At 46.6% G+C, this 107,922-nt stretch overlaps 5 protein-coding genes across 7 annotated transcripts in view; 2 read left to right on the top strand and 3 right to left on the bottom strand.

Annotated features, from left to right (window-relative positions):
- Positions 1-15,974, bottom strand: part of SAPCD2 (suppressor APC domain containing 2) — a 16,762-nt gene extending 788 nt beyond the window's left edge. Inside the window, 7 exon segments of the mRNA XM_041406902.1 lie at positions 1-4,952; positions 5,847-5,960; positions 6,469-6,567; positions 6,685-6,831; positions 10,141-10,274; positions 15,459-15,891; positions 15,894-15,974. The exon segment at positions 1-4,952 is cut by the window's left edge and continues 788 nt beyond it. Coding sequence (XP_041262836.1) covers positions 4,824-4,952; positions 5,847-5,960; positions 6,469-6,567; positions 6,685-6,831; positions 10,141-10,274; positions 15,459-15,891; positions 15,894-15,974 — 1,137 coding nt within the window. The 3' untranslated portion in view covers positions 1-4,823.
- Positions 15,975-23,356: 7,382 nt separating this feature from the next.
- On the top strand, positions 23,357-41,280 carry UAP1L1 (UDP-N-acetylglucosamine pyrophosphorylase 1 like 1). Its single transcript, XM_041406779.1, has 9 exons — positions 23,357-23,664; positions 30,479-30,683; positions 32,280-32,455; positions 33,507-33,679; positions 34,506-34,699; positions 35,526-35,666; positions 37,205-37,390; positions 38,156-38,222; positions 39,092-41,280. The coding sequence occupies exons 1-9, from the start codon at positions 23,388-23,390 to the stop codon at positions 39,176-39,178; spliced, it is 1,506 nt and encodes a 501-aa protein (XP_041262713.1). The 5' UTR covers positions 23,357-23,387; the 3' UTR covers positions 39,179-41,280.
- A 2,109-nt stretch (positions 41,281-43,389) lies between these two features.
- MAN1B1 (mannosidase alpha class 1B member 1) lies at positions 43,390-63,701 on the top strand. The gene is made up of 13 exons (XM_041406632.1): positions 43,390-43,578; positions 45,772-45,880; positions 46,958-47,094; positions 48,065-48,225; positions 50,552-50,670; positions 51,952-52,137; positions 54,146-54,294; positions 54,924-55,112; positions 55,938-56,128; positions 57,758-57,878; positions 59,675-59,872; positions 60,183-60,314; positions 61,130-63,701. The coding sequence occupies exons 1-13, from the start codon at positions 43,444-43,446 to the stop codon at positions 61,331-61,333; spliced, it is 2,031 nt and encodes a 676-aa protein (XP_041262566.1). The 5' UTR covers positions 43,390-43,443; the 3' UTR covers positions 61,334-63,701.
- A 2,715-nt stretch (positions 63,702-66,416) lies between these two features.
- On the bottom strand, positions 66,417-90,103 carry DPP7 (dipeptidyl peptidase 7). Of its 3 annotated transcripts, XM_041406633.1 has the most exons (13): positions 89,939-90,103; positions 89,522-89,635; positions 85,376-85,515; positions 84,452-84,615; positions 78,482-78,617; positions 74,894-74,975; positions 72,947-73,113; positions 71,758-71,818; positions 69,834-69,952; positions 69,594-69,750; positions 69,214-69,278; positions 68,330-68,400; positions 66,417-67,252 (listed from the first exon to the last, which is right to left on the bottom strand). In XM_041406633.1, exons 1-13 carry the CDS (start codon positions 90,009-90,011, stop codon positions 67,117-67,119), a joined length of 1,485 nt encoding a protein of 494 aa, XP_041262567.1. In that variant the 5' UTR covers positions 90,012-90,103; the 3' UTR covers positions 66,417-67,116. The 3 variants fall into 3 exon arrangements, with proteins under 3 accessions (XP_041262567.1, XP_041262568.1, XP_041262570.1); XM_041406634.1 differs by lacking the exon at positions 69,214-69,278 and having other exon boundaries at positions 67,115-67,252; XM_041406636.1 differs by lacking the exons at positions 66,417-67,252; positions 68,330-68,400 and having other exon boundaries at positions 69,214-69,316.
- A 4,424-nt stretch (positions 90,104-94,527) lies between these two features.
- On the bottom strand, positions 94,528-103,871 carry LOC121336949 (ficolin-1-like; the record flags this gene model as incomplete). Its single annotated transcript, XM_041406637.1, has 9 exons — positions 94,528-94,779; positions 95,637-95,771; positions 96,301-96,430; positions 96,821-96,948; positions 98,783-98,873; positions 100,118-100,170; positions 102,001-102,054; positions 102,790-102,903; positions 103,697-103,871. Coding segments are annotated over 9 exons (1,128 nt in total), but the record flags the coding sequence as incomplete, so codon positions are not given.
- Between the last annotated feature and the right edge of the window lie 4,051 nt (positions 103,872-107,922).

The raw sequence follows: 107,922 nt of genomic DNA, 5'->3' as shown, positions 1-107,922 counted from the left end.
GGATAGTAGAAGGTGTCCCTGCCCATGGGAAGGTGTGGAACAAAAAGGTCTTCAAACATCCCTTCCAACTCAAAACCACCTGGGATTCTGATTCTCTGATTCAATGGTTCATGTGCCCAGCCCTCATCTACAGCTGAGGAAGGGCAATCAAAGGGTCTTTTTACATGAGTGGGTTTTGATGGCTCCCTGGGATGTCACTGTAGCCCAGACCTAGTGCAGGCTCTGTCCCTCCAATTGCCTGTTCCCACTCAGAGCATGATCCAGGAGGAGCAACCAGAGGTGTCCCAATGGCACAGCAGGAGGATGGGGTCACCTCTACCCACTGTCTGCACCCACTGCCACACAGGTGTCCCACAAAGGGACGCTTTGGGTCTAAGGGAACCCACATATGTGGTCTTCCAGGGTGTTGGCCATGACCTCAGCCCCTGCTCTGTTCCCTGACAGCTGCTTCTCAAGGGCTGGGTATCTGCCATGCGCTGCTGCCTCCTTGCAATGTGCGGGAGTTTGAGTCACAGTCCCTGCGGTACGCAGCTGCAGAGCAAAGCAGCGATTCTGGGAGCCTCACTCTTCCCCATCACATGGGTCTCCTGGACGGAGCATCTGCCTTCAATCAGCTGTACCTTGGAACAGAGTGGAGTGGCTGTGCAGGCAGAGGTGAACGCCCACACCGGGCTGGGATCACAGCGAGTCACTGGCTCTGGCAGAGATCTGACTGGACACCGAAGCAGTGCCTGAATGCTGTGCTTGATCCCCTTAGGATGGGAAATGAACCCCCCCAGAAATGAACCATGCTGGTGAGCAGAGGCTCAGCCTCCAGCATACCCTGCAGTGGGGAGGGCAGACCCTCTCCATCCCACCTGGGAGTGGGCCTTTGCTCACGGTGTGCAAATGTCAGCCACAGGCAGGGAGGGGGAACGGGGAGCACTGGGTAGCACCTAAAGCAGAGGGCAGTTTATACCTGCCAAGAGGAGAATGGAACCTGGGATACAAGCAAGAGCCCAGGATACATGCAGGGCTGCAGCAGCACAGCACAGGGATGGTCTGGGATGGGAGAACACTCTGAGGGATCACAGGGATGATCAGCACCTGCTTGCAGGTCTGAGATGCAACAGGCACCTCTTTAGTCCGGTCAAGCCTGAACGGTCCAGCTCCCCATTCCAATGAGAACCATCCCCAGGACCCAGGGTTTTCCAGTCATCACATCGTCAGTTTGCTTCCCAGTGAGTTGCACTGACAACAGCAAGGCCAAGAGGTGCAGAGCAGGAGGGCTGCAGAACCAGGGCAGCAGAGACTGGTGGCCCAGCAGTGCTGACCATATGGCAGGGAAGAAAAGCAAAAAAGACCCAGAATGTTCAGGTCAGGGGCCCAAGACGCAGCTGTTCCTGCTGAGGTGTAGGGCAATTGCTCTGCTGGGACAGCAGCCCTTCTCTGAAGGGGCAGCTGGGCATGGAGCCCAGGCTCAGAGGACTTGTAAAGGGCACATAGCTGGGCAGGAGAGGAGAGAAAGTATGAAAATAAATAGAATACACAAGCTTGGGTGACTGGATCCTTCCCAAACTGCACAGCTGAGGACTCAGAGGATGAGATCCTGCATCTCTGGGCAGCCCAGGGGCCAGGTACACCTCCAGACTGAGCTTATGAGAGGGCTCACTCTGCTCAGACAGTAGCTCCAGGCTCTGGCAGTGGGGACCCCTCATGCAGTGTCACCCACCACAAATGCCCAGGGACAGGCATGTTGACCCCATGGTGTTGCACCTGTGTGTGATAACCCACAGCATGGAGGGCTGTGGGGAGGTGAGGTGGGTTGGCAGGAGCTGTCCTGGCTAGGGATAGCAAAGCCCTGCTCCAGCTGTTCCCAGTGTAACCACAGCTTCACACAGTGGGTTCCAACGGTTATCAGAGCCCTGGAGGTGCCATAGATCTATGCAAACCCAGCTCCAGCAGGAAAAAGCCTGAAGAGAATGGAACATGCTCACCCACATGTCCCAGCACATACATTACTTACAGACCTGGCCCCAAATGCAGGTCTCGTGGCTCCTGAGCCAGCCCCCACAGTTAAGGGTGCCAGAGTGGACACAGCCCAGACCCACAGGGGAGGGTCAAGCTCATCAGGGACCTAGAAAGTGTGGCCAGGCCAGAGTGACAGCTTGAGGTGAATTCTGCAGTTCCCAGGGGAAACTTGGTCCCAGTGGGCTGTGGCACTGCCAGGGCCACCCCACAACCTGCTGCAGTCTCACAGAAAGGGGGGGGGGGGGCAGTGCTGCTGGCCAGGACCGGGACAACCCCCCTGGGCTGCGGCCCCAGGCAGGGAGGGGGAATGGGAAAGCTGCCCTGAAGCAGTCTGCCAAGGGAACCACGACTCTTTCTTTGGAAGCCCTCATGGGCTCCACACCCAAGCACAGACATGAAATGGGAACCAAGGGCAATTACCAACCCTCTTCCTGCCCCAGCTGGAACTAGTGGCTGCCCTAAGCAGCACCTGGAAGAGGCCACGGCAGACATTCCTTTGCCAGCTGCCAGTAAGTGGACTGGGGTCTCCCTCTTGGCTCTGCTCCTCGCAGGGCAGGCTCAGCCTCTGCAGGGTGCAGGGTTCACCCCACAGCCTGGGAAAGGAGGGTACCCCCATCAGTGCAGAGCCTCAGGGTCACCCTGTATGAGTTGCCATCTCACCATAGGTCAGAGGGACACGTGCCACACATGCCATGCCACTGAGGTCCCCTGTGGCTGACCCTGTGGGAAGGAGTCACTGCAGAGCACCAGCCACTGTTGCCACCACTGTGGGGCAGCTCTGAAAAAGAGTACTTGAAAGCAAATAAGAGGTTGTGAATTGCACCAGCACTGCCTGAGCAGTGTGAGCCCCAAGCACAGCTTCTGGAGGAGTAGACAGATGAGACTACAGCACTTGGAAGGGGTGCAGGTGGCTTTAAGACCCTGCCCCACAGCAGGGGACAGGGTCTCTCAGGTCTGAGAAGACCAGAGGTGATGGGAAAGGACATGGAAACATGTCCAGGTGCACAGACCCCTGGGCTCTTTGTTTGCTCACTTCACCAGATTGCAGCTTCAGCTCTCCCTGCATTCTGAGAGACAGGACAGTCAGGGACTTCAGGGCTGGCAGCAGTATATGGGGTGATTTAGGGAGAGACAGAAGGATAAATTAAATAGGTCACCTCACTTTATTATCCCTACAGACAGGTAACCCTCATAAAAAGGGTCAGTTCTAATTAACCTCAGGCAAAACAGGCACTGGACACTAGAGAAGGCATCACAAAAAGGATGGCAGGCACTGATGCCTGCGGGACAACTAACAGCCGACTCGGGCAGACAGGGGACATGACTAACCATGGCCTTGCTGCTCCTCTTCCACCATCTCCCATGTGATCCCCACTCCAGCTGCAGGCACAGGGCAGAGTAGGGATTCATGCCTTGCAGTAAGCTTTAGCTTGGGATGAGTCTCAAAGAGAACAGCTGGATGGGACAGAGAGTCCTGACAGATAAGAAGTGAGAACAGAATTGGCCTGCATGTGTCAGCTCAGGGCAGAACCAGCACCTTCTGCCCAGCTCAGCTCAGTGCCACAGCATCATGCCTGGAGAGTCAGACCATGAAACAACGCCAGAGAGAAAGGTCCTGGCCTTGGGGATACAGAGGGCCAGGCTGTGCTACATGGGATCTCCAGTGAAAGTACCATGGATACCAAGTACCAAGGCACAGTCGAATGTCATTCAGCCCAAGCATCATCACTGAGCTGGGTGGGAAGCAGGAGGAGTCCTGAGAATGTGCCATCTAATAGGACCCATCTTGAATCACCACCACCACCGCTCAAGACACGTGCAGAGGAGTGCAGCTCAGTGTCAGGATGTCACCCCTGACAGCAGCTTCCACAACCACGTCAGGCAGAGCTGCCACTTCTCCATGTGTAGATGTGCACAGGGAAGAGCCTGTCAGCCTCTGCTCTGTCCCACATTCAGTAAAATACAAAACCAAGTTCTAAAGACCCTCTGTGAGGTCAGGCTGATGTGAGCGTCCTCAGGCCATGGAACATCACTTCTTTCACAGTCATCGTCATGAAAATAATCTAATCCTGGCAGACATCAGGAAGTATTTGCCAGGTCAAGTCAAGTAAACAGTGAGGTGTCTGTCTCAACTTCTCAAGAGCCCAAAAAAACAGCACAGAGGTGTAGGCTATCTTGGTTGGGTCTATGGCTCATTCCCTATAGGAGCCTACAGACATGTAAATAGCAAGTATGGTATCACTACCACAAACGTGAGAGTGGTTGCCATGAGGACCACCAGTTTGGGCACTACAGGGCCGGACAATGCCTCTGGCAGGCAGAACACAGGCAGCAGAGAGGGGCCAGGCACGCCTCCTTGGATTTCCAATCTTGTCTTCCAAGAACAAGACAAGCAGGAGCCAGCACCCTCTAAGGCCAGGCCATCTCCTTCTGGAGATGCTGGCTAGAATGTCGAAGATACATCACTTTTTCCCAAGAACACCCAAAATCCAGCCTAAGGGCACAGTAGCTGACCCCACACAGGCAGCACAGACAGCAGCCATGTCTCCTGCATGCTGGGGGGTCACAGGGCTGGGGACAGCACCCCTGCAGCCCACTTAGAGACAGGAAAGGAGCAGCTCGAGAGCAGCATGGCTGATAAGCCATCAGCAGGGCAGAGATGCTCCCCAAGAGGGGTCCTGGCTTCCTTGCACAGAGATGCCACCAGCAGCCCCAGACCTTGAGACATAACACCTGGAGGAGCAGGTGTGATGAGTTTGGGGCAAGAGTCCCTTGAAATCCCCCAGGTAAGTTTGGGGATGGGGCAGGGGAGGCTAGATGAAGGTGGAGTCCAGCTGGCTCATCTCATGGTTGTTGTGGGCACGAGCCTCAAAGAGCTGCTTGATCAGGGCAGATTTCTCCTGCTCCAACTGGGTGATGCGCTCGCTCTTGTCAGTCACCTCCTGCACAAGACAGGGGAGGAAAAAGCTGGTTAGAGGAGGAAACTGCTGGCCACTGGTTGTGTTGCCAGTAAAATTTCATAGAACCACAGAATCCCAGGCTTTGGGTAAGAGGACATTAAAGCCCATCTCATCCCAGCCCCTAACCAGGGGCAGAAACACCTTCCACTAGAGCCAGTTGCTCCAAGACCTCTCCAAACTGTTCTTGAACACTTCCAGGGATGGGGCAGCTTCTCTGGGCACCCTGTGCCAAGGCCTCACCACTCTCACAGGGAACAATTTCTTCCCACTATCCCATCTAACCCTGCCCTCTGGCAGTGGAAAGCCATTCCCCCTTATCCTGTCCCTCCAGACCCTTATTCAAAGTCCCTCTCCAGCTCTCATAGAGGCCCTTTAGGCCCTGGAAGGGGCCCTGAGGTCTCCCTCCTCTTCTCTTCTCCTGGTGAATACCCCCAGCTGTCCCAGCCTGGCTCCAGAGCAGAGGGACTCCAGTGCCCAGAGCATCTTTGTGACCACAGGCTGGGACAGAAAACCCCAGCAGTGAGCCTGGCCCTGGCCTGAGATGGCAGACCATCTCTTCCCTGACAGCCCCCAGATGCAGCCCCTGCACTCTCTTGTGACCTCCATTTGTCACAGTCTTTTCCCTCTGGGAGGAATGCCCCATCCCTGCCACTGACTCACCCAGCAAACAGCTGGACACAGCTGGGCACAGCCATGTGCCAAAGGGTCTCCACGTGCAGCCCACACCCCCTTCTCTGGGATGACCAAGTCTGAGCAAGCTGAAGGAACACTTCCCTGTTCCTGGACACTGCTTGTCATTCCTTCCCCAGCCCCATCCCATCCCCTTCTTTTCCCAGCACCCCCAAGGACATCTCCTCCACCCCTACCTCCACTCACCTTGGTGAGAAGCCGATTCTGCTCCTTCAGCATGTTGATGGCTTGCTGGGAGCCTGTGGAGGCTGGGGATGTCACAGGGACCAGCCTGCTCAGTGCTGAGGAGGGGTTTGCTGTCTGTAGAGAAGATGAAGGGATGAGACACTGAGCATTCTACAGTGTGGCCCTTCCTGGGCCTTCTTCAAGGTGAGATGTTTCTATGGCACATAAAGAACTTAGAGAAGGCCAGCAGAGGATTAAAACCCCACCACAGGCCATCACAGGGTCTCCAGCCCTGTGAATGGGGCAGAATGGGGAAGCATTCCTGCCAGTGTGCCTGGCAGGACAGGCAGCAGTGGGCTGCACCCCCAGCTTCTGTCCAGCAGGACAGTCAGCTCTGAATTGGCTGACTCAGCACCTTGATAAATGGCTGTACCTTCTTAGGGATCTCCTTTAGGCCTCTCAAAGCATCCTCCAGCCCACCTCAGCACCAGCCGTGCTGTCCTCTTGGCTGTCTTCCATCACCTTCCCAGAGCTGGGGGAAACTCTGGAAGCTCCAATGTCAGCCCAGCCACCAACATGGGAGGGACAGGATGAATCCTAAGATCACACAAACAACCTCAAGCTGCTGATGTGCTGTTCTCACCTTGCTGGCAGTGGAAAGAAGGTCACCCAGGCAGCGGTTCACCTCCTGCAGCTTGGGGACCAGGCGCCCCAGATGGCTCTGGCCACCTTCAGGGAAATCCTGCGGGATGGGGAGGAAGAAGAGGCTGGAGGTTACCATGGGGTCAGCTCCAGGTCCAGCCACCTCCCAGCCCTGTTCTCCAAACCCACATGTAGCCAGAAGAAGCCCCAGACTCACAGCACTGGTTCTCCTCTTCCCCAGGAGCTGCTGGTGCTCCTGCATGAGCTGGATGTGCTGGTGGTACCACTCTCGAGCCCGGTCTATAAGTTCCAGGCCCTGCAACAGGAAATCCTTCTCCAGTTCCAGCTCCTTCATGTACTTCAGCTGCAAAACAGCAGACAGATGTCACCTACTCCACACCAAGGCTTTGTCAAGTCCCAGGAGTTGGTTTCTTCATGAGGTGTGGGGGATGTGGATACAGGTAAGGGTCTCAGCCCCTTTCCCCAAGAAAAGCTGAAGAGGAGCAGGATAATGACTGCTGCCTGATGCTGCTTTGGAGGAAGATTTTTGGAAGAAAAGTTCTGCAGTTTGGGAGAACAACCAAACTGTGTGAAGGACACTTGGGTCACCTCTACCCTCCTGCTCACCATTGCAGGTACAGGCTTCTTCACCTATTTACCCAGAGAGGCAGCAGGAGCAGTGCCTGCAGCTCCCTTTGGGGTGTGAGTGTCAGACACACTTGGATTTTGGTGAGCACTGAAGAGTCTAGCTCACTGTGCATGCTGGAAGTCAGGGAAAAACTGCAGCCCTGTTTCCCCAGTTTGCCTCATCCCTGGAGGCACATGAAACTGAGCAGAGCATAGCACACCACACCTCTCTGCAGAAGATCTCTGCTGGTTGCTCAGTTCCAGCACCAGCAGAGCACCTGGAGAGCAGCACCTGGAGAGCAGCGGGGGCCTTGCTGTGTCTGGAAAGCTGCTCTGAGGGTGCCTGGGGCTTCTGTCCCCAGAGCAACCCCTCGGAATAGGCCAAGCAGGACCCAAGGCTGCAGCAGAGCAGGGGGCTTCGCCCACATCCATAGGGGATCCACGGTCCTCATTCCACTGTCACCTTCTGCTCCTGCTGCCCCTTGGCACCACGCTGGCACTGCCAATGCAGGGAGAGGGATGAGGGGACATCCCTGGGGAACAGAGCAACTGCAGTGATCCATTCTTCACCCTCACCCTGTGACCACATGGCCCTTCTCTTTTCAATACAAGGCCGCCCCCCCAGCTTCCAAGGGCATGGGGAACTTCCTGCCTCGCTGCCTCTGCCTTCTTTGCCACAACACAACCTGGCCTTCACCCACAGCACAGCCTGGGATCCACAGGCACCAGACTTTGGTCACCCAGAAAATGCTGGATGCACCAGAACCTCCTCCTTTGGAGAGCATCAGGAGTGGTGCAGCTCAGAAATAACCCTGAACAGAACCCTGTGGACAAGTGGCACCATACCAAGACCTGCTTCAGGCCATCAGCATTTCCACGTCCCCACTGCCAGCCCCAAAGCCTCTCCGCATCCCATACCTGCCACCCATTACACTGGGGCTGCTCTTGCTCCTGCTGCTCCTGGAAATGGTTTTTGCAACACAATAACTTCCTCTGCACCCTTCTCCAATGGCCCAAAGGGACATACCCAGAGGAAGAAGTGCAGAGCCTTAGTGCTGTTGCTGAGGGGCATGAAGAAGGTGCTGTATGTGGCAAGGAGCCCCATCCAGCTGGGGGTGCAGCCCACTGCTGCCTGTCCTGCCCTCCTCCCACAGGGCTTGCTGGCCAGCACAGAGACCAGAGCAAGAGAGAGCATTCCACAGAACAGAAGGACACTGCCAGCCCTGCCCAGTGTGGGACAGGAAGCATCTCGCCAGGATGAGACACTTGGGGCAGGAGAAAAACAAAGTGCTGGACTTGGCTGGTGCTCGGTGGCTGGCAAAGGGGAGGGAACAGAGCTGTGCCCTGGGCTGCTTACAAATGACAGTGCTCCACCTCTCAGGGAAGGTCTCATCTCAGCCACCCTCATGGCATGGGAACGTAAGGCCAACAGATGAGGGACTGGCTGGTGAAAAACACCAGCTGAGCGAGCGAGCACTAGATGAGAGAGTGCAAAGGGTCCTGGGGCTGCAGCAGAGCCTTCCCAGCTCTGCTCCCTGCACTTTGGGATGTAGGATGGACACCAGTGCTCCCATTCCCCAAAAGCTTTAGGCAAATTAGTCTAATGACTGAGCTCCTTGTCCCTTGGGAGCCCAACATCGGGGCAGGGAGGGGTAAGGGAGGTGACAGTACAAAGATTCAGTCGTTGCTGGACCCAAACTTGTTCCAGCTGTCTCTGTAAGCTTGGAAATGGCACCAGTGCCTAAAGGTTGTGCTCAGGGTGTCAGGGAAGGCTGAAACATCCTTTCTCTGGGGCCAAAAGCACAGAAAGGCAGTGCAGCACTCGGTGACATACAGGGAGAGAGGAAAGGAGGGGACATCCCTCCCACTGCCCACATGACAATGTGGGGGAACAGAGACGAAGGCAACACAAGCCCTAAGCAAGAATGCTTATGGCAGAACTGGGGACAGACATGGTGGCCACCACTCCCCTCACAGAGCACCTTGAGCTTGGGACCTTGAGATGTACTCCAGCCCAGAGCTGCACACAGAGGGAAGGGAAGCAGAGACCTTCCTCTCTCCCTAACCCCCAAAACCCCAAGAAACAGAGCCCTCAATCCCAGATACACAGAGCAACATTTATCACTTCTTATCAGCACCTCCCAGCAGAGGTCCCTGTCATGGCTACAAGCCCAGCAAATTACCTGCACAAACATCCCTTCCCCAGGCTGGCACTGGGGCACGTTGTGTCCCCCAAGGCCAACGACAGGCTGGGCGCCGCTGCTCAGGCCTGTTGGGCTGCAGGAGCAGGGTGACACCAGGGTGCAAGGAGTGAAAGGACAGTGGTAACAGTGCCACCAAGTACTCATCCTGCCAGCTTGGTCCTGGCTCTCTGCCCAGGACAATTTAGCCTGAGCCTGTGGACAACATGCCCAGGCAACTACTCCATTCCACCTGGGAGCAAGCAGAGATCCCTTCACCCAGGCAATTTGATCCAAGTCTCTCCACTCAGCAGTGGAGAGAGAGAAGCAGACCCCTCCATTCTGGGCTGCCTTGATAAATTCAGTGTTCATTTTTCTGCTTTGCTGCAAGAAGTCTGTCAGAAGCAAGAGGACCTGCATGTCTGAGCCCTGATCTACATGGAACATCTGGGAGGGGGCATAGCTTGGCCCCACTGCTTGCCAGCACAAAGCATACCTGACCCTTGCTGGGGTGCTCTTAAGGCCCAGAGATCTATCAGTTCCTACATCTCCACCTTTGTCTTCTTCTTCCCAAGACCCTGCCCATGGGGAAGGCAGCCAACACACTGGCTTCATGGGCTGACCCATTGTCGGGGAAGGATCCACTTCCTCCCTGTTTGGCATGATTCAGGAAAGCACCTTGGAAACAATGTACATCCACATACATCAACAGACCTTCACATCCAAATATCAGGATTTGTCTGACATCCCACAACTCACTTGTGCAGGGCGGGCACAGAGGAAGCCAAAGCCCAGAGATGGTGCCAGCAATGAGGGACCCCTGCAACCCACCCTCCCCTTCATGGGAGCCCACAACACTCCCTTACCATGCTGAAGTCCACGCCATTGGTGATGGTGTGTCTCCGGTGCTCTGCACGGCCTCTCTGATGCCTCCGAGTGTCCCCAGCCCCTGGGTGGTCACTGTCTCCCTGGGGCTTCCCAGCAGACTTAGCATCACCACCTGGAAAAGAGGAAGGCATGAGGCTACAAGCTGCTTTCAACAAAATCCTCCTCAGGACCACTTCTGTGAGATGATCTGCAGGGTGGTCTTGCAAACAGGGAGAGACTGAGCAAACCACCAGCCTGAGAGCCTGCTCCTGTTTTTGTCCAGGCAGAACAGATGTCAGGGATGACTGACTCAGCTGTGCCAGGCTGGCAACAGATCTCAGTCATCTTCTGTAGAAAGCAAGCAGCTTCCAGGCAAAGCTGGTTCAGTCCCAGCCGGGGCAACTAAACCATTAGTGATATTGTCTGCCCTCACATGTCCTCGTGGGACACCTTGCTTCCACTCAGGTGACATCAGCTCTGCCAGGAAACCAACTTCTCCTGAAGGCAGTTCTTGCTTGGTGATGGATTTGGCCATTTGAATATTCAGCCCAGACACTACATCTATGATGTAACCATAAAGTAAATCAGACTGTAGATTTTCTAAAATTTTTATTAAAACCCCAACATCTTATCCTGCAAAAGCCCAATCTACTAAAAACACATGGTGCTGATACAAATTCATGCATAACCTGTTTTTGAAGATTAAGTTCACACTGGCAGGTTCCAGGCTGGATCAGGCACCTCCTGCCTGTCAGCCAGGGCAGGAATTCCCTGGGCACCTGCAGTGAAGGCCATACAAGCCCCACACTGCCCACCCTCAACAGAAACCCAGCCCTGCAATCACAGCCAAGCCAGCTCCGATCCACTGCTAGGTGAGCTGGTAGAGCAGAACCCTGACACCCCACCATCCCAATCCACAGCATCAGGGCAGCCAGGGGTGCAGCCAGCACACGCCCAGGCAAGTCTGGATAGCAGCCTGCTGCCCCTCCCTTCCTGCCCCAGTCCCCAGCCAAGTGCCCAGCCCACCCTCTCTCATGCCACCCCCTCAGTCCCACAGCTTGCCTGCTCCCTGCACACAGGTTTCCTGAAGAGTTCCTTTCCAAACGTGGCTTTTCAAGAAGAGCAGCAGGCAGTGCAGCAGGCAAGTGATGGCAGGCAGCTGGGGAAAACGCCCTCTTCCCAAGACAGCTCCCCATGTGTCTGCCAGGCACCCCTACCCCTCACACATCCTTCTGCCAGAGCTGCCTGGCACAGGTCTGGCACATTCCCTGTCGCAGGCACATAAAGGGCTGTGAGTGCCAGGACAGGGTGTGTGGCACCACATGGGCTGGCACATTTCTCCCCTCTGCTCCACAAGTTTCCTCAGCTGAGCACATGGGCATGAGAGAGGAAGGACAGGAGGCAGGAGAGTGCAGCCATGGCCACAGGAGCCACCCTTTGTCTTGAAAGTACAAGGTGTGGGAGCCCTGTACCAGGGCTGCCTCTGCTGCCACAGTCACACCGGTTCAGGGATAGGAGACTGGCTCCAGGGCTGCAGGCAATGCAACACCTCAGTTGGTCACTTTGTGTCTGTCACTGGGCAAAGTCCGCCTTCTGGTCCATCACAGTATCTCACTCCACCTCCCAGCAAGCACTCTGGCACATCAGCGAACACAAAGCATTTGTGAACACAAAGTCTTTGATATCACCCATGCGTCTGCTTTGCCAGCTCCCTTTGGTTTCATACACCCAAATCTATCTGGGAGGAACCCAGCAAGACTACTGTGACCACATACATTGTCCTAGCAGACCTGTAGTATGTCCTGCTCAAAAAGCTGAGGAACAGCCCCAAAACCAAGGATACTCTCAACAGTCAGAATCCCAAGGCAAAGCTAGGAGCACTTCTGGTAGGAGCTGCAGGACAAACACATGTTAAAACACTTTTTACTGCAGTTACCTAGAAGTGCTGTGTTGACCTGAGCTGCACACATGATAAGCAGGAGCTCCTGGTTAACCAACTGAGCTCTGCACACCTGAGATGACAAGCTAGTGGCTAAAACAGTGTCAGGGTCCGCTGTTATGTGTCTCTGCCCCGACACAGGGAAAGGTGGTTCTGGGCGGCCGCGATTGCGAAGGATGAGTCTGGACTCTTAGATTTTCGGTCTTCAGTTCTGTTTATTATCTCTTATCTACAAAGTTTTCTCTTTGCCCAGCCGAGGTCCGCTCAGCAGGACAGTCGAGTGCACTCTCCCCCGCCCACAGGGCGGCTGTGTCTTTTATAGTAAAAATTACGTGTGACATATTTCCCTTTATTTCCCAATACTATTCATCCTTATAGACAAGTGCACTTTCACTACGAACCAATCTCCAAGTGCCAACATCACCACACAAAATGGAAGACATGAAGAAGAAAGAAGAACACAGGACCACGCCCTGAATCCTCCATCTTGCCTTCATGACCCCCCTGTACCTATTTTTCTAAAATTTATATTTCCCTCCATAAAGGTATCATTCATACCCAAGAAGTTCTCATTTCCTCCGTCACAGGTTCTTCTCCTTTTGATGGATCGAAATCCAACCACCAAATCCGTTTGGCATCATTCCAGGGTTTCCGAGCCCCCCAGGGGCTCCCCTGGTGTCTCTGCACATCCACAGTGATGTGCTGAGATCCCACAAAACAGGACCCCTGCTAATGAGCTGGGATAGTTGTTCGTAGGGAAAGAACAGGATCAGATCACCAGAGGTGGAAGAGATCCTGCCATGTGATAATGGACAGGCTCCTTCCTCCCTCTGGGACCCCCTCTGCCTAGGGCAAGCAGACACTTCATGGCTGTTTTACACTTCTCCACAAGTATCCTTGGCAACGGCCCAGAGAAACCCCTACAAACCATCTCCTCCCTCCAGCTAGTGCCAACAACAGTTCTCCAGCTGCTAGAGCCAAGCCACCCCTGGAGCAAGGGAAAGCACTGTGCTGGGGAGGAGCCAGTGTTTCAGAAACAGGGGCTGTTTCTGCTCTGTGCCTTGACTTCTCCAGGTCCCAGCTCACAGGGGAGCTACTGGGTAAAGACCCCCAAGAGCAATGCATTCAGACACTGCTGTGACAAGACATCAGGCACCATAACATTGGGACATCATTATGGTGACTTCCCTGCCCTGTGACTTCTCCAATGTCCACCTCACCACCCTTGTGTCCAGAGGGTGCTGTTGGCTCCCCAGGGACCGTGGGGTGCCAAGCAGCAGCTCGCAGACTGCACCAGCACTGCTGGGCTGAGGAGAAGCTGGAAGCTGACTTAAGCATGGACCTCAGAAGCACTTCTGCCCACACACTAGCAAAGGTTAGCGTGGGAGAGGGAACAGAATTGTTGTCCCACTGGCTCACTGCACCCTTGGACATGCCAGGAGAATCATCTGACCCCAATCTCTGCCATTTTGCCATGAGTCGCATCCAAATCACCTCTGACAAGTGTAGGTGCTCCTCAGACCCAAAGCAGAGCTGGGAAGGCACTCTGTGAGCACCCTCTTCACCCAAAACGCAGGCAGGGAGCACTTCCTCTCACTCACTGGAGCTTATGAGCACTGATACGTCACCTCACTGCACGTGGTTGGGGTCTCACAGAAGCCACCACATGCAGCTGGAGGCTCAGAGTAGCCTCACACCCAAATGATATAATCTTAGTGGAGACAGGTGTTCCTGGAGCCACAGGCAGCTCCCAGCACCCACCACACATCTCCGCAGCAGGGATGGAGCCACATGCTGCCACAGCTCTGCCCAACTCCCTTGCAGCCAGCTGAGAACATCCACCTGTTCAACTGCACCCTGGGAAAGCACCTGTAGAGCAGTGCACTGGGCAGTTGTGCAGGATCTAGAGCTAAAAGAGATGGAATAACTGAGTTGTACCATTTTCTAAGCTGCTGAATGAAGCTGAAACTCAGACCTCTTGCCAAAATACAGCCCTGCAGCATGGGATGCTGGCAGCAAGGGCTAAGGCACTAACCCTGCCCGCAGGCTCTGGACAGTTATGGAACATCACACTGTAATGGAAAGATCCTCAGCAAGCAGAAGGCCGCTGCAGTCATCTGCTTGCTCCTTCCCAGGGCAAAGCTTTCAACCTGCTGTCTATTCACCAAGCAGGATTTTTTTCAGGTTTTTCCAGATTTACACTCCTGATGACAGAAAAGTTAGTCTGCTTAAGGCTGGTTAATAACATTCCCTTAGATGTAGCTCTAGTGGTTAGTCTGGAGGCAAAAATGGAAAGCAGAGAACCTCAGTTACAGTTAAAAGTTCCTTCTCCACCCAGCAGAAGGGACTGGGTTGGGAAGGGAAGGCAAACCAGCCTGACCTTCCCAAGAGAAGGAAGTCATTGCACTCAGGTGGTGCAATAACATGTACCAGCTCCACACACAGACTTTGTCTCCTGTGATCTCAAAGCACTTCAAAAACCTAGATAAAGAATTATTACCTACCCAGATAAGCCCAGAAGCCTGGTTTCCTTATAACATCTTCTACTGACTAGCAACAAATCAAGATGCGAGTGAAACAGTCTCCCCCATGGTAGGGTCAGTGTACACCCTGGAGGGCTCTGGCAGAGCCAGCACAGGGAGCCCAGATCCCGTGGAAAGGGCAGAGTCCACAGGGATGTACAGGTGAGCTCTGTGGACAGAGCCTAGGACAGCAGAGCACATCGCCCTGGTACTCCTCCCCCATTTATTCACTGATTAATTATTTGTTATTGGGAATAGTGCTGTGGAATGATCCAAACCAAAAAGCTGGATCAGGGTTGGCATTTTTTGTCTAAACCATGCAAGACATCGTGAAGGAATCATTCCTGAGAGCCAGCCCAGCACAGAGTCCACCGAGCACACGGCTGCTCCGTGACCATAACTTCACCCCAGCGAAACTGCCCGGCTTTGGGGGTCCCCAGGACCCAGCCATTCTCCAAGACGCCCAGCTGCGCCACCCACTCCCGGGGAAGGTCAGGACAGTCTCTACTCCAAGGGACAACCACGGACACATTACGGCAAAGCCCTTAATTCCTCCTGTCATGGCTATAAATAGCCCAGCGCATCGCGAGGGAAGCACAGCCCTGGGCGAGCGGCGGCGCTGGGATATTCGCTCCGGAACTGGAGTTCAGCGAAGCCAAACCAGTCAGTACCAAGAGTAACTTTGGGGAGTTTTACACCGGCCCTGCGGGAACCGCTGGCTCTGAGCCCAGAGGAGGGCACAGGGGAGCGGGGTGAGCCGCGGGATCGCATCCCAACCTCCGAGCGCCACTCCCCGTCCCTGGCGCTGCCATCACCCCCTCGAGCCCGAAGCCCCCAGTCCAGTCCCGCCACTCACCGCGGCCTCGGGGCTGGCCGTGCCCCGGTTCCCGCTGTCCGGTGCTCTTTCCCCGCCGCTCCTCGGAACAGCGAGGGCTCGGCGGTTTCTCCGCGCTCCGCCGTCCGCCGCTGCCACCCTCCACCGGCGGCTCAGTCCCAGGCAGTGCCGCCCGCAGCCCCAGTACGAACCTCTCGAAGGTGAGGTACCCGCTGGCCGGCGCCGCCTGCCGCAACCCCTCCATCACCCCGGCGGGCAGCTCCTGGGCTTCCGCTCCCCGCCAGCGCGACTCGATCTCCCGTAGGTGCACGTAGCCCCGCCGCCGGTCATCCAGGATATCGAAAAGAGTCCGCAGGCTCTGCAGGAAAACCCGGGGAAGACCCTCGGTACCGGCGGGGAGCGGGCGGTCACCACGCTCCGGGGCCATCGCCGCCGCTCCGAGCGTTACTCCCAGCTCCCCCGCCCCCCGCGCCTATTGGCTGGCGGCGGAGAGTGCCGCGCTTCCATTGGCTGGCGGCGGGAAGGTGCTCCGGCCATTGGCTGAGAGGTCGCACGGCAATTTGAGTTGCACGCGGAGCCCGCCCCGCCTTGGGCCCGCGGGTCCCGGGGGTCCCGGCGGTCCCGCTCCTTTCGCGGCGGGAGCCCTACCTTCCCCTGTGGACGAGGGACCGCGACAAGCGCCAAATCCTTGCTCCTTCTTCCCCCCGCTTTGTAAACTGAGCATGATGTTGTATAGTCCAGAATATCTCCTGGGTCCGTTGGGGTCAGCTGTCTTGGCTGTATAACCCTCCAACACCTTAAGCACCCCTATTCCCCTCCCTGGTGGGGAAGGGTGAGAAGCAAAAAAGACCGTGGGTCTGTACAAGCACCACCCAGCAATAAGAAAAATATCTCCGTATTCTCAACACTGTATTTTTGGTCTCCGTATTTTCAGCACAAATTCAAAACCTATCCCCATAACAGCTACAGTGAAGATAATAAATGTTAACCCAGCCAAAAGAAGCACAATTTATAAAGACTTCAGAGACAATGTGATTAGTGAACAGGGATAAGGAAAATCCCAACAATGGTATTCACTCTTACTGCCACCTTTGCAAACACATCCAAGAAGCATCAGTCAATGGAGCATCCCTACAGGAGGGGGATGTAATGCACTAGCACGGAGGAGTCCTGTGTGGTGTATTTGTCTGGTGCCATGGGGGAAATAAATACTGACAGAGGGAATAGAATCCCATCCTCCCAGTGCCATGGCTGGTAAGGCACGAGTGGCCAGCAGCCAACAGGAGACGGGGTAGGGGCCCTATTGAACCACAGACATAAAAAAGGAGGGAAAAACCCACAAGTGTTGACAAAAGTGAGAGAAACAGGATTTGGCTCTTATATTTTACAAACTTAATATGCACTGGCATTGGTAAGAGAATGAGTTTCTCTACTTTACAGGGAAATTTGCTGTGTCTGTTAGACACAGCAGCATGTTAATCCTAGTGCAAGGTGCTGCCTCCTCTGCAAACTCCCTTGACCAGAGTCCATTGCAAAACAGAAGACTGCAAAGCCCTGGTGTCATGATTCCCATATCAGAGACACTTCAGTTTGCTCAAGGGGCTCTGGGCAGCCACACGCAGGCACCTCCAGACCCCCCACCCTGGTTTGATGCTCATGATGCTGAGAGGAGCGTCAAGGAGCAAGCCTGCTGGAGAAGTGTGATGGCCAGGAAAGATGATGAACCACTGTCCAGGAGCTCAGGTTGTGAGACTGCCTGTGTCATGGACATCTTCATGTGCCACAGATACCTCCTTGTGCCACGTGCGTGCCAGGGGTGATTCCCTTTAGCTCTGAGTTGGCTTAGAAAGAAGAGGGTGAAAGTTACTTGGGGCTCAAGCCCTCCCACCCACCTGGCCCTTGCTGTGCTCCCCTTGCCATCAGATTCCCTGTCCAGGTCAGGCTTCATCCAAGTGTCTTCAGCACCATGGTCCTAATTCTGGCTTCTCATTCCATTCTTGCCACTTCTCTTTTCCATGCAGACTCAGCCTTGCCAGCCCCAGGCTGCAAGGTAAATCACAGCAGCCTCTGGAGACCCTCAGAGAGCTTTTCTCTATCAAGGTCCTGCTCCTGCTGCTCTCCATGCTGCAGCTGAACTGTTCACAGCCTGCTTTTCTTTAACTCATTTCTTTTCATAAATTTCCCAGACCCATCCTACCTGTTTGAGATGTCTGCTTGGCTTAGCTGTGTTTGACTGAACAGGTTCACACCTGCTCAGGATACGGGGAGAAGGAACCAGTGCTTCCCTACGCTTCCTAGTCCAAAAACAAGGCAGTCACTATGGTGCTGCTCATCTCTGGCAGCATCAGCTCGTGGACTGTTTTGCTCAGCAAAAGCTTGATCTGCAAAAAAAGGGGATTTCCTCCAGGTTCCTCCCCCATCTCTGACTTTGCAGGAACACCCAGGAATAACAGGGAGAAATCAGAATGACCTTAATGTCTTGTGCCTAGCCAGTCTATCCCACCAGGAAAGTGAACCAGAGATACCAGATACAGCTCCTGGTGTTTACTGTGTCTGCAAGTTCAGCTGAAGTACTCTCACTGCTGTCCGTGTGGAGCTTCCTGCACCAGCACTGGGAGCTGGGACACAACTGCCGAGGGCAGCTCTGCTCTTACTGCGTTCCTTGTACCAAAGTGCCTTTGACAAAGCTGCTTTGAGACAGGTTGACATTTCCATCCTCAGGGTGGTCTGGTGGATGAAGTTAGGGAGATTTTGGATATTCTTGGAAAAGTCTTCTTGGGGGTTTGGTTTTTTGTGGGTAGTTTTTTTGCGGTTTTTTTAGGGGAGGGTTTATTTTCTCTCACTATATAGTTTGTCTTGGGGCCAGCCCAGACTCTTCTGACACACAGAGATGTCTTTGTTTTTTTTAAATATAAACAATGTGGTTATTCAGCTCTCCTTCCGTCAACCTACTGGGAAGCACCAGCTGCCATTCAGACCTGGCCTGGCCCTCTCTCTCTGCTGGCCTGTGGGTACTGGCAGCGACACACACAGCTCTGGTGTGGTGACACCCAACATATCACTGCCCCTGTCTCGGGAGGGCACAGGGTATCTGCTGGAGGCTGGTGGCTGCCCACTGTGTCCCACCAACCAGCATTGCCACCTCTGTGAGGAGAGGCCAGAGTAGCTGCACCAAACCTCAGCAGGGCACTGGGGTAAAGAAATGCTGGTGTTGGAGACTGGGGCACCTTCCTACATGACACTGACCACAGAAGGGTGCTGATAAGTGATTGTAGCAGTTGATTGAGCCCTGTGCTAGGTTCAGCAGCAGGTAGGTTTTCACGTGTAAATCTTGATGCTGCAGAAGACACATGGTGACTTACAGCCACAAAGTTGTTTCCTGATGACCATGCCCAAGCAGATGCTATGAACCTCTGTTGCCATGTCTTTCCAGGGGAGAGCAAGGTCTGGAGCGGAAACAGACACAGGTCTGTGGACTCAATGTGTGCATGCTGCTGCCTGGAACATGCAACAGCTGGCACTGCCACTGGCTCATGAAGTGCTGCAACTGAAATGGGTTTGTTCCTGACCAGTGCAGGTCACCACCTGGCAGGGTTGGTTGGGGCTTGGTTAAAACTAGACCAGGAACTATGCTAACAACAGTCCAGGTGCCAAGTCCTGGTACTTCCTGTCATTGAACAATTAAGCACAATCAGTGTTAACTATTCTTTCAGCCTCAAAGCTAGCAGGGAATTACTTCCACTGGGGTACCAAAGTGTCAATCCAGAAATGCATCTGTCTCCAAGGAGACCTCTTAGCAGAGGCTAAAAATAGTGAGGAGAGCATGGTGGGAGAGTTTTCCCTTTGGGAAGAGATATCTTGTTTGATCTTCCCAGCTCTGCAATGCCATTGTGTTTTCCATCTTTCTGCTCTGTTTGCCTTGGTGAGGGCCAGGTACTTGTCATAAAGTGTCTTTTCTTTTTTCCAGACTTTTCCCCCAGAAGGTCAGCAAGCAGGAAGTCTGGTAGATGCCCAGTGGCTCAGAGGCTGTCACAAGGGCTAGGAGAAGGACAGCTAGTGAGCTGTTGAAATAAGCTATCCAGAGGGTGGTGGGTTGTTTGCTCACCTCAGCCCACAGAGCAAGAACTGGTATTAGGAGAAAATAGCAGTCACTCCATCCTGTCTCACCATGCCACCTCTCCTGCAATCTTAGCACAGAAAGTTTAACTAGAGGGAATCACCTGGGGCTTAAATGGAAGTCCAATAGATGCTGCAAGGCTCCCAGTCAGAATCCATCTAGCAATCACTCTGTCCTACCACAAACTCCACTCTCGTGCTGCCAAGAAGGTCAGGAGTGGCCAAGGGCAACAGCAGTCACAGTGGTGCCACAGCCAGAAATCTATCAGCCTGTCACCTTGTTCAGGGAATGACTGTAAAACCATTTTTCTTTGGGGAACACATTGCTGGTCTGTGGAAAAGTCAGTGTCCACAAAGTAGACAGAGGAGTCCTTCAACTTTATTCAAATAAAGGGAGAGAGTCCACTGGGCCATACCCCTGTGGGATCTTTCTCGAAGTTTCACAGGACACAGCTTCCTTTTCTCCTCAAACTCCCACATTTTGCCCTCTTCCTTTCCCCACTGGCTGAGATACTAGGAAGGTACAGTCTTCTGGAACTGCCCACCACATATTCCACACTTGAACACGTATTGACATTTTCCCCCAAAGTTAAGAAGTTCAGGCTTTGTTCTGTAGACCACCAGAAGTTCAGACTGTCTGGGTTCTGCAATAGAATTTGTGTGGACCCATTTCTCCAATTATCCTGAAATTCAGAAGCTCAGACTGTCTGGTCAAACTGTTTGGGTTCTGTAACAAATTTGTGCGGCTTGATGTTTGTAGATTAAGACCCATTTCAAAGATATTAACACCCATTTCTCTTAAAGACCCTCACAACTGACTCATTTATAAAGACATTAGCACATGTCTTTCCTATCAGTGGGTACTTACATGTTGAAGCCTGGAGCAAGGTCCTAAACACAATAACCTCTGCCTCTCTCGTCCATGGGATACCCCACCCTGATTGTCAAATGAGCTAGAGCTTTTTTGTTACTGAATTTCCTATTCTACTTGCATGTTTGTGTTTTGTTTGGCCCAAGCATCCCTCCTGTTCACTGGGGTTGTTCTGCCTGGTGCAACTAATCCAACCCATCACCATTTTTATTGTTTTGCAGAAGAAAATATCTACACACAGAGTGCCATGAGCTGTAGAACCAGCGAAAGGGATGCTGTGCAGCCAGACTAACCTGTTCTGCTGGATGGCTGGATTTGGGGAGTGGGAGCACATTTGCCAGCAGCAGCATGATTTACTTTGGTTCTTCTAGAATCTTACGGGCATGAGATCCCACAGCTCTGAGGCGGGATTCCCTCAAGGCAAGGCAGCAAGTTCTGCAGGAAAAGGCAGGGTTTGATTTACAAGTTGGATCTGACAGAGCCTTTTCTGATGGATAAGGATTGGTGGTTATGTAGGCACCACATGTGTGGAAGGACCTGCACTCATTTGCACACTGGGCAGGCAGGGCATGCAACCGTATCGGGGAGAGATGTCATATAAAGGGGAGCAGAGCAAGCAGGTTTCAAAACCCCAAGGCTCTTCTGAGCAGGAGCTGTGTCAAGTCACATAAAATAAGAAACAGAATGTGAAACAGAAGCTTTGACAACTCTCAGGGATTCTTCCTGACCTGATGGTCATATCCGGACGAGGTCTAGCTTCCTTGACTCCAATCACATGCAGGGAGGTGGCTGTGTCTAAGCTGCTGTCTGTCTCCTCATGTTCTACTACCCAGCTGGGCTCTGACTGCAGGCAGGATGACTACTGTGAGTAAGGGGCAATCACAGCCTATGGGTGAGGATTTTTCTATGCTCATGAGCACAAAGTTCAAACAGAGTTGTTCTTTGGCATTTTGGATTCATTTGTAGTGTCCTCCTGCTCTTTACTTCTCAGTTCATGGCTCTTGGTTCCTGCAGATTTGGTTATTCCTTCATCATTCCTTCATCTTTTATAATTTTTTTTTATTTGTCCTTGAATTTGTCCTGTACTGCTTCAGTGATTCTGTGCATTTTTAACTCTTATCCTTTTCATTGGTACTTTATTTTGAAAATGGGGAACTGGATTTGTGAGCAGGTGGCCTGAGTCTGCACCATGCCTGGGGCACAGCTGGGCCTATCCAACTCCTGCTGCATTGAGGGAACCCTGCGACCTTGCAATGTTTCCAAGTGTGAGTGTTAGACGGGACATTGGGACCTCCTGCCACAGGTTGCACCAGGACCCGGGGATCCCATCAGACACACCTCATGACAGCCACAGGACCATGGCCACTGTAGAGCAGAGGTTTGGCCACAGGGCCCAATTTTCAAGAGTACCCCAGAAACTACAGGCCTGACAGTGACACTTCAGTGCCTGGTAAAGTTATGGAGAAGATTATTTTGGGAGTTATTTAAATAACGCCTGAAAGACAACACAGTCACTGGTCACAGCCAGCACAGCCTCATGAAATTGCTTGTCGGACCTGATTTCCTTTTATGGCAAGGTCGCCCACCTGGTTGATCAAGGAAAGCCACTTGATGTAATCTTTTTGGATTTCACTAAAGCTTTTGATAGTACTCTCATAGTATCCTTCCAGATAAAATGTCCAGCATTCAGCTGGTAAACACGTCATGTGATGGGTGAGCAACTGGCTCATGGATTGGGCACAAAGGGTGACAGTGATTGGGGTGACATTAGGCTGGCACCAGTCACTAGTGGTGTTCTGCAGGGCTCCATCATTGGCCCTGTGCTCTTCAACATCTTTGTTAATGACTTGGACACAGGACTAGGAGGGAAACTGAGCAACTCTGCAGATGATACAAAGCTGGGAGGATCTGTTGGTTCCCTCGAAGGGAGGGAGGCTCTGCAGGGAGACCTGGACAATTTAGAGAACTTGGCAATTACCAACCATATGAAGTTCAACAAGGAAAAATGCCAGATTCTGCACTTGGGATGGGCAACCCTGGATATACAAACAGGCTGGGGAATGAGATACTGGAGAGCAGCGTCACAGGAGGGGACCTGGGGGTCCTGGTTGACAGAAAGTTGAATGTGAGTCAGCAGTGCCCTAGAGCCAGGAGGGACATTTGTGTCCTAGGGGCATCAGGCCCAGCATCAAGGCCTGGTCGAGGGAGGGGATTGTCCCACTCTGCTCTGGGCTGGGGTGGCCTCACCCTGATGGCAGTTTTGGGCACCACAAAATAAAGACATTAGGCCATTAGAGAGTGTCCAAAGGAGGGCAATGACAACGGTGAAGGGCCTTGAGGGGAAGCTGTATGAGAGTGGCTGAGACTTGGTCTGTTCAGCCTGGAGAAAAGGAGACTGAGGGTCAGACTGACTACAGCCTCCTCGTGAGGGGAACTAAAGGGATAGACACTGATTGCTTCTCTGTGGTGACCAGGACAGGACATCAGGGAATGGCCTGAAAGTTGTGTCAGGGGAGGTTCAGCTTGGATGTCAGAAAAAGGTTCTTTCCCAGATGGCGTTTATGCACCAGAACAGGCTCCTCAGGGAATTGGCGCAGTACCAAGCTGACAGAGCTCAAGGAGTATCTGGACAACACTCGCAGGCACACGGTGTGACCTTGGGGATGGTGCTGTGCAGGGCCACTAGTTGGACTCCATGACCCCTTAAGTGTCCCTTCCAACTCAGACTATTCTGTGATTCCACGGCGGAGGCGCTGCGCTGGGTTCCTACGAGGCCGGGAGCGGGGCGACCGCAAAACAGCCTCACGCACCCTCCGACCGAGAAGTTCGGTGCCCGAACCCCGGCACCGCGTGACCCGCGAGCGGCGGGGAGGAGTTCCGGGGGCGGGACGGCACATCTGGCTCCGCCCCGGCCCGCCCTGTCCCGCCGCGTCCCGCGCCGCTCAGACCGGGCTCCCCGCGCCATGGACCCTCCCGAGGAGGTGCGGGTGCGGCTGGAGCGGTGCGGACAGGGCCATCTGCTGCGGTTCTGGGCCGAGCTGGACACGGCGCAGCGCGGAGCGCTGCTGGCGGCACTGCCGCCGGGGCTGGGCGAACACTGCCGGCTAGCGGCGGCGGCCGGGGCCCGCCAGCGCGGCCCGCACGAGCGCCTGGACGGCCGGATGGAGCCGCTCCCCCCCGAGCTGCTGGGCAGCGCCCGCCGCAGCGGCCCCGCCGCGCTGCAGCGCTGGGAGGCGGAAGGTGAGAGGGGCGCGAGGCCGCCTGTCCCTTCCGTTCTGGGGCTGCCGGGGTCCGGCGCGGGGGTTCGGGAGCAGCCGCATTCCGCCGAGCCCCAGGCGGTGCAGGACAGGGGCTGCCCCCGGCGGGGCCCCGGGGCAGGAGCCGCCTCTTGCGGTGGCACCGCGGGGCGCTGGGCAGTCCACCCCCGGCACCGCGGGTGGAGCCGCAGGGACGGCGGGTCGGGCAAGGAGGAAGAGAGCAGGGTCAGGGCTACACCCCGGCCCTTAGCGGCGGCAGCCGGTGTCCTCGGCCCGGGGAACTTTGGATGAGACCCCGAGTTTTCATTCTGGGTGAATGCAGCGGCCGAGGCCCCGCGGCCGTGCCGGGCCGGGTCAGAAGATCTCTACAACTCCGTGACAGGTAGTGATAGCTAGCTGGGGCTCAGTCTCTCCTCCCACAGAACAAGCGACAGGATAAAAGGAAGGAGCCTCAAATTGTGTCAAAGGAGATTCAGGTTGAATACTGAGGGCAGTTTCTTCACTGAAAGGGTGGTCAGGCATTGGCACAGGCGGCCCAGGGCAGTTGTGGAGTCACAGTTCCCTGGAAGTGTTCAAAAAGCAAGTGGACATGACACAATACTGTTTAGAGGGCATGGGAGTATTCTGTCAAAATGATTTACAGTATCTGTCATGAAAAAATGTAATACTAAAGGATTTAAAGGGGCTCCAAGAGAGCGTGAGAGAACTTTGGACAAGGACTTGGAGTGACAGAACCAGGGGGAATGGCTTCACACTGACAGAGGGCAGGGTTAGATTAGATACTAGGAAGGCATTGTTCTCTGTGAGAGGGGTGAGATTTTGGCACAGGGTGCCCAGAGAAGCTGTGGCTGCCCCTGGATCCCTGGAAGTGTTCAGGCCAGGTTGGACAGGGCTTGGAGCAACCTGGGGTAGTGGAAGGTGTTCCTGCCCGTGGCAGGGAGGGGAATGAGATGGGCTTTAAGGTCCCTTGCAACCCAAACCATTCTATAACTATGAGTCCCTGGGGAGGATGGGAGTGTGGGGGATTTCATTGCTGCTGAGCTGGGTAGCTGCCTGGAGTATGAGCTCCCAGCTCACCAACAGGTGCAAAGGCCAGTCTCAGGTGCTGATCTCTATCCTTGCTGTGTCATGTGCAGCATGGGATCTGGGAGAAGCCCGGGAAAGTCCATAATCCATGGTTTTTGGAGCATGGTAGCTGCGGGTGTGTGAAAGCTAGGTGTAATGGGGGAAATGGTGGCTGGATGCGCTCTTCCCACAGCATGTAAATCTTACATGGATGTCCTGTGCTTTTTTCTAAGTGCACACTCTTACGTATTTATAAGGGCTCATATGTGTCTGGGATCATTCTTTATAAAACATAACAGCACTTTTAGAAAATAATTTTAATTTTAAGAAAGCCAGGAAGACCCTGGGTTGTAGAGATACTTGCCTAAATTTTGACAACTGGCTCCACAGCCTTGGCCCAACGTTGCCAGTAAAGAGGTGAGGATGTGTGGGCAGGGGAGTCAAATTTTCCAAGCAGAAACAGAAATAGAAGCATCAGGGTCACAGGGCAGAGGAGCCTTTTTGCTGTCAGATTCCACTCATGGGGCTGAGTGGTGATGGAGGGAACATAACCTGGCACAGTGAATCATAGAATCCCAGAATGGTTTAGGCTGGAAGGCACCTTAAAGACCATCTCATTCCACTCCCTGCCATGGGCAGGGTCACCTTCCACTACCCCAGGCTGCTCCAAGCCTTGTCCAACCTGACCTTGGAAACTTCCAGGGATCCAGGGTCAGCTGGATCCCTGGAAGCTTCTCTGGATAACCTGTGCCAGAGCCTGCCCACTCCCACAGGGAACAGTATCTTCCCAATATCCCATCCATCCCTGCCCTCTGGCAGTGGGAAGCCATTCCCTGTGTCCCGTCCCTCCATCCCTTGTTCCAAGTCCCTCTGTTGCTCTCCTGGAGCCCCTTTAGGCCCTGGAAAGGGCTCTGAAGTCTTCCTGGATCTTTCTCGACTCCAGGTGAGCACCCCAGCTCTCCCAGCCTGGCTCCAGAGCAGAGGGGCTGCAGCCCTTGGAGCAGCTCCATGGCCTCCTCTGGATTTGCTCCAGCAACTCTGTGTCCTTCTCATGCTGACAGCCTCAGAGCTGAAGGCAGCACTGCAGGTGCGGTCTCACCTGAGCAGGGCAGAGAATTTCCCCTTTTCACTTCCTGCCCCTTGTGGTATCAGCCCAGGGCACAGGGACTTTCTGGGTGCCAGTGTGCTCAATCAGGGCATGTTGAGCTTCTCATCCACCCACACCCCCCAAGTCCAATTTGGCATGGCTATTGAGGGTGTCACAGTGAGGAGGAAGGGACCCTTTGAGTCCTAGAGGCAGATGGGGCTGGGTCAGGGCCCCACAGTTAAAGTGACAGCTTTATCAAACTGGGTCACTTGTCCTCCAGCCAGTTAGGCAAGTGAGGAGCTGGTGTGTCTGCCTTGTGCCACTGGCTGCAGCATGGAAAGGAAAGGAAGGCCAGGCCACCTGTGTGGGCTGGCCTTGCTGGTTACCAGCAGCACTGCCTGCAGCAGCCCAGGTCTAATACATTTGGGATCCTGCTCCTGTGACCAAATCATCTGGCCCTGAAGTCTGATGGCTCCAGGCCACCTCAGCCCTGCGGGCAGCCTGAATTTTTACCAGAAGGAATAAACACCAATGTTCTGTTTCATTTGGTTTGTTTTTATGATCTGGTTTAAGGCTGAATAGGGATTTTATTTCCTGTAACAGGGCAATCAGGACCAAAGACTTCGTTCTGCTGAACCTGGGCATTGCTGTGTGTCCCTGCAGATGTGGCAGCATTCCTGCATGGCATTTCCCAGTGGAACCAGCACCATGGGCACAGGCCTTGCAAGATCTTGGGTCTCTGAGGGGACGCAGCTCTGAAAGTCCTTTGTTTGCGGTGTGTTGAGCAGGCTGGGAGCAGATGAGCCATCCCTACCTGCTGTCCAGTGTCCCTGAGACTGCATGGCTGGTACAGCCTGTGGCTCTGGGGTCATCATCACACTGAGCTGAGATGCTCTGCTCTGTCTGTGAGTGTCTGAGCTCCCCACAGCTGCCACCTGCATTGCATCCTCCAAAGCCTGAACAGCTGAAATTATATCTCCTTCTTCCCCCTCCCCCTTTTTCTATGATAAAAAATTATGGATAAAAACCAGACAACTGAAAACTTGCTTTGGGAAAACCTGAGATATTTTTAAATTGTTAAAAAACGAATACTATTGTTATTGTGTCTCAGACAACAAAACTGCCTGGTCGGATTTGCTTTCAGATCTTAAACACTGACATTTAAAAATCACATTTTCCGGGCAGCCCTAGGAATGGTGGTATAAATCAAACATAGACAGAGGCACTTTTCCATTCTGTCAGTGTTTTATTAATGAAATCTAAGTCATGGCCATGGGCTGAGGTGTACCCCATCTCATCAGAGAGTTGGATGAGCCATTCTGGTTATCTGACTGCTGTGCAGAATTGAAAAGTTTGGAGTCTTTTTCTCTTACTGACTGCTGTTGTAATGGGACTGATATGCCTGTTTAGTAAGAAAATTCAGTCTGTTCTTGCAAGACCAGTCTGTTCCTCCTACAAAATCTATTTTTGGTTTTTTTATTTTTTATGCAGAGTAGGATAACTGCAGCATTGGTGGGTATCTCAGCAGTCAACACATTTTCTCTTTAGTTGAGCTGTTTGTGTTTCATATGCTGCAGAAAATAAGGTGGATGTTTTAAAGGGGATAGATCTTTCCATTGCAACATATGAGTCATTCTTATGTACTTTAGTTGTGAATGTTGGTAATTTTACAGTTGGGAAGTAAAAGCAGAGCTACTTACTCAAATTTTTTGGTGTTATTTGTTTTCATGGTGACCTAAGATCAGAACTTGGAAAAACTGTCTGGGTTGTAGGGTTGTATCATAAATACTGAGAATGCCATAAATGATGGGATGCACTCCCCTGTCTGGGTTGTTTTTATGCACCATGGTGAACCCTCCTGGAATATGGCCCTGTCAGTCTGCTGGACTGTAAAAAAAGTCACATCATTGGTGTTACCAGTGATATTGCTTTGGGCTTGAGTTTATCCCACTGAGGTTGAGGTTTCAGACCCTGCAGTGAGAGGCTTCTCCAGGAGATGGGTGTGAGATGGCAACTTGGCAACTCCTCCTTGGGCAGATGCCATCCCCTTGTCACTGTGTAGAAAACTTTGGAGAACTGTCCTGTGGGGCATCTGCATTTCAGTGCAGTGATGCCAGCTGTGGCACCTCTGAGCTGTGCCTGAGAATTGTAGCTCCTTGATGCTGTGGAGCAGAGTAGGGACCTCCTTGACTTTCCCAATACAGTGTTGACTTCAGAGTGTCATTCATGTAAATGGTGCTCTTGGTCACAGTCTGTTGCTCTGCAGAAATGTCTTATTTGGGATCTGGGGGATGTGGTCTGTGGCATCAGAATGTGTGTGTGTGTGTGTGTGTTGGTTTGAGGCTGGCAGTGCAGGGGGGAGATCTAGCAGGACGAGTGCCTGACTTGTTCCACTGGTGGGTGAATCTCATTCCAAACCAGCATCTCCCATGCTGCAGCAACTCAGCAGCAAATGCTGAGCTCAGACCTCAAGCAGCTTTGGTTTAAATTGCTGTGAAGTACTTTAGCTCAAGTTTTGGTTGTAGATTATTTTAAAGAAAAAGAATTCTTAAAAATTTTTTTAATTGCCTGTTTCACAGAATCACCGAATGGTTTGGGTTGGAAGGGATGTTAAGGAAAAGATTTTCTTTTTGTAACACTCTTGCCATGGGTGTGAATGCCATCCAGTATATGAAATTGCCTTGTCCAACCAGGTGTTGAGCATTTCCAGGGATGAGGCAGAACAGTTTGGAAGTGTCCCACAGGGCAACTTTTTTAGGAGTTTTTTTCCGCTCCATAAATTCTTTCTGTGCTGGATCCCAGTAGGGAAACAGCCACCACCCAAGCCAGGGCATGAGAAGGTTTGGAACCATGCTCTGGTGCCTCTCCATTCAGCTCTTTCCCTTCTCCTGCAGTGATGCCCTGCACTGGCAAACAGCTGAGCATGCAGGAAAACCATGTGATGGGACTGGGGCAAGTATTTGTTGTAAGTAATAGCAGACCCTCTGCTCTGTACTTTGAGCGTCACAGGCAGCTCAGTGGAGGCATAAAGGAGTCATTTATTGCTTGTGGTTTGTTGTGAAATGCTGTATGTCTTATTGCATCACCATGCAGCTCACCCAGATCCTCCATGTCTTTTACGTTACCCGTTTAAACCTACTCAAGCTTCCCCTGCTGTCCTAGGACCTCCTGAAACTTAGAAATCCCAAGACTTCCACACACAGGTTTCTTCTTAGGAAGCTCTCCTAATCCCACTTGGAGGATTGAAGATCTCCAGAGGTGGCTTCCAGCTCTCACTCCTTGGCCCTGTGACCCCAGAGGCTACTGTACAGCAGAACTGTGGCTGTGGAACCGGCCTCCTGTGTGCCAGGACATCACTAGTCATTTTGGAAGCCGTGTGTTTAGGGAGAAAGTCTTGTGTTACTGCTGTGGTAAGACTGAAACTTGTAAGCATGGGAAGGGGAATGGTGTTACTGCAGTGTCATGGACAACTTAAGTCTTTGCTGAGAAAATTGCTGGAAGCTGCAGTTTTGGACAGAATTAAAATTGAGTCAGGTTGTTAAAACAGCAGTTGGTATTTTTGCTCTATTGTTCATTTAAACAGCCAATTATTTAAAGATTAGCATAAACCCAATCCTGTTTTTTTCTAATTCAATTTCTTTGGTCCCCATATGTTTCAGTCCAAATCAGGAATATTTTAGCCTCAGCTGTGGTTAATGTGAAGTGGTTCCTGAAGGCTGGGGTGCTCCACAGGCTGTCCTTGGCTGCAGGAGCAGTGGCAGTTCAGTGCTGTGTGATGCCAGAAGGCCCTGATAGCTACTTGCAGCAGAGCTGTGGCTTCTGACATGGCAAGCCTAATGTTCCCTGCATCCCCAGAGAAACTCAAAGTGTTCCCTAATGAAAAATCTTTCTCACAGTTGTCAATCATTATTGTGATGCTGACTTTGGAGAAGGCAGGGACCAGAGTCTGAGAGTGATCCAAGTGTTTGTTATGTGCTCTGCTTCTTTCCCAGGTTCTGGACTTCCCTGATTTGTCAGGAGCACTGACACTGGTTTCAATTGAATTGTGGAAGTTGTAGCTCCTGCAGGCTTGGCTGTATTACTAGCCCTGACTGCAGCTGTGTTCAGCTTCTGTTGAAGCTGGAGCACAGGGACAGATAATTGATTAAGGCAGGTTCCAGAAATCCTCCTGCTTTACTCATGCTGATGAGACTTGGCTTCTTTGGGCTATAGAAATGATAAGGGACCTCTGGAGGTCTCTAGTCCAACCCCCATTTGCAACAAAACTGTAAACAGCCTCAGGCCAGGTCAGCTACAGCTTTACTAAAGTAAGCCTTGAAAACCGTAGGGGACATTTCCTCTCTGGATGTCTTTTCTGCACTACCTCCCTAGTAAAGATTTTGTATCCTAATTTGATTCTCCTGAGCTGCAGCTCATGGCTATGTCTGCTTTTGCACCAGTTCTTGCTTTAGGTGAAGAAACTGTTGCATCGTGTAGGTGAAAGGAATTTCCTCCTGCGTGTGCAGTGGCATATTTCTCTCTGAGCTGCCAGCATTGAACTGGCAGCTTCTGGCTGTTGCCTGAGCTGTGCAGAAACGCTCAGGAGAAGAACATAAGGTGTTGATTGCTTTGGAAGTTCTTATATTCCTTTGGGCTTTTCTTCCAGGTTTACATCAGATTTCACAGAACAAGGTGGCAGTGCTACTCCTGGCTGGAGGACAAGGAACCCGCCTGGGAGTCAGCTATCCCAAGGGCATGTACAACGTGGGGTTGCCCAGTGGCAAGAACTTGTATCAGATCCAAGCAGAAAGAATCCGCAAAGTGGAGCAGCTTGCTGGCAAGAGACACCACTGCAAGTGTGTTATTCCCTGGTAGGTGACCTAAAGCCAGACCTGCTGTTCAGGGCTCTTTGCATTCCAGTCTTGCCCATGTTGTCTTCAAGAAGCACTGAGCTGGGTGCTGTACAGAGACAGGTTGAGAGGAGCCTTTTGTTGGCAGGATTTGTGATGGCAGAGGCTGGAGGAGGGTGCAGAGGGATGAGAGGTGGCAGGTCTATGTCTGCAGACCTGAGGGATTGAGTACTGCCTTTGTATCACTGACCATAACACTGTACCACAACTGCTGTACCTTGCTGGCTTTGCAAGCAGCTACTGACAACACTGTAAACAGCACTTTTCAGTGATTGTTGCAGATGCTTTACAAGAAATTTCACCCATTTCTGCTTTCTCAGGTTCCTGCATGGAGGACAACCTGGAACTTGCCTTCCAAGCCCTTCTTCCTGCCCTTGTTCATAATCTATGCAAAAAACCTCTTGCTTTGTGTTCAGGCCACCTCCTGCTGTCACTGTTTACAGTTACCCATTCTGCTGACTGCTCCTGGCTTTCAAAAGAGATGAGCTCTGGGCAGAGTGCAAAATGTAAATTCCCTATGGGGTGTGGTGGGTGAGAGGATGGCACTACAGATGTGTCTGGAAATGTTTTCTGCTAAATGTTCTGCTGGATCATGAGGACTATGTAGAAATACCCTTTTGGAATCAGTGTCTGGTCTGAGGCAGGGTTTTGGCAGTGAAAGAGCAGGTGTCTGAGGGCTTCAGGGAGCCACATTGTTTTACAAATTGGAGGTCACATTTGATTCATACATTGTTTCCTCATGGAACATGAGTCCATATTGTGCTTTTTCCTGAAGCCTTGTATACAGGACCTGAATTGCAAATGCATCATCCCTGGTGCTGCTGGAAGCCGGGATGGATTATTTGCAAGGTCTGTTTCCAGTTCCCGTCCTTGGGGCAAGGAGGCAGTTGAAGCATTTTGCTGCTCCAGTGTACCTGGGCCCAGGCTATGGTGTGCTACAGAGATGAAAATTGGGGATGGGGAATTGAGGTTCAGGCTCTTTTTCCTCATGCTGACAGAGGACCCTGTATTCCTATGCTGATAGTTGTTGAAGAGTTTGACAGGTAGATGATGAAGTTGGCTTTTAGACAGCAGTGGAGGAAGAGACAGAGGCAATGTGGAGCTGAAAGGAAAGGAGGAAATAGAAAAACTTATGACAAAAACAAACCATGCAGCCAACATATGGAAGTACTGCTGTTTGCCTTGGCACTGAAGAGGTGCTGGCAGAGTGAATTGGCCAGGGTTTCTATAAACATTTAACGTTAGTTTGAATCTAGAGTGAATGAGGCTGTTTTCTGCCCTTTGTCTTGTTTTCCAGCTCATCCAGGTATGCAGATGTTGTTCACATTTAGGGCAAGGCTCTTCTGTCCTGGCTGGAGCTAGGCCAGGGGAGGATCATGCCCTGATGTGGTCATAGGAGCATGCAGCCTGGAGGAGAGCTCTCGTGTGCAATTGCTCACCACAGGATGCTGCCATGTCTCTCATTTCACACTCCTGGGATTCCTCTGTTTTCAGTTGGTAGTTTTGCCTTTTGCTTGTATTGTTCTTTCTCATTGCCAAGTCCCCATTCCCGCCCAGGTACATCATGACAAGTGAGTTCACACTGGGGCCAACAGAAGAGTTTTTTGTACAACACAACTACTTCAACTTGGACAGATGCAATGTTGTCATGTTTGAACAGCGGATGCTGCCTGCTGTCACTTTTGATGGGAAGGCCATCTTGGAGGAGAAGGGGAAAATTGCCATGGCTCCAGGTACCTGCTGTTTGCTCTTCCATACTGCAGTATTGTCATATGTGTTGGTAGTTGCTGTGGGCCATCAGCCTGCCCAGGCACACAGAGCAGGCTATGGGGGTCAGGGTTAATGCTTCCAGTTAATGTGGAAAGGTTCTCTAATGTTTCAGGCTGGTAATCAGGAGCATACATCTGTTTATTTCTGGCTGGACATTTGACCACAGCACACGTTTTTTATCCAAGTCTGGGAGTGTTGGCAGGATTAGAAGTGCTGTAGCTGCAGGATAGGAGAAAGGTGCATTAGCTCTCTATGAGGTCTCTGGAGCACTGCCTCCTGTGGTGAAGGTCAGGAGCTAAAGGCTGATAGCTGAAAATGGGTAAAAAAGCAGCAAGAAGATGAACTCTTTTCAAAACAACAGCAATGTCTTACCTTATAATGTTCTTTTAACCTAGACATAGTAAGAGACTTGGCAGCCCAGTTGGGACTGCGTTGCAGCTGCAGAGTGGTTCTCCCAAGCTGATAGGGGCATCCCAGTAGGAACTGTAAATGGGTGATCTGTGATAAACATGCAGGTGACTTTTGTACAGCTGCAGTTGAAGCCTTTGAAAAGGCATTGAGAAGTTGCGGGGGGGGGGGGGGGGAAGATAAACAGAAAATAAGATTTATTTTAGTATTTCTCCACCAAAGAGAATAAATATGGCTTTGCCCTGTACTGAAGGAGAAGTGTAAAGACTTTTCCCGCCCTTTGCATAGATTTGCCCTTTAGTATTCTCCCTCTGAGGATCTTACTAACATTCCTAAAGTCTCATAATGCTGCTCAGTGAGGCTGGTCCCCATGGTCCTACTCTTCAAGTGAGAGAATAGGGGTGAAAAGAAGAACATGCTCCCCTGAACTGTGTGGCAGAACTGGAAATAAAATCTGGTACCACTGGTTCTTGGCTAGAAAGCATTCCATACTCTTCCATTCAAGAAAGTTTGTTCAGTACTTCCTGCTTTTACTCTGTTAGATAGAAAAAATCCACCCCAAAGTCACAAATGAGCCAAGACTTTCTCTTTTCTCTTGCATTATAGATGGCAATGGTGGCTTATACCGTGCTTTGATGGATAATAAAATCTTGGATGATATGAAGCAGCGTGGAATCCAGTATGTCCATGTATATTGTGTGGACAATATCCTCGTGAAAATGGCAGATCCAGTCTTCATAGGTTTCTGTATTTCCAAAGGGGCAGACTGCGGTGCAAAGGTGAAGCAGTGCTAGCACTTGGCTGGTTTCCCGTAGGGAGCTGGGGTCTGATGACACTTGGAAGCTGCTGGTTGCGGGGAGCTTACATGACCTGTGGTGGTCAACCCTTTGCTCATCAGCAGTTCACAGTGAGCAGGTTTAGAGTTCCTTGCTGCCTGCACTGCATTTCAAATTCCTACCTGTGGGTGTCCTGTGTTCTTCCCAGAGTACTGTGGAAAATAAACTTCAGTTAGAGCAGGGAGTGTAGCTGCACAGGAAACTGCACACTGGAATTGCTTTGCACCTATGCCCAGTCCTTGCTGCAAAGGCATTTGGGGTGTCTAGAAGCCATATTGGACTGGGTTGTGTTTTATAAATGTGCCTTTAAGTTTAATGGAGGCGTTTCTTACATTCTGCTGTGGAAGATGGGGAAAGCCTTAACAGCCTGGATTTTGTTAACCTCAAGCAGCATGTGTCTGAAGAGAAATTTATGTTACCTGAGTCATTAGCTCTGTTCAGGCAAATGGGAAGTTGAAGGCAGTTGAATATCTGCAAGCAGCTTTCTTTTAATGCCAGATCCTAGTCCTTGATAAGAAAAGTGCCCCCCACTATGCAGATTGTTTTTAACTGTCTTCTGAGAAACTGTTAAATTAAGTGTTTGGGTACTGGGGTTTATGTTGAATTGTTGGGCAAAATGTTCCTCCAGACTGCTTTGTGCCCCTTACACTTCCCTGAGGTGCTGGAGGATCAGCAGACAACAGTCACGTGGGATTGTTTGTACTGGGGAGTTGGAATTGTTCTGGGATTTTCTTCCTCTTTGTCATAAGTCTGTGTCCTGTGGCTGCAGGTAGTGGAGAAGGCCTACCCCACGGAGCCTGTTGGGGTGGTGTGCTGTGTGGATGGGGTGTACCAGGTGGTGGAGTACAGCGAGATCAGCCTGGAGACTGCACAACAGCAGCGCCCTGAGGGGGGACTGGTGTTCAGTGCTGGCAACATCTGTAACCACTTCTTCACTGTTGAGTTCCTGGAAATAGTGGCCCAGTAAGTCCCAGCAAACCTTCTAGGTGGCTGTGCAGCCCAGAAATACCTCCAAGACTGGGTGTTCCTGTTTCGTACTCTGGAATTTCAGTTATGGTTATCCCCTGTGTTGCCTTTCACCTCCTGTCTCTTCCAAACAGTTCCAAACACCTGAGTCCCTTTTCTGACAGCCCCAGCATACTCTCCAGGCCCCACCCAAGGAAGAGGTTCCTAGGTTCACTGTAACTAAATCGATTGAGATATAGCAGTGCACGATCTTCCTGGGCCTTCAAGGGTGAGCAGCTGTGCAGGCTGCAGTGTGGTCAGTGATGCAGCCTCATACCATGGATTTCTAGGGGGAATCTCAGCCATGCCAACACCTGGGACAACAGAGTTTGTGGGAGAGGGTGAAGTTGAGGGTGGACTCTGCACCTTGGTGTTGGGGAATGGGGATGTGATGCTGGGCATTCCGTGAGCAGCTGTACAACCTTACTGAAGAGCTTGAACCAACCTTGGGTGAGGGATCTGCTCCATTTTCATCCCAATCAGGTAACAATTTGGGTTGCCTCTTTTTTTTTTGTAACCTCTGCCTGCAATTTCAGCTTGATGCATACTTCTCCCTCTCCTCTGACTGTCATGTCCCAGTGGTACAGAGAGAGCCAGGCTGCTCTGCTTGGGGAAGTGTTTCCTGGATGTGACTTGGATCACTTGGGAGGGAGCAACACCCACAAACAGTTGAGAGTTGACCCAGAGCAGTAATGAGCCAGCCATTTGCTTCCCTCAAGTATATTGCTTTTTTTCTAAGTGGGCTTGAACTAAATAAAATGGTTGGTTTCTTCTCCTTTTGCAGGAAATGGGAGTCACAGCTGAAGCATCATGTAGCCATAAAGAAGGTGCCCTACATTGACAAGGAGGGAAATCTGGTAAAACCACTAAAACCGAACGGGATAAAGCTGGAGAAGTTTGTGTTTGATGTGTTCCAGTTCTCTAAGTTAGTGACAGACATAATTTTACTTTTCTCCTCCCCTTCTAAGTGTTTGTTTGAATGACTGTAGGTTGAAACAAGCCATCCCAGGGAGCACATGGTTTGTGGGTGGCTTGTTAGGAAGGTTGTTGGATCTACACCCAGCTCCAATCCAACTGTAACACTACAGGCTCTAAGGGGAACTCACAAGGCACTCAGTTCTTGTGCCAACTCTGCTTCTAGACTGGTCATCCTCCTGAGGATGTGTTGGCTGGCCTGGCCTCTGCCAGCCTGGGAAAAATAAAAAATTGAGTGCAAAGCCAATGAAGCCCATATTGGAGTATTCAGACTTGCAAAAATCTGTTGGGTCTGTCAGCATTGTGGCTTCCGTGACAACTGCAGCTCTGGTTACATTTTTGGGTACTGTTAAGCCAGGGCTCAGCTTGTACCCTTTGTGGTTGGAAAACTGTTCACTTAAGCACTGTGGGGCCAAGTGGAACTGTCAGCATTCGCTTTCCAAATTCTGCAACGTAGCTGGGAGCGCTGTGACATATATATTCAGGGGTACTTGTGTCCAGGGAATATAGGATTTCAGCAATTAAGCATAAGTGTTGTTATAAAATCTATTTTTCCAAGGTCTCAGATTCAGCAGTGAAGATTCTGTTTTAGGCTTTAATAAATGCCAAACAGAGACCTCAGGCAAACTGAATTATCTTTGTTTGGGGATACTATTTCTCTTTTTATATTATTTCCTTTAGAATAGAGAGCTCAATGTTTGAACCAGTCTCTGTTTCCTAACATGTATTAAATAAAGTAGTATCAAACTAAAGACAAAACCAAAATCCCAGGGTGATGGGAACACTGCTGAATTCTGAGCCGTGAGAGAATTCATTTGCAAGCAGTGGTTCCTTGTGTTTTTTTAACAGCTCAAAACCACCTTGGCTGCTGTGCTTCATGCATGAAGTGCAGAAATGCACATATGTTGCGGTGGGGCTTTTTAATTTGCATTCTGGTAAACAGCTGTACTTCACAATCACCTGTGAAGCCTCCCTTGTTGCTTGTTTGTCCCTGGGAGCTGGTGTCCTTAGTTGGTCCTCACCTACAGACTCCCAAGCAGGGGGCATTTCTTGGGGCATGGTGGGGTGCTCTGCAGTGAGTGCACTGCTCATGCTGTGCCCAAGCTCTGGACAGTGCTGTGCTCTCTATCCTGCTGTGTTCTGAGCTGTCTTGTCCAAGAACCTCCCACTGCCTAAAAAAGTTTCTATGGCATCTCTGCTGAACTGCTGCTTTTTCTCTCTCCTAAGCACAGCTCCGCTAGGTAGAGAGGCTACTGTTAAGTTCCCAAAGAGATAAGGCTTCTTGTGTTTTTCCATTCTACAGCCCTGGTACTCCTTGGCTCTTCAGAAGGGCAGTGGGCTTACCTTGGCTTGACTGCCTCAGGCTGCATACAATGCTTCTCCCAAAAATATATATGAGCCTTTCCCCGTGAACGTTGTTGTTGCATTAGCGGGGCTGATGACTAGCTCTGGTTTTCATGATCATTGTTTTCTTCCCTTTGCTGGTAGGAATTTTGTGGCATTTGAAGTTCTGAGAGAAGAGGAATTCTCACCACTAAAAAATGCAGACACATCTGACAAAGATACTCCTACCACTGCTCGGCAAGCCCTCCTGGCCCAGCATTACCGCTGGGCTCTCAGGGCTGGAGCCAGATTTGTGGATGAAAATGGTTGCAGGATACCAGAAAAACTCAGGTATAAATCTGTGACCTTCTCTGCAGCTTCTCTCATGGAAGTGCTCAGCCATGCCAGCTGGCCAATGGCACATTCAGGACTCTTCGAAACCGAGCATTAGTGTAGTCACAGGGTGGCTCAGTGTGATTTTTGTTCAGCTGGCCCTCTCTGGATATGCAGGCTGATGTCTATTACACTTTCTGCTCCTCTTGTGACTGTGGGTGCTCCAGACAGTTAGCACTCCGGGCTCTGGGCATTCTCTCTGGCAGATCCCTGCTCTTGGGGTAAGGAGTTGGCCCTTCCTATAGCACCTTGTTGGACAGGGGCAGCCTTTTCCATCACACTGGATTTAACAATGCAAGGAATTCTAATTTGTAGGCCCTGACAGCTTTTTTGACTGTGTCCCCAACAGGATTCTCAGGTGGTCTTAAGGATTGGTTGTTAGAGTGATCACCAGTTCAGATACCTTCCTGCATCATGTGTAATGGAAAGCTGCTTTTACTCCATGGGGCCATTACTTCATCAACTCATAGTTCAGTAGACCCACAAGTTGTTCATTTGACTTGAAAAGCATCTCTATAAAAGGGGTGTTTGGGTTTTGCTGAGTAACATTTGGGACCTGTTAATTCCTTTTTATTTTCACACTTTGTTTTCACATAATGTCTGGTGCATGTGACTTTAACAAATGTCTTATCCTTCTGGATATCCTATTCTGGATAATCTTTTGAAGAAGATGCACTGTTTTTTAACCATAGCAGGAAGTTAATCCTGCGTTCTGTTCTTTAGTCTCTCAGGAACTGAAGATCCTCCGGCTGTGTGTGAGATTTCTCCATTAGTGTCTTACTTTGGAGAGGTGAGAATAACTATCTATGGAGGCATTTTTAAGAGTGTGCAGGTATGCATCTGACTTCCTTCCAAACACAGGTGGTTTCTTTATCCTGGGCTTGATGAGAAATGGTAAGATCAAGGAAAGAGGGACTTGGGCTCTGTGTTTTCCATTATGATTTACTCTTCAGGAGTTTGTTCACTCTCAGTTTTGCCATCTGTAAAATGAGATTTGCAACAAGGCTGCAGTTTCATTAAGATTCGTAAGCACTTTGAGATCTTAATAAGAAGCGCAGAATATTCAAATTAGGAAAACCATGGGTTCTGTGCTTATTTGTGCCCATATCCCACAGTAAGTGAATCCTGACTGAAAAATGTGTGTTGGCTTTAGGGAAGGCATTTCTCAAGTTTGTCCCTCTGAAAAAAATTGATTCTGAGAAACCTGCTTCCATTTAATAATGAGAATAGGAGCTTCCCTATTGGATGGACAGGGTGAGAAATAGGAGATTGCAGGAGAATGTGTGGGCACTGTTTGCTAGGTTTCCACATGTGTTAACTTGCAAGCCAGCTACCTGCAGTAGGTGTATTCCTCAACACGTGCAGGTGACAAACTCATTGCAATCAATAGGCTGTCAAAATGAAAACAAGGGAATTTGACTTTTCTTTGCCAGGATTATTCTAATGTCAGTTAAGGACACACCTTCCCATGCTGCCCTTCCAAGAAGCTTGTTTCTGACATCAGGTTTTATGGTTCTTTAGCACCTCTGCTTCTTGAACCCCAGAAACACCTTCTGTCACTGGGGAAACTGTTACTCTTGCCTTGTCCCTCTGTCAGTCATTTGAGGACTTAAAATAGTGCATTTACAGCCTAACAGTACTGTTCTCACACCTTCTCAGGGTCTGGAGGTGTACATGAAGAACAAAGAGTTCCCTTCTCCCTTTGTACTCGACGAAAACAAAGTGGAAATGCTGGAAAATTCTTGAAGTGGGAAGCCTTTCCTTCTCAAATCAAATCAATGTTTGTCAGATCCATTATAAGAACTGACAGTACTAAAATGTCAGCTATGAAGTGCATTATAAAAAAATTGCTTTTGTGGATTAACACTTTTTGGGTGCTAAACAGATCCTACATTTCTTATTTACTGTTGCATATGAATGCAGAAAAGAGCCAGTCAAGGCCTGATAAATCAGCTTTGCCTTCAAGAAGATTCAATTTCTTCAGTGCCTTGTTAGGTGTCTTTGTGTTGGTGTGGTTGATTTTTTGGTTTGGTTTTGTTTCTAAATTATGTGCACAGTTGCATTCAGATTGAAGTCCCATCCTGAAAAGTATGGAAGTACTTCGGATACTGAGGTTTTCTCTCCAGCAGTCAGTTTTTTCCCTAATCATGTGCTGATTAGAAGATCTGCATCCTCTAAGCAGATCATACAGAATCTGCTGTATGTAGGGATGTTGCTGTGCCTAAGCATTGCTTGAGGCTTGGAGTCCAAAGTAGAACAGACTAGTTTTGAATCTGGGCTCACTGGTGTCATGCGTAGACAGATTGCTCCTTACAGTTATAGTGACTTGGGGTTTTTTAATTAAAAAAAAAAAAAAAAAAGAATATTTTCACAACCTTCTGCCATTCCTGACTATAACAGTTTTCCTTTCCATTTCCTGTTTAATATATACCATATCCCTTAGACAAGGCTCTCTTAAGGTACCTGAGAGTAGTAAAAGAAACAAATCTCAGTGGTAGAATTTAAGGCCTAACCAAAACAAAACAAAAAAAGACTCTCAGCATCAACAGGATACACAGTAAAACACCAGCCTCCGCTTCTACAGTTTTTCTCCAGGTGATTTTCCAGCACTCTTTCACTTAGGAAGTAATTGCATAGATGCCCTTCTTTTAGATATGTTACTAACCACAATGTAAAGTGTCAGCTAATGAAGGACACTAATTGTCAGAACATATGTAGCATGTGAACTCAGCCCTGGCCAAGGGGTCTCAGGGTAGCTCTGACCCTTGACCCACCAGTGATTCTTCATGTTCAGTTTTTGGACACTGCCCCAGAAAGCTCATGGCCATCTGATGCAGAACCTGCGCCGAGCATACCCAACTCAGTATGTTTCAGCCTTGGTGAGGATGTGTCAGCTGCACTCTCTGGTGGCTGGCTTTTGCATCAAAAATGCTTCATACTCTTCCCATAAACATGGTGTTAGGGAAGGTAGCAAAGAAAGACATTTCATCTGAAATGTTATTTCATGCATCATCTTCCACTGAGGAATTGCTTATGCTATTTCATTAAGCATAATTAAGTTCCATGGCTTTCTGCAATTTCTGATGTGAAGCTCTATTAGAATAATAGAGAAGGGAATGGGGAAGTGAAGTATAAAAATGTCTTTGAGAGTAAATACACTTTGTAAGTATGCTCAAGTTTTCCAAAGAAAGCATCTAATGTGAGTATCAGAGTTTTTTGTTGTAAAGTGTTTCTGCATGAACTTGAGTAATGATCCTTTCACACATGCAGACCAGCTAATGACTGGTTCTGATTACCTCAGTTGGCATGTGCAGCCAGTAATTCACATTTTTAGTATAAATGAAGCATTTGTCCTTGTCACTCAATTCTGTAGTCTTTTTGCAGTGTTTCTATGACATATTTCATTCCTGTCAGTCAAGTTTTATATCTGAGAACAAACTGTGTTGTATATTTGAGTGTTGCTCAGAAGTTCAAGCACATGCTTCTTTTATACTGTGCTGTGCTATAAAGAAATATTTCTTTTGCTTTTTCTAAAAATCTTTCTCTTTTGAAGTTTCAGTTTCCATGCACACAGAGCAGAGCTGCTGTCATGGTTTTCAAGAAGTTAAATTAGAATGCTAAATGCCTTGTCTCTTGGGTTTTTTTCTATGACTCTTCACATTTTAAACTGGAACATAGAAACAATTTTGAGAGAACTTTAAAAAAAAAAATCTGTCCTGTATGTAACAGTCTTTGTACACATTATAAAATGAAAAAAAGTACCTGAAACAAAGGGAAGACCTGTACTACTCCAGAAACTTCTGGATATCTAAGCATTTTTAACAATAAAGATGTTACTGTGATTTATATGTGTTTGTCTGTGTTTCTTGTATGTGAGAAAAGACACACTTCTTGTCTCTGTCCCTGTGAATGTTGTCATTACAGCTGCAGGATGGTGTCACTGGTGGTACACATGGAAACTGCAGTGCCCACTCTTCAGCTTACAGGGGCATGTGGAACTGAGCAGAGGGTGATTCCCAAAGGGAGTTGACATTGTGGGATCTATTTTTTTCATCAGAAAACAGAATATTGTGTTCTTGTCTCCAATGCTGTATATTTTTTCCAAGCTTTTCAGCTTAGTTTATTGAGGGGAGTTTAATTGCAGGTGGTGGTTGTCTTATTTCAAGTTGATTTGAGTAATATGGTTCTGAGTCAGTCTCACAGCTGGTGTGTAGGTAATGAGCACTCGCTGCTGTGCAGCTTTAACTTTGCTTTCCAATGAGAGACACTTCTTAAACACAGCTCTATTTATAGCACAATCAGTAGGGAAAGGCAGAAATACCTCGCAAATGGCAGATTGCCGTCATTTGGGGGTTTAGGGCTGAACCCAGCAAATGCGAGAAGCAAATGTTCCTTTCTTACCTCTTTCCCCCCGTTTTTCTCTCTTGACACCCATGTGAAGACTGCTGGGGATTTAAGGATGTTTTTAAATATGTTTACACAAATCCATAGTTTCCTGTGATAGGAAAATTAATACTAAAAGTGAACGCTTGCTTTAGGCATCTTAAATTGTTCTGCTTGTTTATGTACTCTTCGTATCTACCAGGATTTTTGATGGATTAGTTTTCTCAATCATTAAATGCTCAGAAAACACCAAATTTTCAGTTTTATCTTGAAATCTACTGTGAGGTGGATTCCAAATGTAAAGGCTCAAATGATGGACACTGACCTGCCACTTAGGCATGGCTGGAGGTGAATTCACTGCCAGCACTTAGAGCAGCAGTCTTAAAGCAGCTGCTTCAATGCTGCCCTCTTCCTATTGGAACCTGCGCTAGAAGTTATTGTTTGCTATGCTATGGCTCTGAATGTGTACATCACTAAACAATGTTATGGCTCTGAATGTATACATCACTAAACAATGTTATGGCTCTGAATGTGTACATCACTAAACAATGCTCTTCGCTATTCTGGCTGAGTATGTCCCTCCTTCTCTGCAGGGAAATCTTTAATTGCAGAGGGAGTGACGCAGGGCTGGGGCTGTGGAGGAGCAGCTGAAGAAAGGAATTGTGTGGGATGAGTGCTTCCTGCTGCATACCAAAATTCAGTGCCAGGTCTTATGGAAGGGTCTACACAACTAGTTAACAACTAGTTGTGTAGGTTTACACAACTAGTTAAGTTGCTTTTCACCCATCACGTACATGCTCTCAGAGATTCCAGTGGTCTGCTCTGAGGTCCGTGTTCCCGCACTGCCTGCTGAAAAGCTTGTGTCTCGGTGTTTCGGTGGCAGATGATAATGCCATCAGACAGCACTTCCCTGTCCTCTCGGGGCAGCAGCGCTTCGGGGTTTTCCCCGGCCGTGCTCACTCTGCAGGCAGGCGGGAGGAGCCGCAGCGGCCGTACCCCCTGCACCTCACCACAGCGGCCTACTCCCAGTTCCATGGGGATTTGCAGGCCACCTACTGAGTTGATTTTCCTTATTATCTGCCACATGCACGTCTTCATTTACAGTTCTTCCGTGCTAATGACTCTGTGACTGGTCTCTATGTTGTAGTCTCACGACACAGAAGAGCAGCGAGGATTCCCAGCCTCTCCTTTGCTTCACTGCCCACCCCGGCAGCTGCTGTCCTCGCTGGGCAGGGCGCGGTTCGGCGAGGTGCGCCGGGACAGCGCGAGAGGCAAGGGCAAAATCAAAGCAGCCCCAAGCACCCCCGCCCAGGCCTGAAGCCGGAACCCGTGAAGTAGGTGGGGGGCTCGGGCCGTACCCACGCCGAGGGCTGCGGCCTCGGGGCGGCTCGGAGAGTGGGCAGCGCGGGCTGAGACTTCCTCCTGCCTGCCCGTGGAGAGGGCCCGTCCCGACCGGGCTTCCCCAGGGTCGGTGCCTCCGCGGCGTCGCCGGACGCGCTGCGTCCCGCCTCGCCCCGGTGCCACCGAGCGCGAACGCGCCGGCGCCAGAGAGACACCGGAAGCGGTTGCCGGAAGCGGCCGCTCCGTCTCGCGGGGCCATGGCGGCTGGCGGCCCCTGAGGCGCCGCCATGTACTCGGGTGCCGCCGCCGCCGCGGGATCGCCGCGCCGGGACTTCATCTCCGTCACTCTCGGCCCAGAGGAGGCGGTCGGGGTCGGTGGCTACAACAACAGCAAGGCTTGGCGGCGGCGCTCCTGCTGGCGGGTGAGGGCCACGCGGGGAGCTGTGCGGTACCGGCGTATCGCCGGGCTGGGTGCGGGGGGCACCTGGTGATGGGGGAGGGCTGTTGGGCAGTCTGGAATGCCCCTAAGCTTAGGTGCAGCTGGAGTGTCATGGGGGACCTGGCGTCGTCCCCCAGTTCCGCAGTTCCGAGTCTGGCAGAGGCCCCGGCTGTGGGTGCTGGGGTGGCTCCGCTCTGGGCTCTGCTTTCGGAGTGCTCGCGGGGCTGGTCTCCGCGGGTAAGGGTGTGTAAAGCGCAGGCTGGCTGAGGTGTCTCCACGTCGTGTCATAATTTTCACAAATAAAGCTGGCACCGGGGCATACGGTAAAATTCTGATCTCTGCTCGTGGACATTTGAGGGGCAGCGCTGTGCTCTCTGGACAGGAATGAGGGGAGTGAGATTTGGTCTCTGTGCCTTTGTTCCCTGTGTTAAGGCTTAAGGGGAGGGTCCTGTCTTCTGCCCATGGAGAGTAAAGGGAACAGTGTGAAAGCTGAGTGTGAGAAGAGGGGTCCTCTGGCAGAGCTCTGGGAAATGGCCTTCTTGTTTGCTTGTGGGTAGAACGGGCAGACAGCTTCATGTGGGATGGGAGTCTTTGGCTGGAGAGTCTTATGTGGGAAAGAGTGAGTCAGAGGGTCAAGATAACCCTTGTTACAGATAGGAGATGATGTATAGTCCCCTGCAGAGGCTTTGCTGGTCATCAGATGAAGTGTATGAAGAGCTTGTTTAGGCACACAGTCCCACAGTTCTCTTTTTACTACCAGCTAGAGAGATACGGGCCGGAGTCATCACCTTTCATTTTAACTTATTCTTTGTGAGCAAAAGACCAGTAAGATGGCGATGAATGCCCTCGCATGTTCTTGTGCCTTACTCCTCTCCATTGCAAGACACAATTAAAGCTTTTTTTCCTATCCTACCGTGATGAACCACAGGGCTGCTGGATTTTAAGTGTCTTTTTGCAGTGGGGAGAGGCTCACAGAGTTTGCTAAGCAGATAGAACTAAAGATGACACAGTGGGGCCAGCATCTTGCAGTGTGTACAATATTCTTGTGCAGTCAGCAGTGCAGGTGGAAGGCAGGAAACTGTGCTGTGGGACTCACAGTGTGGGCACATTGACAGTTCGGCATGGAGACATTCCCGGCCTCTGGCTGTTGCTGAGAGGATGATGACTGTGGTAGTACTGTGTGGGTTGTGGCAAAGGTTGTTCCCAAGTGTAGCATTGGCAGTGAAGTTCCCTCTGTATATCCAAACCAGAATCAGTGAATTTCAGGAGGACTGTTGGAAAAGTAATGGTGGCAATTTAGCCCTTGATGTTTAACGCCAGCTTCTCTCTCTGTAAAGCGAGGCTAATGTACCTTGGCCTCTTTCAGGTTAATGTAATTTGCTGTCAGTTTTTCAGTGATGCGTATAATTTAGTGTTAACAATACATTTTTGCCCAGGACTAAACTTAAAAAGATTGTGGGTTTGTCTTGTTTGTTGTTGAATGGTGTTTTACTTAATTTTCACATTGCTGCAGGTTGGTGTCTCTATTTTTGTGGTGCAGAATTTGTTCTGTGTGACAGTTCCCATGCTTGTCAGAGCCAGGATACCTGACTTCTCTTTCACAGATTGACAGAATATTCTGAGTTGGAAGGGACCCACTCTTTAAGCAAACAGCTCATACAAGCATTGAACCAACAACCTGCTGGTGATTGGTGCTCAGCTTATTTTGAGCCTTTCTTCTTTGCTGCAGTAACATTTTTAGTTTTCCTGCTATTTTCTTCTGTTTCTAATTTTGCATGTGCACTCTGCAGTCCATCGCCAGCCAGGAGGAAAGAGGCTTTTGGCTGATTTCCCAGTTGGTAGCTTAGCAGGTGCTCAGGTCAGCCAGTGGAGGTTGTGGTTGAAGTCAGCTGTAGTTGAAGCTTTCTGGGAGTCTTGGCATTCGGCGGGTTCTGAGGTTCTTGCAACAAGTGGCTCTTATGTTTTTGTGAGCTTCTTGTGCCTTGTGCTAGCTGGTTGGATTTCTGTTTTCTCTGTCATCAAAGAAAATAAGCAATGGATATATGCAGTTGGAAACAGGGTAAAATTAAACCTAGTCAGTTTTGTGGGTTTTAATCTGAATGAACCAATAAGAGTTTATTTTTAACCAAGTAGGTTCTTAATGTCATGCTAAATATTCTTCTTTTCTCTCCTAAAGAAATGGAAGCAGCTGTCCCGACTCCAGCGGAGCGTCATTCTCTTCCTGTTTGCGTTCTTGGCAGTGTGTGGAGTACTTTCGTACACAAGCATGGGGGAAACATGGAAAAGTATGTGTTCTGCACAGCTCACAATTGCCAGAATGAGGTGTTAGAGTTAGGAGATGATTGTGGGTCTTATAACCAGTTTTAATTTCCATTGGTAATGATTGGGTATATTCATTAAAATGCAGTTCTGAGATGATTTTATGTGGTGCTTGGATGATGTAATGCTTACTCTAAAATATTTTTGTAATCCATTTCTTTCTTTATGTTGACTGGTGCAACGTTTTGTTTTAGTTGATGTCCTGATTTCAGCCAGGATAGTTAATTTGTTGAAGTAGCTGGGAGGGGGTGTGGCTAAGGCCTGGATGTTATTCCATGCCCCCTCAGTGATTGCTGGGCATGGGAGAGGGGAGAAAGGGACTCTCTGTGCTGGGGACAAGGGGCTCCCCCTGGTAGACGGGCAGCCGTCTTTATTCATGCCTTCGTGTAAATAGTTTATTTTTCCTGTACCTTTTGTTATTAATACTGTTGTCCTCACTGTTTATTTTCTTATTTCATTGCTGTTTCCCCTAAATTGTTCTTATCTCAACCTGTCATCTTTGCCTTCTGTGCCTCCAATTTTCAACTCATCCACCCCAGGGGGAAGGGGAAGGGGGAGGGCAAAACAGAAAACAGAAAGAGAATGGCAGTGTCATTTTTGTGGTTTCAGGGAGCACTAAATTGGGAAGTACCATTCCTAAACTATGATAATTGATTAAGATCTGAAGGTTTTAAGTGTTTTTTTATTATGTTTGTATGTAGATATGGGTAGCTCAAACCTAATCAGTTTAGAAATTCTAAGCATTTGGATAATATTAATGCACATTTACCTCTGATACTATCTTATTAATTGTATTGAAAAACTGAAATAGTAGGAATTGAAAAAATCCTCATGTGCCTTTTAGCAGCTTCCTTTTATATTAGGGAGAGGATTAATACCAAAATACACTTTGTATCTAACAATTAGTGTGTATTTATCAATGCTTTGTGAATGCAAACAGTTTTTGGAGGTGCATCTACTACTTGTATACAGCAAATTGTTATAAATTTCTAACTGCAGCCTTAACTGTTGATTCCTTGTGCTGAGTAGTTTTGTGTGTCTAGGTATAACAAACAAATCATTGGATGATCAGAGAACAGAACAAGAAGTTCCTAGATTGAAGCTGGCAAATCCAGCTGTTCTACCAGCACCCCAGAAAGCAGATGCCAACCATGGAGACTACCCTGAGCTTTCACTGCAGGTAATGTGGGAAGAAATTAGTTTTCTAACGCCACAAAGAATTTGTGAAAGCAAATAGTGCTTGGTTCCAGCAGTTGTTGTGGAGGAAGGAGTTAGAACTTGCAGTAAACCTGTGCTCTTGGTGGAATGCTGTCCTCTCAGGGAAGGTTTTGGTGTAGTATTTCTTGGCTTTATCTTTTTTACTTACATGTTCTGTATGCTGTTTTTTACTCACTGCTCTGCCCAGGAGTGCCAGGACTTTATGTCACACTGACCTCTTACTTTAAGCTTCACTCGTGCTTTGTGAATCAGTCTCCACTCTTGTGAGGAGCCTGGAGTCATGGTTTATCTGGGAGCTTGAGAAATAGCTTCAGAAAGAGCAGATGATAACAGGTTTTGAGGGGTTATGTTTGTGGGGAATGCAGTGGGAAAGGAACATCAACTGACTCTGTGAATTAGTGGAGCAAGGGAATACTGGTTACTATGTTGTTTGTCATGAATTTATCTCGTGAATTCAGGGATTTTTAGTTAATGAATACAAAATTTTGTATGAAATAATTTCTTAATCATGCAAAAATTTACATATATTGCTGTATAGTAATTCTTGGTTTTTACACTGGCATTGTGGAAACTTGTTTTTGCATTCTTTTTTGCTAATTCTCGTAAATATACTGTGCCTAGTAAAATGGAATAAAATATCTTTACAATCCTTTGTCACTGCCTTGTGTTAAATACTTGGGAGCAGTGGAGGCAGTTTAGAAGTAATTTATAAGTGTAAACTTAAGAATGGGATGACTTTACCAAAAGTCTAAAGCAAACAAATCCACAAGGTCTTTAGCATACATTCCATTCAGGTCAGAATTTGCCTGCTGCAAAACAAACAAAATAAGATTTGTTTGGATTTATGTTTAATACTGGAATGATGTTGATTTATGGTTTGAAATTTTACCATCTCTGCACTTTACCAAGCACGTTTTTTTTCCTATTCTCAGAAGCCACCGAAACCACCTCATGTTCGTCGTGGTCCTTCCAATCTTCAGATCAAGGCACCACGGAGAGACGCGAGGCTGAAGACCCGACATGATACCATGAGGGCTGTAGAAGAGCTGGTCGAAGCAGATAAAGTAGAGAAAACAGAGAAATCCATTATCAGGTAGAAACGTTTCAGGCAAGGTACAGTGCTTCCTTCCCCCTTGCCTCCACCAAGATCCATTGAGTGTTGGAGTGAAAATTTTAAGGGCTTTTTGTTGTATGTGCCCGAGGTTATTTTCTTTCTTTACATGGGTTTGTTCTCAGACCTGGCATGATAGCTGCTGATATTACTAGGCTAATATATTTAATTTTGATGAATGTGCAGTTTCTCTGATTTTACTGTTTGCATCACACAGCTGCAGAGGGTTTGAAGCCCTGTGAGGCTGGCTGTATTTCCAATACACTTAGACACTCTTAAGCAGGATTCTTGGTGTCCAGAGGTTTCTGCTGTTTGTTGTAATAAATGTTAATCTAACAGTATCAATGTAATAGTGCTGCTACAAGTGTTTTTGTCCTGGGGCAGGTTTGGAAAGTGATAGCAGTGTCAGTGCTTCTCGTGGGTTGGTGTCACTAAAGACATTGGGCCCAGACCGACCAGGCAGAGCCAATGGATGTGTATGTAGTTGTTGTGAATGTAACACAATACGCTTACTTCTTTCTTACGAGATATCTCATCCCTTGTACAGATCTATTAGTATATTTAACAGAAGGTCTGTGCTTCTATGGTTATGGAAGTGTTTTGGTTTGGAAATAAGTGAAGGAAAGTAACATGGTTATAGAAAAGACTACCAAAAGTTCAGGAGAAGTGCTTCAGACATGGAACACAAGGCTTATGTGTTTTATGCTCTCTTTAGCACTGGCTCAGATGAGCTGATCATAGCATCAGAACTGTGCCTGGCTCAGCAATTTGGCTGTCAGTATTGTCTGAAAATGTTTTATTGTTTTGCTTTTGCTTGTGCTGTAACTCACAGACTTCAACAGGTGGTAACAAGCAAATTTACAAGCCCAATGAAAACATAGTGAAGACTAGCTACAAATTTAAAGAATGAAAGTAAGAAATGAAATATGGCTTTTATCTAAGTCAGAAGATATGCTGATTGGAAACAGTCAGACTGTTAAAGTAAGCAATATGCACTTTAAAGGTCCTGTAAGCCTGGTTCCCTTAGGAAGCATATAATGGGCTCAATGGCACCATACCTGCCGGTGATGGAGAGAGACAGGGAGACTGACTCGGTGATCAGAATCCAATTTTATTGTGGGATACAAATACTTACATACTATTTCAGGGAGACTAGTAATGTGTACTACAATGATTAGGTTAAAATCACATACACAAACTTATGCATATAACAACATCCCTTGCTTGCAGAGTTTAATGGGATTTTCTTTTTCCGTCAAATCTGTTTGATTTAATCTTCCTGCAATCTAGGTCTAATTTTCAAAGTTCTGTTTGCTTTTGCCAAGGCATCCTATTATCAAATTTCTTATGTTAACCAGGTCCAAAGTCCTTCGTCTGTCTTGTGTCCCCCAACATTCCAACACATACCTATATATTAAATAGTATGGTTGAGATTGATTGATCGTGATCTGAATTTGGCCTGACTTGAAGTCCACTCTGAAAGACGTCTCCTTCAGGAGATTCTTCATGAAAACCTCTAAAAATTGATTTACGCATCTGTGGTAGAAGAGAAGGCTTGTGATCCTTTGATAGCAGAGTTAGTACTTTGAGCATCTTATCCTTTGTACTTAATAATGAGTTTTGATGATCATCATTCATGTGGTACTGTTGCAGTGTGGTGGTAGAAATGCTGCAACCTTCTTCAAAGTGTCTCTTTCAGAAGCTGCTTAGAGTAAGGCCATGAGAACAGGGCAAAGGGCAGCAAACTGTAGGGGCAATGAGGGGTGAATAGTTGGGGTGGGCAGTGTCAACTAGCCAATGGGAGGAGCTATCTAATGTAGGTTATACAATGCTGTAGAGCACCATGGGCTGGGTCCTCTCTGTCAGCCTAGGTGGGGGAATTCTCTGATATATTCTTCCAAGACAAGGTCTTGGGGATTTCCCTCAGGGGGAAGGATTGAGAGGATTCAACATGGTACTATTTAGCATTAGTAGCTACTGTGGTCATTTCAGAGCTGGTAGATAATAAATTGCTTGCAATACAGCGTTTTCAGGTGTTTATTTTAAGAAGCTTTTTATTAAATTCCCTTGCAAGATATTTAATGAAGTTCCAAGAGCTTGTAACACACATTTCTTAATCAAGTAAAATTTCTCTGCAAAGAAAATTTCTTTCAGCAGAAAACTTTGTGGGCCACATAATCACTTTGATCCTTGATACAAAATCTAACTGCTATTTTATCAAAGTATTTTGTGATAAAGGAAATGCAGAGATAAGTCCCATTCATTTGCATGATTTTCTGTGACCAAAATAAGTCCCTTGTATTTGCAGCTGGAGAGGAGCAGTGATAGAACCTGACCAAAGCAGTGAACCTCCATCCAGTAAAATAATGGAACCAGAAAAACCTTCGTCTGTGGAAGCTGAAGACCAGAAAAAACAGAAAGAACCAGGTAAATAGGACAGCTAATGATACCTTTTTTTTGTTTGCTTTTATGGTTTCAGTTGTGTAATTTCTCCCCATATGCTTTATTTTATTTGTTTATTTGGATTAAAGGAAACAAAAAGTGTAGGAGAGATTGCTTACCTAGAGTATCCTAGTTTTTCAGTGTTCTTACTTCACTATGACAGCCTTCATGCTTGTTATCCTTCAGAATTTGAAAATAAATTTTAGAGATCAATCTTTGAAATACAGCCTCTGAGAAGAGGCAGGATAACCTAAAGAAGGAGGGCATGAAAGAGGCAGCTTCCTTTTCAGCTGTGCCTTTCCTTTTGTTCTGCAAATACAGGGAAAGTGACTTCCTCCCTGAACTAAATGGAACTATTTTTAAGGCTCACCAGAAAGCTGCAGAAGTTGTTTTTCAAGTTGCTGCACTTATGGAGCTAAGAACCTGTTCTTCCTTTTTCTGGGTTCAGAAAAGAAAGCAGGAAGTTCTGGTGTGATAAACGTGGCATATTTCAGTGTGATGTATTTGCACTTCTGCAAGCTTAATATTTATGGGGTTAGTTGTGCTGCTTGATGTTTCCCACTCTAGAAGTCTTTGTTCATAATTTTTCAAAATTCAGCTAGTGGCTTGAAATTTTTCATGTTCAATGTGTAACATAAGCTCCACTTCATGGTAGATTGCAAGCGAAAAAATCAGTACAACTATGGAAAAAGACGTGGTTTTGCCAAGATGGAAATGTAAATTTTCTTTCTGTTGTGGTATTAAATAGAAAGTTAAATAGAAATAATTTTAAAGAACTGATTTTAAATTTAACAGAAAACAGTTAGTAAGAGAGGGAAGATGAAGATGTTATGTGTTGAATTAGCTGAGGATTTTATTGTTAAGGATATGTATTCAGCACCTGGATTACCATGGATCTTAATCTGGTATTTCCTGACTTTCATCTCTTTGACCTTTACTGCTACTCATCTACAGCTATGCATGTAATTATTTTAATGTTTTATTTGCAGAAGTGACAGTTTTGTTGCCAGGGAGAAATCTCTCCTTCCAGAGAGATTTCTCTCTTGCAGAGAATTTGGCTGAATTGCTGACTGGAAACACTGACTGGTTATTCTGCAGAGGAGAGGCTGTTCTGAAACAAATAATGTGAGAGTGTTTTTTTCATTGCACTGATCAGTTAGTGTGGAAGAAATTTTATTTTTGGTGGAATGCAGTAAAGTGGTGTGTAGTAGAGTTCCACCAGTGCCCTGTACCAGTCCTGAGCAAGGTGCTGTTTCTCCTTTGCAGTGCCCATCAATGAGCGCCAGCTGGCTGTGATCGAAGCCTTCCGCCATGCTTGGAAAGGGTACAAGGATTTTGCCTGGGGCCATGATGAGCTGAAGCCTTTGTCCAAGTCCTATAGCGAGTGGTTTGGACTTGGGCTTACCTTAATTGATGCCTTGGATACCATGTGGATTTTAGGCTTAAAAGAAGGTAATTTTTTTTTCCTCTTCTGTTTTTTCCCCCTAAAATAATTCTTTATTTTCTCTTCAGGCAGTGGCTGTTCAGAGTTCTTTGAGGGGAATATTTATTACACATGGCCCATAAATTTACCTTCCCTGTGAGGGTAAATACATACATACATACATATGTATACCCAATGTATTTATCTGGTAGAATTTGAGAGATGTTTTAATAAACTTCCTGGTCTTTGTTTCTGAACTAAAACCTCTGTGCCATTATACAGCCACTGGAGGCTTTCTGCTCATCACTCTTGAGTAGTTTGTCTCTATGTTCCTTGCCTGTGTTTTATTACACCTAATACCAATATTTCATTTAAGAAGGCTGTTTCTTTAAGGATTCCATGGATGGAGAAAGGGAGTGCTCAGTACCTCTTTCCTGAATTGTTTTGTTGTCTGTATTTTTGAGAGTTATTCTGAGAATGACCATGCTAGAAAACTTACAAACAGATTTTAAAAACAAAGCCAAAAAATTTGCAATTCTGTTGCAAAAAACTTAAATGCTTAATTAGTATTTATGACCATTTTTTTGTTGTTGATTGTTCAGGTTGGTTGGAATTTTTTTTTTTTTTTTTTTGGGTGATGCAGACATTTTTTAATGGTATTAAAAAATTTCTGGAACTGTATCTATTTAACCGTGGTCAATAGCCACCTTTGTAAAACTTCTATTAAACTTACAGATTCTTCTGTCACGATAGGAAGAACAGAGCTGCCAATGAGGGTACAATAAATATTTAAAGTATTTCATGGTTCTGTCTCTTCTACCTTTGAAGTTTTTATAAAATAATATGTCTTGTCTGTGCAGCTCTAGGCCTGTGCGGGCTATCTTGAAGTTTAATCAAGTTGTCAGTATGCTGCTCTTTTTTTTTCCTAAAAAATAAATTTTGAACTGAGTAGAGTTTTTAAAATAAATTATTAGTATTAGAGATTTGTTGAAAATGGGTTCTTGGTGAGGACTTTCTGTTTTGTATCAGTTCTGACTGCTTTAGAGTGCTCCTGGGGTTTTTTCTGGATAATAAATGCTATGTAAATTCAAGTTCTGTTTGAGGCTGCTAGTCTTTCTTATCAGCTGATGAATGTAAAAGCTTCTGTGGCAGAGAACTCTGCCTTTGCTGTTGTACTGCTGACAACACTGACTGAAGAATTTTAGTAATTCTTCTCAATGTGCCCAACATCCTATTTGCCCAGCATACAGGACTGGAGGGTGCAGAGACATCCATTTGCCCCAGAGTTTACCTTCTAAGGAATGCCTTCCATTTCTGGCAGACTGGTTGTTCTGCTTCTCACAAGCAGGAGTTTCCAGAAGCTGTGAGATCACTGAAATAGCTCAGCCTCCAACTGTGAGGGCTTAGCTGACTCAAGTGCACCATGGAGACCCTGTGCCAAAGCAGTCATTGAGTGATGCTGCTGCTAAGCTGATTGATGAACCTAATATGGCTTTTCTTTTAACCTTTCTTTTGAATTAGTAGTGTAATAAACAACCATTTTTGTTTCTAGAGAAAAAGATTGCATCATCTTGCGGGAAGCAGGCTCCTGCGGACATTGCGAGGCTAAAGCTATTAACTGAAAATGTTCCTGTTGTCTCGCTGGATAATGGCTTTGGTTGAAAAAGATTTAATTAAAACTAGAAGGCTTTGTTGAAGTGTAACTAATTATCTGACAAGTCAAATGGATGGATTTGAAAGATTTTAATTTCTGGACTATTTTAATAAAAAATTCTTTATTCTTTTCTTAAACTATTAAGGATTTTCTGTTTTGGTGGATATTTCTGTCTGTATGCTTCTGTGGTATGTGCTGAATAAGAATTAAGCCAGTGGTAATGAAACTTCTTCCAGAATGTGCTCTTCATTTTAATTTTCCACCTAAAATTATCATCTCTGTAGACAAATACAAGTAACTGTCATGGATATATGGAGTACTCATGTCTTTAGTTGTTGAACATGCCAGAAATTCAAAACTAAACTACCTTTTATGCTTTGCAGAGTTTGAAGAAGCAAGAAAATGGGTAGCAAATGATTTAGTATTTGATAAAAATGTGGATGTGAACCTATTTGAGAGCACTATCCGTATCCTGGGTGGCTTGCTGAGCACCTACCACCTCTCTGGAGATAGCCTTTTCCTGGAAAAAGCTGTGAGTATCTGGCCTTGCAAATGAAACTACATGCATTATGTATTCCATGTTGGACTAAGTTGAGGGGAGATTCCTCATAAAGTTAAATGTTGCTGGTTTTTAACAGTTTCATAAAGTTTCATAAAGTGGTGGGAAAGGCATTTACCATTACGCTTTGAAGCCTGCACTTCTGCTCTCTGTACAACGTCAAAGCCTTGCTGTGTTTGTCATCTTTTCTTGTATGTCTGGTCTTCTGCTGATGAATGGCTGACCATCATAAAGTTCATGAAACAAAAGAAGAAATAAATGATTGGAAAAGGGTAATAGTTGTTTTTTGTTGCCCTTTCTGTGTGTCTTAACAGCATCAGCCAGCTTCAGCAGATTAGCTAGCTCAGCTGTGACTGCATGGTAGGGGTTGCAGCCTCAGATGAGGCCTGCAGTGCTAAGGACAAGGTCGAAACTCTGCTCATTACTACGAATAAGTTAATGACTTTTTAAATTTCTTAAATTGCTTGCATCATCTAAAACTAAGCTGCTGTTCTATTTTTTTCCATCTTTCTGAAGAAAATCTAATGAGATGTCCATTTATATATATATATGTATTTTTGGTTTAACTGTTGTTTTGACCTGTGCTCCTGGCTTTTCTTTAGAAAGACATTGGAAACAGGCTTATGCCAGCATTCAGGACGCCCTCCAAGATACCATATTCTGACGTCAACATTGGTCGGGGCACTGCACATCCCCCTCGCTGGACGTCTGACAGCACTGTGGCAGAGGTGACCAGCATTCAGCTGGAGTTCAGGGAGCTCTCTCGTCTGACTGGAGATGAGAAATTCCGGGTATGGAAGAATCGGTTGATACCGCTTTCTTTTTCCATTTCTCTGCAGCTCTACCATTGACTCTCCATCAGTACTCAGGAATCTGTAAGTTATGATAAATAAACTGTGAAACTCTAGACAAGGGAAGAAAAAGAAACAAAATATTCCATTATTTTATTGAATATCAAAAGTAGTAGTGGAGATGAGTAATTGTTTTTCTTCCTCAGAAACAGCTTTTAACTAGAAAAATAAAAATTTCTGAGTGTGGTTTCTTGATACTGTTTTCTATGTGCAGAGAACAAAACTGCAATGTTACCATCCAAGGAACTACAATGTCATTGAATAATTAAGAGACTGAGAGCATGTCACCATATAGGGAAAAGTTAGTTGAAATAAAAAGAATTTCAGAGAAAATATTTTTCATTTTTCTTTGTTTGCTGATGTTATTATTTTGTATCCACAGCTCAGTGTTGAAGAATGCAGTCATTTAAAGAACCTTAGCTATTGCTAAATATATTAATGTAGTTGATTTTTTTGCTGGACTTCTACTTTGCAAGTGTGAGCAAATCTGAGTGCTGTAGTACTGGCTTTTGAGTGGGCTTGCCTTCAAGCAAAGGAAGCAATTATAATTGCTTCAGAGTACTTGAACATAACCAGAACATCATATTTTGAGAGTCTAAAAGTCTGAAATCTTGAATTTAATATATTGCTCTAGCTGAACTTGATGTCCCTGATGCTAATTTGGGGGAGCAAAGTTACAGTTTTGTTACTGGGCTATAGTGACTAGATACAGTTCTGTACCTCATTTATACCTATAATTTATGTTTTCCATTTTCTTTCTTGTAGAAAGCTGTAGATGAGGTGATGAAGCATGTTCACGTCCTCTCAGGGAAAAATGATGGCCTTGTGCCTATGTTCATCAACACCAACAGTGGGCAGTTCACCCACCTGGGGGTTTACACTCTGGGAGCCAGAGCTGACAGCTACTACGAGTATCTGCTCAAGCAGTGGATTCAGGGTGGAAAGAAAGAAAATGAGTAAGTTCTTTACACTTCTCATATTGGTGTGATAATCAGGCGAGCTGTAAAACCCTCTGTTGTAGTTTGCTGCTTAAAGAAAAACAATGCATGTGCTCAAGAGTCAGCTGAACTTAGTACTGCTTTTAAAAGCAAACTAAGAAGAAAGAGAGACCTGTGGTAACACGATGAAAGAACACGAGGAGAGTTGGCCTTAGTCTTAAAACTCCCTCTCCACAAAAACCTTTTCTTCCTCAGATCGTCAAATGTGAGGAGTATGAGAGAAAGGAGATGAGAATAATAATGACGTGTCTGAAATACTGTGGGCATTTCCTTTCGACAGCAATTCCTGTGTTTGCTCTGGGTTTGTTAGTGAAAGGTGAAGGGAGACAGAAGTTTGATGTTTGCGTTATCTTCTCTTTAATTCCAGAATCCCAGACTGGTTGGGGTTGGAAGGGATTTTAAAGCTCATCCTGTGCCACCCCTGCTATAGGCAGGGACACCTTCCACTACACCAGGGTGCTCCAAGCCCCATCCAGCCTGGCCTGGGACACTTCCAGGGATGGGGCAGCCACAGCTCTTCTGGGCAACCTGTGCCAGGGCCTGCCCATGCTCCCAGGGAAAAACTTACTAATATCCAGTGTCAATCTACTTACTTTCCGTTTCAGGACCCTTGCTCTATCACTGCATGCCCTTGTGAAAAGTCCCTCTTCAAGTCTCATATGTTTCTTTTATCTGTACTGCATTAGTGGAAGAGTGTTTACAAGGAGGAGTTAAAGATGTTGGAAAAGAAGCTTTCCTTCAAGACAAGTCTGCATATAAGCTAATTCTGTTAGACTCCTTGTTAATTTTAAGGAGTTTAATGCAGACAGAGCAAAAATGTGCCTCTTGGAGGCATTTCTGTGTGTCAGAGCAGATGCCTTTCTGCAAACAAAGCTTTCATCACTGCTCTTTACAAGGCTTACCTTACTGTAAATGGAGAACCAGTGTCTTTGGGACCACAATGGCATTTTGTGAGCCACATAATTAACAGGTTATTTTCCATATTGAAAGTACACAAAAACAAGGAAAAATGAAATTAAATACTGTGAAACAGAGTTTCACAGTATTTAATTTCATTTTTCCTTGTTTCACAGTTTCACAGTGAGAAAGGTCAGTTGGAAAAGATTGCTTAATCTCTTTGAATCTCCATCTTTGGATGGGGGTACTGAAAAATTGCTTGGATAACCACTCAGACAACCTGATGAAATTGAATCTGCCTCGGAGCAGAGGGTTGAAATAGAGACCCCCAAGAAGTCCTTCCCAGCCTAGATCTTCTGTGATTGCAATAACTCTGCTTCCAAGGATTTTTGAAATAAAATCTGGTTATTGCCTAGAAACAGTTGCAGGTGTTTTCTTTAATATTTGAATAAGTATTAAAGTAGTATTATTTACTTTTCAAGTAAACCCAGTATTGCTACATGGTAGTGACAACTGATTAATGTTGTGTTGATGCTTACTGAGGGTTTTTTTTAGGTTTTCATGTTTAGTTAAATATTACTCTGTAGACTGAAGTAACAGTCATCTAAAAGATTGTACTGAACATCAGCTGTGATCAAATATGTTCTAACTGTGTGCATGTGAGCCAACTGGGGATGATTTTTTTCACAGGCTGTTGGAAGACTATATGAGAGCCATAGAAGGAGTGAAAAAGCATCTTCTTCAGAGATCAGAACCCAAGAAGCTTACTTTTGTAGGAGAGCTTGCTCATGGCCATTTCAGTGCCAAGATGGTAAGAAATATAACTGCAAAAGAAAACGGAAAAACCATTACAAAATTTAAATAAAACCCAATACAGAGGCAAATGCAAAGCTTTTCCCTCTCAAAAAAAAAAAAACAAAACCCAAAAAAACAAAAACAAAAAAAAAAAAAAAAAAAAAAAAAAAAAAACCCCAAAAAAAAAAAAACAAAAACAAAAAAAAAAAAACAAAAAAAAAAAACCAAAAAACCCCAACAAAAACAAACAACAACAACAACAAAAAAAATCCACCAAAAAAACCACCCAACAAAAACCCAAAACACAAGATGATATATGCATACACATCTGTCCAGTGTGGTGGCAGTAATAAGTAACTGCCTTGTAGGTACTAACCACATGTGCAAACTGAGGGCCTTCTCTTTGAGTTACTCTAGTAAACCCATTTTGTTCCTTCAAGACTGAACATTTTGGTGCTGGAATTAAGTCTTTCTTTTTTTCTTTTTTTTCTGTTTTAGTCATAAAATTCCAGTGTCCTAAATTGTTGAGATAATAGTTACTTTACATATTACTAGTCTTCAATAATTCAAAAATATATGTAGACACTTGAACACCTGTGTTTTCAGATTTGCCTTCAAAAGAAGTATGTAATCTAATATTGTATTATGGTGTTAAATAAGAAATTAATAATTTTGGAGGTTTCTATCCATTCATGACATCTTTATTTTCCTACCTGGAAGATTCTTGGCTATAACAGTATGCTGTTTGCTGTAGGGAAAACTGATTGATCTTAACCCTCTGTTCCCAATTTGTGTATTTTAAGATCTTCCAGTTAAAAATCTCATGCAGTGCAGGTATTGTGTATGTGCGTGGCTTGTCTGAAAGATGAGTGATGTATTATTAATGTATGTATAGTCTTTCCTGATGTAGTATTTTTAAGATACTCAGTTCTAGTTTTCAGCATGTGCTTCTTGGATCTGAATTTCCCAAATTTTCTTCAAAAAACCTGCTGTGAGTAAGACCAGATTCTGGGTTTTGGGTAGAGGGGGCTGCCCCATTCCAAGATAGGACAGAGTGAATTGAGACAGAGAGATTTGGCTTTGGTGTCTGTACATGTCAGAACACTTCCTTCTGTTTCAGGGAGTCAGAATTTTCATTTTAATCCATTATTATTGCGTGAAAGGCTGCACAGGTCTCTTACCCTGTCCGGCTGGAACAGCGGGGGATGTTTGGCTCCTATGTCTATGCTGACCTTTACAACCCTCCACTCTGCTTAAGGACTGGACAAAGCTTTTAAAGAGCCATATAGGGACATCAGAGTGGTTTTACTACTTTTTTGAGTGATGAGACCTGAGCTTGGATTCTGAATGTTGAAAATCATTTGAGATCCCATACGTGACATTAATCTGCGGTGCTTACTTTCTTACATCAATGGTAGGTTAGCCCCTAACCTATCATTAGGTTAGAATGAGGACACCAAGCCTTTAGGTGGTTCTGTTGATGCCCTGTATGAGCTGATATGAAATGTATGCTTCTGGTAAACCAAGAGACACTCTCCTTCCCCTCAACATGACCTGAGACCTTTTTTTCAGAAACTTATCATAAAAACACATTCTTGTACATTTTTGAAATTAACGATTTCTGTAATAATGCTGCCTACCTCATGTTACATTACATGAGATTGTTAAACAGTTATCCTCAAGTTCTTGGTACCAGAAATGTGTTTTGAAGAAGAGAAAGAATAAAAAATTAAAATTAAAAAGATGGTGCCCTCTTACTTCCCCTTGCTGTTTGATGTGCAGCTTCTCAGTAAGAGTTGTCTTGTCTTGCAGGATCACTTGGTTTGCTTCTTGCCGGGTACTTTAGCACTGGGAGCTCACAATGGACTGGCTGCTGATCATATGAAATTGGCTGAAACTCTTATAGAAACCTGCTACCAGATGTATGCTCAAGTAGAGACAGGCCTGAGCCCAGAGATCGTACACTTCAACCTCCGTGCACAGAAGGGCCACAAGGATGTAGAAATCAAGGTGAGCAGATAGCTGGCCTGAACTCCAATTCCATGATTTCTCTGTAGCTCTATTCTGCTGTTGGACTCCTGGCCAGATACTAGTGATGGGGTTTGTTGTGGTTGTGGAGCAGCTAATTCTTTCTCTGCCTTGCCTTCTGGCTGTATCCTAGGCTTTGCTTTTAGTTACCCCAGCAGTAATATTTAGAAGCTGACTTATGCATAGCAAACTCTTGGGAGCAGATGGAGATGTGAATAATTATTACTCTCCCTGCATATATCCTTGAGGAAATTCCCTGTCTGAAATACTCTTGCCATTTTTTCTCTTGCAGCCTGCAGACAGGCACAATTTATTGCGACCAGAAACTGTGGAAAGCCTTTTTTATATGTACAGATTCACTGGTGATAAGAAATACCAAGACTGGGGCTGGGAAATCTTGCAGAATTTCAACAGATACACCAGGGTAAGGCCAGTTTATAATAACCTTGTTCTGTCAGGACTGTATTTGCTCACTTGCTTTCTAACACCAACTTTGAAAACATACTGTGTTTCAAAATTCATCAGATAACTGTGGGGGAATTAGTAAGTATATACAGAAAAATTGTTTTCTTACAGATGGAGACACACTGCTTAGTCCATATAGTGAAAGAAGATGTATTACATTGATGAAAAAGTGAAATGCAGAAGCTGTAGGCAAGACTACTAAAGCGCTAGAATCTATTGTTTTTAGATTTTGGAAGCTGAGAAGGGCATGGCTGGATTGAAAGAACTCTTCAATTAAAGTTGCCAAAGAAAAAAGAAATAGCACAAATGGCATTCATGGTTTAATAGAAGGTTTTTCTGTTCATTCTGTGCTCGTGGAGATGTCACTGATATGCTGTGAAAGTGTGGCACCAAATGCCAATGGTCTGTTCTTAAGAGAAACAGATACAAGGCTTGGGTCAGCTCTAATGTAGAAATCGCTGGTTCCTTTCTGTATATTTGTCCAGAAACTTCAAAGGGATGTTCTTTGTGATACCTCTACCCTGAGCGCAAATGGATATTTTGCTTCATTTATCATTGTGGTTTCTTTTAAAATACAATGAGATTTGTTTTTTCATTACTGAAGCTTTATACATAAATGAAAACCAAGTAAACCAAGTATGAAATGAAAAGCATGAAAACATGATCTGTTTGTAGCACTTACCTTCTCCAAGTGCATCTGGATGTTAGGAAGTAAAAAATTATTTTAGGTTATGCAAAGATACAATTTTTTTTTTTTTTTTTTTTTTTGCACAGGTTCCTACAGGTGGTTATACTTCTATTAACAATGTTCAGAATCCCAGTAATCCAGAGCCACGGGATAAAATGGAGAGCTTCTTCCTTGGGGAAACACTCAAATACATGTTTCTGCTATTCTCAGATGACACAGACTTAATCAACCTTGACAAATACATCTTTAACACGGAGGCTCATCCGCTCCCTATCTGGGTACCAGCATAGACTCTACATCAGTGGATCTTCCAGTGGTGGCATTTTTATCTTCAAGTCACTTTACTTTTCAGGGTTTGAGGAGAGATGCTATAGTGCACCTTTTTTTGACTTCAAACGACAGACAAAAGCTTGGGAAAAGCATCTCTGGTTTGAAGAAATCACGTCAGTCTTAAATCTGATCTCTGGTTCTGGGATGGGCAAAGCTGTGCCATATGAAGCTGGTTTCCCTGGTGCTGGTTATGAGGTTCAGAAGGTAATTCTAGTGTGGACCATGACATTCTTGGGGCTCTGATGACCCATTTAACTGATGACTCACTCATGTCAGTGTTACTAAATGCTTATTAAATACTGAGAATGCAGCGAATTGGCTTAGGGCACAGCATTGTTCCTGGAGAGCAGGAATAAGCCTCCAGTTTTCTGGTTTATTCTGGATTCACTGAAACACTGGATTACAGAGCCATTCCTTTGTCAGACTGTGACAGTGGTTCAGGTGCAAAGTGGAATAAACAAAGAGCTGTAGTGCTGTCCCAGCAAGAAGTTGTCAGTATTGCTGCTGGTACTCTCATTCCAAACTCCCAAGATATGCTGCATCACGTTAGGAGAAAAAAGAGGCAGCAGAGCATCTGTTGTATAGTGTCTTAGTTTTGTAGAGCACTTGGAACAGTATCCAAGTTGTGGCTGAAATGAATGGTGAAAGAGAATTTGCTGCTGGTTTAGCTCAAAGTGATATATAATTTTGTAGAAGTATTGCAGTTTTTTAACTTCCTGCAGGAAAGCAGGAGATAATGTGAAATGCAAGTAAAACTACACGTGCATTTTATATCTTATTTGCATCAGTTAGACTCAGGTATTCTGACTGAAAGCTGCTTTCAGCTTTTCAGAGGTTGGGCACTGGGAAAGCTTGTGAGCATATTAGGTATCAGCCTCCTGTCCCTTCCTGTTCAGATATCACATAATGGTTTTTGTTGACTCAAGCTTACAGCTGTACAGCAAAGTTCTTGTTATTTGTAATTTCGTGAACCATAGAGAAATTGTAAATTATTTTTTTCCTTAGGAATACAGTGGGTATTTTCAGCAGTAGTGTTAAAAGCAGACAGTCTACAGCAGTTCTAGGCCCCAGTAGAAGTGGAGAAATTAGTTTCAGTTACTTGAAGACAAAGTAGACCCAGGTTTTTAAAGAATCTTACAGGAGCCCTGGGATCTTTCATTTTTATATGTGCACACGTACAGATTTTAAGCCATGAATTTGGAAATGAGCTTTCTAGAGTGCTTTTCCTTTGGATTTGGACTCGGACAGTCCTGTATTAATGGATAAGATCTCAGAAGAGGTTGGCCTCACTGAAAGTCTCTTTCCCCCATGGTAGTGGGTGTCATGGGCAGGGCCAGGAGCTGCAGTCCCCACTAAATCCAGGGATCCCTGGCTGTTAATGGAGCTGACTGAATTTGACTCTAATAGTTCATTTTCCAGTGGCTGAGGGAGGTATTTTATAGTAATTGTAACCTTTGATTTGTAAAGTAAGATGCATCTTTATTTGTTTTATGCTGATCCATTCTGTTTGCTGGAGTTACAAGTTACTCTTGGGACCACTATTTAAGTATTTTATATAATATTTATCATTCCATGTACTAATGGAAATGGAGAAATTTTAGGAATTATTTAAGTGCGCATTCTTCTGTCATCAGAGGGACCCTGTCCTGGGATTGATAGGACATAACTAGTCAGTGCAGAATGTTAATGTTCTTCCTGTTCACACGCCAGCAGTAACTCTGAGAACAAGCTTCTCACTTACAAGTGCAGTGGAATCCAGTCACTATGGCCTTTGGCTACACAACCTATTTGCTGCCAAGGCTTCTGTTTTCTTTGGCACAACAACAAATGAGGATAGTGCAGTGGAAATGTGGAAGGAAGCACCTTCAGGTTTTTTGTTCGTGAAGCAGGTTTGTGCTGCTGAGAAGCTGAGTTTGGACTAAAAACTAAAGGCTTAAAATTAGAGACTAAAGAAGAAAAAAAAAAATTCAGTGACACTACCCAGGTCCTGCTGACCTGTGTTGCTTTGGCCTCGTGCCTTTGAACAAAACGAATTTTGAACCTTTAATTATGACTGTGCAATGGATTGTAAAACTTCCAGGGTTTGGTGTTTCACCAGAGAGCTGCCTGACTGAGGCAAGAGAGATTTCTTAGAAAATGGAACACATATAAATGCTTACCAAAAATCTTCTGGTTTTGAAGTTGTACACAAGTCTTAATGTAATTGATTCTACAAATGGGACTATGGGAGTCTGTGTGATACTTTTTTTGCCTTATGATTGGCTTGAGAGTAGTAATTAATTTCCTGATGAGTTGAAGGAGAGAAGAATAAACTGTCACTTCGCCAAATATGTCTTGTCTTTTTGCTGAGCTTGTTGGTCCAGCTGATTTCTGTCTAGTTCCTCTTGGGACACGCAGTCTCCTTAAAATGCGGCTTTGCTGTCCTCAGCCTTTAAACCTGAGGTTCACGTTGTTAGCTCTTACTCCCTTTGAGAACAAATGCTTGTTTCAGACCCCTATGTCATGTGTGAAATGGCACGAACTAAATAATCTCAACAAAGCTCAACTGTTCTTCCTGTTCTTCTGCAGAGGTCATTTTAATGGCTTGTTTATTTTTACTTAACAAACTGCTGGGTCAGATCAGTCTCTGAGCTCCACAGCCTATTTCTGTCCATAGTGTGCTCCTCCAGCACAGCTCCAGCTCAATTTGTAGTTCCTTGTTCCAAAGCTTGAACTGCTGGGTCCGTAATCCACTTTGGTGTTTCTACATGCTGGGACACTTCTGGCTTAAGTAGAGTGTTGTGGGAAAGCCACCACTGAGCCAGGGATTCTGTCCTTCACAATGGAAAGCCTTGGGCTTTCACTGAGAAACAGAGCCAGGCATGAGCAGAGCCTCAGAGAACTGCAGGGCTGTGGACTTGGGAGTCTCGTGCTTGGGGCATTGAGCCACAATTCAGGGAATACTGACCTCTATGCTCAAAAAAATTCAGCAGATGGATGGGGCACAGTTACCATCTAATCCCTGAACTTTTGAAAGCTGAATTCTCATAACAGGTCTTTAGAAACTGGCAGTTTTGTAGGACTTCCATTTAACAGGACTTTCAGCATTCCATGCCAAGCTCAGGTACAGTTCTGTTTACTCCTCCAAATACACCTTGTTTCCTGTTCCATGATTTTGGCAGTGATGACGGATGAAGACAGGAAAAGTTTTTGCAATAACACATTTACAGTTTTGTGTATTTTTCCTGCGCTTCAGGACTTGGCTCTTAGAAATAGCCCTGTAAAGGAATTCAGCTCCTGATTGCCAGTGTCACACTCAGTATATTTAACAGGATCAGTAAAACTGACATGATGGGATAGCTCCATGAAGCTTGTTCCTTCAAGAGAAGGTGTTTTGATTTTTCTGACTTTGGATCTGGGAAGAAAGACTTGGGTTTTTTTTCTTTGAAATACTGCTGGAGATTGCTGTCCAAAGCTGGAAGCCTCTGCCTCCACTGGAGCTCAACCCTGAGTTCCTGTTCTGTACAATGTTCCCACTTTGGCTGCACTCATTGTGCCAGTAAATGATGATAGAACAAAATGAACCTTTGTTCAGCAACCTCACTGGTGCAGGCCTTAAGCACAGGGTCTGCACCCATGGTCTGGTCTGGGTCACTCACTGCTTATATGCTATTTTCCTTGTGTGGCCCTGAAATTCAACCAGGAGCAGCATTCCCATGATGCTCAAGAATGATGCTTTGGGGCTCTTCCCTTCAGCTCAGACAGCACCACACAACAGGGTTTTCTTTTTACCTCCCATGCTTGCTTGCCAAAGGATTCAAAACATTATGGATGCTGGTGGCACTGGCTTCAGACTTCTACCATGATTTCTTTTATGGCGCTGTTCATCTGTCCTGGATGTCCATGTGTATTATCTCTGCCATAGTATCTGAAAGCCTTTAGTTTATCCTTCTGTATCAAACAAACTATATGTATTCCTTTGGAATAAGAACTGTCTGTAAGAGGAAAATAAGAGCTCAGTATAGTCCAAGAGAAGGGGATTAAAAAACTTGTCCTTCTGGAAGGTCAGCAGACACCCAGCCCTCCTTTCTCTTCAAAGCACAAACCCAGCCCTGGTGACTGGGATAACTTGCAGTGACTTCCTGAAACACTTGCCCCGAACCTGGCTGTGTTCATACATTGCTGGGCTGATGATCACTGGGTACCTACTTAAGGGTGTGAAGAGTGCTATTTGAAGGGAAATAAAAGCAGGATGCAATCCTTCCTCTCTCCTTTTTTCCTTAATGTGTTAATCCTGAATAATGGTTGGGGTATAGCAAATCTGAATTCAGAAAAGTTGCAGGCTCTGAACCAAAGAGCAGATGAGCACTTCAGAAAGGCATACTTGATATAGCAGCAACAAAGCCAAAGCCTGACTTGAGCACGAGGTAAAAGAACAGTGGCAGCTCTAAGGAGCCATGGAGGTTTTCATCAGCATGAACAGAGAGGATTCAGGTCGAGCTGAGGATGTAATGCCACTGGCAGTCTTAGAGCGACTTTTATAGGGACTGGAGTTTCACTAATTCCGTCTTCCAAGTTGTCCTTCGTTTGCACGTATCTGAAAAAGCTGATCAGCGGCTCCATCTGTTCCTGCTCTCCTCAGCATCCCTGGCTGGAAGGACCAGAAGCTTTGGTCTTTTTTAAAGAACAGGGCAGAGATGGATGAAACGGATATCAGCACCCAAATATTGTGAAACACCAGCAATGGCTCTGGGAACCAGTCGTGCTGTGACCAGGGAAGGCCCTGCAGTGCAGACAGTGACACCAAGCACCACTGTGACTGTGCTGCACAGTGAAAACCTCTGGGGACTCAGGAATCCTCTCCACTAACTCATAAAATCACATAAAATGTAAAGTAAAATCAACTGAGACAGTCGGTTACCAGGAATTAGTATTTTGGCAGTTATGCTAGTAATTATTGGTGCTTATTGGTCAGTCTAGTAGCACCTGTTCATGGGCAGATTCACCTGGGTAGGTAGAAGGAACTTTTTTAAACTTTTTTGGTTATACTACCAAACCATGAAATGATATCACACCTTTTAATAAACTTTTAGATCACACATTTTAATATACTTGCAATTGATTTTAAAAAGCTCTGAAGATGCCTCAGTGGAAGTGTGCTTTACTGGTCACCACTACACAGCCCTTGAGTGACAGCAGTGCACACCAGGAATCCTTTGTGTAAATCTTCATCTTAGCAACTGGAATCTCTTCAACAAGCTAAAACTAAACAGCCCCAACCCACGGCTCTAGCTAAGACTGATAGTCTGTTTTAGATAACTGGTCACTAGTGGAGCTCACCATGACTGTGTCAGTCATAATTATACCTCTGCTTTTCTACTAACCCTCTAGTATTTCCTTTTTCTCTAAAAATAGTTTATTTTCAACCTTAAGATGCCTCATGCAACCATCCTGTTCAGGGCTGTGATGGTTCTTGGACCTTCCAGGCAAGCTTTTTGTATTGCTGCCCTGTGTAATAGCTCATTCTGAGCAGGCAAGCATGGAGCCCAGAAAATGTGGTTTTGGCTTCTGTCAGTGATTTTGCCTTTTGTGTTTGTTTTCACGCTCAATGAGTTGTAAGTAGGACGCTTTGGAAAAGGGAGTTCCCACCATCATGGCAGAGGAGAGAATAGTGTCCCAGTTCAGTGTAGTAGAGCCAGTGCAGCAGGCTACTGTGTCCTGTAGTAGCTGCACACAGGGGCTGTGGGGATGGAAGGGCTCAGAGCTAGCTGCCTGCTGCAGCTCCTGCGTGCTGCTCCTGCACCTGCTCCATGCGTGCAGATTTCACCCAGCTGCTGATGATCCTGGCTTCAAGCTTGCGCACCTCTGTGACGGATGGGGGGTCAGCTGGGTTGTGTCCCCTAAAAAGCAGAGGAAAGCAGAGCAGTGTCAGTTACTGGACAGTTGGTATTTGCCTCCTGCACAGGCAGAGTCTGTGATTTTAAGGACAGAGACTGACTGGTTTGTGCTTCACATGTGTGTCCTGGAAGCCAACTTGCAGTGTCCGATCTCCAGTACAGTTGGGCAGCAGGCCCAAGCTTGCCCTTGCTGGCTGCTGCCCACTCTGCTCCAGGCCTAAAGGCAGATGGCTAACGCCAGATGGCACTGGACTACTTCATGTGATGCTTGCTGCAGACTGTCTCACACTTGTGCCAACCCCCGTGCAAGAACATGATCTAATGACAGTAGGTGAGCTGAGTGCCAAGTTCTGCACAGCTCAGCATCCCTGGAGGCTGAAAGAGCCCTGTGCTGGGGAAGCAGCCCTGTGCTGCTTACACATTGGGCTGCATTAGCCTTGTACCATTCTCTTTAGGTACTTGCCCTGTGCTAGGTGCTGGTGAGGCCACAGTTCAAATCCTGAGGTCAGTTTTAGGTCCCTCTTGACAAATAAGACATGGAAGGGATGGAGCATGTCCAGGGAAGGGAATGGAGCTGGGGAAAGGTCTGGAGCACCAGGAATGGCTGAGGGAGCTGGGGGTCTCAGTCTGGAGAAAAGCAGGCTCGGGGGGACCATCTCGCTTTCTACAACTCCCTGACAGGAGATCTTAGCTCAGTGGGGGTCAGGCTCTGCTCGCAGGTAACAAGGGATAGGACGAGAGGAAACAGCCTCAAGTTGAACCAGGAGATCTTTAGACTGGAGAATAGGGAAATTTTTTTCATGGAAAGGGTTGTAAAGTAATGGAACAGACTGCCCAGGGAAGTGTTGAATTCACCATCCCTGGAAGCATTCAAAAAACTTGCGGATGTGGCACTTGAGGACATAGTTTAGTGGTGAACATGGTGGTGATGTTGGGTTCATCTTAGAGATCTTTTCCAACCTCAACAACTCTATGATTCTGTGATTCTGAAATATCTCCTGTTTTTTGGGCTGTGGCTTGCTGAGATCAAATACCCAGGGAATCAGGATTTTGCCAGCGAAAGGAAAGTTTGATACTTACCGGAGATCAAGGTGATGGGCACCTCCTTTAATGGTAAGTGCAATCAGTGAAGGGCTGAGGCTGCTGTTTATCTGGGAGGAGAAGGAGCAAAGATCAATTCTCACCAAGTTACTGGGAAGAGCTGGACATGAGTTCTGAAAACGAACACGATCTGGGCAAGACTGAGGAAAAACATGGGAAGACATCTTTGGTACGGCTGGTATCTGCAGCTAACAGTCTGAATGAACCATATCACCTGTCCCAAATGAAGGGAATGTTTTCCGCAAAGTGGGAACTTTCAGCTGATTCCAGCAGAGGTAGTTGGAAGTTAGGTCTCCTTTGGACCCATGCACCCTAAGCAGCCTGTTCCTCCTGGGATTCCAAGCCAGCCTAAACCACTGAGCTTCTGTATTCAATCAGGACCTTAACTAACACAAATTCCAGTCCTGGGATTTTAAATTTTAGACTGGACACTGACAGCAGTCTGAGATTTTGTTGAATCTAAGACAAAGCATCTCCTAGTTTGCGTTGCTGCTCATAGCATCTGCCTGGTCTCACCAAGTGTGCTAGGACTGGAGAGAGCCAGACCACATGGCTGGCAGCATTGAAACCACTTGTGAACACAGAAACCAATTTGTAGTTCAGACCTTGGGTGTGGAGTAAGGAAGGTTCTGCCATGTCTGCACTAGTGAAGCCATATTTGTTCCATCAGTATTCCTGGCTGAACACTACTCAATGTGTCTGTCATTAGTGTCCTGAGAGTCCCCAGTGGTTCACCGTGAAACAGCTGCTCACAGACACTCAGGTTAAAACTGAATTGCCAGTGCTGCTCTGAAAGGGAGGGAGGGCAGTATGTCATCTGCAAAGGTTGCTCTGTGCTCAGGGTACAGGAGTGCAATGCTTACCCCACCTCCAGCCCATGGGTCCAAGTCTCCATTTGAAAAAATGATGTTGCTTGCACTTTTCAGGTCTGAAATTCAGAGAGTTCATAATTGAGAGGTCTCCTTCCTGCCCAGTTATCCAAATGTGTTTGGCAACGGCAGCAAACATGGCCAAGAACAGAAAACATCAAATAATTGAACAAATTACTGGTAGTTTTTATGTTTTCCTCTTCTCTACCAAAGAGATACAGAAAGGTCTGTTTGGCTCAAGTCAGCACAAGGTTGAAACTTTCTGCCAGGACTCATTAGTGTGCTGTGCCTGTCCTCATGGGGCTCAGCTGGACAGAGGGAAACAGAGACATCTACAGGGTAACACAAAGAGACAAGCAATCAGCACAACTTACCTTCTCCCCAAAAGTTTGTCCGCAGCCAGTGTGCTCGTGGCCTCACATGCCACTTGTTCCAACAGTACTGCTCACGCATAGCCTCTGTGAAGGGCATCTCAGGGAACATGTCCGTCACATTGTTACTGTTAAATGTTAAGTTGATCTCCGTGCAAACCTAGGAGAAGTGCAAGAGCTGTCATGGGGCAGGGGCATAGACAGGACAGCAGCTGAAACCTGCTGGGGTCTCTGACTTCTTACCTGGTAGTCCCAAGCCTCTGCATCTGAGCCGATGCCACAGCCCGTGGGGTCAGCACAGGACTGGTACAGCTGGTATATGTTATAACACTGTGCCAAGCCAGAGGAGTTGTAGAACACCCCTGCCAGGTGGGAACACAGCACAAAATCAATCAGTAACTGCTGTCTCACCCACCACCTCCCACATGAACTTCATGGCCAAAACCAAGCCAAGGGTTGCATGAGTGTGCAAGGATGGGACAGAACTCATAGAGCCTGGAACTGTGCAAGGTTACAATCCAGCTTTATGTTAAAGCTTTTCCAAGGGACTGACATATTCTTTCAGACGACACAAACTTGATTATTGCCCATAATTCAATGCAATATTGTCCTGTTTAGACAATTTCCTTTGTAATGGGTTAAAAGCCTGGATAGCAGGCAGGGCTTCAACTATGCCAGGTAGAGCAGGTCCCTGTGGCATCTTGCTCAGCTTACTCCTCTGATTTCCCAAGAAGAAAACTCCTTCCAAGCCATGCCATTCTGGTATTTTATTCCATTTCTTTTGAGGCTCTGATTGCTAAATGTGGATCAAAACTCTGGCACCTTGAGCGCTATGATGTTCAAACAGATGTTGGGACACTAGTTTCCCTTATCATGAACCAAGCAAACCTGACATGACAGCAATACCACTTGAGACATGATATGATGGGTAAGTGCTGGTCTGGTTCTCTGCAGGTAGAGATGAATGGATTCACATTAAGGAGACACAGTATTATTGCCCTGGAAGCAATCAGTATCCCCATTCACACTGTCCCCATTCACCTGTTGCCAGTTCAGCATCACAGCCCATGGCACTACACTCTACCTGGCAGGAGGTGGGCTGATGAAGTACATGTAGAAAAAAGTGTTTTCCTATATGACACACAGGGTCAAGTATGGAGGAAAGCCAGTCTCTTCCTAAAGTTCTGGCGGATCATTCCTCTTGTATGATTGAACTCCACCAAGTGAATGCAGCTGGGGAGACAGGGAGAAGCATGAGGTGCTCCCCTAGAACTGGGAGGAAGAAATCTGCCCTTGGCTTATTCATCTCAAAGAAACACGACTCCCACTCTTCCTCACAGAAGAAGTAGCATGTGAATACATCCAGTAGATCTGACAGTGTTTGTCAAGACATTAGTGTTTTAAAAAAGCTTCTAGCTGCCAGCCAAATATCTTTAGTGGTGATTAAGGATTGGTATGTTTCTGACTTGGGGCACATACCTCATTTTGGAAAAAAAATTAGCTCCCAATCATACTAGATTGCATTAAATCTGTAAGAATTCCTTTTTTTTTTTTTTTTTTTTTTTGTACCACTCAGAACCTGTTTTTCTGAGTAGTGACCACGGTAGAACTAGTTTTTAATAAGCAGCTTGCGAGATTTTATGAGGAACTCTTCAAAAGTTCTTTGAATCCTATCTCTATTAATAATTTCCTTACAAACACTGCTGGCTGACAAAATAAGTGCTCACACAGATAAATGTATATGTATGTATACAAGATGTATTTAAGATTGCCTTGTCCCTGGATTAAGACCACAGGACTTGTTCTCAACAAGGAGACCAGAAAAATTCCTTCAGTGAATGTGCATTGACTGCTGGAGCCAGAGTATGGGTAAACTTCTAGAAAAGAACTAAGTATCTCAGAAGTCCACATCTCATGAACAGATAACAGGCTATGGGGCTTCAACACCTAAGAAACATGACAAGGGTAAGTTTGGAAAGGTGAGAGAATGAGCCTATGGGCCACTGTGAGACCTCTCAACAGACAAAATCAACAGGGGGCAAAATGTCCCAGAGGGAGATCAGAGTCATACCAGTTCCCCTGACACAGCAATGTGACAGGTCTACTGATAGGAGCTTCTAGAACACGTGGTGGTACATAAAAGATCAAACTGATAATATTAACTCACCAACAAGAGCAGCCAAGCCTTCAATTGGGTCTTTATGGGCAATAATTTGTTCACAGCCAACCTGGGTAAGACACATTACAGGCAAATGGCAGACAGAACAGTTACCAGTTGCTTTGTGGAAGGGCTAAGCTGGAAGGTTCATTAGAATTATTATTTACATATTTTATAGTTCAGTAGCTTTCCAAAGGCCTAATTGAACAGGTCTGGAAATTTTTAGCTTCCTCACCTGCAGCAACAAAATAGAAGCAATGAGGCAGGACAAGGGCAGACAGTTCCTTCACCAAGTTAGGTAGCTGTGGAGAAGCCACAGTGATACACAACAGTTCCTCCTACAATCAGAATATTTTAATGCCCTTTTCAGGGATTGGAGTGAATGTGCAGAATAATTATTTCCATTTTAGATGTCATTAAACAGACCCTAGAAGGAAACTGGATGCCCAGTGGAGCCAGAGGCAGCATGTCCAGAGTTCCAGTGCAGCAGAGCCTGTGTGACCTCTTGCACAGTGTGCTCCAGGTAGGACTAGAACCCTAAATGCCACAAAGCCAGAGGCAAGTGAAGTCCCATGGGCTTGACAACACAACAGAAGACATCAAGAATTGCAACAGCCTCTGGTGAGCTGGTACCTTTCAAAAGCAGCTGGTGTCTTAAAGGTCTTTGTAAACTCCTGAGAACTTGGCCCTTTTCCCACATTTTGCCATCTGTGATTCTCTTGAAAGTTCACCTGTTTCCCAGTCCCCATAGCAGTAGGGGTTTTTTTCTGCTTTATACCTGAGGTATGTTAGCTTCTTGGGCAATATTTTCAAAAGAGTCTGATTTTCACATCTCCATCCCTTACCCACCAAGAAAAATACATTTTTGAAAGCATGTTGAGATGGGCTACAAGATAACTACTTTTTTCTTTTTTTAAAGCTACAAGTTTTTAGTATTTAAAAGCTGAAGTCAACAAGCTTGCACAGGTGTTTGTGTCTAAGATAAAGGCAGAGCAGAACAGGAGTAACTCCAGCAAACCTCACAGCAGCCACCATCACAGAGAAGTTTCAATTGTGTAGATTTACTGTCAGACTGGAAGGGCTGCAACATCCACCACTACTGATCATCCTGTGACCAACATCATGTGACCCTGTGACCAACACCAATGGTGTCTGCCTGACAGTGTCCTAAGTCACCCACTTACACCAATGTCCTCACCTTCACTGGATTGGCAGGGAGGTCACCCATGAAGTCGGTTTTGTATGGGTAGTCCATCATGGCCATCATGGTGAAGGCATTTCTAGCAAACCCAAAGAGCTGGTAAACATCCTCTTTGTTAGAGATCTTATTGCATGTGGCCATTTTACTGCTGATCTCATCATAGGCTGCAAAAGAAAGGAAAATAAAAGAAAACTTAAGCAGAGGAAAGTAATACCAAGCTTCAGCATCTTGTTTCACTCAGGAGTAAGAAGATGTAACATAAGATGAGGTTTTTAGTGGAAAGGACACATTACATCTAAATTTACACATGTGAACAGAATGTTCAGGCAAGCTTCCCTGAGCAGTGTCACAATGTTGTGTGGCCCAGAGCCCATGCTCTGTCCTTCATGGAGCTCCTTGGGGAGCCTGGAGGAATTAGCACCTGCCAGGACAGAATTGGTCCCAGCTGAAACAGTGAGGAGAGCAGCTTGGCACAGCCTGTCCTCGCCTGTGCCCTGAGGGCTGCTCTTGCTCATGCCTGCAGACCTTTTCCCTGGCAGGGCTGCTGTGTCCCACAGGGCAGGCTCCCCAGGCAGGCTCTCATGCAGGAGAGCAAGGTACAACATATAGGGCCCAGTGAGATTCAAAAGCTGGGAAAAACTGGCAGAGCGAAAAAAAAACCCAACTAAAATTGTTTTTAAAAAAAGAAAACAAAAAACCCAACCCCAAAAAAACAAACACCACCACCACCACCTCCTGGGAAAAAAAAAAAGAAAATAAAAAAAAGTGCAGCTTCCTGGGAGGAGTGTGCATCTGCAGTAAGAACTGCCAGATGAGAACTGCCAGTCCTCACAAAGGATTCTCAAGATCTCAAGACATGCCTTCAAGTATCAGTGGGATGCAGAGGTCAGCTGGAGTCAGCAAATACATCTTTAAAAACATTCCTTCAAGATGCACCCATACACCTTTGCTTCTCTGCTGCGGAAAGCTGCTCCCTTCATTTTCATCCTCCTCATTTTGGAGTCACAGATCCTGTCCCCATCCTGTTCTACAGCTGACCACTAGAGCATGGCTGCTTTTGCTTGGAAACCCACGGCCTGGGACCTGACTCTGGATACACACTTGAGGGCCGAAGCCTTAAATATGACCACTTTACCCCCAGCTGCAGGAAGCATGGCCCCAGGCAGACCTGGAAGAGCTTGACTATTTAACAGTAACATTCTTCCTGCTGTGACCCAAAGCTAAAATGGCATTTTGACCCCTGGGCCCCTCTGGCAGTTCCAGGACCAGCAGCAGCTGGGAAGCACACAGTTCCTGACACACAGCATGACAGACCAAGGCTCAAGACAGACTCAGAAGCCACCACATCTGTCCCAACACCACGTACAGCTTCCAAGAGATGCTGCATCAGCCCATGGCATCTGGTCCAGCCTACTTAGGAGCCGTTGCAGAGGTCTTCACCAGTGTGTCCTAACTGTCCAAGACTGGAAATGGAAGGGACTTGGATGATTGCTTCAGGACCTAGACTGCCCTCCACATATTTCTCAGATCTGTCCAGTGAGCTGAGTCACACAGCTGTCATGCCCACCAGAACAGCTTTTCATGGTGTGGATATTGAGGACAAGCATCTGGTGAAACATATGGCTTTACTAGCTGTACATACTATGCAAGTGGTTTTCACCTGCAAGTGGTTTTGCACTTTGGTGCAGAAAAAATGGTGTCATTAACACTGTGCAAAGTTCCACAGAGCTACTTATGTTTCAGTATTGGTTACCAATTTTAATGCTAACTGAAACTGTTAATAAAAGAAAAAAATCAATTGTACAAGCAGAAAGAGGAAGCTGTGTGGGCATCTGCACTGATTTATCTGAACAACTAGCTGAGGTAAAGCTGTATCACTTTTTTCCCTCCAAGGCTGGGAATGCTGGCTGCCCTTGGGAGCCATCTGCAGCACTCCCTTCTTACCTCCACTCAGGCACAGGTCCTTGATCTGCTGGAAGGCTTTACGGACAGCTGTGACACAGCCTAGGCTGGACTTCTGAAAATCCTGAAGGGACAGAAAAGATATGAGGTGACAGTTTCCCACAGGACATACTTAAGAGGCTGTAACAGAAAGAACTGCCAGAAGGACCAGAAGAAGACAGGGGTTATTGACCCGCTGGTCAGCACCTCATTTGTGTTTCCATGAGCAGTGACACCAGTGCTTCTGCCTTGTCCTTCAGAGAGTCAGCATGTCTCTGCAGAAGCCAACACTCTGGACAGCTCAGGCCAAGCAGCAGCTGTGTCACCAGGTCTGGCTGGGATGACCTGCCAGACAGAACACTCTGCCCTTCATGGAGCAGCAGGCTGAACATGAAGCAGCAAGAGAATATGAAGCATGCCTCAGAGAGAGGGGCAGGCTGCAAGGGTCATAAGGGTTTTGTTGTTTTTAAACACAGAGCAGAGTCCTTGAAACTGCACTTTGCCTGTGAGAAGGAGCCATGGGAGAAGTCAGTTATGCATTGGGAGTACAAGACCAAGATCTGCTTTTCTTCTTAAGCCTGCTAGTGGCCTGCCATGTCCTTTTTCTTGGGAAAACCATTACTGATCCTGAAAAAGCACATTAAGTTAGGTTTGAAGAGCTGTGGCTGGTTATGGTGAATCAAGTTGTTTCTGTGATTGAAGGCCCTGGGAACTCAAGTTCTTTCTCCTCTCTCAAGTCGTAAGGCAGATTAGATCTGCTGGCAACCACTGTTTTGTAACAAGAAGAATTATTAGGGTTCTTCTGATGTCTCTTTACCCTGCTAGAGCAAGGTAAGTAACCACAAATCACTAGCTAGGTGTTTTTCTTATAAAGACCCACCCTCAACTAAAAAATAGATTTGGGACCTTTCTTTTCTTCTTAATTCTGCCTTTGTCTGATAATTATGCTTAAATAAATAATTTTGGAGTTTTCCACAGTTTAGCTGGGCATCCCTTTAGGTGTTCAAAAAATCCTTCTGGATGTGCTTATTGATCTTCACCTGCTAATGGCTCTAACTGAAGTGTGGGGATAGTTTGGCCTGGGAGAGAGGAGCAGGTCTGCTCTGGCTGCTGTGATGGCTGAGTTCTCCTCTAGGCACTGCTGGGCTGCTGCCAAGCACTGCCTGGCATGGGGACCCTTACAGACCAGAAACAGTTCAGCTTAGCAAAGGAAGGAGGAATTGCAGTCATTCCATGTGCTGTCATTGGGATTAACAGCTCTCACAGGTGTTCTTAGCAAGAAGAACAATCAGATTTCAGATGTATAAATTGCAAATCAGAGCAACCTCCACACTGAAGATGGAAGGGAAAACTATGAAACCCCATACATACATACTTTGAAACATGCTTGCTTAAGAGCTCAGCCCAGAGCTTGGCTTACTACTGCAGAGAAAACAGATTTTTAAATTAGTTGGAAAGTTTTTTCACATGAAAAGATTTTTAAATTAGTTGGAAAGATTTTTCCACACCGTAAGTTTGAGGGTGTGTAATGAGGCTGTGTAATGACTCCCAGCATATTCACAGCTGAAGCAAGACAAGGATGTTGAAAGGAAATTAGCTTCAACCAGGGAAGAATTCCCATTGCAGGGCCTGTCAGCTGACTAAATTGAAAGGAATAAGATAAATGTGTCTTTACAGACAGACTGTGAATCTGCTTGTAGATAGGGCCAGAGACTTATAGATAGGGAAGTAACAGAAGAAACTACCAGTTCTAGAAAATGTTACTAATTGCCGTGTACCATTGCTCAGCCAAGGCCATGTAAAATTTGTGAACTTAGATAAAAAGAACAAAGGCTTAATAGAATTATGAATAGTGTTTTGCTATATAAAAGAAAAAAAAAAAAGGAGGGATGCATAGAAAATGGGGACATAGAGTAGGTGATTCGGGAAGTCTGTACCTTCCAAGTACTTCAGCCAATGGGGAAAGGAAGAGGGTGATGCATCCAGGAAATTAGGATAGAAAGGGGGCTGAGTCTCCCAACCATTTGAAAGACCCTATGGGAAATGCCTCACGGCCTCTCCCTTTATTCAAATAAAATTGCAGGAATCCTCTGTCTCCTTTTTGGACATAAACCTCTGGTGCTGTGAATTTTTTCACACAAAATGGTATTACATTTTTTGTTTGAAAATGTATAACTCTACAAGAAGACAAGATGTCTATTATTCTTTTATGGACTTAGGAGTTTAAAATGTGTTTATTTTCATATAACAGTCTCTTCTTTATACTTACTGGTAAAGCTTTCTGTTGTGCAAGTCTCTGCACAAAAACAAGTTGTTCATGTATATAAATAAGAACAAAGAGACCACAAGTTACATACACAGGTGTGGTCCTTGAAGTGGAGAATAACAGCAAAGTAACACAAGAATGACAAGAATGTGTCAACAAAGATGAATCACCTCCAGACCAGAGGGATGGGGAGAAGAATGCTAAGGTGGCCCAAAGGTAACCTAAGACTAAACAGCAAGGTAAAAATCACCCCTGAGACAGGTCACATGCTAGTGTCAGACCACCCTGGTATAGTGACCTGACACTGACTGGAGCATGTACAGAAAAGCACTGGTTAAGTTGACCAGTGAACAAGTTCTGTGCAACTTCTTTGTTGTAACACGTATAAAAGCCTGCAACTGCCAAAGAGAGGTGCCAGCTTAATGAACTACAGCCTAGCAATAATTCTGGGCAGAAAAGCATGAAAGGTCTCAGCCCTCTGTGCTCATTGGTTCCTGCACCAGGCACAGACCTCAGTCCCAGCTGAGGGACAAAAAAGGTAGTTCATACTAAGCCATCTGTGTCACCCAGATCTAGAAATTAATGTCAAAAAAGAGGCAGAACAGACACCATCACAAGATTTCAGCACAACCAGCTAGTACATTTCTTTCCTTATGAGATAAATCTAAGTCAGTTCTAACACCAACTTTTCATGGCCTTAAACTGCAAAAGCCACATTTAAATTTTAGTTTAAGTGATCCCGAGACACCTTGCACATTTTTAAATAAAATGAAGTTATAAAATGTTATAAAATGAAGTTTTAGTTATAAAATGAAGATTTTTATCGTTATAAAATTACTATAAACATTAGTTTTAAAATGAAGATATAAAATGTTATAAAATGAAGATTTCCAAGTTCTTCACTGAAATGCAATCACCTTGGACTAAGGAGGTGCTGTGAATCATTAGTACCAATACAGCATTTTGGGAGGGGATTTGAAAAATAAATTATCCAAAAGGGGTTCAGCCAGGCACAAAGGAAAAATTTCAGGCTGTAATACAGTCAAGGTGTTAGAAATGGGAAAGTCAATTCTCAGTGGTACTAAAGGTACTGGCACAGAGTTGTGCTGCTTGGAGCAGCACCTTTGAACCTGAGCTGCCCAAGCGGAGGCAGTGCCCAGCCATCCTGCAGCTACTACTTTTTCTTTCAGGTTGCCATTTAATTGCACTCCCTACTTAGCAGTGATGCAGTGAAGACAAATATCTATTTAAACACATGGAAAAGAAAAATGAAACAGCATTCCTAAAAGAAGAAAATACTGCTCCTGAAAAGAGATGCTACTTACTGCTGTGACATCCCTGAAGAACTGGGTGGGGTCTCCAAGCCCAGCCACAGACAGCAGAGGAGCACTGGCAGCTAATGCTCCAGCCACGACATTTGGGTATTTCATCCTCAGGTAAGCGCTCAGCATTCCTCCATAGCTACCAAGGAGAGACAAGAGTTACTTCCTTTAACAGACAACTTATACTGTAATAACTCAGAAGTTCAGGCCAACGTTTACAGGCTCACCTAAACCAAAGGTAACAATGAGCTCATGGATACCTGTGATGCCTCATGTTTTCACAGATGCTCCGTGATATGCATGATGTTCATGGATACCTGTGATGCTTTGTGCCTCATGCTCATGTTGATCCAGTTATGGCCAATGAACAGCACACAGTGCTCTTTCTGGCCTTTCCCCAAATGCTCACACCAGGGATTTCCCCAAATGCTCTGGTGGGAACACAGCAGCTCAGTTTGCTTCTGTAGACAAATGTAAATCCTGCCTCAGTATTTAACTTTGCACCATCCTGAGCATGTCCCGAGAGCTTCACAGCAGAGCAAAGCAGGGTTTGAGTGAAGCACTCACTGTTCAAAGAGAGAAGACACACTACACTTTGCATACAGAATGACAAGAACTAGTTAGAACTAGTCAGAACTTTGTCAAGGTTTTGGCAAAGGGTGTCCATGAACATGGCAGAACAGGCAGCCCTCTCGACTCCTGGAAAGTGGAGGCTATCCTCCCTGGGAACCTCAAATAAGAGCTGCATAGTTAATCAGCAGAGATACAGGAAAGGGGAAAATTTAACAAATACAACAAGAAAAGTCAAAGCTACCTTGGCAGCTTCAATGCCAGGGCCACAATCTACGCATGGATCAAAAGCTGCTAGATAGATCCAGGATGACAGAAGTCATTAATTTGCTGATGGTTGCAGAGTTCCTCTGAGGCCGTTGGGGATGGCAAATAATATCCCCAAAACACAGATTAAATCTGGTATAACTCCAAGCTTAAAAGCACTCAATCTCCCTCTGCACCACCTCAAGTGGTTCAGTAAATACCGTTCCCACAACACCCACGTGTAAAGCAATTTGCATTTCTCTAGCCCTGGTACTGGAGAAAGCATTACCTGAAACTTGCTGCAAGTAATTTCAGGTTAATTTGGCACAGTTATAAGCACCAGAAGTGGTCTGTTTTTTCTCTCTTGAGAAATGCTGCGCTTCTCCAGCACTGCCATATTTCAGTGTTTTTTCTTTGGGTTTAGTGTGTTCAGGGCTGCTGCAGACTGAGCCCTCAACTACACACAGAGAGCTGCAGTCTAACATGAAGCCAGCTAGGAGGTTTTGCTATATCCCTCTCCCATCTTCCTGTCCCAGGACAGCTTCTGGGCCTTCCTACTCTCGCTACTGTCCTGATAATCACACTATAAACCTCCGTGAGATCAACAGTTCAGTCACCACACCGCAACCAGCTGAAGGCTTAATGATAACTATCATACCAAATGCTTTTTAGCTCACTGCAATTGAATTCAAAGCCCTGTAGTTCTGGAAGACTTTTGGAGGGAAGCACCCCTCTACTACAAGAGAGGGGATCCATCAAGAAACAAGGACATCACAACTGCTGCAAGGAACCAAAGAGCAGCAGAGCAGAGTTGTGAAAAAGCCTACAATGAAAATGGCTGGATGCTGTTAAAGAGGCTGCGTTTAATAAAAAGCTGTGTGGCCCCTTGAAAGACGATTTTACCAATTATTAGTTTCCTGTGTTTCCAATGTAAAATGTTCTGATTCTGCAGGCTAAATTTCTCATTTTGATTGAGTTACAGAATATGCTGAGCTGAAAGAGACCCATCATGATCACTAAGCCCAACTCCTGGTCCTATGCAGGACACTCCAGGTATCCCACCTTGTGTCTGGGAGTGTTGTCCACACTTTTCTTGAACTCAAACACACTTGGTGTATGACCACTTCCCTGGGGAGCCTGTTCCAGTGTTCAAACACTCTCTGGGTGAAAAACATTTTCTTGATATCCAATCTAAACCTCCCTTGATACAGATTCACGCTGTTTCCTTGAGTCCTGTCACAGGTCATAAGTGAAGAGATCAGTGCTATCCCTCCACAGGATACTGAAGAAGGCAGTGAGGTTTTCCCTCAGTTTCCTCCAGGCTGAACAAACCAAGTGATCTTAGTCACTCCTCATAAGGCCTCCCCTTCAGACCCTTCCCCATCTTCATGGCCCTCCTCTGGACACACTCTAATAGCTTAATGTATTTACACTGTGGTGCCCTAAACAAGGTGATGCCACCCCAGTGCAGAGGACAGTGGGATAACTGCCACTCGGACCCAGCCAGCGATGCTGGGCCTGATGCCCCCTAGGACAAGGCGGGCCCTCCTGGCTGCCAGGGCACTATTGATTCACATCCAATATGCCACTGGACTCTCAGGTCCCTTCCCACAGCTGCTCTCCAGTCTCTCATTCCCCACTCCATACACACAGCCAGTGCTGCCTCATCCTAGGTGAAAAACCAAGCACTTGCCGTTGGGAAACTTCATACAGTTGGTGACTGTCCATCTCTCTGACTTACTGAGGTCTCTCTACAGGGCCTCCCTGCCTTCAAGGGAGTCAATAGCTCTTCCCAGTTGAGTGTTGTTGGCAAACTGACTTAGTATTCTGTTGCGACGAACTCTCTGTTTGTGGAGACACAAGGCTTGACTCTATTTCAGAAGGCTGATTTATTATGTTAAATATTATACTAAAATATTACATTAAAACTATACTACAAGAACAAAGAAAACAAAGAGATCAGAAGGCTACAAAGAACAAAAATAAAATAGAATACACAACAAAATCCTGTGACTGCTCACAGCCTCGGCACAAGTAGCTGTGATTAGTTATCAATTGAAAACAATCCACACAGACCAATAGAAGATATACCTGTTGCATTCCACAACAACAGATAGTTATTGTTTACATTTCTTTCCTGAGGCCCTCAGCTCCTCAGGAGGGAAAAAATCCCAAGAAAGGATTCTTAATAAAATATCATAGCTACAGTATTCCTTTAAGTCCTGCATTCAGGTCATTCATAAAGATGTAGAAGAGAAGAGGAGTGAGGATGGAGCCCTGCAGAATCCCACTAGTGACTGGACACCAGCCTGGTGTTACCCCAGACACTGTAACTTTTTGTGCCAACCAGTGATCCAGTTGCTCACCCATCATATGCTGGACATTTTGCCCAGAAAAATCTTTGGGCGAGATAGCATCAAAAGGTTTGCTGAAGTCCAAAATAATGACATTTACTGGCTCTCCCAGATCAACCAGGTGGGTTACCCCATCATAGAAAGAAATCGGGTTCAACATGCAGGACTTTCCCCTCCTGAAGCTAGCTGCACCCAATGACTACATTGCCCTCCAGGTGTTTTTTCAATATCTCCCAGATTATTATTTGCCATGATCTTTCTAGATTTTACCAGCACTGAAGTGAAACTGGCAGGCCTGTAGTTTGCAGGGTCCTCCTTCCTGCCCTTCTTGAAAACTGGGACAAAGTTTGCCAGCTTCCAGTCAGCTGGGACCTCTCTGGATTCCCAAGATTGCACAAAAATCATCAATACAAGTTTTGCAATGACATCTGCAGCTCTTTGAGGATTCTTGGATGAATCCCAACAGATCCCATAGATTTGTAGGGATCCAGATGGAGCAGCATTTCCTGCATGTGTTCAGGGTCAACAGGGAATTGATTATTCTTGCACTCATGGTCCTCCAGCTCAAGGCACTGGGGCCCCTTTGGTCTGTCAACCATGGTGAAGACATAGGCAAAGAATGCAATAAACACCTCTGCCTTGTTTCTGTCCTTGTTTGTGAGGTGACCATCCTCATCCTGGAACACGCCAATGTTATTTCTACATTGAATTTCACAATTAATGTACTTAAAAAACTCTTTATCATTCTCCAGTTTTGGCAGTTTCAACTCCAATTAAGCTTTAATCACATGAATTTTCTCCGTATAGTGGGGAGCAGTGTCTCTGTATTCTTCTCATGTCACCTGACTTTGCTTCCACTGGGCATACAACTTCCTTTTTCATCTTATTTCCAAGAGAAGAACCCTATTCAGCCAAGCTGGCCTTCTGCCTCACCTGCCTGACTTTCAAGGTTTGGGAATTGCTACTCATTTGCCCTTAACATTTAAAAAGTAACCAACACAGATGGACCCATCACATACAAAAACTTTTTCCCAGGGGACTTGACTCAATAATTCTCTGAGCCGCCTGAAGTCTGTCGTCATGGCCAGAGTTGAGGTTTTGCTGGCACTTTTCCTCCTGTCAAAAGAGACTTTAAACTGGATGGCTTCATGGTTGCAGTGGCCAGAACATCTGCCAACCCCCACTTTGCTCATAAAATCCTCTCTGTTGACAACTGGTAGATCAAGAACGGTATCTTTCCAATTCTGCTCCTTTAAGAACTGTGCCATAAAGTTGTCATCTGGATTTTTCAGGGAATCTTCTGGCCTAGATTGTACTGTGTGATTCTCCCCATTGATTTCTGGCAAGCTGAAGTCTCCCGTTATTGGAATTACCAATATTGATGAATGGGACAAGTCTTAGCTTGTCTGGCAATTGTGGTGCTTCACCCCAGAGACCCCTTTGGCTAGCTGTGAGTCACAGCTGGGCACGCATAGACAAGTCCAGGCGTGCCAGAGGTCCAATGGTTGTGGGCTGGAGCTTACTCTCGTAGAGAGTCCACTCCACAGGCTTCCCTGTGCTGGAGAAGCTTTAAGGCAATGGTGAAGGAAGGAGGCTGTTCTGATGGAGGGTTTTAATCCAGAGTTTTATTCTGGCCCCTGAATATAGCAACAGCTCCAACAGAACTGCCCGACCGTGTGGTTGCTTGCCCTTTTAACCCAGGGGAGAGGGGGAGGGAAGGAATACAGGGAGCACCAACCAGGTACGGGAGAGGAGGTCTCAGGGACAAAGGACCCCTGGATGGGCCAATGCCCTCCCAGGGTAGAGGGCACCTTTTCAATCTGCCCAATCACTCTGTGGCCTTCTGGAATTCCAGGATTGACAAGCAGTACTCAGCAGGGGTCAGGGTGTGGAAAGGAGAGGTGATTAACACACCTGGGGAAGGAACCTTCAGGGAGAAACCCAGGGTATCTGAGGCAAACCATGACATCACACCACAACACCTCATAAGGACAAGGGAAGTTGATTTGAAAGCATCCTTAGTTCCTCAAAGAATAATTTGTTTGCATCATCATCCTGTCTGGGAGATCCAAAGTAGACTCCCACAGTGACGTCCGCATTATTTATTTGTCCTTTGATTCTTACTCCTGGGCTTTCAACTGTGCCACTGCCAACTGTGAGCTGCAGACATTCTATCCCTTCCACTACATACAATGCCATTGCCTCACCTCTTCTGCCCTAACTCTCCTGAAGAGCCGTAACCATCCAACAGGGTACTCCAGTCACAGGAGTTGTCCTACCAGACTTATTTCTGGGCTTGGGCCTAAGCTTTGAGCTCCTCTTGCTTGTTCCTTATGCTGTAAGCATTAGTGTAGAAACATTAGTGTAAGCATTAGTGTAGAAACAGTGAGGTTCATTGTAGCCAACACCTTGTGAATTGAGGGACCCCATTAGTGCTTGTTTCCTCAGGTTTTGGCACACCATCCTATTGCTTATGACTGGCAAGGCTGCTATTTTCCCTTTACCGTTTCCAAGCTATTTTTTTCCTGCAGCTTTGGATGATTCAGACATCAAAGAAGCTTAGAAACATCCAGTCAGGGGTGCTTCTCCAAAGCAACCACAAATGGAGGCTAATTCCTGACAGGAAAGAAGAGTGGGACCTGGTGATGAGTTCATGGGAGCTGAGGCATAGGCACATCTGCTATCAAAAGGATAGCTTAAAGCTCTGCATTGAGAACTTTCTTGAGAGCAAAAGAGATCTACAGCAGCATAACTTTGGCTAAAAACGGATGCAGAGAAGGGAAGGAGTCCACACAACACTTACCTGCCTCCAAAAGCGATGACAGGGCAGTCTGCAGCACCAAACTGCTGCTTAAGCTCAGTAATGAGCACTGCATAGTCAGCAAGGGCTTGTTCCACGGTGAGCAGAGCAGTCTTTTTCAACTGTGTTGACTCAAGTCCAAAGGGAAGAGACTTCCCATAGTATCTCTGAAATGAAAGAGATACACTATGGCAACATATATATCAATCATATAACATCATATAATATATCATATCATATATAATAATAAAAAATAAACTATGGGTCTTCTCTACTTTCACCATAGAGCTGGGCTAAGTGTGCACTAATACAAAAAGATAACAGAGTATGTGATGTCCTCTAACTTGCCCACAACTGAGGAAGTGCCTTCTCTCCTGCACCTGATACACAGACACTTTCAGGACAGATCCTGGAGTGGATGGCCAGGACATGACAGCTGCTTCAGTGGGTGCCAAGTGGGTTCTCAGCACGTGTATCTCTCCTGAAGTTCCCAGCTACAAAAGGGAATAGGATAATCTCTCCATGACTAAGATGATAGATAGTAGATTTAATAGAGTAGTGTGGGAAAGGCTGGCTTGGAACTTTGCAGGGTAGAGAGATTAAGTATTATCCAAACAAAGTATCTCTCTACTCCAATATAAGAGTTTAAGGCCTGTAGAAACTACTTAAAAAAGCAAATCATTCGTGGCACAGGCTGTACTGAAACAGCAGTCTGTATCCTGGAGTGCTGGGAGGCATAGCAAAAAATTACTCAAAAGCCACGATTATGGAAAGAAGATCTGCTGTTATGGAAAGAAAGCTTATAGCAGGTCAGACTCAGCTCCACAGCAAGAAATGGTACCACTATTCCAGACCTGCAGAGAGCTGAATTTGGTAATACTGAATAGAACAAGACTCTAAAGAATGCATAATGACTAAAATACTCACATGTTCAGCAAAAACGACAAGTGCTTGCTGTTCCTCTGCTAATTCAAATATGAAGTCAGAGTTCTTAGCAAAAGTCCAGATGTCACCTTCATTGCCAGTATAGAAAAAGATGGGTCCAAATCCTTTCTTCCAGAACTTTGCTGAGGCAATTGAAATAAAGAAATTAAAAATTAAAAAAAACCAAAAACAAACAAACCCAAAACCCACAAAAAAACACATAATACCCCCCAAAAACACAACAAAGAATATCTGCATGAAATGAGTCAATTTTTGGTTTTGGGCAAGAGCTTAACAAGGAAGAACTCAGTGAACAGGCTGATTCCTGAGACCTGATCTCGGACACAAAGTGTTAGAAAGGCCAGGCTCCAGAAATCTCTCATTTGGGTGGGGGTAAATAAGAGCTTCCATAAGATCACTACATGGCCTGAAAATTTCACTTCTTCCTGAAAAATACCTAAAATCTCAATCCTGCAAGTCCTTTGCAGACAGCTGCCCCCCAAAAGAGCGATTTCCCATTTATATACCCTTTTTAGCCCAACTCACTCCAAAACATTTGCACAGCTAGATTTTCACACAAAACTGACATTAGGGAATTGCCTGCATCTTTCTGATATTCCTGCTGTGATGTATAAAGTTGTAAATTACGTATCATAGGATGGTTTGAGTTGAGGGGGACCATCAAAGACCATCCAGTTCAAGCCCCCTGCCATGGGCAGAGACACCTCCAACCAGACCAGGCTGCTCCAAGCCCTTTGCAATCCGGCCTTGAACACTTCCAGGGCTGGGGCAGCCACAGCTTTTCTGGGCAGCCTGTGCCAGGGCCTCAGCACTCCCACAGGGAAGAATGTCTTCCTTATGTCCAACCCAAATTCACCATATGTCAACTGCAAACTGTTGTCCCTTGTCCTGTCACTACTGGCTTTGGTAAAAAGCTACAACCCCTGTTTTTTCACAAACATTCTTTAAGTACTGGAAGGACAGAATAAGGTTTGCCCAGAGCCTTTTCCTCTCCAGGCTGAACAAACCCACCCTCCCAACCTGTCTCCAGAGTGGAGGGGCTCCAGCTGTCACAAGACAAGGGAAAGCTTCAGACAAGCCCTGCCTTAGCCTCAAATTTTGGCAACATTTTAAATTTAAGGAATCACTCTGGCTCACAGTTCTAATGACAGCAAATCAGATCTACTTATAAAAATGAATTATTTATTAAACAGACAAAAGATAACAGACAAAAGATCTTAACCAGAACTACTCACCACACAGTATAAAACTAAAGAAGTATTAGTTGATAACAGTAAACCATAGAACACTGCACTATATCAAGGTATCTATATTAAAACTGGCAAAAGAAATAGTATTGATTAGAAGTCAAATGTAATTTACCACTGAAATGGTGATGACATAGAGAGATTCCTTCGCTCAACCCCTAGGGAGTAACCATGAAGCAGATGTCCCTGCTCGTGGGAGAAACTCCACACATTTCCAGAAAATATATATATCTTAGCAGATTTCTGCTTTGTGAAAGTTTGGGGTGGCTTTTATAGTTATAAATTGAACAGCTATCAGTCAGTCAAAATCCAGCTTATCTTGTCAGATCTCATGTCAACAGTAAGGTTATCAATTGGCAGTTGGGAAATACCAGACCAGTGTTAACCTATGGGTCCAAAAAACTCACAATAACACAGCTTGTCCCATTTGAGTTACCTGACTGGCTAACAAACAATAGAGAAGCTCTTGGGAGAGGGTGAGATGCTGTGCTACACCAGCTCTCAGATCATTGCTGAGGCTTCCTCTGGACTCACTCCAGCAGCTCCACACTTCTTGTACTGAGGTCCCTGGGCCTGGAGGCAGTTCTACCGGTGGGGTCCCAACTGAGCAGAGGGACAGAATCTCCCCACACACCTGCTGCCCACACTGTGGGGAGGCGCCCAGGATATGCTGATGTATGTTATATATGTAACACACACGCATATGTGTGTGTGTATATATATGATGATGTATGAAGATGATGTGCTTCATCCTCAGCTCATTTTACAACTGAAGGCAAATTGAGTCTGGCAGGACAAGCTGAGCTGTGATGCTAACACTGGCTTATCTAACAAACAGTTGCTCTAATGCTTGCTGATTTTAACAAACATTTGATTTTAGCTTAGTGATAAACTGCACAGGAATTAAGAGGGATAATAAACAGTTTTCTTTAATGACAAACTCAGACTGTCAGTTAAGTGTTGATTTCAATGCATCATCCAAAGAGACCCTGCAAAGCAGTTGTCCCATGGATGTTACTGTCACATGAGGCTGTTTCCATGAACAGAGAGGCCCAGATTTAATTCTTGGCATTCTCAGCACAGAATTGACACAGCAAGATTTGGCTTGAAATGGGATTTGAAACCTCTAATTAGTGAAACTGCTCCTCTTCATTAACAAAGAGGCCAACTGACTACGATGCATTTGCTTTGGATATTGGGGAGGTAACTGGAGTGCTCAGTGTTCTCTTTCCTCTGGCTCTTCTCCTCATGTGCTTCATGGCTCCTGGAGTAAACAACCATCACAGCCAAAACCAAACCCGATGGGTTCCTTAGAATGGTATCTATTTTTTGATTGAAATCCTGGGGAATTGCTAGCTAAACTCAAAATGTATCAGCTTCCCTGTTGTGAAATTAGTTTTTATTTTCTTGCTGATAATCAGAAAAGTCTCATATTGTACAAAAAAAAACAGTAGAGGGGAATGGAATTACAGGAATTTTGAGTAAGAAACTCTCTATAAACCAGCAGAACTGCACTGTTAATATTTTGCTCCTCACAAATATTATTGAGCTCTGCCCAGGACTCACAGATAAAATATAACACTTTAAAAGAAAACAAATAGAAGTTGCATAATGCTTTAAACCATGTAATCCCAACATTTGGTTCAAAAAGGGCCACCTAATTTGTGAAATTGCAGCCTTGGGTATGCTCTCAAAATTCACTGGTGTGTCCGTATCTTTGGGTTGAACTGATCCATGAATTCATGCCTGGTGAAACACACAACTTGGCACAGGTGCTGAACAAGCTGCAGAACAACAGGCAATGTGAATGTGAGCTGGAGCATCTAAAGACCCCAATGCAGCTAGGAGGCAGCAGCAGCTGGGCAGTGCTCAGGTCTGTTGCTATTCCCAAGTCCACCTTTTTTCTCTCCCTGCAATTTACTCCCCAATTCCTCTGCATAGGCAGGGTTGAAAAACATGTGACACTGGCTAAAGAAATTGCTGTATTTTTAGTCACATGCTGTTTAAAAAGGCCTTTTCTCTTTTACTGTCAGTGACCCAAAAGTAAGACACAGCTGACTCCTTGCTGGCCGTGCTCATTCTTTCGCATGGGTTAAGCTATGTACAGTTGCATGACTTTAAATAATGCAAACCGCTGACGGCAGAGGAGTTACCTTTACTCCTAAAAACGATCGGTACCGAGTGCAACACTTCAGTCACTGTTTTTCCTGATGCATTCAGAACACTCAATTACATGCACTTGTGAGAGATGCTGGTATCAACCGAAGACACACACACAGAGCCAGCACCGGTGCAAGCCTAACACAGCTCCTGCTTCTAGTCTACTGTTGCTCCAGAGAGGCCAGTCCCCACAATCCCTTGTGCACCACACAGCCAGAACAGAAACCAAGGAGTGAATTCCAGACTGGTTTGGGCTGGAAAGGACCTTAAAGCTCATCCAGTTCCACCCCACTGCCACGGGCAGGGACACCTTTCACTATCCCAGGATGCTCCAAACCCTGTCCAACCTGGCCTTGAACACTTCTAGGGATGGGGTAGCCACAGCTCCTCTGCAAAACCTGTGCCAGGACCTCCCCACCCTCACAGGGAAGAATTCCTTCCTAAGGTGCTGTCTAAGCCTACTCTCAATTTAAAGCCAGGCCCCCTTGTTCTATAAGTACATGCCTTTGTAAAAAGTGGATGAAAAGGAGAGGAAGATATGGACAATGCTGGGGAATGCTTGGCTCGTGCAGCATTGGCCAGTGGCTAACACTGATTCTTGGCTGCCCAGTGCTCTAGCTCCTTACTTTACCTACTTTATACAGAGGCAATTGAAGCTTAAGCAGAAAGGAATCCAGCCCGAAGCCACGGGCATCCAGTCCGAAGCACCCACGGGACCTACCCGACACCAGGTACCGCTGCGGGAAGGTCTCGTTGCCGTAGGTCTCGAAGTTGAAGTGGTCCCGCACCTGCGGAAAGAGCCGCTCCTCCAGGCCGGGCCACACGACCCGGGCAGCTGGAGGGGGCACCATCAGCACAGGGGAAACCGACAACAGGCGCTGTCAGCCGGTACGGCACAACCCAGCCTGGGAACTGGGACCCGAGGAGCTCGGAGCGCCCTCCCGGTGGTCCCCAGGCTGGCTGAGGGCTCCGGCCCAGCGAGGCTAGCTCGGGGTCCTGCCCACGACCTGGAAAAGCTAGTTGAGGGTCCCGTCCATGGGAGGGCCGGGGTCTGGCCAAGGAAGGAGGAGGTCAGGCAGAGTGGTCCAGCCCGAGGAGCGGGGGGAACAGGCAGAAGGGTCCGGCCCGAAACACCCACCGGGAGCGGCGCGGGCGGACGGCAGCGGCGGGAGCAGCAGCAGCGGCAGGAGCAGCAGCAGCGCCGACTCCATAGCAGCCACTGCACCGGCACAGCGCAGGCACCGGTCACGTGACCCACAACTCCGGGATCATGTGGTGACCCAGCGTCCCTTCACGTGACCACGCGAACGCCACACCCGCCGCGGGTCCCTTATGGCGGCTTGACCCGGTGGGTTCGCTACTCAACGGGCCATGCCGTGCCTCGCCTCGCCTCGCCTCGCCTCGCCTCCGGGGGGCCACTTCCCCTAGTACAAAGGCTAAAATGGTAGCAGATGTGGGAAGCTAGTTCTGTAATTTGCTCCTCTGGTAAAGATTATGTGGCCACTCCATGCTGTGTACACTCAGGTCCGAGCTAGGAGAAGGGCACGTCTCCTCCTCGATCAGGTGTTTGTTGTGGTCCCTCCCAAGCACAGGTTCGTGCCGTTGCATAAAAAGCAGAACCAGGGAGCTGAGTCCGCAGCGAAGGAGGTATGCTTTTCTTCTGTTGAATTAATTTTCTGAGGGATTGGTCTTCAGGTCTGGCTCACAAGAGAGTCCGTGCAGAGGCCTTTGCCAGCCCAGGAGGGAAGGCAGGGGCAGCTGAAGCAGTGGAAGGTGAGGCTGTGCTTTCAAGCAACAGCTGGATATCTTCAGGGCTGTGGAATTGGTGTACCCCAGGAGAACACTATGGGACAGGTCTCTTGTTTTGATTCGCTCTGATGCTAAGAGTCACCTTACAGACTCACTCGGTGAGGTGGGTATTTGCTTTGTTTGGTGCCGGGTACATGGGGGATTGCTCCTCCTAACACACTCAGCACTTTTACACAGCACAATATATGGCTAAATTTCATGCATATTCATTACATAACTTGGGATTGGAGTGGTGATATAAATTACTTCTCAGAAATCATTAATGTCATTAGCATACGTCATGCGCAAGCACAGTCTACTCTGGGGGTCCCACTGAGGAAGGCTCCGAGTCTTCCTCAGTGGTTGTGCTGATGAAGGCTGGTAGTCTTCCTCACTTTGCACTTTTAATCTTTCTTTCTGAAGCATGTGCAGTCCTTTGCTGGCTGGTTCAGAGTTTTCTGCTGATAATAGGTTTTGTTCCTCTTACCTTGACAAGGTGCATTCTGTGTCTCTTATCTTGAGAAGGATAAGGTGCATCCTGCTTCTTAGGCTTGTAAGTAATATTTGCTGATTTAATAGTTAACTCATGCTTACATGAGTTAACTATTGATCGACTTCTTTCACCTTCAGTGAGATTATGATAAGAAAGGCTGCAGTGTCTGACTGAGAGAAACTTTGGTTTGGCATGGTGGACATCAGGAGAAAGGTTTGACCTTGTCTTTTGCTATCCCTGTAAAGTGCTGGGTGGATGTTTCCGGGGCCGTGCTAGCTGCTGCCTTAAGCCAGAGCTCAGCATGAAGACATTGGAGGGACAGAGAAGCCATGTCCCTGTGGAGTGCAGGGAGCTGGGAGTGGCACAGCGCTGAGTCTTGTGTTTGGGAGGCATCGTGCAGGTTTGTGCCAGCTGGGTGACCAAGCAGTAACATAAATGTGCAGGCTTGTCAAAAACTGCACAAAGCGGTGTTACAGCACCAGCCTCCTGAAAAGATTCTTCAGGAGGTCAGGTTTGGAGGCACTGTAACAATGACATGGCAGTTCACTGAGGAGTGATGTGACTGCACTGCTCAGCAGGGCAAGCTGCGCAGGAAGCTGGGGCTGTGCTGCACAGAGCCTGTCCAGCATGAGACTGGCTCTGGTGGCCACCCTGCTCTCTGGAGTGACTCTGTACAGAGGTAGCGGACTGTGGACCCTGCAGCCTCAGGAGGTGCCATGGTCAGTGCTCTGTGGTGCACCAAAACTGCAAGTGCACTTGGTTGCAGACTGCTGCCAGGACCTGCAGCACCGTGCTTTAGGCAGGAGTGGGCACACGTGAAAGGGACCACCTGGCAGCTCTGTAGCCTGAGGAGGGAGGGTGTCAGTGAGTGCTGGTGAGGGACTCTGCCCCCCAAAATTAAACTTTCACTGTTGACTTTTCTTAACTTGAGCAGTCAATGCACTTCTGGCAAGTGTCCATTGCTTTGAATTTACTCTGAAAATAATGCCTCCTTGTGTTGTTTGGGAGTAGCATATGGTTGGGCCATACATGAGAGCTTCAGTGCGACTTTGTTGTGTTTTGCAGGAGAATGACAGATCCATCTCTGAGTAAGATTCAGAGATACCAAAAGCTAGGGGTGATTTTTGTAATGGGAAAATGGGAACTTGCCTGTGGGCAGGAGTGGATGGGCTGGTGGTGACAGAGGGGCTGTCCCTGCCAGGAGTGGATTTTTGGGCAGAGCAGCCAGTGAGCACGTGTTATGCAGGCATAAGGCCAGAATCTTCCTGCACATGCTACCCCTACAAGAGTGTGGCAGGACATCCCCCCTGCCACAGAAGATCTTATCTGTAGCTAGTGTGTCAGCTCTGGATACTCGCCCCTCCACATCACGTGATGAGATAACCCAGGCCAGCTCACAAGCTAGTGAGTTATTTCTCTCTCTGGCACCAGGAGTAGAACTCCCAGTAAACAACTGGGCGTGAGAACAGATGTGGGGAGATAAGCTAGAAATTCCTGACTGAAAGACACTACTTTTACAACTATAAAAGCTGCACGAATTTTTGTGGAGGTAGAAACCTCCTACATACTCCCTGGAAACGTGCAGGGACTTCTGTCTGGAGTTTGGATGCGAATTCCATGGGTACTTTCCTGGGAATTGAGAGGAAGAATTAGATGTGTACTCCATCATCCATTTAGTGGTAAATTACATTGAATCTTAATCTATAGTACGTCTTTACTAGATGTAATATAGGTACCTTTATAATGCACTGTGTTTTATCTACTAGTAGTTCTTTTATTTCTGTGTAGTAAGTAGCCTGTTTAAAGTCTCATCAGTGTCCTTTGCAAGCAAAATTTAAACATTGAATGTTTCTGTGTAGTAAGAGGAGAAGCTAGAGGTGAGCAGAGAAAGAGGATTTAGCACTTTTAGCTAGTTTATAGCTGAGTATATCAGCACCTGCTTATACATCTCTGCAGAGAAGTCTCTGGTAGTACCATGGACCTCTGACAAGCTACTCCTGGAAGACAGCATCAGCAGCAGATGGGTGAGATACAGCATAGTGCTCTGGGACCTTGGTCCTGGTGAGGGCATGTGAATCTTATTGGAAGTAGCAGAAAAACAAGACAGAGCTCCTGGAGAGGGAAAAGTAACTATGGGGCTTTCAGAGTGCACTTCTCTGCTCAGACACACTCTTTCTTGTGTAACTGAAAAGAAGTAAACTGAGACAGGACCTAGTGAGTGGGGAGATGCAAACCCTCAGGTTTATTTCTTAGCACACTGTTTCTTACTACTGCTGCGGCGGGCTGAGTGACCTCCTCATTTTTCTCACCCACAAGGTTTGGATTCTGTCTTGTAGGGCTGGAGCTGCCCTTCATACATATCTGTGCAATATACAGTGAAATAAACCTGGGACCATTAGAAACATAACACAAAGAAATACTCTATTTCTGCTGTCTCTCTATTCCTGCAGTGAAGAGTTAGTACTTGGCTCTCCTCTGTCAGCTGTGGCGAGGAGTCCAGCAGCACAAATGCAGGAAGAAGAGACCCAGTTCTGCTACTAGTCAAATACAATACATGAACCAGGTGAACTGTGTCCACCCACCAGCAGATAGCTCACCCTCAAACACTACTGGAAACAAGATAAAGTGGAAGGTACTGGCACTGTTCACGATGGCCACATGTGCAAGGCTTGACTTGGAACTGCTGTACCATGTGTACTGTGTCTTGGTACCACACGTGCTGCTGAACAGGCTGTTTTGCATACAGCTCTTGGTCCACAGCAGCTAATGAGATCTAGAAACATGCCCTGGAAGAATGGCTAAAGATGGCTCTGGGCCCAGCTGCAGCTGTGTCCTGGTGGGAAGTGCTGAGCAACTCTGCTGTGGTTCCAGGAGCTGGGGTCCCACCTGAGGTCCTGGAACATGTGGGAAAAGAAGGGGGAAACTGGTAGTGCTGACAGCGCTGTGCTGGAAGCTCAGTCTTTTCCATGCTATTCTATGTTGTGGCTCCATCACAGCCCGCAGGGAGATTGGGATGGGTCAGGAATTGAGTGCCTTTTGGATGGCTCTTGGGTCCAGTAGAAAGAGGCTGCATGCATATTGGAGTCTTCACATACATGGATTATACTGGAGCTTAGCAGTAATTACCATTTAAGTAATAATATCAGAGAGCTTTACTGAGGTGCACCTGGTCTTTAAATCAAGGTAACACACTTTTCAGAAGAAGGTGCTTGGGCTCAGTCTGCATCAGTGGGGCTGCTGAAGGTAGTCAGGGTGAGAGAGGGTCAGGTGCTTACAGGAGCTCAAACCTGATACAGATATCTTCTGGCTTCAAACATCCTGCTCTAGTCAGAAGGCACAACCTGTAATATCCTTTCTGGTCCATTTTTGTCCCCAAACAACATTGTTTTGTGTCTTCTGTTGGTGGGTGAGTGGCACCTCTTGGATCTAATCAGGCACCCTGTCACCATGTTAAACTGGCCTGAACTTCATTTCGGTTCGCTTGTAGGAGTAGTGGTATTCTTTACCTGTCTTCCAGTTGATCCCATCAGCGTAGCTCCCATGCACACCCATCCAGTACATGCCATTCAGGTTGGAGTAATGGCAGTCATTGTACCACCATGCTCCCTTGTATTCTGTGGCACAGTTGAAGGAACTCATGTCATTGTCCTGATCTGTTGTTGAAAATGGCATGTCCCTGTGATACGATAAAGAGTCCCCTGCAGAGAGCACACATTCACAGTTACTGCAGTAGGGATCACAAACAGGACACTGATGTGTCTGTGCACCCCTGCTGGGCACCAGTGGCCCTTCCCAGGTGTAAGGCAGGTTGTATAAAGCCTGCTGCTCTCTTGCCCAGGTTTCTTCCTCATCTTGGACAAAAGTATCTTGAGCTCTGCTAAAACACATGGAGAATTTATCTATACCTGTGAATCAAATAGGCCAGATTCTTTTCACAGGTACACAGGTGTCACTTCTTTTGCAGTGCTCAGGTTCTCTGCAGATACACTGAGGTCTGAATTACCAGACAGGGTTGCAAAGCCACATAAACCTAGAGCACTGCTCTCTCAGGTGTTGGTTTCACTCATTCCTGAATGATGGATATTGAATTTTGAAGATTTGTTTACTTAAAAAAAAATTAAAAATCAGGTATTAAGAGGATGGAGTGCTGATGCTGCAGGTATTGAACAGCACCCCAGCCTTTGAAATGCCAGAACCTCCTGGGCAAATGTCTCCTGCCAATGTAACCAAAAGCAGACCTTGACCTGGCTGATGCAGAACTGTTGGGAAGGTAAATTGGTTTGGGTGCTGCTCAGGACCAGACTCATTTGCTGTTAAACCATAGGGCTGGGCCTGAAGGTAATGCTCTGAGTCACATTTCTTTGGGTGATGCATGTCCCCCTCCACCCCTGTACCCAGAGGTCACTCAGTACCTGAGATACCATGGCCAGTTTTAAAAAATTACCCAAAATGTAGCTGATACAAGGAGTGTGCATGATACATCTCTGCATAGAAGCTGAACATTTCTAAAATGCTCTAGGAAACAGACTTTCCCAGTGAGCTGCCTCAAACTTACCAGCGTTTCCACCAAGGAAGTCTCCTAGAACCAGTCTGTATTTCTCTGACTCTCCTAAAACTCTGAATGAAGCATACTTGGCAAAATAGTAGTTGTTCTCAAAGTCTCTGAGGTCAACGCGGAGTTCACAGGGTCCTAGAAGAGAAGATGGATAGCAGTGGTGCAGGACAGATGGTGGGTGTGCCACTGGATTTCAGAGTGGAGGGTTTAAGGTGCTGTGAGCTAACTTGAAAGGAGCTGCCTCTACTTGGGAGATTTTGATTTACTTAAAATTCCTGCAGAGCCTCCTATACCTTTGATGGTTTTCTAGGGGAAGCACCTTTTCAGATATTGGGTGGTCATGGGCAGGAGTCCTGCACACAGCTGTAACTCCAAGGCTGTGTGTGGACCAGATGATGCCATCACAAACAGTCCAAGTAGGAAGATGTATTGACCTGTCTCCTGGGTAGATCATGCAGTGAGCTCATTCTCTTCCCTGACTTCTAGTTTTGCTTTTTTTTAGAGTGAAGTTTCCTGTATGCAGTAGGCTGCAAGAGCCTGCATCCTGTTTGGGATTAACAGTGGGAGCCTGAGATGAATATGAGAAACTCAGGTCTGCAATGACTCCATGTGGTATAGGGGTTGGACTCTCATGGCCCCAGCCCGGGACAGAGGCAGACCTTACCCAGTGAGGTGAGGAAGTGGATGTTGTCATTCCCCATCCAGAACTCTGTCAGCTGGTTGCCAAAGCCTCTTTTGTACGAATCCCAATCTCTCAAGAAGTTCACTGACCCATCCCAGCGCCTCTGAAAAACCTGAAAGAGACCCTCAGTCCCATCCCTCACTCAAAGGCATCCACAGCACCTGGGGGACATGCCACCATGGTAAATGCTTCCCCTGCATCAGGACACTCTTGTGGGTGTCTGGGGAGAAAACCCCACAAGAATCCCTTGCTCGATGATTTCTTCCATATGCCCTTGGAAATGAGAAGGAAATTATTTACTGATTTAAGCAAGGAGTGGGTCTGTGGCACTCAGCCTGCTTCCAGAGACAAGTCTTGGGGGAATCCCCTGTGTCCAGAGGGATTCACTCTGGCTTGCAGACATGAACTTCAGTTGTGTGTTTCTATTTTTGAGCTGTCCTTTGCAGCCTTAACAAGAATCTCTGTAGGAACATGTAAACCTCCCTCTCCTCATCCTACTCACAATCCATCCCCCACCATCCGTGTCCATGTCGCAGAAGACGGTGGTGGCATTGCAGTCTTGGGGGTAGATTGTGTACCAGCCACTTAAAATCTTCCCTTTGGCCAACAGTTCTTGGCAGTTCCCCGGTTCTGTGCAAATCAAAGAGATCAAGTGGAAAGAATTATAATGTGTTTACTGATCAGGGGAGCACATCAGCCCTGAGCCTTTGAGCGTTCACCAGCCAGCTGGCTCTTTTTACTGCAGGATCCTAATGTAGAGCTTCTGGGCTCATATGTTGTAGGGGAGATGGGCACCTTCCAAGAAAGATGGTCTAAGGTGCTGAGACTCCTGTCATCTGTAATGACTTTTGGGGATCTGGATGATGGAGCTGCTCTGGAAAAGATGACAAACTCATGATCCAGAAATTTGTCCCAGCTCCAGAATATATGCAGGGCACAGAGAGTGGGTGGGTAGTTGATGGCAAAGGATTTAGTGACACAGGACAGCTCCCTGTGATGCAGTGAACAGTGTTCAGCTCATTATGGATTGAATCATAGAATCACCCATGGTTTGGGTTGGAAGGAACATTGAAGCTCATCTTGTTGCACCCCCTGCCATGGGCAGGGACACCTTCCAGTGTCCCAGGTTGCTCCAAATCTCATCCAAACCTGGCCTTGGACACTTCCAGGGATGGGCAGCTGCAGCTTCTCTGGCCAACTTGTGCCAGGGTCTTACCACCTTCTGCATAAAGAATCATCTCCTAATATCTAATCTAAATCTCTCCTCTTTTAGCTGTAAATCATTCTGTAAATCACACAGTGACAGTGTCCTGTCACTGCCCCTGCAACAAAAAAAATCACTCTCCAGCTTTTTTATAAGAATCCCTTAAGCACTGGAACACCACACTGAGGTCTCCCCAAGAAACACAATGCTTTTGAAATATATATATATATCTATATGTGTATATATATATATATCTATATGTGTGTATATATATATATATATATATATATGTCTTATGTATATATATATATGTCTTACGTATACTTTTTTCCCTCCCCAAAACCATACCTGCTGACAGAAGTTCTGATTCACAGGAGACTGAATGGTCCTTATCAGACATCCCAACCTACAGCTGCATCAGTAGCTGCTTTAGGGAAAACTTGGGGGGGATGATCAGAGATGGTGGTGCTGGTGGTGCATGTGTCTCAGTGTGCTGTGTGTGATACATGTATACACAGCTGTACCAGGCTGTCTTGTGACCTCCCTAGCAGGGAGATGCTCCTGGGCTTGGCCTTTTCCTTTTCCTTCCTATTAGTCAGATCTTTTATATGCCCATAAAAGTGTCTGGGGCAGCAAGGAACCAGTTCAGTGGCATCCCAATCTGTCAGGTGTTACAGGAGCTTTGATCTGTCTGAGCCTTTATTGTGGCCCTACATCACCCAGTTGTAGCCAGAGCAGGTTGTAGCTCTCCTCAAACTTTAGCTCATGGAGACAGATGGGACAACTGAAAATTGTTTCTTTTACTTTTCTTCTTTTTTTCCAGTGAATAAGTTAATCTGAGCACTGTCACACACATGAACTCCCCAAGTACTAAAGGTGTCACTGCAAGTACAGGAGTAGAACTGCCTTTGAAGTAGCCACATGTCTCTAACGGTGTTTGTAGTGGTTTCGTCTTAGAAATGGGGACACCAAGTGTGAAAAATTCAGATCAACATCCTCCAGGACACACGGAGGACAGGACATTTAAGTAGTGCTCAGAGTGCTGACTTTCCCAGCATGACTGGAGTACAGAGTGGACTCACAGAAGCTACATGTGTCCGTCAGAAGCAAAGATAACAATGATACTTCCTTATTCCATTCTTCAATGCCACTCTGAACTTGTTTCTGTTCCTATCCTCTCCTGACTTCTGGTGCAGGTAGTCCACCACCATCCTCTCTGTAAAGCTGACCAGTGTTGTGAAGACCTAGGATGAAACTTACCCCATATTTCTGGAAATCCAGGCTCTCCTTTTGTTCCTGTTGGATAAACAACACCATCAATTGCTCTCCACCTTCCACACCCAGTACTCCCCTTCGCAAGTACTTGAGATGTCATGACAAATCCTGCTGCACTGGAGAGCTGTTATGTTAGAAGTGCTTGACTCATCTGCACCAAGCAAATGAAAGGCATAGAGAAACCAGGCAGGAAGTGTTGCTCAGTATATAAGGTGTCCTGGCTGCTACCAGGCCCACCAGAGGAGACCCACCGGCCTATCTGCACACACCTAGGAAAGCACAGAGAGGCAGGTAGGAGGCCAAGTCACAAACCCTGTAACTACAGCAATGACACCCAGCTGCTTCAGACACTGGGAAGAGCTCTCCAGGTTGACCAGGAGGTACATGAGGTGGCCACTGGGGGGTGCACTATAAATATTAATTTTATATATATATATAAAATACCTATTTATGCACAAGGAGCAGCAGCCTTGCCTCTCTTGGCCTGTTGGACCTGGCATGATCTATTTCCTGCTGGCATCTGTTTTAGGGCTTAGAGGTCCAAATGGTGAGACTGACACAGGACATATCTCTGTTAGACCCAGCTGTTCTGCCTGCTGCTGCCCAGCCCATGGAGCTGTCTACCAACAGTTTGTGCCAGTGAGTCCCATTGGGCTAGGACATGTGGGATAGGAGTGGGTGTGTGTGAGAGGGAGGAAGCAATGCACCTTGGAAAGGCAGAGTTACAAGTCCCATCAGGGGAATGGCTGCTGCTGGCGCAGGGCTTCAGCCAGTGGTTTGGGAGCAGCAATGGCAACTGGAGCACTAGAATCATCTGCCAGACCAGTGGTGTTGGACCCAGTGATTTCCAGCCAAACTCCAGAGAGGGAAGCCACAGTGCAGATGGTGCTCAGTGGTGGGTGCCTGTGGCCCTCACATGCAGGATGATGGCATAAGGGAAAAAAACCGTTTCCCTAATGCCTTTTTGCTAGTGCTGGTAGAGATATGTTCCTCTTGCACTAGCAGCAACTGAATTTCATTTGAGCCTCTGCATTTTGCCATAGCATGAGAATATTAAGAGCTCTGCCCAAATCTGGCTCATCCCTCAGCCTTGTGGCTTCTGCAGCTGATGGTGCCAGGTGGCAGCACCAGTTGCCTGAGCTGAGGACAGCACCTGTTGCTGAACATCTGGTTTGGGAGCAGGACTACCCACGGCTCCTGCGTCACGGCAGAGCCTATGACAAGATATAACTGTCAGCAAACAGCCCCATCCAGTCTCTGTAACTGCTGTCATCTGATGCAGGAGAACAGCACAGGATAGAAGTTTACAAAGTAACTCACATGACAGCATGATTTACCTTTCAGTCCTGGGAAGCCAGGCTCTCCAGCTGCTCCTACAAAATACAAGAGGAAAATGCTCATCACAGATTATCCAATGCAAATGAATTACTGTGCCTCTACAAATGGCTGCTCCAGCCCCTCAATATGTCTTAAATGTACAAGAGAGACTGTCAAGAGGTGCAAAGCTGCAATGCTTAGCTGAGTGTCCCAGGTGGTGCTGCTGCCTGAGCCTGGCTGCTCTCTTGATCAGCAGTATCTCTCAGGAACAGCAAGCATAGCAGGATACAGAGGTGAGAGAGCTGCTTCTCCATCTCTTGGAATGTATGGGGCTTCACAATTCCATTTCAGTGACTTTTTGTAGGGGCTTTCTGTTTTTGATCAATAGGGATTGTCAGGGTTTTTCAGTGGTTTTGTCCATCTCCTGAATTTCAGTTCAAGTCTTGGGTGCTTTTGGCCAGGAAATACCTTCATATTCAGGATGTAAAAAGGGATGTCTTCCCTGTTAGTCAGCTCTGCTCAGTCCCTACAGTTTCCTTGTGCTGGCAGCTGGATTCTTGAGAAGAGACACTTTTCCAGTATTTGCAGCACATGTCCTGCTGAAGGTCCTAAGCAAGCCTGGGCAGTGAAAGCCAGTTTCTCAAAAGACATGGTCCTCTTCAGAGATTCATCCTATTACAGAGGAAACCTCATCCTGTGCCATTGTTTGATCTTGTTCTTGTGGTCAGGTGGGCACTGCACACCAAGTTGAATGCTGAAGGCTGCTGAAAGCAATGATGTGCCTAGGCCTGAGCAGCATTAGCCATTAGCAGGGCTAAGCCAGAGTAGATTTACAAGATGGATCGTGACTAACACCGTCAGTATTATTTACCTAAAAATAGATGACAAAGATGCTTATGCTAGCTGTTTGTAACCTTGTGTAGCTATCTGCAAGAAACGTATCATTTTGAGAAGCTTTTCCAACTGAGAGGCTTGTTTGTAAGGTATTTTAGGGGAAAACCCTCGCAGCCAAGACCTGGACTCTGAGCGCTGGCCCTGGCTAAGCGGGAAGCATGCCATCAGATCCAGGCATTCCTGAGCTAAAAATAAAATCAAGTCACTTTGACTTGCAGATTTGGGCCTATAAACACTGGACTCTCTTTCAGGATAAATCCAGAGACCTCATCTATGGGTGGACACACCATGTAGGATTTTCCCAGTTGCTGGGAAGGGTTGTCCAGGTCCTGTGTGAAACAGGGCTCCCCAACGACTGGATGATGTTAAAGTATTTAAGCAATTAGTAATGTATCCTTCTAAATCACTATCCTGCCTCTTGTATAGTAATGATTAGGTGGATTACCTTGCTAATTTCTGCTTGTTGCCAAAGCGAAGCATATAGTTTTATTGAATGTATTATTTTACTTTTGTGTTACCTTTATAGTCATAGTAAAATAAGACCATTCTTTCCATTGGTATTTTCTTTAAATTGCCCCTGTCAATTGGCAGAACAAGCACTCAGCATAATACCTCTGCATCAGACCTGGGCTGAAGCTCCACAGAGAGCTCCAAAGCTCCTCAGAGCTGGGGGGCATTTGGGCAGGCTTGTGCTGGAGGCAGGTTAGGGTAGGAGTGGGGAATGGGGAGAGGTCTGATTTGAGGGTCAGTGAGAAATTTCGAGAAGATTGGTATCTTCTTCTCTGTTGTGGTCCCAGACACTCAAGGACACTGTTTCTAGTGTTCACTCCATGCAAGAGCCATACCCCAAATCAGGCTTTTCCTATGCTACTTCAGCACCGTTTCTTAGCCTATGGCCAGTCCTGCAGTACATCTCTATAGACCCAGTCTCCCAATGCATGTCCCGAGCTTGGGGGCATTTACGGATTAGAGCTGCATATGTTACACATTACCTTTTGCACCAGGTGGTCCTGCTTTCCCAGGTAATCCCTGGTCTCCCATTTCTCCTGCAAAGAGACTCATTTTTTATGTGCACATTACAAACTGATCAGAGGGGGAGTCACAGAAGCCTGGGCAACTAGGCCTTGGCTTTCACAGAAACAAGGGAGCCAAGGTAATCAGATCCAGTCTTGTAACCTAGTTTTACTCTTTTACCTTATTCCTCTTTTTCTATTGAAGCCTTACTACACTGCTACTGCCATTCAAAGTCTAAATTTGCAGTTCACATATGAATTCGTATGAGCTTTGATACATCGTGGAACCAGTCTATGGATTCTGCTATGGTGGATCATCTCGCTCAGCAGATGCAATTCACCTTCTCTGTGAGTTGGCTGTGAAAACTCTGAAGGAGCCCCATCTGCCTTGCTCCCTGGAATAGAAGTTGCCAGTACCTTTCCAACACTGTTCCCCAAAAAACAGGCAGAAGCATCTTGGCCTCCCTCCCACCCAGGCTGTTGAATAGAGACACAAAAAATAAATGGATCATTTTCTATAGAAGAAATGAATGAGATACTTCATACCCCAAGATCACATCAGATTTGTGACAGGACTCAAGGAAGAAACAGGTCACTCCATGTGTACCAGCATATGTATAATTGGGGTGTTTTCCACTCCAATTCTCCAGTTCCTCACAGCAGCCAGTGCCAGGCCAGCTACTGCTCCAGCCTCAGCTTGCTTCTCCTATCCGAAGCAACAAAACCATCTCATCTCACAGTGCTCATCACTGGCTTTGGGGGCCTCACCTTTTGTTCCTGGGAGACCTGCTTCTCCTTTTGGGCCAGAGATGCCTGGGATCCCTGGACATCCTTGAAGAATGGCAAGTCGGTCAGCATCACGCAGTCCCACTATTCTCACCTCTGAGAAATGAAGACAGTATTTGTGAAGATTATTAAGGCTCTGAAATGTCTTGGAGAGGAAACCAAATCCTTTGAAGTTGAGGAAGTGTAATCAAAAGCAATGAGTATGGAAGTTTCAGGGTGTTGTATGGATTGACAGATGGCATTAAGGATCTCACATATTAGAGGAGCCAGACTCTGCATCTCTCTGGCTTCAGGGGAGTTCAGTAGGAGAGGAGGCTGATATATATGACATTGCATGCATGACAAGTACACTGGTAGTTAATAAAACAAAAGCTGAGAGGTGCCCCAATGGGCTACTGATAACAGAGTAAGTGACACTGATGGATCTGTGGACAGTAAGGGTAAGAGTTCTTCTGAATTTCCTGATGGCAGGCATGTTTGAAATTGCCCCAGGCTGTCTTGGGGAATACAGTCAGAGCACTGTGCTGTTCAGCATCCCCAGACTGATCCTTTGTGTTGCTCTGTAGCCTTTGGTAACTGCACAAAGGCCCTACTAAAAAAAACCCAAACATGGGGGAAAACCTCACTGGAGAGTATCTGTTCCTAGACACCCCACTGGTGAGGGAACAATGTTACATCACTAGTTGGAGCCAGTAGCTTTCTTAAGCAGCTGCTGAGTCTTCAGCCTGAACCTTACTCTCTTCCCACTGGCAGCTGAATTAAAAAAAACACAGAAAGAAAAAAAAACATACGCTACTTCTCCCCCCTCCCTTCCCAACCTCCTTCTCTTACAGGGGAGATGAAACAGGCTGTCTCAGTGAGACGGCAGTAAGGTTTGTGCTTTACTCACCTGAGCAGGTGTCTTCAGCATCACAAATAGTCACTCTTAGGCTGAGCAGTACCAAAAGGGCTGGGGCTGCTGTCCCCATGGCCAGTGCTGCTCTCTGCACAGCTCCTCTCAGCCACTTCCCGGGTGCTGTGGTCAGCACTGACCCATCCAAGCATTTTATATCTAACAAACAGCATCAGTGCAAGCTCCACCTCTGTACTTGCCCACTGGCTGCTCTCAGGTCTGCGACCTGGGTGAGTCTCAAGCTGTTTCGCGGATAAGCTGCTTTCCAAAAGTCTGATGGGAAAGTTCTTGCCTGGCTGCCCCAGCCTGCCTCACCTCTGTCCTCTGCAAATTTTGGATGCCTTTCCCTTGTCACACTGTATTTCTAGATAAAATGAACCAGAAAAACCATATTTACCTAAGTGTAGACAGCTCCCCTCATCCTCCCTGCTAGTAGCCCTTTATGAAGAGCAGAATTTACTGTGTAGATGGGAAAACTGAGGCACTGGGAGTCAAAAGCCCAAGGTCACCTGAGGCCAGTGATAGAGAGAGGGTACACAACCTGGATCACATTCCAGTGCTCTTCCTGTCAGCCCAGCACTACTTCTTGCCCTTCAAGCTTCCATTTGTACATGATTCATGAATAACAGAGTTCAAACTCAGGCGAGGGTAGCTAGACAGAGCATGTTTGATTCCCCCCTGCCCCTGAATAGTCCATTGTATTAGTGAGCAGGATTTCTGGTTTCTTTCACCCTGTGCTTTGCTCATTTCTGGCAGTGTTACTAGAGGTCCAGTTTGCTTCATCATATTATTTTCAGACCTAGAACCTGTAAAGTTTATGAATTTTGGCAGTGGGCAGAACTTAAGTTTTTCCTCCTTATTGTTACATCCCAGTTCAGAGGAAACGGATTATTGGAGATTTTTCCCAGGATATCAGAGACAGAATACAGTTACCCCTCAAGCATTTCAATCATAAGGTGCCTCTAACAGCCCAACTTCTAATGATACATGACAGTTTAATGTTACACAGATGGAAGAAGGTGAGGGAGAGGTATTTGCTGCTTAAATTCAGCATCCCCCATATAGCCCAGATATAGACTCATACGCATACTCTTATTCATATATGTAATAATATAAAATAATAACCCAGTAGGTGTTGCAGTCATTTTGATTCCTAACAAACAGTTCTGGCAGGGAAATGCACCCCTTACTTTCCTTCTCCCATCTGGAAAAATTGCAGGAAAATCAAAGGAATTTTGACAGGATGGGCTGCATTCAAGTTGGGGTTTTGCTTTACATGGGAAAAAGCATCTCACTTGTGGCTACTGCTGTGTTGCAGTTCTTGGGGCAAAATGAGATCAAATCCTTTCTTGCTTCAGGAGGAAGCCTCCCAGAAGGAAATAGAAAAAGGATTGGCAGGTGCTAGGGAGGGAGAGATCCATGCAGGACAGCTCTAGGGTGACTGGGAACTGTACACCTCTCTTTTGTCATCTGTACAGCCTGTGCTGTCGATCTGCAGTGGACTGGTGTCTGGACTATGGGGCAGGTTGTGGTGATGTAGAGCCAGCCCCCTGCGCTGAGCAGCCTTCTCCTGCCCAGTGCCTCTGCTCTCTTTGTAGAAACATCTGCAGTACCTTGTTTCAACTTGGAGGCAAAAGCTGCTGCCTTCATCTGTTTCCTTTTTGTAAATGACTCCAAAAAGCAAAGGCCTTGCAGATTACACCATAGTTAACGGTCTCTCTAGGACTCCAGGCTAGATCTGTCCTGACAGATGTAAAAATAAATAAAAAAGTTTTGCCCAGCTTTTTCCAGGTCCTCTATTAGCAGGTTCCAGCTCTGGGTTGGGCTGAGAATGTATGGTATGAAGGCAGCTGTGTGTATCTGCCCAGAACTAATGCATCCCCCTAAGTGTTACCAGCTGTGGGCTCCATCCAGCCTGGGGGGCATCAATATCTCCCCACTTTCATCTGGGAAAGCAGCAGTGTCCTTGTTGATGCAGCTACTTTTGGGAGCAGGGAGGAGACTGCCAATGAACAAGCTTAGTCCAAAGTAGGTCAGACTCCCGAGGGTAGATTTTGAAATTGGCACAGAGATCAATATGTCCTTAATTGCTTTTCCTCATGCCAGTACCCAGTGAAGGTTGCAGACGGCTGACTAGGTTTGAAAATATACAAAGGTCTTACGTCAAAGAACATCCCGACTTCAGATAATCTTGACATATTCCACATTTTGCAACACAAATTATTGAAATTCAGTTTCCCAGATGCTTCAAGGTAGAGAAGATAGCTCAAGATAAGGTAACTCTCAGCTTTTTTTCTAAACCTACCCACCCATCACAAAAGTAACATCCCAGCTGCATTGTGATATGTAATATGTGGCCTGACTATAGCTCTATAGCACTGGCATGCTATGAACCAAGACATACACCTTTTCAAAACCACAAACTCACATGTGCTGGGTTTCTCCCTCTCATGCATAAGGCTCCAGAGCTCTAACATGCAATTTTACTAGCAAGCCACGTGCACATAGTCATGTCGTTTCTAAACCAACATTTCCATCAACTTCAGTATAGCCCCCAACCAGCCCAAAGGCCTTGCAACGTAACAAACTGGGTCCATTCAGCCTCTGCTTTGATTGTAGGGTGTGGGGTTTTAATCTACTCCCAAGTCCCTTTTTTAATGATCCTTGCCTGATCCCTTGTTATCCCACTGCTATCATACCTCACTCTTGATTTAGCTTAGGCAGCTCAGAGACAGTGATACCTACTTTGCCAGCTAAGATGTGGACTTCAGATCTTCAAAGTCACTTTCTGAATTTCTTCTAGAAGGAGGAGAGCACCTTCTCATTTATTTTTTGTACAGAGGAAGCCTATAAAAAAAACCTGCAAAAACATAATCTCCTACCTTCCTTGTTTTAACAGTCTGTATTCTCAATTAGAAATCCACCTTGATTTCTTGACAGAAAGAGCAAAGACAGACCATTCAATTGATTGCAATGTCTCTGAAACAGCAACCAAACTTGTAGTTACATAAATGCACAATGAACGTTTCTGTTTCAGCTTTAATACCTTTCTCAGTCCCCAGTCCTACCCATAAACTTCAAGTCATCACTGCCAACCTAGATGCTGTTAGATTTCTGCTTATTTGAGAAGATGGATTGTGTATAAAGAAGTAATACTATGTAGCACAGTATAAATACAATTTAAGGAAAAATATTTCAAACATACTTTTGCATACATAAAAAAGCAATGAAAAAAAGCTGTTACTGGAAAAAAAAAATCCCGCCTTCTTTCCGGGAAGCTGGTGGTTGTGTTGTTGGGTTTTCAGGGCCTTGCAATCCTAACAGTGAAAGTGCTATATCAAAATCACCTACTGAAGTAATTTCTGAAATCAGGGGATTCATTGTGCCAGCACAGATCAGTATGGGAAGCCTTAAACTGAGAGTTTGCTTCTCTTGAAACCTAAGGAGGCCATCCTGCTAAACACAGCATTTTCAGCTTTGTAAAATTCACGCCTGTGTGATGGCCAGGAGCTGTTACTCTGGAACAAACTACTCCTGTTTGAAGGTCCCCAGAAGAATGCCATCTACACCCCTTGGCTGTTTGCAGTGATCAAAAGTAAGGACAACAGCCACCTTTGTTAGTGTATGGGCTGTTGTCATATTAATGGAAAAGCAGCCAATATGAAGATGGTTTCATTCAGCGGGGAACACCTCATCTTGGTATTTATTAGCAATAGCTGTGAACATTTCTTAAAATAAAACAGGTTTAAATAATATCCTTAATGCCATGCATGCTTGGGCTAGCCTCTTCTAAAAGGACCAAGAAAGCAAGTCTACTCCTTTTGTTCTTCCTACCCAGGCCTCATCCACTACAAAAATTTTCTGAGCTCATTGGTAAAGCTTTCTATGCATTTCAGTTATAGTAATTCCAAGACAAAATCCAAAATTATTCCAAAGTGAAATACAGGAGACTGTAGAAAATGTTACATAGAAATCAAATGTCTCCTTCATCTTCTAGAAAAGTAGAGGCTACTTTATATTACAGCATGGCTCACTGCTGCTCTGGAGAAAGGCATACTGATCCTTCCAGGAATGAGTGACTTACCAGGAAATAGAAAATTAAACTATTTCTAGAACTGCTCACTATAATTAATTCAATAGGTTTACATTGGTCTAACTTCCACAATCATTCACTTCCAGGATAACTGCAAGACATACCTCTGTCGCCCTGATTTTATAAGACT

The sequence above is a fragment of the Onychostruthus taczanowskii genome, unplaced genomic scaffold (assembly GCF_017590055.1).
Source record: "Onychostruthus taczanowskii isolate IOZ18803 unplaced genomic scaffold, ASM1759005v1 scaffold25, whole genome shotgun sequence".
In the NCBI taxonomy this organism is placed as follows: Eukaryota; Metazoa; Chordata; class Aves; order Passeriformes; family Passeridae; genus Onychostruthus; species Onychostruthus taczanowskii.
This window is presented reverse-complemented; position numbering and strand designations above follow the sequence as displayed.

Excerpts from the sequence above, each read along its gene's own strand:
- UAP1L1 (XM_041406779.1), top strand. The coding sequence starts at position 23,388 with ATGGACCCTCCCGAGGAGGTGCGGGTGCGGCTGGAGCGGTGCGGACAG. Across the intron at positions 33,680-34,505 it reads GGGCAGACTGCGGTGCAAAG|GTAGTGGAGAAGGCCTACCC; the intron begins GTGAAGCAGTGC and ends CTGTGGCTGCAG. Across the intron at positions 38,223-39,091 it reads TAGTGTCTTACTTTGGAGAG|GGTCTGGAGGTGTACATGAA; the intron begins GTGAGAATAACT and ends ACACCTTCTCAG.
- MAN1B1 (XM_041406632.1), top strand. The coding sequence starts at position 43,444 with ATGTACTCGGGTGCCGCCGCCGCCGCGGGATCGCCGCGCCGGGACTTC. Across the intron at positions 45,881-46,957 it reads CATGGGGGAAACATGGAAAA|GTATAACAAACAAATCATTG; the intron begins GTATGTGTTCTG and ends TTGTGTGTCTAG. Across the intron at positions 57,879-59,674 it reads GCCATTTCAGTGCCAAGATG|GATCACTTGGTTTGCTTCTT; the intron begins GTAAGAAATATA and ends CTTGTCTTGCAG.
- DPP7 (XM_041406633.1), bottom strand. The coding sequence starts at position 90,011 with ATGGAGTCGGCGCTGCTGCTGCTCCTGCCGCTGCTGCTGCTCCCGCCG. Across the intron at positions 85,516-89,521 it reads GCAGCGGTACCTGGTGTCGG|CAAAGTTCTGGAAGAAAGGA; the intron begins GTAGGTCCCGTG and ends CAATTGCCTCAG. Across the intron at positions 74,976-78,481 it reads TCTTCAGGGATGTCACAGCA|GATTTTCAGAAGTCCAGCCT; the intron begins GTAAGTAGCATC and ends CTGTCCCTTCAG.